The sequence below is a fragment of the Oncorhynchus tshawytscha genome, linkage group LG09 (assembly GCF_018296145.1).
Source record: "Oncorhynchus tshawytscha isolate Ot180627B linkage group LG09, Otsh_v2.0, whole genome shotgun sequence".
In the NCBI taxonomy this organism is placed as follows: Eukaryota; Metazoa; Chordata; class Actinopteri; order Salmoniformes; family Salmonidae; genus Oncorhynchus; species Oncorhynchus tshawytscha.
Genome location: NC_056437.1, coordinates 51,563,823 through 51,701,292, shown reverse-complemented (window position 1 = coordinate 51,701,292; position 137,470 = coordinate 51,563,823). Strand labels below are relative to the sequence as shown.

Here is a 137,470-nt window from a genome sequence, read left to right as displayed (position 1 = left end):
TGAAAGAATGCTAAAAATATATATATTGTGTGTGTTGTGTATAAAAAAGCCAGGTGAAGCTCTCTCTATCATCAATCTACCCACAGCCATGACGGTTGGTCATGGATCACATCAACAGCATCACCCTAGACACCCTGGACCCACTCCAATTCACATAACGACTTAACAGATCCACAGAGGATGCAATCAATATTGAGCTTCACACTTCCCTCTCCCACCTGGGCAAGTGGAACACCTATGTGAGGATGCTGTTCATTGACTACAGCTCAGCGTTTAACACTATAGTGCCCTCCAAGCTCATCACTAAGCTAATGAGCCTGGGACTGAACACCTCCCTCTGCAACTGGATCCTGGACTTCCTGACGGGCTGTCCCCAGGTGTTGAGGGTAGGCAACAACACATCCGCCACACTAGTCTTCAACACGGGGGCCCCTCAGGGGTGCATTCTTAGTCCCCTCCTGTACTCTCTACTCATCTGGCCACACACAACTCCAACACCATCATTAAGTTTGCTGTCGACACAATTGTGGTAGGCCTGATCACCGACGGCGATGAGACAGCCTATAGGAAGAAGGTCAGAGACGTGGCAGTGTGGTGCCAGGACAACAAATGCTCCATTAATGTCAGCAAGACAAAGGAGCTGATCGTGGATTACAGGAAATGGAGGGCCGTGCACGTCCCCATTCACATCGACTGGGCTGTATTGGAGCGGCTTGAGAGATTCAAGTTCCTCTGTTTCCACTTCACTAAGTATCTATCATGGTCCTCACACACCAACACAGTTGCGATGTGTGTGTGTGTGTTTGGTTTTACTATCCATGTTGAGACCAGAAGTCCTCACAAGGATAGTAAATTAAGGAAAATCTGGACAAGTGCGGACATTTCGCCTGTCCCCACAAGGAAAAAGGCTATTTTAGGCTTAGGGTTTAGGTTCTGGGTTAGAATTAGAATTAGGGGTTAGGTTTAGGGCTAGGATTAAGGTTTTGGGTTTAAGGTTAACGGTAGGGTAGGGTAGGGTTAGGGTTAAGGTTAGGGTTAGGGAAAATAGGATTTTGAATGGAAATTAATTGTTTGGTCCCAACAAGCATTGTAAAACAAGCGTGTGTGTTTGTGTGTGTGTGTGTAAACTGTTTCTTCGTGTTGCTTGTTAAACATGTGTGTATAACCAACATTCACACCCTATCTACTCCCCCTTCCATGCCCACTTCAACCAAAGTTGATTGAAGTTCCCTGATTCAAAATAACCATCTGTGGGCCAAAAAGGAATCCATCCATGTCTAATGCCTGACTTGTCCTTGGTCATCCCCCCAGATGTTTGAGTGTCCAGTTTTCCGTTTGTTACGGGAACATTCTATGTATGTTAGCAAAAACCTCCAGAGAACCTATTTAGCATGTTTGGTGTTAGAATCATGTTCTCAGAATATACAATATCAATGTTCCAGATACTTTTCAGGGAACGTTGCAAGAACATTTATTTGAACATTTAGTTTTCTGAGGGTTAGGAGAATATTCCATCAACGTTGCACCAAACATACAAAGTACATGATTGCCATGTTCTCAGAATATAAGATATTTTTGTTCTAGACATGTATCATGGGATGTGTCTAGTTTACTGAGGGTTAGGAGATTTGCCATGAACGTCACATCAAATATACACAGAACATGGTTGCCATGTTCTCGGAATATAAGACATTCATGTTCTACACACATGGGAATGTCGTAACGTCACACCAAATATATTTTAAAATAAAGGTGCAAGTTGGAACCACACAAGGTTCTCGATTGCAATGTCATAGGGCACGGGTGTCAAACTCATTCCATTGAGGGCTTAGCGTCTACAGGTTTTTGTTTTTTCCTTTCAATTAAGCCCTAGACAACCAGGTGTGGGGAGTTCCTACCTAATTAGTGACCTTAATTCATCAATCAAGTACAAGGGAGGAGCAAAAACCCGCAGACACTCAGCCCTCCCATGGAATGAGTTTGACACCAGTGTCATATGGGAACCATTTTAGTGCCTCTGAAAAACCCTAAATGTGATTGTTCTTTGAAGACTTGTGAAGAACAGGAAGGCCAGCACACTGTTTATGCTCCCAATTCACTGCTTTATTTGTCAAGTCAAGTTTTGGCGGATGCCAGGAGAACGCTGCTTGCCGAATGCATAGAGCAACTAAAATTTGGTGGAGGAGAAATAATGGTCTGGGCTGTTTTTCATGGTTCGGGCTAGGCCTCTTAGTTCCAGTGAATGGAAATCTTAACGCTACAGCATACAATGACATTCTAGACGATTCTGTGCTTCCAACTTTATGGCAACAGTTTGGGGAAGGCCCTTTCCTTTTTCAGCATGACAATACCCATTGTGCACAAAGCGAGGTCCATACAGAAAGGGTTTGTTGAGATGGATGTGGAATAACTTGATTGGCCTGCACAGAGACCTGACCTCAACCCCATCAAACACCTTTGGGATGAATTGTAACGACCATTTGAGCCAGGCCTAATCGTCCAACATCAGTGCCCGACCTCACTAATGCACTTGTGGCTGAATGGAAGCAAGTCCCCACAGCAATGCTCCAACATCTTGTGGAAAGCCTTCCCAGCAGCAAAGGGGAGCAAATCCATATTAATGCCCATGATTCTGGAATGAGATGTTCGACGAGCAGATGTCCACATACTTTTGGCCATGTAGTGTACATACAATTTGGTCCAAGTTAAGACCTAGGCAACAGTAAAAAAAATATAAAATGCTTTAGAAACTGCTGGAATACCGACGCATATAACCATTATGCGCAGAACACGTGGTGGCTGTAGATATAATTATAGTGACCTGTTTCAAAAACAACTAACACATGTAGTATTTACAGAAAGTCTAATATAGACATGTATACAAACTGACCCAGTGGATACTAGGATTGCAGAACAAATCTACATATTCATGTAACAAATGCTCTGATATTAAACCTTTGGTTTAGACCTTTATGAGACATAGCAGACAAACGGTGAATCCAATACAATTCTCGTCTCAGTATAGATTCTTTGAAGAACCATACAAAAATCCCAAACCAGAAACGTTTCCGCACTCCAGGAACTGAAATGAATAGCCCTGCTGTAAGGGTTTTAAGAAGGCCTCTGATAACTCAGTATATTGTCCATCCTGGTTCATTCTAAATGCTTAACTAGTACTTTCCCAGGAGGACGTTGTTGAGACATCGTGATGTGTTGATGAGGTAACATCGCTTCGTTTCACAGTAAGGGTGCAATGATATCTTTATTTGTAATTTGGCAAGTCATTCCAAATGTGATCTCAAAAGAAAAATAAACAGTTACCAGAGGATGACATAAGAAGTGTGCAGGCGTTGGATCTGATTTGATTCCATTCTTACATTACATTGTGATTGTCATCATTGCTCATTGTCTCATCATGCTCTTGGGCTATTGACTACTACTCCCCTCCCAACTCACTTCTGGATCACCATCGCCATCTAGTGGAGAGTGTGTGCTGTTACAAATGTCACCTGACTCACCAGCATCTCTAAGAAGCATCGTCTTGTTATCTATGGTTGTGGTTCAGCTGTAAAACATACCAACAAGGACATCATGTCACCATGCACTGATTTTCTCTCTAGAATCACTTGGCGATTAGAGACATTGTGGCGTTTTCGCTTGGCCATTAATTCACCCTGGGCACAGGTGTGTTGAACTGTTCCCTTTCACACATTCCAGATGAATAGTGCACGTGAATAACCATATGGAGATACTGTGTGCTTTGAAGTTGCGAGAAGAAGAAAAAATATGTACAGCATTTGCCAAGGCAGCAGCTACTCTTCCAGGGGTCCAAACACATTAAGGCACTTACATTACATATATAAAACACAAGACAAAACAGTACATCATATAAAATTATTACACCACTACATATCTACAATCGAAAATGTATAATACCACCATACAACAATATTAGAACGTATGAGTGTGGAGTTTTTGTGCTAGGGCTTGTGTGCGTATGCGTGTGTCTGTACCTTTGTGCGTATGCGTGTGTCTGTACCTTTGTGCGTATGCGTGTGACTGTACCTTTGTGCGTATGCGTGTGTCTGTACCTGTGTGCGTATGCGTGTGTCTGTACCTGTGTGCGTATGCGTGTGTCTGTACCTGTGTGCGTATGCGTGTGTCTGTACCTTTGTGCGTATGCGTGTGTCTGTACCTGTGTGCGTATGCGTGTGTCTGTACCTTTGTGCGTATGCGTGTGTCTGTACCTTGTGCGTATGCGTGTGTCTGTACCTTTGTGCGTATGCGTGTGTCTGTACCTTTGTGCATATGCGTGTGTCTGTACCTTTGTGCGTATGCGTGTGTCTGTACCTTTGTGCGTATGCGTGTGTCTGTACCTTTGTGCGTATGCGTGTGTCTGTACCTTGTGCGTATGCGTGTGTCTGTACCTTTGTGCGTATGCGTGTGTCTGTACCTTGTGCGTATGCGTGTGTCTGTACCTTTGTGCGTATGCGTGTGTCTGTACTTTGTGCGTATGTGTCTGTACCTGTGTGCGTATGCGTGTGTCTGTACCTTTGTGCGTATGCGTGTGTCTGTACCTTTGTGCGTATGCGTGTGTCTGTACCTTTGTGCGTATGCGTGTGTCTGTACCTTTGTGCGTATGCGTGTGTCTGTCCCTTTGTGCGTATGCATGTGTCTGTACCTTTGTGCGTGTCTCTTCACAGCCCCCGCTGTTCCATAAGGTATATCTTTATCTGCATTTTAAATCTGATTCTACTGCTTGTTATCAGTTACATGATGTGGAATAGAGGTCTGTGCAGTTACGGGGCGGCAGGTAGCCTAGTGGTTGGATCGTTTGACTAGAAACCGAAAGGTTGGAAGATTGAATCCCTGAGCTGACAAGGTAAAAATCTGTCATTTTGCCCCTGAACAAGGCAGTTAACCCACTGTTCCTAGGCTGTCATTGTGAATAAGATTTTTTCTTAACTGACTTTCCTAGCTAAGTAAAGGTAAAAAAAAAGGATCAATGTAGTACTGTACACCTCCCATAGTCTGTTCTGGACTTTGGGATAATTTTTTATTTGATTTATTTCACCTTTATTTAACCAGGTAGGCAAGTTGAGAACAAGTTCTCATTTACAATTGCGACCTGACCAAGATAAAGCAAAGCAGTTCAACACTTCCAACGACACAGAGTTACACATGGAGTAAAACAAACATACAGTCAATAATACAGTAGAAACAAGTCTACATACGATGTGAGCAAATGAGGTGAGATAAGGGAGGTAAAGCCCATGGTGGCAAAGTAAATACAATGTAGCAAGTAAAACACTGGAATTGCAGTGGAAGAATGTGCAAAGTAGAAATAAAAATAATGGGGTGCAAAGGAGCAAAATAAATAAATTAATTAAATTAAATAAATACCGTAGGGAAAGAGGAAGTTGTAGGTGGACTATGTACAGTTGCAGTAATCTGTGAGCTGCTCTGACAGCTGGTGCTTAAAGCTAGTGAGGGAGATAAGTGTTTCCAGTTTCAGAGATTTTTGTAGTTCATTCCAGTCATTGGCAGCAGGGAACTGGAAGGAGAGGCGGCCAAAGAAAGAATTGGTTTTGGGGGTGACCAGAGAGATATACCTGCTGGAGCGCGTGCTACAGGTGGGTGATGCTATGGTGACCAGCGAGCTGAGATAAGGGGTGACTTTACCTAGCAGGGTCTTGTAGATGACCTGGAGCCAGTAGGTTTGGCGACGAGTATGAAGCGAGGGCCAGCCAACGATAGCGTACAGGTCGCAATGGTGGGTAGTACAGTGGGGCAAAAAAGTATTTAGTCAGCCACCAATTGTGCAAGTTCTCCCACTTAAAAAGATGAGAGAGGCCTGTAATTTTCATCATAGGTACACTTCAACTATGACAGACAATATGAGAAAAAAAAAGGATTTTTAATGAATTTATTTGCAAATTATGGTGGAAAAAAGTATTTGATCAATAACAAAGTTTATCTCAATACTTTGTAATATACCCTTTGTTGGCAATGACAGAGGTCAAACATTTTCTGTAAGTCTTCACAAGGTTTTCACACACTGTTGCTGGTATTTTGGCCCATTCCTCCATGCAGATCTCCTCTAGAGCAGTGATGTTTTGGGGCTGTTGCTGGGCAACACGGACTTTCAATCTCCTCCAAAGATTTCCTATGGAGTTGAGATCTGGAGACTGGCTAGGCCACTCCAGGACCTTGAAATGCTTCTTACAAAGCCACTCCTTCATTGCCCGGGCGGTGTGTTTGGGATCATTGTCATGCTGAAAGACCCAGCCACGTTTCATCTTCAATGCCCTTGCTGATGGAAGGAGGTTTTCACTCAAAATCTACGATACATGGCCCCATTCATTCTTTCCTTTACACGGATCAGTCATCCTGGTCCCTTTGCAGAAAAACAGCCCCAAAGCATGATGTTTCCACCCCGATGCTTCACAGTAGGTATGGTGTTCTTTGGATGCAACTCAGCATTCTTTGTCCTCCAAACACGACGAGTTGAGTTTTTACCAAAAAGTTATATATAAAAAGTCCTACAATGTGATTTTCTGGATTATTTTACTCATTTTGTCTGTCATAGTTGAAGTGTACCTAGGATGAAAATTTCAGGCCTCTCTCATCTTTTTAAGTGGGAGAACTTGCACAATTGGTGGCTGACTAAATACTTTTTTGCCCCACTGTATATGGGGCTTTGGTGACAAAACGGATGGCACTGTGATAGACTGCATCCAATTTGTTGAGTAGGGTATTGGAGGCTATTTTGTGTATGACATCGCTGAAGTCGAGGATTGGTGGGATTGTCAGTTTTACAAGGGTATGTTTGGCAGCATGAGTGAAGGATGCTTTGTTGCAAAATAGGAAGCCAATTCTAAATTTAACTTTGGATTGGAGATGTTTGATGTGGGTCTGGAAGGAGAGTTTACAGTCTAACCAGACACCTAGGTATTTGTAGTTGTCCTTGATGATCTTTATGGCCTTTATGGCTGCGCCTTCTTCACAATGCTGTCTGTGTGGGTGGACCAATTCAGTTTGTCTGTGATGTGTACGCCAACTTAAAACTTACTACCCTCTCCACTACTGTTCCATCAATGTGGGTAGCGGGGTCGAGACCCAGGGTCTCGAGCTTGATGACGAGCTTGGAGGGCACTATGGTGTTAAATGCCGAGCTGTAGTCGATGAACAGCATTCTCACATAGGTATTCCTCTTGTCCAGATGGGTTAGGGCAGTGTGCAGTGTGGTTGAGATTGCATCGTCTGTGGACCTATTTGGGCGGTAAGCAAATTGGAGTGGGTCTAGGGTGTCAGGTAGGGTGGAGGTGATATGGTCCTTGACTAGTCTCTCAAAGCACTTCATGATGACGGAAGTGAGTGCTACGGGCGGTAGTCGTTTAGCTCAGTTACCTTAGCTTTCTTGGGAACAGGAACAATGGTGGCCCTCTTGAAGCATGTGGGAACAACAGACTGGGATAGGGATTGATTGAATATGTCCGTAAACACACCAGCCAGCTGGTCTGCGCATGCTCTGAGGGCGCGGCTGGGGATGCCGTCTGGGCCTGCAGCCTTGCGAGGGTTGACACGTTTAAATGTTTTCCTCACGTTGGCTGCAGTGAAGGAGAGTCCGCATGTTTTAGTTGCGGGCCGTGTCAGTGGCACTGTATTGTCCTCAAAGCGGGCAAAAAAGTTATTTAGTCTGCCTGGGAGCAAGACATCCTGGTCCGTGATGGGGCTGGTTTTATTTTTGTAATCCGTGATTGACTGTAGATGCTGCCACATACCTCTTGTGTCTGAGCCGTTGAATTGAGATTCTACTTTGTCTCTATACTGACGCTTAGCTTGTTTGATTGGATTCCAGTTTGCAAAGAGTCAAATGAAGTTCGTTCAGAGCCATCGATGTGTCTGCTTGGGGGGGAATATATACGGCTGTGATTATAATCGAAGAGAATTCCCTTGGTAGATAATGCGGTCGACATTTGATTGTGAGGAATTCTAAATCAGGTGAACAGAAGGACTTGAGTACCTGTATGTTGTTATGATCACACCACGTCACGTTAACCATGAAGCATACGCCCCCGCCCCTCTTCTTACCAGAAAGATGTGTGTTTCTGTCTGCGCGATGCGTGGAGAAACCAGTTGGCTGCACCGACTCCGATAGCGTCTCTCCAGTGAGCCATGTTTCCGTGAAGCAAAGGACGTTACAGTCTCTGATGTCCCTCTGGAATGCTACCCTTGCTCGGATTTCATAAACCTTGTTGTCAAAGGACTGGTCATTGGCGAGAAGAATGCTAGGGAGTGGTGCACGATGTGCACGCTTCTGGTTAGCTTCTATGGAGGATTACAGATTTGAGGTAAATAATACTCTCTTTTTTATAAATTGGTGAGGCGGGTTACAGGAGAGTGTTTTGAAGTTGAGTTTATGGAAAAGAAAAAATATATATGTATAAAAACGTATGCGAAGAAAGTTGTAAATACATATATATATATACGGGACACGACAAGACGAGGACAAAAGACGTCTGACTGCTATGCCATCTTGGTGACAAATAATGAAGAGATGTCTGGTGGCATGTCTTGAGGGGTATGCATGGGTGTCTAAGTAGTTTAAAGAGACAGCTTGGTGCATTCAGCTTGTCAACACTTCTTACAAAAACAGGTTGTGATGAAGACAATCCCTCCTCCACTTTGAGCCATGGGAGATTGGCATGCATATTATTAATGTTAGCTCCACATGTACTTTTAAGGGCCAGCCGTCCTGCCCTGTTCTGAGCCAATTGTAATTTTCCTTAGGCCCTCTTTGTGACCCCTGACCACACGACTGAACAGAAGTCCAGGTGCGACAAAACTAGGGCCTTGTTGGTAGTGTTGATAATTAAGAAGGCAGAGTAGCGCTTTACTATGGACAGACTTCTCCCAATGTTTGACCATGATAGTTTTACAATACAGGGTTACTCCAAGCAGTTTAGTCTCCTGAACTTGCTCAATATCCACATTATTCATTTCAAGATTTAGTTGAGGTTAAGGGTTAAGTGAATGATTTGTCCCAAATATTTGAAATATATTAAGTGTTAAGTGTTGCAGTCATTTCAGTCGCTGTAGTAGCTGACATGTATAGTGTTGAGTCATCCGCATACACACAGTTGAAGTCAGAGGTTTATATACACTTAGGTTGGAGTCATTAAACCTCGTTTTTCAACCACTCCATAAATGTCTTGTTCACAAACTATAGTCTTGGCAAGTCAGTTAGGACATCTACTTTGTGCATGACACATGTAATTCTTCCAACAATTGTTTACGGACAGAATATTTCACTTATAATTCACTGTATCACAATTCCAGTGGGTCAGAAGTGTACATACACTAAGTTGACTGTGCCTTTAAACAGCTTGGAAAATTCCAGAAAAGGATGTCATGGCTTTAGAAGCTTCTGATAGGCTAATTGACATAATTTGAGTCAATTGGAGGTGTACCTGTGGATGTGTTTCAAGGCCTACCTTCACACTCAGTGCCTCTTTGCTTGACATCATGGGAAAATCAAAAGAAATCAGCCAAGACCTCAGAAATAAAATTGTAGATCTCCACAAGTCTGGTTCATCCATGTGAGTAATTTCCAAATGCCTGAAGACACCATGTTCATCTGTACAAACAATAGTACGCAAATATAAACACTATGGGACCACGTACCCGTCATCCCACTCAGGAAGGAGACGTGTTCTGTCTCCTAGAGATGGACGTACTTTGGTGCAAAAAGTGCAAATCAATCCCAGAAGAACAGCAAAGGACCTTGTGAAGATGCTGGAGGAAACAGGTACAAAAGTATCTATATCCACAGTAAAATGAGTCCTATATCGACATAACCTGAAAGGCCGCTCATCAAGAAAGAAGCCACTGCTCCAAAACTGCCATAAAAAAAGCCAGACTATGGTTTGCAACTGCAGATGGGGACAAAGAGCGTACTTTTTGGAGAAATGTCCTCTGGTCTGATGAAACAAAAATAGAACTGTTTGGCCATAATGACCTTCGTTATGTTTTGGAGGATAAAGGGGGATGCTTGCAAGCCGAAGAACACCATCCCAACCGTGAAGCACGGGGGTGGCAGCATCATGTTGTGGGGGTGCTTCGCTGCAAGAGGGACTGGTGCACTTCACAAAACAGATGGCATCATGAGGCAAGACAATTATGTGGATATATTGAAGCAACATCTCAAGACATCAGTCAGGAAGTTAAAGCTTGGTCACAAATGGGTCTTCCAAATGGACAATGACCCCAAGAATACTTCCAAAGTTGTGGCAAAATGGCTTAAGGACAACAAAGTCAAGTTATTGGAGTGGCCATCACAAAGCCCTGACCTTAGTCCTGTAGAAAATGTGTGGGCAGAACTGAAAAAATGTGTGCGAGCAAGGCGGCCTACGAACCTGACTCAGTTACACCAGCTCTGTCAGGAGGAATGGGCCAAAATTCACCCAATTTATTGGGGGAAGATTGTGGAAGGCTACCTGAAACGTTTGACCCAAGTTAAACAATTTAAAGGCAATGCTACCAAATACTAATTGAGTGTATGTAAACTTCTGACCCACTGGGAATGTGATGAAAGAAATAAAAGCTGAAATAAATCACTCTCTCTACTATTATTCTGACATTTCACATTTCACACACAATAAAGTGGTGATCCTAACTGACCTAAGACAGGGAATGTCTACCAGGATTAATGTCAGGAATTGTGAAAAACTGAGTTTAAATGTATTTGGCTAAGATGTATTTGAACTTCCGACTTCAACTGTTTCTGATATTGGCAGAAAGCTTAAATTGTTGTTAATCTAACTGCACTGTCCAATTTTCAGTAGCTTTCACAGTGAAATAATACCATGCTATTGTTTGAGAGAGCACAATTTTGAACATGAAAAGTTATTAGTAAACAAATGAGGCACATTTGGGCAGTCTTGATAAACATTTTTTTACAGAAATGCTATGGTTCATTGGATCAGTCTAAAACATTTTACATACACTGTTGCCATCTATTGGCCAAAATCGAAATTGCACCAATGCAGGAATAATACATTATGACCTTTCTCATGCATTTCAAAGATGATGGTTCAAAAAAATCCAAAAGAACGGTTGGTTTTTTCTTTGTATTATCTTTTGACCAGATCTATTGTGCTATATTCTCCTACATTCCTTTCACAGTTCCACAAACTACGAAGTGTTTCCTTTCAAATGGTACCAATAATATGCATATCCTTGCTTCACAGCCTGAGCTACAGGCAGTTAGATTTGGGTATGTCATTTTAGGCAAAACATTTTTTTTAAAGAGGCTAAATTAACCAGCCGTTGATTCCCTACCACCTCCACTTGTGTGGTGGTGACCCCATCTCTTGCTGTTAGTTTGGCTCTACAGCGTTCTTCGCTGGTGATAGGCTTAAGGCCACAAAGGCACTCAGTGTTATCCCTGACAAATGGTTTGCTAGGGCAAAGGTAGTGGATGTCTTTGGTTGGAGTACACATTAATACCTCTTTGGGATAGGGGGCAGCATTTTCAGATTTGGATAAATAGCATGCCCAATTTCAACTTCCTGCTACTCATGCCAAGAATATAAGATATTATTAGTAGATTTGGATAGAAAACACTCTGAAGTTTCTAAAACTGTTTGAATCATGTCTGTGAGTATAACAGAACTTAAGTAGCAGGCAAAACCCCAAGGTCTAACCATTCAGAATAAAAAAATGTTTAGGTCTCTGTCTGTTCAGTGAATTCTCATTGGGAAACGATATTTCTTAGGCACTTGTTTGCAGTTCCTACCGCTTCCACTGGATGTCTCCAGTCTTTGGAATTTGGTTGAGGTTATTCCTTTGTGCAATGAAGAAGTACGGCCATCTTGGAATTGGGTAAATTTATGTGTACTGTTGAGAGTTGCGCCAGACTTGAAAAGTAGCGTTGGTTTGTGATACTCCTGTATTGAAAACAGATAGACCCGTCTTCAATTTGATCTATTATTAACGTTTAAAATACCTAAAGTTGTATTACAAAAGTAGTTTGAAATGTTTTGGCAAAGTTTACAGGTAACTTTTGAGATATTTTGTAGTGACGTTGCGCAAATTGGAAGCTGTTTTTTCTGGATCAAACGTGCCAAATAAATGGACATTTTGGATATATATCGACAGAATTAATCGAACAAAAGGACCATTTGTGATGTTTATGGGACATATTGGAGTGCCAACAAAAGAAGCTTGTCAAAGGTAAGGCATTATTTAAATTTTATTTCTACGTTTTGTGTGGTGCCTGCAGGGTTGAAATTTGCTATTGTCTCTTTGTTTACTGTTGTGCTATCTTCAGATAATAGCTTCTTATGCTTTCGCCGAAAATCCTTTTTGAAATCTGACATGTTGGCTGGATTCACAACGAGAGTAGCTTTAATTTGGTATTGTACATGTGGGGATTTAATGAAAGTTAGAATTTTATAGCATTTAAAAAAAATTGGTGCTCTGCATATTTCCTGGCAATTGACCAGGTGAGACATTTGGGTCCCGCCTAATGCCAGAGAGGTTTTAACAGGCTAGGGGTGAGATAGATATCTGGATTGTTTTCCTGATAAGCTATGACTGGTGGTGTGGGGATTTTCATGTGGGTGTTGTCGCGCCAAAATCCTACATTTAGAACCCGTTCAACCTATAGATGTTCTCTAACAATCGGCAGCATCAGTAAAAATCCCACTTCCTTACGATTAACATCAATGTGTATTGGAATTGCAGACCCCAGACTATAGACCAGGTGTGACTGTAATGGCTTTATTGTGGTTGTGGTAGCTGAGGTCAATGTATTGTGCACCATTGAAAGGGGCACTCGATATGAGGGGATTCTATTCATTGCCAGGTGATCCATAGAAGAGCTAACATCACAGAGAAAATCCTCCAACAACATGCGAACCAATTAGACATGGGCATAGTCATGGTTCATGACCTCTTCTAGCTTTCCTACCGACAGGAGGGTTTTGTTCATGAGAGTAACGTGCGTATTTACCACCAGAATAGTGTCCTGGAGAGACCTTCCCACATGCTTGAACACAATCTCATGTGGTCCAGTGGGGCAGGAACATTTTGACGATGCCCGCGATTTTAGTGTATATGTAGTACCAGACCTTATCCCGACCTCGAACTCCTGGTGTGAGGCCTTTTTGTCATAATGGGTCTTGTCACCTTTTGCACCTCTTTCCATCTTTCCTTGAGCAAACACGAAGGTAGTCTGGAGATGGGTTTGCAAGTCAGCCACGTATTGATGAGCCGTGTATGCGGTGGCTGCGGCAACATCTCCCGGTTGGTACAGGAGATGCAGTGGAAGCGTCTTCTCGAATGATGTTATTCCTGTAGACCTATTGTGTGTGGCTCTGATTGCCATCAATACCAGTGGGAGTTTGAGGTCCCAATCTTTGTTGTTGGCTGCCACATATTTCCTCAGGATTCTGACGATTGTCTGATTGCTCCTTTCTACTCTGCTGGAGCTCCTAGGGTGGTACGCGATGTGGAGTTTGGATGTGACTACCAGAAGCCTTCCATAGTTCAGTCATTGCAGCAGCCGAAAAAATGGCTTCCTCAGTCGCTGTCCACGGTTTCTCCTGGCAGGATGAAACGACTGAAAACGTGGTTCAGCAAGAGAATGGCCAGGGTTTACGCTGTGTCATTGGTTGCTGGCAGGGACTCCACCCACTTTGTGAATGCGCAAGTCACAGTGAAGAGATACTTGTTGCCTCCTGCCAACCTGGCAACTGGGCCGAACCAGTCGATCTGGATCAAGCTTCAAGGGTAAGACACACCCTTGCACTGCAAGGGTGCTCTGTGAAGTGGCTTGGAAGGTTGAAACTGTCAGCAAACTGGACACTCTCACACATTGTACCACGTTTTGCGCCATGTGAGGCCAGTGGGCCACCTTTCGCAATGCTTCGCAATTAGCCTTGACCTCCCTATGGCCTCTGTATGACTTGTCGTGGGCATGAGCTTTCATTATCCACCCTGTGTGTTTTGGGAACCTCCCACCTTTGTGTGGCATTGGTTTCTGAAACATATACCAGTAGGTAATCTACAAGTGTGAGGTGCTGTTAAGTGGTGTACAGCCAATGCAAGTTGTGTGAGCCTGCCAAAGCCAGCTCGGTCATTGGGTGATTGACAGGATCAGACAAGAAAGCCATCAAAGTGGCAAGGGTCTCATCTTGGGGTTGCACTGGGGAAGCAGGTCACCATTCTGGAATGAATGACTTAGCAACGCGTTATGTTTGTTTGAAGATGTTTCCCGCAGTGCTACAGTACATAGCTACGTGTGACACTATGGGGGCACCAGTGATCAATGTGTCCTGAGCATCAAACACCCAAGGAGTGCCGTGAATTGCACAAGATTTCGGTGTGGTCATTGCCAAGTTTGTCACAACCAGGTGATTTGGAGTGTCCCTTAACTTTCTTCTAATGCACCTGTAGGTCGTGTTTGGTTATTAGGTCGTCACAAGCTAGAATGAGCTCTATGTTCTTTACTCCTTTGCCACTTCAAGTAGTCATGTGCTTTTGTTTCCAAAACAGCAAGTGGCATAATAAGGCATAGTTTGAGTCAGTGCAGATTGCAAGTTCTGACAAGTCGTGTTCCACAGCAGTTTGCAGGGTGACAAGTACACCAGTAACTTCTGCATATTGGCTGGTCTTTTTGCCTAGCTGAAATTGAAATGGTTTGCATGGAGCAAGTCTCCCAAGCCAGTCTCTTCTTATTATTGGTGTCTTTCTTTAGAAGTGGTTTCTTTGCAGCAATTTAACCTTGAATGCCTGATTCACGCAGTCTCCTCTGAACAGGTGATGTTGAGATGTGACTGTAACTTGAACTGTGAGCCCACCCAATCTACCTACCTCATCTCCATATTGTTTTTATTTACTTTTCTGCTCTCCTGCACACCAGTATTTCTACTTGCACATCATCATCTGCTCATCTATCACTCCAGTGTTCATTTGCTAAACTGTAATTACTTCGCTACTATAGCCTATTTATTGCGTTACCTCCTCACGCCATTTGCACACACTGTATATAGACTTTCTTTTTTTCTATTGTGTTATTGACTGTACGCTTGTTTATTCCATGTGTAACTCTGTGTTGTTGTGTGTGTCGCACTGCTTTGCTTTATCTAGGCCAGGTCGCTGTTGTAAATGAGACCTTGTTCTCAACTAGCTTACCTGGTTAAATAAAGGTGAAATAAATCAATTCAATTAAAAGGTGCAATCTGAGGTGCAGTTAATTGCCGATTTTCGAAGCTGGTAACTCCAATGAACTGATCCTCTGCAGCAGAGGTAATTCTGGGTCTTCCTTTCCTGTGGCGGTCCTGATGAGAGCCAGTTTCATCATAGCGCTTGATGTTTTTTGCCACTGCCACTGCCACTCACCTTTGATGCCTCAAAAGCTGTGCTCCCTAGCTCTCTAAGTTCTGAGATTGGCAAATTGGAATACATGTTTTGCATGTGTTGCTGTTGTAGACGGATGAACCTTGTCACGTATCTATTTGGCGTTTGCTTCAACAGGTAAAGCCTGTCAGGATCAATAGCTTTTGGGTAGCCATCAAAGGCATCTTCTATATCTGCTAAGAACGTCTCAGTGTCATTTAGCTTCCCTGGAATGGGGCCAAAGGTGCGGAGGTTTTCGATGATTTTGTCAAGGCGTTCTGCACAAAGAGTGTGGAGAGGGTTGGTTTCATCCTATGGGGAATCTTGGGCCGAAAGGCCAAGGGGAGAAGCCAAGCTTAGGTTTTTTTGGTGAGGAGGCGTCATATTACTCTGTCGAATGCCCAAGAGGAAAATACTAAGGGACACCTGAGAGAGGTAAAGTCTGAAACATTCTGTTATCTTCACTCCTTTGTGTACCGAGCTCCGGTTGCTTGGTTGGGTAATCACGCTGTAGCGCGTGACTGTTCTGGAGTTCCTCGCACTTGCTCCGTTCGGCTTCATACTTATCTGTCATGGTTTGCATGGTAAGGTATTGAGTGCAGAGCGAGAGATTCAGTGATGAAATTTCCTCTGCTTGCTTAGAGATCATTTTTCCACCTTCCTCACCTGGGTTCTCTCATCATTCATTTGAACAGCGACTTCAATGAGTTCCTCTGTTTTGTCATCCAATTTGGTCATTATCTTCATTAACTGCTAATCTTTGGTCTTAACCTGCTCCACTACAGCCCCATCGATGAGAATGGGGGCTTGCTCGGTCCTCCTTTTCCCGTAGTCCACAATCATCTCCTTTGTCTTGACCATGTTGAGGGAGAGGTTGTTGTCCTGGCACCACATAGCCAGGTCTCTGACCTCCTCCCTATAGGCTGTCTCGTCGTTGTTGGTGATCAGGCCTAACGCTGTTGTGTCATTGGCAAACTTAATGATGGTGTTGAAGTGGTGCCTGGCCATGCAGTCATGCGTGAACAGGGAGTACAGGAGGGGACTGAGCATGCACCCCTGAGGGGGTCCAGTGTTGAGGATCAGCGTGGCAGATGTGGTGTTATCCACCCTTACCACCTTGGGGTGGCCCGTCAGGAAGTCCAGCATTCAGTTGGAGAGGGAAGTGTTTAGTCCCAGGGTTCTTAGCTTAGTGGTGAGCTTTGAGGGCACTATGATGTTGAACACTGAACTATAGTTAATGAATAGCATTCTCACAGGTGTTCATTTTGTCCAGGTGTGAAAGGGCAGTGTGAAGTGCAATGGAGATTTAAAAATCTGTGGATTTGTTGGGGCGGTATGCAAATTGGAGTGGGTCTATGGTTTCAGGGATAATGGTGTTGAAGTGAGCCATGACCAGCCCTTCATTGCTACAGATGTGAGGGGTATGGGTCGGTAGTCATTTAGACATGTTGGTATTACAGACTCAGAAAAGGAGAGGTTGAAAATGTCAGTTAAGACACTTGCCAGTTGGTCAGGGCATGCTCAGAGTACACGTCCTGGTAATCCGTCTGGCCCTGCAGCCTTGTGAATGTTGACCTGTTTAAAGGTCTTACTCATATAGGCTACGGAGAGCATGATCACACAGTCATCCAGAACAGCTGATGCTCTCATGCATGTTTCAGATTTACTTGCCTTGAAGCGAGCATAGAAGTAATTTAGCTTGTCTGGTAGGCTCGCATCACTGGGCAGCTCGTGGCTGTGCTTCTCTTTGTAGTCTGTAATAGTTTGCAAGCCCTGCCACATCCGACGAGCATCGGAGCCGGTGTAGTGCAATTTGATCTTAGTCCTGTATTAACGCTTTGCCTGTTTGATGGTTCGTCGCAGGGCATATCGGAATTTCTTATGAGCTTCCGGGTTAGAGTCCCACTCCTTGAAAGCAGCAGCTCTACCCTTTAGCTCAGGGAGGATGTTGCCTGTAATCCATGGCTTTTGGTTGGTGTGTGTACGTACAGTCACTGTGGGGACTTATTGAAGCCAGTGACTGATGTGGTGTACTCCTCAATGCCATTAGAAGAATCCCAGAACATATTCCAGTCTGTGCTAGCAAAACAGTCCTGTAGCTTAGCATGTGCTTCATCTGACCACTTTATTATTGACCGAGTCACTGGTGCTTCCTGCTTTAGTTTTTGCTTGTAAGCAGGAATTAGGAGGATAGAATTATGGTCAGATTTGCCAAAGGGAGGGCGAGTGAGAGCTTTGTATGCGTCTCTGTGTGTGTAGTAAAGGTGGTTTATAGTTTTTTTCACTCTAGTTGCACATTTAACATGCTGATAGAAATTTGGTAAGACCGATTTAAGTTTCCCTGCATTAAAGTCCCCGGCTTCTTAATGTTTTGTATACTCAGTGTCCTGTACTGTACTATACAGTACAGAATAGAGTGGAGTGGAGTAGAGTTCAGTACACAGTACGGCACACTATGCTTTACTGTACTGTACTAAACTCTACTGTACTGTCCTAAATTAAACTCCACTTGACTGTACTCTACTGTCCTGTACTCTTCTGTGGTGTATTGTACTGTACTCTCTGTACTGTACTTAAAATTAGATGTCTTTGAGTGGTTCAGATTTGATCCGGTCCAAAGGAGGATATTGCATATTTCTACCTTTGTGTACCTATTTAGGATACATCACCATGAAGGGAATGACATTCATATCCGTACTTATAGATTTCTGTGTAAAGCTTTCCGTTGCCGTGGATTTGCCCTTAGTAGACCTTCACATCATAGGAATTTCACCTCTCTGCTTTTAATGCCGTCCTTAATCTCCCAGGACTGTCATCGATAGGACCACTCCACCATTAGTTCTCCACTCTTGCAGTTACTAGAGACAGAGACACCATGGAACTGGACTGCCACTTGTCAGCCAAAATGCCATCTGGAAAGAGCTGGCCTACATTACCCTCATACATGTACGTACCCATGACGCTACCACCCATAGTGTAGCTCTGGGCTTCCCAAACTCCCAAACTTCCCAAAATAAAGGTTAAAAAAAAAAACTTGGTCCTGGGGCCACCCCTGGACCCTAGCACTACACAGCTGATTCAAATAATCAAAGCTTGATAATGAGATGGTTATTTGAATTATCTGTGTATTGCTAGGGTTAAGCCAAAACGTGAACCCAGGGTGGGCCCCAGGGCCAAGTTTTGGAAACCCCTGCTGTAGCTGTTGGAAACGGATCACCCCACGGCCCAAAAACCCAGTCAAACAGGAAGGATACTGATACTTTGCCCAGAATGACCAGTTACAGCCCCTTTGCTGCACTCTTCTGTAAAGGTTTTCGTCCAGAAAGACGTTTTATTTAACAAATCTATAAATGATAGGGGTCAAAATTATTGCCACCCTTTTTGTCAGGACTCCAGCACCCTCCCCTTGCGAGGATAACGACACTGAGCACAAAAATGTTTTATGAGATTGGAGAACACATTAGAAGGCATCTTAGACCATTCCTCCATGCAAGACTTTTTCAGTTATTAACCATTTCTTTGACGATTTTGATGTGTGCTTGGGGTTATTGCCTTGCTGGAAGAGCCACTTGCAGCCAAGTGTCAGCCTCCTAGCAGAGGCAACCAGGTTTGTGGCTAAAGTGTCCTAGTACTTGATAAAGTTCATGATGCCGTTGACCTTAACAAGGACCATTGGAATCAAAATAGCCAATGCACCCCCATCTTTTACCATAGGTACAGTATGAGGTACTTTTCTGCTTATGCTTCTGTTTTTCAATGCCAAATCGACCACTGGTGTGCGTGGCCAAGAGCTCTATTTTCATGTCATCTGACCATAGCACCACCTGGAGTTTGATAAATGGCATTAGCACTTGGATTGGAACTGAAAGCTATGGTCAGATGACATGAGAATAGAGCTCTTTGGCCACGCACACCACTGGTGGGTTTGGTGTTGAAAAACAGAAGCATATACATTCAGGCATTATTCTTCACTATTTTAAGTTGATGGGGTGTGTCACAATATCTATCAATTTAACCACTTTTCCCCAAAAATCTTTTTACACAACCATTAATTTAATAAATAGGAGTCATGATTGTGTTTTATGTTCTGACTCTGGTAGGGGTGTCAAAAAAATTGGGGGGCCTTACCACTAGCCTATTAGTAGGTATAATATGTCTTGGAGGTGCTCAGAAATACATACAGTAGGCTATGTTTTGTATGACTTTGAGCCAGGCTGACCGTTGCTATGGTGAACAATATGTCACATGATCATTCATCTTCTTGTTATAAATTGTAAAGGAGAGTTCAAGACACTTTTTTCATTAAAAAAACTAGCTAGCCTTATATAAAATTATGTGCACCCACCTTTATCTCCTCCTTCAGTAGTTTGACTACTCAATATGTCCCTAGTAATATCAAAACGCTGCAGGATTTGTGCTGGAATTGACTTGGTTGTGCAGCAATTGTCAGGTCCTGCAGGAATTGCCAAATCATGCAGGAAATATCAAAATCCTGCCGGTTTCGGTCCTGCATGATTCCAGCAGTGATTGTCATGGTTGTACAAGATTTTCAAAAATTCTGCAGGACAAGTCATACTAATGCAGGAGTCCTGCAGGAGCATCAGGGACTTTTCCTTCAGGATTTTGTCAATCCTGCAAGATTCCTGTGGGACTTTTTTGTACGGGTACGAACAGGAACATCGCTTCCCAGAATTCTCAACCTCTCATTAGAATGTCATCTCCCCTGTGATGCAAGTATCAGTAATTCTATATTCGTACATTCCCTTTGATGCTTGACAAGATTGAGGTGTGTATTTAAAGACCATGAAAGCAAAGTGTGCCAAATCGGTGACCGGGACAACTGGCAGCAGAGCTTGGAAAAAGGGGCAGTTTTGGCAGCACATACAACAGTCCACTGGCAAAACCCGGACTGGAACAGAGGGAAGTGAAACGCTGTTAATGCTATTGGACTGTGGAAGGTCCAATCTAGCATGGAATAACCTTCATTTCTCAGAACAAGAATAACCTGACGAGTTTCAGAAGAAAGATTTGTTTCTGGCCATTTTGAGCCTGTAATCGAACCCATAAATGCTGATGCTCCAGATACTCAACTAGTCTAAGAAAGGCCAGTTTTATTTCTTCTTTAATCAGTGTGACAGTTTTCAGCTGTGCTAACATAATTGCAAAAGGGTTTTCTAATGATCAATTAGCCTTTTGGACTTGAACTTGGATTAGCTAACACAACGTGCCATTGGAACACAGGAGTGATGGTTGTTGATAATTGACCTCTGTACGGCTATGTAGATAGTCCATTAAAAATCAGCCTTTTCCAGCTACAATAGTCATTTACAGCATGAGCAATGTCTACACTGTATTTCTGATCAATTTGATGCTCTTTTAACGGACAAAAAAATTGCTTTTCTTTCAAAAACAAGGACATTTTTAAGTGACCCCAAACCTTTGAAAGGTAGTGTGAATACAATTTTTTTTATATATCATATACATACTCGGAAACCATGATGGCATGTTATTAAAGATGATTACTTTAATTTATGACACAAAAATGCGCATAATTTCTAAAGCATTCTATGGGAATTTAGCCACCCTCTGAAGTCACGATAAAAACACTTCATCCAAGACAAATGTATTATGTATGGCCAAATATTTACATTTTTATATTGTGTGTCGATATAGGAAACAAACATTTGGATATGGTTTGGTCAATTTTCACAAAATATATCAGTCTTTTCTATCTCAGGTTTATATTTTATTGTGTGCATAGTAGTAATGCCACGACATTAAAAAAAGAACAATGAGTAAAGTATTAAGTTAGTAGCATTTCCGAGTACAAGTAGCTAGATTGATACCGTAACAAAGGAATATGTAGTCTGTACTGCTGCTCGCATACACTAAAAGCTTGATTGCATTCATTTCACAACGTAATTGCAATGGAATATATGTTCCATACCTTCCACATACCCACACAACCTCCAAACTGCTATTCAGATCTTAGCACAGGCATTTGATTTTGTAAGTACTACAATACTCCAGTTCTTTTAAATTGGTGGTATTTGTTGATAATCACAGATAAAATGTGTATCTCTGACTCACAGGTGAGATGAGGGAAGTGGGAAGGTAGGCCACTAAATGGTGCCTGAGGAAGACTCTAGTAGTACAGGGCATTCAGAAAGTATTCAGACCCCTTGACTTTTTCCACATTTTGTTGAGTTACAGCCTTATTCTGAAATTGATTTGTTTTTTCCCTCAAATCTACACACAATACCATATCATGACAATGCAAAAATGTAAGCAAATATATATATATATATATATATATATATATATATATATATATATATATATATATATATATATATTACATTTACATAAGTATTTAGACACTTTACTCAGTACATTCAGGTCTCTCCAGAGATGTTCGATCAGGTTCTGGGCTCTGGCTGGGCCACTCAAGGACATTCAGAGACTTGTCCCTAAGCCACTCCTGTGTTGTCTTGGCTATGTGCGTAGGGTTGTTGTCTTGTTGGAAAGTGAACCTTCGCCCTAGTCTGAGGTCCTGAGCGCTCTGGAGCAGGTTTTCGTCAAGGATCTCTCTGTACTTTGCTCCGTTCATCTTTCCTGCGATACTAACTTGTCTCCTAGTCCCTGCCACTGAAAAATATCCCCACAGCATGATGCTGCCACCACCATGCTTCACTGTAGGGATGGTGCCAAGTTTCCTCCAGACGTGACGTTTGGCATTCAGGCCGAAGAGTTCAATCTTGGTTTCATCAGACTAGAGAATCTTGTTTTCTCATGGTCTGTGAGTCCTTTAGGTGCCTTTTGGCAAGCTCCAAGCAGGCTGTCATGTGTCTTTTACTGAGGAGTAGCCACTCAACTATAAAGGCCTAATTGGTAGAGTGCTGCATAGATGGTTGTCCTTCTGGAAGGTTCTCCCATCTCCACAGAGGAACTATGGAGCTCTGTCAAAGTGACCTTCAAGTTCTTGGTCACCTCCCTGACCAAGGCCATTCTCTACCGATTGCTCAGTTTGGCCGGGCGGCCAGCTCTAGGAGGAATCTTGGTGGTTCCAAACTTCTTCCATTTAAGAATGATGGAGGCCACTGTGTTCTTGGGGGCCTTCAAGGCTGCTAAAATATTTTGGTACCCTTCCCCAGATCTGTGCCTTGTCACAATCCTGTCTCAGAGCTCTACGGACAATTCCTTCGACCTCAAGGCTTGGTTTTCGCTCTGACATGCACCTTCAAAAGTGGGACCTTATATAGACAGGTGTGCCTTTCCAAATCATGTCCAATCAATTGAATGTACCACATGTGGACTCCAATCAAGTTGTAGAAACATCTCAAGGATGATCATTGGAAACAGAATACACCTGACCTCAATTTTGAGTCTTATAGCGAAGGATCTGAATAAGGTATTTCTGTTTATTTTTTATATACATTTTCAAACATTTCTAAAAACCTGTTTTTGCTTTGTCATTGCAGGGTAGTGTGTGTAGATTGATGAGGAAGAAAACTAATTTAATACATTTTAGAATAAGGCTGTAACGTAACAAAATGTGGATAAAGTCAAGGGGCCTGAATACTTTCTAAATGCACTGTATTTATTATTTTGTACATATACTCTGTTAATAGTTCACTAAAGTGTATTGCAACGTACTTGTCGTCTACTGGTCTTCCTTCTAAAATCTCTGACTAAATTGTTAAAATGTCTGTCAAATTTGACTGTATCCATATAATGTATACCACATTGTCAGGAAGTAAATGTTCAATGTTCACAGTATTATGTTCAATAGAATCCTCTAGAATCTGAGGATCTAGCTTTTGTCATCCAGCTTTTGTCAGTAGGCCTATTTTGTCATTTTATGTACTCATTGAATATGACATCACAACACATGTTGTTTTATATGTTATGGGATAACAGATTAGTAAAATATTTATCTTGGATTAAGTGTTTTTATCCTGGCAAATTTAAAATGGAGAAATTATGTTACTAAACTCAACAAAAATAAAAAATCAATTATAGAAATTTCATCGAATCAGATGGAAATGATGTTACCAATTATTTGAATGATTACTTCATTGGCAAAGTGGGCAAACTTTATTATAATGAAAGAAAAGCATTGTAAGTTTGAATTTTTCAAAGTCAGTGTGGGAGAGATGGAAAAATGATTGGTATCGATCAAAAATGACAAACCTCCTGGCATTGACAACTTAGATGGAAAGCTACACAGAAAGGTACTGCTGTAGATAGCCACTCTTAAGCCACTCTTAACGGTCATATATTTAATCTGAGCCTTGAGGAAAATGCTTTCCTGGAGGGAAAGGAGGGAAGACAAAGTCATTCCGCTACCCAAGAATGGTAAAGCGGACTTTACAGATTCTAACAGCCAAACTATACGTTTGCTGAAAGGTCAGCTGTTGGAATAACACATATGGAATCATGTCGTAACCAGAAAAGTGTTATATTTTAGATTCTTCAAAGTAGCCACCCTTTGCCTTGATGACAGCTTTGCACACTCTTCACATTCTCTCAACCACCTTCATGAGGAATGCTTTTCAGAGTCTTGAAGGAGTTCCCACATATGCTGAGCACTTGTTGGCTGCTTTTCCTTCACTCTGCGGTCTATCTCATCCCAAACCATCTCATTTGGGTTGAGGTTAGGTGATTGTGGAAGCCAGGTCATCTGATGCAGCACTCCATCACTCTCCTTGGTCAAATAGGCCATACCCCGCGTAGAGGTGTGTTTTGAGTCATTGTCCTGTTGAAAAAAAAATGATAGTTCCACTAAGTGCAAACCAGATGGGATGGCGTATCGCTGCAGAATGCTGTGGAAGCCATGCTGGTTAAGTGTGCCTTGAATTCTAAATAAATCACAGACAGTGTTACCAGCAAAGCACCATCACACCTCCTCCTGCATGCTTCACGGTGGGAACCACACATGCTGAGATTATCCATTCACCTACTCTGCATCGTACAAAGACAAAACGGTTGGAACCAAAATATCTCACATTTGGACTCATCAGACCAAAGGACAGATTCCACCGGTCTAATGTCAATTGCTCGTCTTTCTTGGCCCAAACAAGTCTCTTATTATTATTGGTGTCTTTTAGTAGTGGTTTCTTTGCAGCAATCTGACCCCGAATGCCTGATTCACGCAGTCTCCTCTGAACAGTTGATGTTGAGATGTGTCTGTTACTTGCAATTATTTGGGCTGCAGTCTGAGGTGCAGTTAACTCTAATGAACGTATCCTCTGCAGCAGAGGTAACTCTGGGTCTTCCTTTCCTGTGGCAGTTTCATCATAGTGCTTGGTGGTTTTTGCGACTGCACTTGAAGAAACTTTCAAAGTTTGACTGACCTTCATATCTTAAAGCAATGATGGACTGTCATTTCTCTTTGCTTATTTGAGCTCTTGTTGTCATTATGGTGTTTTGGTGTTTTACCAAACAGGACTATCTTCTGTATACCACCCCTACCTTGTCACAACACAACTGATTGGCTCAAAAATGTACTTTTAACAAGGCACACCTGTTAATTGAAATGCATTCCAGGTGACTACCTCATGAAGCTGGTTGAGAGAATGCCAAGGGTGTGCAAAGCTGTCATCAAGGTAAAGGGTGGCTACTTTGAAGAATCTATAATATTAAATATATTTGGACTTTTTTGGTTACTACATGATTACATATGTGTTATTTAATTTTTTTGATGCATTCATTATTATTCTACAATGTAGAAAATAGTAAAACTAAAGAAAAATCCTTGAATGACTAGGTGTGTCAACTTTTGACTGGTACTGTACATTTTATATTTGGTTAATTTACACATCTGCATTTTCCTATTTTTTTTGTATATTTGCCTGTCTCTAAAGCATAATAACTGTATGTAAACTAACTATTAATGCATCCATTCCATAGTCTACGTGTTTATTTTTGATAATCCACTCCGTTTTTGTTTAGAATTTCAGGTTATTTAACCTAAATCTATTAGTATTTCCATTATGTCCATTTTCACCATATTTGACCTTTGACCCATTAAAAATGGCCTTAAAAATCAATGTTTCACGGGACATCAGGCCTAACTATGTGTACCACCCCATCATTGTTTAAGAAGCACATTTTTTTCAAGCACTTTTTCTCGGTTGACTGGTCACTATCAGGCCCACTCAGAGGAGTGGACAGTACCAGAGTAAAACATGGAGCGGAGCTGATGGGCAGGCTGCCTGAGATCCCCCATCCCCTAAAACAGGAGAAACACAATTTTTCCTTTTTGTGGAATTGATTTCCACCCTAAACCCTTTAGTGGATGACCTACATAATTTTGCTAAATTTCCAATATACCATAATTTTGATACATTTCCAAAATAAATTTGTTTTTCCTTTTTGTTGGAATCTTGCCACTCTGTGTTTTATGGTTACAGTGGTTCCTAACTGGTCACTGCTAAATGAACCAGAAGTTATTAAGAGTCAATGTGCTCTGACCCTCCACCAGGGGGTGTAGTCGGTACTTGAATGACATATGTTAGTCCTGCTGTTTTTCTTATTTTATAGGTTTAACCAATTTGAGCTCCAGCACATAGTTCATTTTTTTCCAGTCCGTACATTCTAATTGGTCATTTCAGTCCATTTCCGAGGGTGTAAAACAATTCTTCAAAGGCATAACCATACAGCCATCTAGTTACAGGTATTGTCCTCTGATTCACTGTTGGCCAGGATTCTGTGAACCACACTTGAACACAGTTCAGAGAGGAAATTGTAATGATTAACCTTCCCTTTTAATGGCCTTCCAATACATTAGCACCACGGAGTGGAGTAATTCAAGATGCGTTAATACTGTATGTTATCTTAATGCCTCCAAGTGAGGGGATGGCCCATAAAAGGAGAGAGCTCTGATGTTTGATGTCGATGTCAGATGGGGACAGATGCTATCCAACAACACTACAACAACCTCCGGAGCAGCTATATGGTTCAGGCAGTTTTCTTTAAGCAAAGAAGTTTCTTGACTATAAATAAAGGTTAACTGAACACAGCACCAATATGAGAGATTACGATGGAATCACAGCTTTCTTGGGAACATGGGGACCCTTTCAGCAGACAATCTTCTTGGCATTGGCCATCAGCATCCTGCCCAATGGATTTACTGGTATTTATATAGTGTTTGTAGGCGATACCCCGCCACATGAGTGCTTTATTCCTGAGGATTATAATGTCAGTGACATGTGGAGAAATGTGACCATCCCCATGGTGACAACGAATGGTGTGTCACAGCGTAGCTCGTGCTCGAGACTCAGACTGGAGACGGTTAAAAAATACTCTGGCCTGAATATAATTCCAAATGTGGATATCAACGTGAGTGAAATTGAGCTGGAGAGTTGCTTGGACGGTTGGAAATACAGCAAAGAGGTCTACCAGTCAACATTTGTCACGGAGGTGAGAAAAATGTATTGCAAATCACTGCAAACATGATTGACTATTACCAAGCACCTAAAAAATGGTGTGTATGATAATAAAAAGAGAATGAAAAGCAAATATGTGCAGGATAAACTTCCAATGCTTACATAAACAAATAATTGCAGTTATAGTCAGAAAGGTGCTATACATCAAAATGTGTCTTGATACAAATACAAGATACTCTAAATTCCATTTTTATTCAACCAAAGTACAATATATTTTTGCAAAGTATTGTATTTACATAAAATACAGGTATATTGAGGTATTTTGTCATTTCGAAAAACACAAAATACATTTGCAAGTGCCACGCATTCACTACAGCAACATTCTCAGTAACAGTAAAAAAAAAAAATATATATATATATATAACTTTTTATTTGCTATGACTGTGAAATGTGCTTGTATGACAACCTTAGTTGAATGCACTGACTGTTAGTCACACTGCATAAGACCCACTGGGCTAAAAACTGGTACACGTCATTTCAACAAATAAAATCAATGTGATGATGTTGTATCAATGTGGAAAACTGATTGGATTTGCAAAAATCATCAACATAAGGGAATTGTATTTTTTTCCATCCAACTCTTTAACCTAAAACCAATGACATGGTGACATTCTGCTGTGACCAAAATGTAAATGTAAAAATGTACAATTGCACGCTGGGTATTATTATTGACTCTTATCACATCCTAGTGCCATCAGACTTCTGATACCAATGCAGGGTGAAAAGGGGCCACAGAATTGTGAATCACAAAAACAATGGTATAGAAAATGATTATGTACTTTCAAAATACAAATTACAGGTCTTGAAAGTATCTTGTTTCAAAATACATTGGATTGTAGTTCAGGTCAGTGAAATACAATGACAAAATAATCAAGTGTAATTTTAAATATGTATTTCAAATACATATAACAGAAATATTGTTTTTATCGTCAACCGATTAATCGGAATGGCCGATTAATTAGGGCAGATTTCAGGTTTTCATAACAATCGGAAATGGGTATTTTTGGACACCGATTTGGCCGATTAAAAAAATAAATAATAATAATTGACACCTTTATTTAACTAGGCAAGTCAGTTAAGAACACATTCTTATTTTCAATGACAGTGGGTTAACTGCCTCGGTGGGTTAACTGCCTCTAGGTAGGTTAACTGCCTCGTTCAGGGGCAGAACGACAGATTTTTACCTTGTCAGCTCGGGGGATTCAATCTTGCAACCTTACAGTTAACTAGTCCAATGCTCCAACCACCTGCCTCACGAGGAGCCCACCTGTTACGTGAATGCAGTAAGAAGCCAAGGTAAGTTGCTAGCTAGCGTTAAACGTAATCAATCGTAATCACTAGTTATAACAACACATGGTTGATGATATTACTAGATTATCTAGCGTGTCCTGCGTTGCATATAATCGATGCAGTGCGCATTTGCGAAAAAGGTCTGTCATTGCTCCAACGTGTACCTAACCATAAACACCAATGCCTTTCTTAAAATCAATACACAGAAGTATATATTTTTAAACATGTATATTTAGCTAAAAGAAATCCAGGTTAGCAGGCAATATTAACCAGGTGAAATTGTGTCACTTCTCTTGCGTTCATTGCACGCAGAGTCAGTGTATATGCAACAGTTTGGGCCGGCCTAATTTGCCAGAATTTTACGTAATTATGACATAACATTGGAGGTTGTGCAATGTAACAGGAATATTTAGATTTATGGATGCCACCCGTTAGATAAAATATGGAACGGTTCTGTATTTCAATGAAAGAATAAACCTCTTGTTTTCGAGATGATAGTTTCCGGATTCGACCACATTAATGACCTAAGGCTCGTATTTCTGTGTGTTATTATTTTATAACTAAGTATATGATTTGATAGAGCAGTCTGACTGAGTGGTGGTAGGCAGCAGCAGGCTCGTAAGCATTCATTCAAACAGCACTTTCATGCGTTTTGCCAGCAGCTCTTCGTTGTGCTTCAAGCATTGCGCTGTTTATGACTTCAAGCCTATCAACTCCCGAGATTAGGCTGGTGTAACCGATGTGAAATGGCTGGCTAGTTAGCGGGGTGTGCGCTAATAGCGTTTCAAACATCACTCGCTCTGAGACTTGGAGTGGTTGTTCCCCTTGCTCTGCATGGGTAACGCTGCTTCGAGGGTGACTGTTGTCGATGTGTTCCTGGTTCGAGCCCAGGTAGGAGCGAGGAGAGGGATGGAAGCTATACTGTTACACTGGCAATACTAAAGTGCCTATAAGAACATCCAATAGTCAAAGGTTAATGAAATACAAATGATATAGAGAGAAATAGTCCTATAATTCCTATAATAACTACAACCTAAAACTTCTTACCTGGGAATATTGAAGACTCATGTTAAAAGGAACCACCAGCTTTCATATGTTCTCATGTTCGGAGCAAGGAACTGAAACGTTAGCTTTCTTACATGGCACATATTGCACTTTTACTTTCTTCTCCAACACTTTGTTTTTGCATTATTTAAACCAAATTGAACATGTTTCATTGTTTATTTGAGGCTAAATTGATTTTATTGATGTATTATGTTAAGTTAAAATAAGTGTTCATTCAGTATTGTTGTAATTGTCATTATTATAAATACATTTTAAAAAATCGGTATCAGCTTTTTTTTGGTCCTCCAATAATCGGTATCAATATCAGCGTTGAAAAATCATGATCATCCCTGAGGTTTTCCTGAACTTTCTAATACCTTTCTGATGCAAATCATACCAAAGCATACTTCCTTCAGGCTCACATTTGCCATTACCTGATTTGACATACAGTATATTGTGCTATAACTTTTATTGAGATAATAAGAGTGACTAATAAAGTCAGATTCTAAAGATTCGTCAAATTATTTGACACATTTGTTTCTGATACCCCCAAGTGTCCTAAAATAGAAAATCAGATAATCAAATAGCTTGATGGCCTATGTTAATAGTATCTTAAATATGAATCCATTTTATATCATGTATGAATCAATTTGACTTTGTGACTCCTCAACCCCCCTTCTCCGAAGGGTATAGCGGCTCACCCAGTGATATTGTTTTACAAAAGCGGCTCCCTCTGTAACGACTTCCGCCGAAGTCGGTCCCTCTCCTTGTTCGGGCAGCGTTCGGCGGTCGATGTCACCAGTCTTCTAGCCACCGCTGATCCACTTTTCATTTTACATTTGTTTTGTCTTAGTCTTACACACCTGGTTTCACTCACCAAATTACCTGTTTATTATTTAACCCTCTGATCCCCATGTTTGTTTGTGAGTGATTGTTTATTGTATTTCCGGTCCGTCATTTTGTGTGCTCGTGATGTTACTTTGTACATTTGTCATTTTGAGTAAAAGTACGTTGATTACTCATATTTGCTGTCCTGCGCCTGACTCTCTACACCAGCTACACACAGGACACTTACACCCTCAGAAATACTACAGACTACCACTGCCCTACAGGTACAAATCAAAGGATTCTACGTGGCACCTTAAACGGTTCGCCCAAAGGAACAAATGACAGAACTCTGTAACCGGATGGTTCTTCATGACCAACATCATATCGTAGGAAAACGTTATCCTGTCATGTTTTTTGCTAAATGTAAGGCATGACCCCGAGACTGCTTGCCGTTCTCAACATTTTGGACTCTGATCTGGATTACTGACCTCTGTCTGCTTTTGACCTGTCGTTTTGCCTGTCCCCTGTTCTACATGTGTTACTTTTACACTGTCTGCATCTGGGTCTTCCCTGAAACGTGATCGTACAAACTGGCCATGACTGACCCAGCAGACTCGGTCCAGCTCCGCAACGCCATCTCCTCCCAAGGAGCCACCATTGGAAGGCATGAGGAGTTTCTTCGTGGGTTCATGGAAGGGTTTCAGATTTTGGCCGAACCTCATTACAGAACGTTGAACACATTGCTGGAGCAATGCCGCGGGTTGTCTGTTAGGCAGCCTACCACGACGGTAACCTCCCAGCCCCTCAGTAACCAGGCTGGTAATAGGGCCACCTCCCCGGCCACCCCGGTTTCCCAGGTACCCCGCTTACCTCCCCCGGAACGCTTTGATGGAGAGTTTGGCACCTGTCGGGCATTCCTCGCTCAGTGTTCCCTCATTACCGAGCTGCAGTCCTCCTCCTTCCCCTCGGACCGCCCTAAGATAGCATACTTTATCACGCTGATGTGTGGGAGGGCTCTCGCCTGAGCAACAGCAGTATGGGAACAACAGTCGGCCGTATGCTTCAGTCTGGAGGAGCTTGTGGTGTAGGTAAAGAACATTTTCGATGCTCCATTGTCTGGGAGACAGGCTGCCCTTAAGTTGCTTCGGCAAGACTCCCGCAGTGTGGCAGACAATGCTGTGTATTTCAGCATGTTGGCAGCTGAGAGTGCCTGGAACCCGGAAGCTCTGTTCGACATGTTCCTGCACGGAGTATCGGAGGAAGTATAGGACGAGCTTGCAGCCAGGGATCTACCAATGGATCTCGACTTGCTCATCGCCTTGACCATTTGGCTCGATGGCCAACTAAGGGATTGAAGGAAGCAGAAGAGATTCAATTTCACTCGCCGCCCAAGGGGATACCACCTCGTCTCCGAGGCCTCCCGGAAGTCCCCAAAGGCTTCGTTGCCGAGAGAACCCGAGGCTACCCGAGTTCCCCCGAGAGTCTATGAAGTCTGCTGATTCATCTCTTCCCGAACCAATGCACCTAGGTAGAGCTAGGCTGTCTCCAGCCGAATGGCTGTACGGGCTTCACACTAAGAGTTGCCTGTATTGCGGGACTACTGGTAATTTTGTCTCCACCTGTCCACTAAAAGACCAGGCTCACCGGTAGGAGGGAATACTCTGGTGGGCCGTACAGAGAACTTTTCCTCTCCCTTACTCGCACCCCTTTTCATGCCATTTTGCTGTGGGTGAACGTTAAGACACTAACAGCTTACAGACGGTGGACAATTAAGGTCACAGTTATGAAAACTTAGGACACTAAAGAGGACACCTTTCTAGGACACCTTTCTACTGACTCTGAAAAACACCAAAAGAAAGATGCCTAGGGTCCCTGCTCATCTGCGTGAACGTACCTTAGGCATGCTGGAAGGAGGCATGAGGACTGCAAATGTGGCCAGGGCAATAAATTGCAATATCCGTACTGTGAGATGCCTAAGACAGAGCTACAGGGAGACAGGGCGGACAGATGATCGCCCTTGCAGTGGCAGACCACGTGTAACAACACCTGCACAGGATCCGTACATCCGAACATCACACCTGTGGGACAGGTACAGGATGGCAACAACAACTGCCCGAGTTACACCAGGAACACACAATCCCTCCATCAGTGCACAGACTGTCAGCAATAGGCTGAGAGAGGCTGGACTGAGGGCTTGTAGGCCTGTTGTAAGGCAGGTCCTCACCAGACATCACCGGCAACAATGTCGTCTATGGGCACAAACCCACCGTTGCTGGACCAGACAGGACTGGCAAAAAGTGCTTTTCACTGATGAGTCGCGGTTTTGTCTCACCAGGGATGATGGTCGGATTCACGTTTATCGTCGAAGGAATGAGCGTTACACCGAGGCCTGTACTCTGAAGTGGGATCTATTTGGAGGTGTAGGGTCCGTCATGGTCTGTGGCAGTGTGTCACAGCATCATCGCGACTGAGCTTGTTGTCATTGCAGGCAAACTCAATGCTGTGCGTTACATTGAAGACATCCTCCTCCCTCATGTGGTATACTTCCTGCAGGCTCATCCTGACATGACCCTCCAGCACGATAATGCCACCAGACATACTGCTCGTTCTTTGTGTGATTTCCTGCAAGACAGGAATGTCAGTGTTCTGCAATGGCCAGCGAAGAGCCCGGATCTCAATCCCATTGACCACGTCTGGGACCTGTTGGATCGGAGGGTGAGAGCTAAGGCCATTCCCCCCAGAAATGTCTGAGAACTTGCAGGTGCCTTGGTGGAAGAGTGGGGTAACATCTCACAGCAAGAACTGGCAAATCTGGTGTAGTCCATGAGGCGGAGATGCACTGCAGTACCTAATGCAGCTGGTGGCCACACCAGATACTGACTGTTACTTTTGATTTTGACCCCCCTCCCCCTTTGTTCAGGGACACATTATTCCATTTCTGTTAGTCACATGTCTGTGGAACTTGTTCAGTTTATGTCTCAGTTGTTGAATCTTGTTATGTTCATACAAATATTTACACATGTTAAGTTTGCTGAAAATAATTGCAGTTGACAATGAGGGAACGTTTCTTTTTTTGCTGAGTTCATATTCTCTCTAACCCCCCTCACCTGGTCTTCACCCTTTGACGAGTACGATCACATATTTGTGATCATTGTTGAGTGGTCCCTGCAGCGTACCATCACAAATATGTGATTGGAACAGTAGCAACAGAACATATGATGTAACAAACTCGTCTAGTCAGCATTGTTGTCTGAAAAGCATCTTAACAATGTTTCGTACTGATGGGAAATAAAGGTCTTCACAACTTTATTCGTAAATTTCAACTTTTATTGCAATTTGTTTTGGTAAACTTCGTCATCCAAGCATCACACAGAACACATCCACAGACAAACTCATTCAATGAACCAGTCGAAATAACAGGTTGCGCTGACAAAAAAACAAAACATAAGTTATCAACCTAACAGCTAGTCTTGTTTACAATGTACCACATCTCTGGTGAGCACAAGGGAGAAATGTAATGTTGTTTATTAAAGAGATGCTTGTCAGCTAAGCTAACAGCAGCTAAATTATTTAATATGGCAGCAGTAGCGGTCAGTGCCATTTCAGATGAGGGAGGACGATTTCTTTCCATGAGCATGGCCTTATTTTTATTACAGCATATTGGATGACTGTCATTCATATTCCATTCACCCAGTTTAATGTAACAGCGATAGGTTTAGGCTACTACATGATACTCAAATTTTCCCTATATCCATCATGAGGTTGCTATAACCTAGCCTATGAATGAAAGTTTGTATGTAGGTGCCCACAGGTCGAGAGACAAATTTGATGTGACAGACAGTAACATTCAATACCGCCTTGCATACTCTTGCCTGCATCTTGCCTGCATTAGTCCAACAGTTGCAAACAATAGTTTCTACTGGACAAATTCAGGTATGTTAATCCCCGTTTTGTTCCGTTTGCTTCTGTTTAAGAAACATTTTTCAACAGAATTGGCGGAATGAATACATGGGTCAATCGTGAACACAGTTCACAGTTTCATAGCAGCCACGTTGTATTCCTTCTCTCATCTATGTTATGCACTCTCGTCCTTTCACCTCTTCTCTTCACTTGTGGACTTCAGTGCACAACACATCAGCTGTATGTCACCAGGCGAAAAAAAACTTTCCAAGCCAAACCACTACACACAGTCTACATCATTGTCACCATATTAGCTAAAGTAATGTCATAGTCAGCATAGCTAATAGAACTAACACATTAGTAAACCCGCTAAAATGATGCAAGAATGTTGCAGTGTACAGTCAGTAAGCAGTTACACTGGCGGGCCCCGGTGGCAATAAATTAGTCAAACCAAAAGCTTAGCTTGACTAGGAAGAGTTCCAGTGTTGTGTTCGATAGTCATAGCCAGCTAGCTAACATAGCATCCCTCTGTTTGAGCAGGGTGTTTCAGTAGGCTAAACTCGGTGCATTTGCCTACTAAGTAAGTAAAACTGAAATTTAAAAAAAAATGACAATCTCTCTCTCTCTATTTCTCTTTGCTTCTACTTTAATTTAGGAAGAAATCAATTTTTTTTAAACTGTTCAACTATTTTCTTTCTCTTTGAGTCAACTACTCACCACATGTTATGCACTGCAGTGCTAGCTAGCTGTAGCTTATGTGTCACGTCCTGACCATAGAGAGCCTTTTTATTCTCTATTTTTGTTAGGTCGGGGTGTGACTAGGGTGGGTAATCTAGGTTGTTTTATTTCTATGTTGGCCTGGTATGGTTCCCAATCAGAGGCAGCTGTTTAGCGTTGTCTCTGATCGGGGATCATATTTAGGCAGCCATTTCCCCACTGTTTTTTTGTGGGATCTTGTTTATGTGTATTTGCCTGTGAGCACTACATAGCTTCACGTGTCGTTTGCCCTTTATTGTTTTTGTGCGTTTCACAAATAAAAAGATGTGGAACCTATATCATGCTGCGCCTTGTTCCGAATGTTATTAAGACGACCGTGACATTATGCTTTCAGTACTAGATTCATTCTCTGATCCTTTGATTGGGTGGACAACATGTCAGTTCATGTCGCAAAAGGGTTCTACCTGGAACCAACTGGGTACTCCTATGGGGACAGCCGAAGAACCCTTATGGAACCCTTTTTTCAAAGAGTGTATACAAATATGATTATTCATTGATACCTTTGAAACCAGGTCTAGTTGCGGCCACAACTGCAGCAACCCCCCCAAACGGTTTCTACAAAGCTGTAGCTTCTACAAAGCAACATTGATAACATTGAATCATGAATTAATTGCGTACATTCTTGTACCATATGATAAATTATCAGTTCTAAATGTATCTTTTTCTTCTCTATGTTAGCTGCAACATGCTGTACTTTCTGCACGCATGATAGACATTTGCTGGTTGGAGCACAACTCCAGAGCCGGTGACCATGAGGAGCATCTATAAATCCTGCTGCATAAATTCATTGCGGCCAGGTCAAAAGAACATCAAAAATAAACAAGTCACTCTGAAAAAAAAACGTATCACATCTCTCGAGTCAGTAAACAGAGTCGTTCAAAAAGAACAAATAGTTTGTGAACTGCACACCAAAACATGACGCTGGTTTTGCTTTAGCTTGTCCAAAACACAGTGAATGCTCGCCAGCAAAATCACAACAAAGTCTGGTCACCAGCCAAAACCAGCTAGACCATGCTGGTCAGAGAAGTTTGACCAGCTTGACCAGCATCTGACCAGCATAGACCAGCTTGAAATTTTCCTAGCACACAATGACAACATCCCGCTTATGACTCTACACACTTGTTGGAGGCATTTGCAGCTAGTTTTGGTTGTGTTTCAGAGTCACATTTATTGTAAATAAGAATATAATATGTTTCTGAACACTTCTACATTAATGTGGATGCTACCATGATTATGGATAATTATGAATAAATCGTGAATAATGATGAATGAGAAAGTTACAGAGGCACAAAGATCATACCCCCAAGACATGCTAACCTATTACCAGGGGAGGTTAGCATTTGGTGGGAGTGTATGATATTTATACTTCTGTAACTTTCGCACTTATTATTATTCACAATTAATTCATGATTATCCGTTGTTAGGTTCTGAACCAACAGAGTAAAAACTCAAACGGACGACTAGGAAAATCTCAAACCAACTTTATTCATCCACTGGGTCATACAGCTGCAAAGACAAAGACATGTTTACACAATTACATATATTTATACCCTCCTACTAGGCGGACTCAACTCCTTGCACATCTAGACAGCCAATACATCTCTGTTGCTAGTCAGGAACTTAATTGGTTCCTCTCACTGGTGTAGTCATGGCCCTGCCTGATTCTAGAACCTTCGTGGGCGTGGAGGTATACTGTATGTGTGTGAAATAGAACTGTTCCTTCTCACTTCATCTGACCTGACCTCGGGCCGAATTCCTCACCTCTCCCTAATCTACAAATGTCCTACCTTATCAGTGACTGAAACCAGACTGTTGCCCTTTGCCTCCCTCCTTATGAGCCATGAGATTTAACAATAACATGTTTTGACAGAAGTTAAAACGTTCTGCACTCCCCCTTGTCTCACTCAGTAAAAGTAATCAATGCATTCTAGTATGATAACAATAATTACTCAATTTCAAGCTAGAACCCAACAGTCCCTCCCTTTTTAATAGTAACTCCATACTGTTCAACTATATATAAACTTCAAAACTTTGAGAAAAAAACTGAAGTTTGATAACAGGACGATTCCCGCACTCCCTTAGCCTGACTCTATACCTTTGGGATACTGTTCCGCTGGGGTCCACAAAAATGAAGGCTCTATACACCCCACGATTGTATCATCCTAACTCAGCCCCCATCTCCTCCTTCTCCCTCCATGGCCACCCGATATACAGTACATGTGCGATGGCCTGAATCAACTGGACCTCATGTTGAGGTAAATCAGCACTGCATACACGTTTCAACATCAACGCCTTCAGAAGGTGATATCCCAGCAATGCTAACAAGGTAAACCCTGCTACCACTAACACTGCCCATGATGCATACTTTAAGATACCCTTCATTTGCGCCGTTGTCCAGTTCCATGTTGTTAATATAGCATCCTTCACCGCTCCCACCGCTCTCTCAAATATAGAGAGAATATAATGATATATAACAGTGAAGCTATCAGACAGTGTTATAGTGTAATAGTTCACAATCTATAGTATTAGCTCTATAACATGTCTACTATCTCACCCTTACGGAAACATTATGTTTCAGAGACAGGCCACCCTTGTTCCTGGCCTCTGGCCTTTTTTAAAAAATGTAACCTTTATTTAACTAGGCAAGTGAGTTAAGAACAAATTCTTACTTACAATGACGACCTACACCGGCCAAACCCGGATGGCGCTGGGCCAATTGTGCGCCGCCCTATGGGACTTCCAATAACGGCCGGATGTGATACAGCCTGGATTCAAACCATGGGGTCTGTTGTGATGCCTCGAGCACTGAGATGCACTGCCTTAGACCGCTGCTCCACTCGGGAGCAAAGATCATTCCATCTAACCCATAACACGTTAATGACAACTGCTAGGCCACTTATAAAGTTATAAATATACTAAAACGTTTTCAAGTCAATTAGTCTGCTGATTGACTTGGCAGCTGTAACTAGCACATCCGAAGCCGCCACAACTTCGGCAGCTGCAACTGGCCCATCCGACGCTGCTGCAACTGGCCCGTCCGACACTGCTGCAACTGGCCCATCCGACGCTGCTGCAACTGGCCCGTCCGACACTGCTGCAACTGGCCCGTCCGACACTGCTGCAATTTCGGCAGCTGCAACTGATCCGTCCGGTGGCGCCGCAACTTCAGTAGCTGCAACTGGCCCTGATCAATCCGCTACGCGTTACTGTGGTCGTCCTCGAGGCCGGTGTTGTCCCACTGCTGGTGCAGCGCGTCAGGGGAGGGGTATGGCCCAGAGAGTTGGGGCTGGGTTCCTGCAGTGGACATCCTGGACACTTCGCTGACCAGGGATTTTCACCATCAGCTCCCTGACCGACCCGCACCACGACCATGTGGTCATCCCCGAGGCCGGTGACGTAGACCTCCGGAACTAGTGCCGACGGCTGTCGTCCCCGATTCCGTTGACTTTCCGCTGCTCTGTCAGCGTGTCTGGGGGGGGTACTGTCACAAATTCCCCCGGTACTGCTGCTCATTTCAAGCACCAGTTCCGGAGGTCTACGTCACCAGCCTCTAGGCATCACTGAACTGTCTCATTACGCACACCTGATTCCAATTCCCCCTATTAGTAATTATATATCTGTGCCCTCTGTTCACCATTGTCTTGTCGGTTATTGTTCCCATGTCAGTTGGTCTGTGAGTACCTGTGCTTTGTTATTTCGGCTTTCGTGCTGCATGTATTGTGCACTTGTTATTACGGGTCTCGCCCTGTGTAGTGTATTGCGAGTCTCGTTCCGTGTATTTAGTAGAGTTTTTACCTCGCTCTTCTGTTTGGGTTACGTCGATGTGTTTTTGTATACGTGTTTGTTTTGGGCTTCGTCCCTTGCCTTTTCGTGGCATGTTGTATATTTTGGGTGGATTATTAAACCCCCCTATTACGAATTCCTGCGCCCGTCTCCCAATCATTTATACAACGTGACAGGCAGTGTATGTTGCAGTTGTACTGCAATTACTGCATCCAGAAACTAACTGATTTGTTACTATGTTGTCTTGTCATCATTTTGCAATTCTACTGTGATTATTTTTGCAGTTACAGCATTCAACAGTTACTGGAATTCAGAATAACAGTTACTGCACAGTAACTGCAGTTTCACTTTTTGTAAAGGGTAGAGAAAATACATTTGTGTAAATGAGGAAATATGTGTATTTTGCAGTGGGATGTGGTGTGTGATAACGCGTACAAAGTTCCTTTGACCACATCAATTCACTACTTTGGTGCGCTTGTGGGAACATTCATCTCTGGCCAGATGTCCGACAGGTCAGTACTGTATCCTGTCATACTGTATACTCTCATAATGTGACCCTCAGTGCTAATGGAGAATCATGTGAGACGTGACCTTGCATTCTTTTCCATCAATAGGTTTGGAAGAAAGCCAGCACTCTTCACTACTGTAATAATCCAGATTGTGGCCACATTCGCACAAATATTCTCCCCAAACTGGGAGTCATTCAGTATTATTTTCTTCTTTGTTGGTGCTGGATCAGTCTCCAACTATGTCATAGCGTATGTTCTTGGTAGGTTGAAAATAAGCATTCCTTGTAACTACAGTATCTCTTGTACATTTGGACAATTTACTGAACTTGCATATCTGGTCCTAGGGACAGAAATACTGAGCCCTGGAGTTCGAGTCGTATTCTCCTCTCTTGGAGTGTTCCTGAGCTCAGCGATTGGCTACATGTTAATGTCAGCTGTGGCATACTTCATCCGTGAGTGGAGGTGGTTGCTGGTGCCCATGGCAGGCTCTGGACTCATATACATGCCTCTATGGTGGTAAGCACAATTGATCCCCACAAAAATGTTTTTCCCGCAAAACCTTCTACTTAGTCAATGATCTGTGGCCTCTTCTTTCAGCAAGGTACATTACTTATTGCATACTTCATTAGCCTGACTGCACAAAGGGCTTCAGTTTAGTTTTTTTATGACTGTGTATGAATTGGTATAGGGTCATCCCAGAGTCTCCCAGATGGCTGCTCTCTCAGGGAAGAGTTGAGGAGGCTGAGGCCATACTGAGAGACGCTGCCAGGAGGAACAGAGTTGAAGCCCCAGAGGTCATCTTCACTCCCTCAGAGGTGAGCTAGCTTACTTAGCTACAGTTTAGCTTACATCATGTCATAAAATAAACTTCCTAAGGATATGGAGTAAAACAAAAAACATCCACAGAAGAATTACAAAAGTGTTTGTCTTTGAATCTGATAAATAAATACAGTGCCTTGCGAAAGTATTCGGCCCCCTTGAACTTTGCGACCTTTTGCCACATTTCAGGCTTCAAACATAAAGATATAAAACTGTATTTTTTTGTGAAGAATCAACAACAAGTGGGACACAATCATGAAGTGGAACGACATTTATTGGATATTTCAAACTTTTTTAACAAATCAAAAACTGAAAAATTGGGCGTGCAAAATTATTCAGCCCCCTTAAGTTAATACTTTGTAGCGTCACCTTTTGCTGCGATTAGAGCTGTAAGTCGCTTGGGGTATGTCTCTATCAGTTTTGCACATCGAGAGACTGAAATTTTTTCCCATTCCTCCTTGCAAAACAGCTCGAGCTCAGTGAGGTTGGATGGAGAGCATTTGTGAACAGCAGTTTTCAGTTCTTTCCACAGATTCTCGATTGGATTCAGGTCTGGACTTTGACTTGGCCATTCTAACACCTGGATATGTTTATTTTTGAACCATTCCATTGTAGATTTTGCTTTATGTTCTGGATCATTGTCTTGTTGGAAGACAAATCTCTGTCCCAGTCTCAGGTCTTTTGCAGACTCCATCAGGGTTTCTCCCAGAATGGTCCTGTATTTGGCTCCATCCATCTTCCCATCAATTTTAACCATCTTCCCTGTCCCTGCTGAAGAAAAGCAGGCCCAAACCATGATGCTGCCACCACCATGTTTGACAGTGGGGATGGTGTGTTCAGGGTGATGAGCTGTGTTGCTTTTACGCCAAACATAACGTTTTGCATTGTTGCCCAAAAGTTCAATTTTGGTTTCATCTGACCAGAGCACCTTCTTCCACATGTTTGGTGTGTCTCCCAGGTGGCTTGTGGCAAACTTTAAATGACACTTTTTATGGATATCTTTAAGAAATGGCTTTCTTCTTGCCACTCTTACATAAAGGCCAGATTTGTGCAATATACGACTGATTGTTGTCCTATGGACAGAGTCTCCCACCTCAGCTGTAGATCTCTGCAGTTCATCCAGAGTGATCATGGGCCTCTTGGCTGTATCTCTGATCAGTCTTCTCCTTGTATGAGCTGAAAGTTTAGAGGGACGGCCAGGTCTTGGTAGATTTGCAGTGGTCTGATACTCCTTCCATTTCAATATTATCGCTTGCACAGTGCTCCTTGGGATGTTTAAAGCTTGGGAAATCTTTTTGTATCCAAATCCGGCTTTAAACTTCTTCACAACAGTATCTCGGACCTGCCTGGTGTGTTCCTTGTTCTTCATGATGCTCTCTGCGCTTTTAACGGACCTCTGAGACTATCACAGTGCAGGTGCATTTATACGGACACTTGATTACACACAGGTGGATTGTATTTATCATCATTAGTCATTTAGGTCAACATTGGATCATTCAGAGATCCTCACTGAACTTCTGGAGAGAGTTTGCTGCACTGAAAGTAATGGGGCTGAATAATTTTGCACGCCCAATTTTTCAGTTTTTGATTTGTTAAAAAAGTTTGAAATATCCAATAAATGTCGTTCCACTTCATGATTGTGTCCCACTTGTTGTTGATTCTTCACAAAAAAATACAGTTTCATATCTTTATGTTTGAAGCCTGAAATGTGGCTAAAGTTCGCAAAGTTCAAGGGGGCCGAATACTTTCGCAAGGCACTGTATATATTTTAGGTACCAATCCAGTTGAAGTCAAAGTCCTTTTTGCTGCAGTACATAACCTGAATGAAGTAGATCAACCAATGGTAAATCACTTGAGAGGCTAATGCATTCCTTCCTGTTTTATGGCGTAATCCAGGTCATTCATCAGAATACTCTAGTTAAAGGTTCCTGATGTGTTTTAACCAATGCAGTGAATCACTGCAGAATAACAAACGTGAGATAGATGGTGGACTCTGTGCTAATGGAGATAAAGGATATGCAGGTAATAGAATGCAGGGGCAACCTTCCCATTCATCACCATCTCTAAGACATGTCTTGAGACGTATGAATGCAGCTGCCACTGTATTGAAGACATTGTACGCAGTGTATCTCAGTGCACTGCGCTTTATTACGAGCGATATGTTGGCTGGCCCTCTTTGAAGTCTCATAGACTGATGCATTAAACCTTTTGTTGATAAAGCCCTCCTGCATAAACTTCTGCCTTAACTTTCTTCATTGTTAACTTAAAGACGTTCTGTACAGGATGCCAGACCCGGTCTCAGGGATGACTAACTCTGGAGATCCCCCTTCGATTTCCAATGAGTTTGGTATATCTGGTCTTAGTAAAAAGAAATTGCATCATTGTCACGCCCTGACCTTAGATATCTCTGTTTTCTATATATTTTGGTTAGGTCAGGGTGTGACTAGGGTGGGTACTCTAGATTTTGTATGTCTATGTTGGCCTGATATGGTTTCCAATCAGAGACAGCTGTTTATCGTTGTCTCTGATTGGGGATCATATTTAGGTAGCCATTTTCCTCATTTGTGTTGTGTGACCTTGTCTATGCATAGTTGCCTGTCTGCACTATTTGTATAGCTTCATGTTTGGTTGGTTGTTTGTTGTTATGTTAGGTGAGTTTCAGTTTATAAAAATGATGTGGAACTCTACTCACGTTGCGCCTTGGTCTCATCATTATGACGAACGTGACAATCATGTGTGGAATGATCTCCAACGTTCGTAAACATTTTTGGAATTGGTGCCTCTAGGGTGTTTCAGAAAGCTGTTGGGGGACCTTTTATCTTGAAGAATGTGTTTTTTTATGATTGTGTTTTGCTTTTTGTGTATTGTGTGCAATTACGTGTATTGTGTGTATATGAATGTGTAGTTTAATGTGTACATTGTATTTTTATGTGTATTGCGGTGCTATACAGGGCTTATCTGGAATAGAGACCTTGGTCTCAGCATTGACTCCCTGTCAATGTAAAGGTTAGATAAATCAAAATGTAAAAAATGTCTTAAATATATAAGACATCTTAGAAATAAGACATTAAGACACTAACTCAGTTATATTTTTTATTTGGGGCTATGGCAGTCAATTGAAAAAACAGTATTTCTGTCTTCTCAACTCACTATCACATACTTTTAATGTGGGGCTAAGACAGTCAATTGCAAATTAGTCTGACATAATGTCTCATATCTCACCACTACTAATGAGATGGGTGCGTGTGATGCATGTCGGGTCGGAGCTTCTCAAAGTAAGGGGGCGTGGTCGACAGTACGCACCTCATCTCTGCAGTCACATTCAACCTGGATTGATATTTGGTTTTAATGCAGACGAGAGCACTGAATCCAGCTTCACACAGATACTGTATGAGCTGACGAAGGGTACCAGGACTTTTAATGCTCACAAGGAGACGGCAGGGTATTCCCTTTGAGTCAGGAACCAAAACTCCTCTGTCGTGACCCGTGAATGTGTCATAAAGTAACCGACACCGCCACCTGGTGGAAAGTTTGCGCACCAGGACTCAAGATTCATGTTCAATCAGAGTGGCCAGTTGGGAACCACATCAGTGACCAAAAACACAAGGAGGCAGAGCTTCAACAAACAGTATAGATTTTTGGGGGGAACAGAGGTAGGTACAAATTTAGGCCACACACTAATGGCCGAAAGTGAAATTTTATTCCACAAAAAGAAAAAGGTCTTTCTCCAGTTTAGAGGGTGGGGAAATCCATTCATGGTCTTCCTTCTGCTCTGTCGATTCCAGAAACACCCCCTGTGGGTTAGGCCTGTAGCACAAATAAATTATGTGCAGTACAATGCCACACATTTAACTTTGAATATATGGTTAGAATAAACCAGAGTCTACTCATTAAAATGAGAAATCAGTTCATTAAAATCCAGTCCAATGGAAAAGAGTTCAACTGTGAACGTCCCTGTTACTCCAGTCTGTGTTTTCCATCAATGATGTGGCCAGAGCTCCGCCCCTTTTCCAGTTTCTGAGATCCTCTCCCTTAAACCCATCTTCCTCTACTTTCTTCACTGCCTCAGCATATGACAACTTCTGCTCTACTCTAACCCTGGAAACCTCAACCTGCCTCTCTTGCACGAGACATTTCTGATCCCCAGCTCCATGGGCACCCCTACAATTAACACATTCCACTTCTTTCCCCAATACTACACATTCCTTTGTCTCATGCCCTTCTGCACATTTCTCACACCTTGGACCCTCCCTCCTACACACTGCTGCCACATGCCCATACGCTTGACACCTGTAACATCTTAATGTATTTGGCACATACTCTCGTATAGGATAACTTATATCCTAACTTCACCTTGTCAGGCAAAGAATCAACTTAAGAACAGACATTGACTCTTCTGTTTCCCCACTCTCGCCACCCTGTCTGTGTCACATCAAACGACGAGCATCACATACACAGGGAATCCTTGCCGTCAGCTGGTCAACGTTTATATCTACTGCTACCCAAGTTATCTTTCATTGGTTCCCTTTTCTTGCCCCCATTCGTTTGACTTCGAGCGCATTCTTCCTCTGCCCAACAGAAACACAAATCACACAAAATGCGCACACAAAAAAAAAAGAGTGAGAGCAAGCCATTTCCTGGTAGAATTCAAAACATTTTATTTAGTCATATCATGACTCTCCTCCACTTTTCGCCGCCTGTCCTCGGGTGCACTTTGCAACTACTTTAGGCCCATTTATTTTTCTCACTATTGGAGTTGGGAGGGGTGTCTTCCCATGTTCCTCCTTGGTGACCGTCTGGGGTATTGGACATCGGTCTGCCCCTGGTTCTCCACCGGGGTCTCTCGTCGGGGGCATGCTCTGGAGTACCTTCCTCTGTTCCATAGCATCAGCTATTGATAAGACATGGTTTGGATTTTTACCATATTTCACTTCAGAGCACACTGGCTTAGTCTTCCTCTGGGCATCCTTCCCCACTTTTCCACAGGCAGAGGTAGATTTCCACAGGCAGAGGTAGATTTTTCAGGGGGTAGAAGGGGGTAGACTCACCAGGTCCTCTATGGATTTATGAAAAGTTTTATTGCACACATGTACAGGTTAAGATGTTACACCCACCTCGACTGCCCTTTCCTTTTCTGTGTGCATCTTGGCCATTCCAACATGGCCATTTCTCCCATGGATTTGGCTGCATGCTGATGCTTTTCTGGGTCCAAAACCCGACGAGTGAGTACCCCATCTTTGAGCTCTAGACTAGCCCTCTCCAATAGGAGCACAGCTGCAGTCTCCCAGTTATTTTCTTCATCGGCAGGTCTTGCCCCTTGGGCAACATATGGGTGTCGACGTCTGAGGGTGGGATCTTGTTCTTGTAGCTCCTCCCAGTGCTCAGGGTCCTGGCTCATTTAGACAATGTTCACCATGGTTGGTTCTGTTTGACAAATGAGAGGTACCAGAGCATCCCAACATAATCCAATGACATTCCTTCCTAATATGGGTAGATTTCCAGGGTTATGAATTTCATTTCTTGAAATCACCATTTCTCTGTTCCTCAACACCAAGGTCCCCACCTTTACCTCTGCCAGCACATACCCTACATAGGGGATTTGCAAACCATTTTCTGCACTCAACGTCAGCTGACCAAGGTCCTCCTTGGGGCCAATCTCCTGTGAGGGTGTTAAAACAAGCTTCTGTCATCAGGGCAAGTTGAGATCAAGTAATGATTAAAAGGTTCACATTTCTTCCATTTGAATGAGTTCAACTTCAGGATATGTGCCTACCAAACTTGGCCTGTAGGTATAGTCTTGCTTGGGCCCTTCAAGCCTTCTCCTGTCATAGTTGCTGCTTCAGTTCACGTCAAAAAATTAACAATCATACTGTATATCCATTGTTTTTGTAAAAAATTGCTCAAGCACATTACATTTGGTTGGGAATCATTGATGGACAGCAATAATTCAACCTTGCCTCTGATTTTCAATTCTTGCCCTGACTTCTAATGAGGCCATATCACCCTAAATGCAGCATGGCCAATGCAGACGTCAGATTGACCATACATCCAGATGCACAATGCACTTCTCTCTCCAGAATGTGCGCTCTCCCGCCAATCTGTGCACGTTCATTGTTTCACTGCATTGTGTGAATTGTTTGCATTTGATTGTTAGTGTCTATCAATGCCCCATTACATATATCACCAGTAGTACATTCACAGTTAATTCATATAATTTCTAGTCTACAATGTTTGTTACTTTGGTTACGGTTACGGTTTAGTTTTAATGCGTTCAATATTATTATTCCAGTCTTCCTGTTCTCATTGTCGGAGTGGACACATTGTTTGCAGAGTGAACAAACTATGCTACACTTGTGAGAAAGTTTTGGGTTTATTTCATTCCATTTACGAGTTCTGTCAATTTAGTCATTGTCTTTGTTTGGAGCGTTCCTGTCAATGTTGAGAAACACAGACGCATAGAACCAGGCCTATAAGCTACAGTACCTGGCCGGTGGGCAAATTTAGGCTTATACATGTACCCATTTGGGGATCTGATAGTATTTCTGATTGGTTTAACGCACCACCTCTAATGACCTGTGGAGCTTCTCAAAGTAATGTTTTCTTCGCCTTAAACAGCAAGCAAACAAAGTGTGTTTTTACCAGGGGCGCAACTTTCACTGGGGGCAGGGGTGACATGTCCTCCCCACAATCTGAAATTGCATTTTTGTCCCCAACAGTTGTATCATTTGAATGTGATACAAAACGAGGCAACGCAGTGCTTTTGGACCATGCAGAGGCATCTGAGTGGTCAGGTAAAATTGTATGTCCCCCCACATCTAAAACCAATGTTGTGCCTCTGGTTTTTACATCACTTGAGATGTTTTTACATCCATTTTTACATCCATTGAGAATTACAATAATTCCTCAATGTATTAGAACAATCTTTCCAGCTCTCTCCCTTTTGATAGCCACTCAGCGTGAATGGGAAAAATGTCATGTTCTGATCCAGTGGAAACGTCATACAATAGGCTTCTCATCAGTGCTTAGTTGATTATTGGAATCAGCTGTGTAGTGCTGGGACAAACACAAAAAATAAAAATAAAAATATTTCACCTTTATTTAACCAGGTAGGCTAGTTGAGAACAAGTTCTCATTTGCAACTGCAACCTGGCCAAGATAAAGCATAGCAGTGTGAACAGACAACACAGAGTTACACATGGAGTAAACAATTAACAAGTCAATAACACAGTAGAAAAAAAAGAGAGTCTATATACATTGTGTGCAAAAGGCACGAGGAGGTAGGCGAATAATTACAATTTTGCAGATTAACACTGGAGTGATAAATGATCAGATGGTCATGTACAGGTAGAGATATTGGTGTGCAAAAGAGCAGAAAAGTAAATAAATATAAACAGTATGGGGATGAGGTAGGTAAAATTGGGTGGGCTATTTACCGATAGACTGTGTACAGCTGCAGCAATCGTTTAGCGATTGCTAAAGCGATTCAGCGATTTTTGCAATTCGTTCCAGTCACAGGCAGCAGAGAACTGGATCGAAAGGCGGCCAAATGAGGTGTTGGCTTTAGGGATGATCAGTGAGATACATCTGCTGAAGCGCGTGCTACGGGTGGGTGTTGCCATCGTGACCAGTGAACTGAGATAAGGCGGAGCTTTACCTAGCATGGACTTGTAGATGACCTGGAGCCAGTGGGTCTGGCGACGAATATGTAGCGAGGGCCAGCCGACTAGAGCATACAGGTCGCAGTGGTGGGTGGTATAAGGTGCTTTAGTAACAAAACGGATGGCACTGTGATAAACTGCATCCAGTTTGCTGAGTAGAGTATTGGAAGCTATTTTGTACATGACATCGCCAAAGTCGAGGATCGGTAGGATAGTCAGTTTTACTAGGGTAAGTTTGGCGGCGTGAGTGAAGGAGGCTTTGTTGCGGAATAGAAAGCCGACTCTAGATTTGAAAATGTACACCCCTTGGGGTCCCGAGGACTTAGTTTGGGAAACACTGCTCTATTGAATATCAATATACAAAATCTCAATCAGGGGTTTTTCATAACTTTATTTGTTTTAATAAAAATGTGTTATCTTGTTATTATCATTATAAAAATAGATACATACTGATTGTACAAAACATTAAGAACCGCTGCTCTTTCCATGACATAGACATACAAGGTGAATCCACGTGAAAGCTATGATCCCTTATTAAAGACTTGTTAAATCCACTTCATTCAGTGTAGATGAAGGGGAGGAGACGGGTTTATGAAGGATTTTTAAGCCTTGAGACAATTGAGACATGGATTGTGTATTTGTGCCATTCAGAAGGTGAATGGGCAACCCAAAATGACTGCCTCGCCTGGTTCACCAACTCTTTCTCAGAGAGAGTTCAGTGTGGCAAATTGGAGGGCCTGTTGTCCGGACCTCTGGCAGTCTCTATGGGGGTGCCACAGGGTTCAATTCTTGGACATACTCTTTTCTCTGTATATATCAATGATGTCGCTCTTGCTGTTGGTGATTCTCTGATTGACCTCTACGCAGACAACACCATTCTGTATACATCTTGCCCTTCCTTGGACACTGTGTTAACAAACCTTCAAACGAGCTTCAATGCCATACAACACTCCTTCCGTGGCCCCCAACTGCTCTTAAATGAAAGTAAAACTAAATGCATGCTCTTCAACCGATTGCTGCTCACACCTGCCCGCCCGCCTGCCTAGCATCACCACTCTGGACGGTTCTGACAATAACAAATACCTAGGTGTCTGGTTAGACTGTAAACTCTCCTTCCAGACTCATATTAAGCATCTCCAATCCAAAATTAAATCTAGAATCAGCTTCCTATTTTGCAACAAAGCCTCCTTCATTCATGCTGCCAAACACACCCTTGTAAAACTGACTATCCTACCAATCCTTGACTTCGGCGATGTCATTTACAAAATAGCCTCCAACACTCTACTCAGCAAATCCGTTTTGTCACCAAAGCCCCATATACTACCCACCACTGCGACCTGTATGCTCTCGTTGGTTGGCCCTTGCTACATATTCGTCACCAAAACCACTGGCTCCAGGTCATCTATAAGTCTTTGCTAGGTAAAGCCCCGCCTTATCTCAGCTCACTGGTCACCATAGCAACACCCACCTGTAGCACGCGCTCCAGCAGGTATATTACAATGGTCATCCCCAAAGCCAACACCTCCTTTGGCTGTCTTTCCTTCCAGTTCTCTGCTGCCAATGACTGGAACGAATTGAAAAATCACTGAAGCTGGAGACTTACATCTCCCTCACTAACTTTAAGCATCAGCTGTCATTGCTGCCTTCCGATCACTGTACCCGTACACAGCCCATCTGTAAATAGCACACCCAACTACCTCATCCCCATATTGTTTTTTTTGTTGCACCCCAGTATCTCTACTTGTACATCATCATCTGCACATCTATCACTCCAGTGTTAATGCTAAGTTGTAATTATTTCCCCACTATGGCCTATTTATTGCCTTACCTCCCTAACCTTACTACATTTGCACACACCGTACATAGATTTTGCTATTGTGTTTTTGACTCTACGTTTGTTTATCCCATGTGTAACTCTGTTGTTGTTTTTGTCACACTGCTTTGCTTTATCTTGGCCAGGTTGCAGTTGTAAATGAAAACTTGTTCTCAACTGTTCTAACTGGTTAAATAAAGGTGAAATAAAAAAATATATATAAAAAATTCTAAAGATTTAAGTGCCTTTGAACGGGGTAAGGTGGTAGGTGCCAGGGGTATCAGTTTGTTTCAAGAACTGCAATAATGGCCTCCCGGGTGGTGCAGTGGTTAAGGGCGCTGTACTGCAGCGCCAGCTGTGCCACCAGAGACTCTGGGTTCATACCCCGACGAATTGAGGCTATTCTGAGGGCAAAAGGGGGTGCAACTCAATATTAGGAAGAAGCATCTAATGTTTTGACACTCAGTGTATATATATATACCATTCCACACATTTCTTGTCAACAAACTATAGTTTTGGCAAGTCGGTTAAGACATCTACTTTGTGCATGACACAAGTATTTTTTCCAACAGTTGTTTACACACAGATTGTTTCTCTTATGATTCACTCTATCACAATTCCAGTGGGTCAGAAGTTTGCATACACTAAGTTGTCTGTGCCTTTAAACAGCTTGGAAAATTCCAGAAAATTATGCGATGGCTTTAGAAGCTTCTGATAGGCTAATTGACATAATTTGAGTCAATTGGAGGTGGACCTGTGGATGCATTTCAAGACCTACCTTCAAACTCAGTCCCTCTTTGCTTGACGTCATGGGAAAATCAAAAGAAATCAGCCAAGACCTCAGAAAAAGATTGTAGACCTGCACAAGTCTGGTTCATCCTTGGGAGCTTTTTAAATGCCTGAAGGTACCACATTCATCTGTACAAACAATAGTACGCAAGTATAAACACCATGGGATGCGTTCTGTCTCCTAGAGATGAACATACTTTGGTGCGAAAAGTGTAAATCAATCCCAGAACAACAGCAAAGGACCCTGTGAAGATGCTGGAGGAAACAGGTACAAAAGTATCTATATCCACAGTAAAACGAGTCCTATATCGACATTACCTGAAAGGCCGCACAGCAAAGAAGAAGCCACTGCTCCATAACCGCCATCAAAAAGCCAGACTATTGTTTGGCCATAATGACCATCGTTATGTTTGCAGGAAAAAGGGGAACGCTTGCAAGCCGAAGAACACCATCCCAACCGTGAAGCACAGGGGTAGCAGCACCATGTTGAGGGGTCCTATGCTGCAGGAGGGACTGGTGCACTTCACAAAATAGATGGCATCATGAGGAAAGAAAACAATGTGGATATATTGAAGCAACATCTCAAGACATCAGTCAGGAAGTTAAAGCTTGTTCGCAAATGGGTCTTCCAAATGGACAATGACCCCAAGCATGCTTCCAAAGTTGTGGCAAAATGGCTTAAGGACAACAAAGTCAAGGTATTGGAGTGGCCAACACAAAGCCCTGACCTCTATCCTATAGAACATTTTTGGGCAGAACTGAAAAAGCGTGTGCGAGCAAGGAGGCCTACAAACCTGACTCAGTGACACCAGCTCTGTCAGGAGGAATGGGCCAATATTGTGGGAAGCATGTGGAAGGCTACCCAAAATGTTTTACCCAAATTAAAACATTTAAAGGCAATGCTACCAAATACTAATTGAGTGTTTGTAAACTTCTGACCCACTGGGGATGTGATGAAATAAATAAAAGTAAAATAATAAATAAATCATTCTCTCTACTATTATTCTGACATTTCACATTCTTAAAATAATGTGGTGATCCTAACTGACCTAAAACAAATAATTTTTACTAGGATTAAATGTCAGAAATTGTGAAAAACTGAGTTTTAATGTATTTGGCTAAAGTGTATGTAAACTTCTGACTACAACTGTGTGTGTGTGTGTGTGTGTGTGTGTGTGTGTGTGTGTGTGTGTGTGTGTGTGTGTGTGTGTGTGTGTGTGTGTGTGTGTGTGTGTGTGTGTGTGTGTGTGTGTGTGTGTGTGTGTGTGTGTGTTAAAATGTTGTCAAGCGCTTTGCATTGCATGTCTTTGTGACGACATGGCACAAAATGTCATGGTGTGTAATGAGACACAGTCCATGTCTCAAGACAAGTCTTAGAAATGTGTTTTAAGATGACTCAAGACATCTTGAGACACAGGGGATGGCTGGGTATGAATTTACTCTCAACAAATGTCAACCATTATGCATTTTGCTTTTAAAAATGATGTATCCTGATGATGACTTACCCACATATTACCAGGTAGAAGATGCTCTGACCATGAAGGACATGAAACACAACATTCTGGATGTCATGAGGAGCAGCAACATGCTCTCAATCACAGTTATGTGTTCCCTTCTGTGGTAAGTCCAAGCAGCTGAAGTCCTAAACAATATCAATGGCCCTGAAAACGACTTTGTTTGTGCCTGTTCATCATGCTCAATAGGCTCTGTATCTTTGATTTCCCTTCTCTGCAGGATGATAATCTCCTGTGGTTACTTTGCCCTGATTTTGAACACAAACAACCTCAATGGAAATCCCTATATCAACTGCTTCCTGTCTGGAGTTGTAGAAGTGCCCGCCTATTTCATCGCCCTGGTGCTTCTCAAATACTGTTCCAGACACTTCTGCCAGTCCTCCACTCTCTTCCTAGGTGGCACTGTTATTCTCTTCATTAACATTGTCCCAACAGGTAAAATTAATTGACAGTCTCAGAGGGAGTGTCATTTACAGATATTTATCACCCAGTTTACACCTGGCTGTCTCTCTATGTTTCAGATCTCCCAGGAGTGGCAATCTTTCTGGAGATGGTGGGGAAGTTTGCCATCACCGCAGCATTCTGTGTGGTGTACGCCGTCACGTCGGAGCTCTTCCCCACCGTGGGTAGGAACATGGCTATGGGGACGTGCTCCATGGCAGCACGCATAGTCACCATCCTCTCCCCCTTCATCATCTACCTCGGTAAAACCTGACTCATGGTCCCTTTCTTTGATCAGTGGAGATGAACAAGATTGACAATGTCTCTCACTGTGAATTTGCTTTGCTGATATTCAGACCCCTCCCTTGGTACTGAAAACGTCTTGATTTTGTTATTTGCAGGAAATTACTACAAGTACCTCCCATACATAGTTATTGGTAGCCTGGCAATATGTGGCGGTCTGTGCTGCTTCATTTTACCTGAGACATACGGGAGGGTGTTGCCAGAAACCATCTCACAGATGCAACAAATCAAAGGGTGAGTTTGACTGTCCGTCCTTCTTTATGTCCATCCGTATAAAATATGAATGAAGAATTGTTTCAAATACGTGTTTTTGTCTGTTCTACAGGTGTCGATGCAACACAGACCAAGATACCAAAAACATTGATAGCTCGGTGTTTCGGGAAGGAGTCTAAATTGTGAATCTTGTTCTACAATACAATTGTTTTCTCTTGGATGTGCATTACAACTACAAAACAGTATTCTGGTTTGAAATTATTAGCTATCTTTTACTTTATGAAATTGTACAGTGTATTCGGAAAGTATTCAGACCCATTGACATTTCCATATTTTGCTACATTACAGCCTGATTCTAAAATTGATTAAATATTTTTTTTTCTCTCATCAATCTACACACAACAACCCATAATGACAAGGCAAAAAGTTGTTGTTTTTTGTTGAAAAAGATATCAACATATACTGATATGATATCTACATAAGTATTCAGAACCTTTACACAGTACTATGTTGAAGCACCTTTGGCAGCGATTACAGCCGTGAGTCTTCTTGGGTATGATACTACAATCTTGGCACACCTGTATTTGGGGAGTTTCTCCCATTCTTCTCTGCAGATCCTCTCAAGATCTGTCAGGTTGAGCGTCGCTGCACGGCTATTTTCAGGTCTCTCCAGAGATGTTCGATCAGGTTCAAATCCGAGCTCTGGTTGGGCCACTCAAGGTCATTCCGAGACTTGTCCAGAAGCCACTCCTGCGTTATCATGGCTGTGTGCTTAGGGTCATTGTCCTTTTGGAAGGTGAACCTTCGCCCCAGTCTGAGGTCCTGAGCGCTTTGGCAAAGGTTATCATCAAGAATCTGTCTGTAATTTACTCTGTTCATCTTTCCCTTTAATCCTGACTAGTCTTCCAGTCCCTGCCGCTGAAAAACATCCCCACAACATGATGGTGCCACCACTATGCTTCACCGTAGGAATGGTGCCAAGTATCCTCCAGACGTGACTTTTGGCATTCAGGCCAAAGAGCTCAATCTTGGTTTCATCAGACCAGAGAATCTTGTTTGGTCTGAGAGTTCTTTAGGTGCCTTTTGGCAAACTCCAAGTGGTCTGTCATGTGCCTTTTTCTGAGGAGTGGCTTACCTCTGGCCACTCTACCATTAAAGCCTGATTGGTGGAATGCTGTAGAGATGATTGTCCTTCTGGAAGTTTCTCCCATCTCCACAGAGGAACTGGAGCTCTGTCAGAGTGGCCATCAGTCTGGCTGTGTTATCCAGCCTACGTTGTTTCGTTCTACCAGAGAGTTTTGGAACGGTTCTCCCTGAGACAATACCACAGATGCAGAAGCTTAGAGGGTAATTCATGTATTTCATGGGTGTTATAATAGTTAATAGCATATGGTAACGTTTCATAGCTTGTTCTTATGATGGCATAATGATAATAGCAACAATAATGAAAACAACAATGTTTATTAGTATCATAATTACAGCAATTATCATGAGGAATAGCATTAGAATTTTAATAGCAGTAGTATGAGTAGTAGGTTGCAAGTATACAGTGGGGAGATGTGATTTTCTGGATTTTTGTTTTAGATTCCGTCTCTCACAGTTGAAGTGTACATGTGATAAAAATTAGAGACCTCTACATGCTTTGTAAGTGGGAAAACCTGCAAAATCGGCAGTGTATCAAATACTTGTTCTCCCCACTGTATGTTGTATAATGTGCTACACTTGTACGCCTCTCATTTTGCAATAGGTTCGGAAGTAAGAAGAAAACTGCAAATACAAGTAACAATCGCATTGTAGAAAAAGAACAAAGATTTTAACTGACACACGTTGTTACTTCCCACAAGACACTGTACTGTATATCTCATATGTCATTGTTCATATATACTGAGTGTACAAAACACTAGGAAAATCTTCCTACTATTGAGTTGCACCCCCTTTTGCCCTCAAAGCAGCCTCAGTTTGTTGGGGTATGGACTACAATGTGTCGAAAGCGTTCCACAGAGATGCTGGCCCATGTTGACTCCATTGCTTCTGACTGTTGTGGTTGACTGGATGTCCTTTGGGTAGTGGACCATTCTTGACACACACAGGCAACTGTTGAGCTTAAAAAACCCAGCAGTGTTGCAGTTCTTGACACACTCAAATTGGTGTGGCTGGCAACAACTACCAAACCCCACTCACCCTCTGAATGGGCACTGTAAAATGGCACCGGAGCAGAAGGCAGACATTTTACGCACCCCCCAACCGATTGTGTTTTTAAATTTTTCATATGCATTGTTTGTAACTTATTTCTTTACTATTTTTGTACATAATATTGCCGCTACCGCCTCTTATGACCTAAAAGAACTTCTAGAAATCAGGACTGTGATTACTCACCACGGACTTGTAGAATCCTTTTTCTTATTTCATGACTCCGACGAGCCCGAGGCGGAGGATATACGGCTCCCTCGGGAACAGGCCCCGACCCCAGTGATCTGTGTGAAGAGGAGGCGGAGAAAGAGAGGCCGGAGGGCAGTTGAATAAACCCCCACTCCCCTCAATTCTGCTAGCAAACATGCAATCTTTGGACAATATAATGGACAAATTATTGGGAAGATTAAACTACCAACAGGACATTAAAAACTGTAACATCTTACGATGTACCGGCAGGATAGAACAGCGGCGTCTGGTAAGACAAGGGGCTGCGGACTATGAAGTCTCAAGCTATTGCTCGTCTGAGGTAAAGTTCCTCATGATAAGCTACAGACCCCGTTACCTACCAAGAGAGTTTTCATCTATATTCTTTGTAGCTGTTTACATACCACCGCATTCAGAGGCTGGCACTAAGATAGCATTGAATGAGAAACTTAAATCAGCTTTGCCAAATTTCTATCAGCATGTTAAATGTGCAACCAGAGGGAAAATAACTCTGGACCACCTATACTCCACACACAGAGATGCATACAAAGCTCTGCCTTGCCCTCCATTTAGCAAATATGACCATAATTTAATCCTCCTGATTCCTGCTTACAAGCAAAAAATTAAAGCAGGAAGCACCAGTGACTGGATTAATAAAAAAGTGATCAGATACAGGACTGTTTTGCAAGCACAGACTGGAATATGTTCCAGGATTCCTCCAATGGCATTGAGGAGTACACCACATCTGTCATTGGCTTCGATGACGTCATCCCCACAGTGACCGTACGTACATACCCCAACCAGAAGCCATGGATTACAGGCAGCATCCGCACTGAGCTAAAGGCTAGGACTCTAACCCAGAAGCTTATAACAAATCCGGCTATGCCCTCCGATGAACCATCAAACAGGCAAAGCGTAAATACAGGACTAATATCGAATCGTACTACACTGGCTCTGACGCTCGTCGGATGTAGCAGGGCCTGCAAAACATTACAGACTACAAAGGGAAGAACAGCCGAGCGCTACCCAGTGACACGAGCCTACCGGACGAACTAAACTACTTCTATGCTCGCTTCGAGGCAAATAACACTGAAACAGGCATGAGAGCACCAGCTATACCGGAAGACTGTATGAACACGCTCTCCGCAGCCGATGTGAGTAAGATCTTTAGACAGGTCAACATTCACAAGGCCGCAGTGCCAGATGGATTACCCGTGTACTGAGAGCATGCGCTGACCAACTAGCAGCTGACATTTTCAACCTCTCCCTGTCCGAGTCTGTATTATCAACATGTTTTTAAGCAGACCATCATAGTGCCTGTGCCCAAGAACACTAAGGTAACCTGCCTAAATGACTACCGACCTGTAGCACTCACGTCTGTAGCCATGAAGTACTTTGAAAGGCTGGTCATGTCTCACATCTACACCATCATCCCAGAAGCCCTAGACCCACTCCAATTTGCATGTCGCCCCAACAGATCCACAGATGCACTCCACATTGCCCTTTCCCACCTGGACAAAAGGAACACCTATGTGAGAATGCTATTCATTGACTACAACTCAGCATTCAACACCATAGTGCCCTCAAAGCTCATCAATAAGCTAAGGACCCTGGGACTAAACACCTTCCTCTGCAACTGGATCCTGGACTTCCTGACTGGCCACCCCAGGTGGGAAGGGTAGGTAACAACACATCCGCCAAGCTGATCCTCAACACAGGGGCCACTCAGGGGTGCATGCTCAGCCCCCCCCCTGATCACCGACAACAATGAGACAGCCTATAGGGAGGAGGTCAGAGACCTGGCCATGTGGTGCCAGGACAACAACCTCTCCCTCAACGTGATCAAGACAAAGAAGATGATTGTGGACTACAGGAAAAAGAGGACCGATCATGCCCCCATTCTCATCGATGGGGCTGCAGTGGAGCAGGTTGAGAGCTTCAAGTTCCTTGGCATCCACATCACCAACAAACTAACACGGTCCAAGCGCACCATGACAGTCATGAAGCGGCACGACAAAACATATTGGCATGGGTACTCAGATCCTCAAAAGGTTCTACAGCTGCACCATCGAGAGCATCCTCACTGGTTGCATCACTGCCTGATATGGCAACTGCTCTGCCTCCGACCGCAAGGCACTACAGAGGCTAGTGCGAACAGCTCAGTACATCACTGGGGACAAGCTTCCTGCCATCCAGGACCTATATTCCAGGCGGTGTCAGAGGAAGGCCCTAAAAACGGTCATAGACTCCAGCCTCCCTAGTCATAGACTATACTCCCTGCTAACACATGGCAAACGGTACCGGAGCGCCAAGTCTAGGTCCAAGAGGCTTCTAAACAGCTTTTACCTCCAAGCCATAAGACTCCTGAACATCTAGTCAAATGGCTATCCAGATAATTCGCATTGCACCCCCCCTCCCCTCTCCACACCACTTCCACTCTCTGTTGTCATCTATGCATAGTCACTTTAATTAACTCTACCTACATGTACATACTACCTCAACTAACTGGGGCCCCAGCACATTGACTCTGTACCAGCACCGCCCTGTAAATACTGTTATTTTTTACTGCTGCTCTTTAATTACTTGTGACTTTTATCTCTTATTCTTTTCCATATTATTTGAAACTGCACTGTCAGTTTGGGGCTCATAAGTAAGCATTTCACTGTGGAATTTGGCGCATGTGACGAATAAAATTTTATTTGATTGTCACACATACACAATCCAAGTCTCAGTTGTCTCAAGGCTTAAAAATCATTCTTTAACCTGTCTTCTCCCCTTCAACTACACTGATTGAAGTGGATTTAACAGGTGACGTCAATAAGGGATTATAGCTTTCACCTGGATTCACCTGGTCAGTCTATGTCATGGAAAGAGCAGGTGTTCCTAATGTTTTGTACACTCAGTGCATATACAGTGCCTTTGGAAAGTATTCAGGCCCCTTGAGTTTTTCAACATTTCGTTACATTACAGCCTTATTCTAAAACGGATTAAATAAATACAACTCCTTAGCAATCCACACACAATACCCCATGGTGATAAAGTGAAAATAGGTTTTATAAACTTTTGCAAATGCATTAAAAATGAAAAACAGAAATACCTTATTTACATAAGTATTCAGACTCTTTGCTATGAGACTTCCATTGATCATTTATTTATTTGTATTTAACCTTTACTTAACTTGGCAAGTCAGTTAAGAACAAATTATGTATTTACGATGACGGCCTACCGGGGAACAGTGGATTAACTGCATTGTTCAGGGGCAGAACAACAGATTTTTACCTTTTCACCTTTCGGTTACTGGCCCAACGCTCTGACCACTAGGCTACCTGCGACCACTAGGCTACCTGCCGTCCCATCATCCTTGAGATGTTCCTACAACTTGATTGGAGTCCATCTGTGGCAAATTCAATTGATTGGACATGATTTGAAAAGTCAAACACCTGTCTATATTAAGTTCCCACAGTTGACGGTGAATGTCAGAGCGAAAACCAAGCCATGAGGTTGAAGGAATTGTCCAAGACGGGATTGTGGTTCGAGGCACAGATCTGCGGAAGGGTACCAAAAAATGTCTGAATCATTGAAGGTCCCCAAGATCACAGTGGCCTCTATCATTCTTAAATGGAGGAAGTTTGGAACGACCAAGACCCTTCCTAGAGCTGGCCGCCCGGCCAAACTGAGCAATCAGGGGAGAAGGCCTTGGTCAGGGAGGTAACCAAGAACCTGATGGTCACTCTGACAGAGCTTTAGAGTTCCTCTGTGGAGATGGGAGAACTTTCCAGAAGGACAACCATCTCTGCAGCACTCCACCAATCAGGCTTTTATGTTAGAGTGGCCAGACGAAATCCACTCATCAGTAAAAGACACATGACAGTCCACTTGGAGTTTGCTAAAAGGCACCTAAAGTCTCTCAGACCAATAGAAACAAGATTGTCTGGTCTGATTAAACCAAGATTGAACTCTTCGGCCTGAATGCCAAGTGTCACATCTGGAGGAAACCTGGCACCATACCTATGGTGAAGCATGGTGGTGGCAGCATCATGCTGTGGGGATGTTTTTCAGCAGCAGGGACTAGGAGACTAGTCAGGATCGAGGCAAAGATGAAAGGAGTACAGAGAGATCATTGATGAAAACCTGCTCCAGAGCTCTCAGGACCTCAGACTGGGGTGAAGGTTCACCTCCCAACACGAATACGACCCTAAGCACACAGCCAAGACAATACAGGAGTGTCTCCGGGACAAGTCTCTGCATGTCCTTGAGTGGCCCAGCCCGAGCCGGGACTTGAACCTGATCAAACATCTCAGGAGAGACCTGAAAACAGCTGTGCAGCGACATTCCTAATCTAACCTGACTGAACTTGAGAGGATCTGCAGAGAAGAATGTCAGAACCTCAACAAATATAGGTGTGCCAAGCATGTAGTGTCATACCCAAAAAGACTTGAGGCTGTAATCACTGCCAAATGTGCTTAAACAAAGTACAGAGTGTATGGTCTGAATACCTATGTAAATGTGATGTTTCAGTTTTTTATACATTTGCTTAAATTTCTAATAACCTGTTTTTGCTTTTTCATCATGTGATCCACATTTTGTAAGGTTACAGCCTTATTCTAAAATGGTATTGTGTGTAGATTGATGATGGAGGGCAAAAAAACAATTTAATCGATTTTAGAATAAGGCTGTAACCTTACAAAATGTGGAAAAGGTCAAGGAGTCTGACTACTTTCCGAAGGCACTGAATTTGCAATATCCTTACATCTACATTTCCTGTGCGGATCAAATATACAGCTGGTTTTATAGAAGCAAAGAGTTTCCATCCCAGGGCCCTCCCCCCAACGGATCACAACAAAAAGTGAAAGTAAAACTGACTGCCATGAAAACACAGCGCAAGCCTGCTATCCTTGGGTCCCTCAATCTTTATTTATGTTAAGGATGTTTTCTGTATATTTATGGATGTATTCATTGAAATGCGTTTTACTATGGAATATGATCTTCTCACTGCATTGAAGGTGAGTTTGCATGTAGATGTCCAAGGATATGATACAACTATTACTTAGGCCTTAGGGATTGCCAAAGCAATGTTTTCACACAAGATTGGTCAACACATAGTTGTGTATTTCTGTTGTTCATGTAAGAATGTAATACTAAATTCACTCAAATGTGTGTGTTGGTAATAAAGCATTTATTGACTTGCTCCATGGTTTCATATAATCTGTTACCCACAATGTTATGTGAGAAAGTGGAAGTGAGGGACTGAAAGGAAAAATTAAATGCCCTTGACTCGTAGGCTTCTATGCTCTTTTTGAAACTCGTCCACCCATACCTTGAATTGCTGTACCACGTAAGCAGCATAGATTCATTCCGGCTGTTTATAACTGATCAATTTTGATGGACCTCTGTTTTAGAATGTATAGATGTGTGTGTGTGGGGGGGTGTCTGTGCTTGCGTACGTGTGTCCGTGCCTCTGTGCCTGTGTGTGTACAATTTGCAGATAAATGCGAATATCTTTAAAGAACATTTGTATTTCTGTTCTTTAATGTCTCTTTGGTGTCAGAGTTTGTGTATATTGGAGCCCTAGGCAAATTGTCACAGGTAGGGTTTAAGTGAAATGTGTCGGGTGCCATTTTATACATTTCCAAAGAATGGATTACATCACTGCTTCTCTTTCTTTCCTTGTGACATGTGATTGATACCACAACACAAGCTTTATTGGCACAAAAAAAATGCATCACTTCACACTTCAAAAGTTTGATAAAAGACCACAAGATGTCGCCAAGAGTATACTGCAAAAACATTGATTGCCCTAAAACGGGTTCATGCAGGGACAAGGAAACTCTCGTTATTCTCACAGTTTGTAACAATAAAGGTAAAAACTCATCTTTTAACCAGGTGTCATATGGTTTTTACTATGACAGTACTGTCAATGTCAAACAATGTGTATTTGCATGAGAGCTTTGTCACTAAGCCTAAAGGTAGTTAGAAATGACACGCTTGTCTTCAATGCACTGGTAGGCCTTTGTGCATGAAGGTCATTCTCTAGTATTAAACATGCTGAATCCTAAATAAAGGCCTATTGAATGTATCAAAGTTAGGATGATGATCTCTCATGCTATTTTCATGACAGAGCCAGAACAGATGTGTTTTTTATAGTGTTTTGGATGTGGAATGCTGCCAAGCAAGATGTTTTCTCTCTCAATTGTATGACAGTGATAGTGATCAAGGAAATTGTGACCAACTTGGTCAGAAAACACAATGCACCCAGACTTGTGAGCAGTGATGGAAAAAGTATCAAATTGTCATACTTGAGTAAAAGTAAAGATACATTAATAGAAAATGACTCAAATAAAAGTGAAGTAAAAATTTAGTAAAAAAAACGACTTGAGTAAAAGTCTACAAGTATTGTGTTTTAAATATACTTAACAATCAAAAGTAAATGTAGTTGCTAAAATATACTTAACTATCAAAAGTAAAAGTACGAATGATTTAAAATTCCTTATATTAAGCAAACAAAATGGCACAATTTAATAGTTTTTTTTATTTGCAGATAGCCAGGGTCACACTCATCATTTACAAACAAAGCATTTGTGTTTAGTGAGTCCACCAGATCAGAGGCAGTAAGGATGACCAGGGATGTTCTCTTGATAAGTGTGTGAATTGGTCCATTTTCTGTCCTGCTAAGCATTCAAAATTTAACAAGAACTTTTGGGTGTCAGGGAAAATATGTTGACTAAAAAGTACATCATTTTCTTTATGAATTCTAGTGAAGTAAAAGTTGTCAAAAATCTCAATTGTAAAAAGTAAAGTACAAATACCCCCAAAAACTACTTATGTAGTACTTTAAAGTATTTTTACTTAACTACTTTACACCACTGCTTATGAGCCAGAATTCCAAATAATGTGATGCCTAGTACTGGTGTAATCCTGATGTCAACAAGTATTCACCTCAAACAATTAACCTACAGAAAACAAACTACAGTGCTTAAATGCCCATTAATATTCACATTAAGGATCAAATCTTTCAAAAAAATCAGTTTTAATGCTGCTGATGCAGAGATAAGGGCATTTCTCTGGTACGTGTGTCAAGTCAGCCACCGGTATGTAGCCTAGTTCTTATGTAACCTGGTATTTGTCAATGTTGTGTATAGTGTAAATCGCAGTCATTGCAGTAATTATCTGACTTTGGTTTATTATATCAATTGGTGTGGTTGGTTCTAACGATGAACTTAGCCTTAAGATGCTTTTGGCATCTTAATTTGTCCAGGCCCTGGACAATTTCAACATGTGTGCACAGGTAATGGATGTGAACCCATGACAGGGCCCATAGTTTCCTATAAATGCTTCTCTCTTCTTCTCAGTGGTGACACTCCTCTTCTCAGTCACGACACTCCCTGGCCAGAGGCCCACACTGCAGCCCTAGGAAAAGTCACGTGATTTACAAGAAATCGGACCTGCAGCTCAGAGCAGCAGTCACAGCCTGCTACAGACAACAACAACTTTAGATGTCTGAGCTTGTCCACTGAGATTGTTTTATAGCAGCATCCTGTATGACGATTGTATTTTATTACTCTCAGTTCAACCTTCGATTTATCAAGTCAGAGGGAGAGTGAAGAAAAGTTCAAGGTTGTAATTTGGATACCTTGTATGATATCTTGCTTATACAAAAATAGTTTATTTGTGGTTTTGTCTTTCACTGCTCCTACTGTAACTCTTCATTCTGGTTTCTGCACGTGATTCTGATGTTTCAAGACTTAAGCATGTTAGACCAAAGACTGTAGGTAATTGTAGGAATTTCTGGTTTGAAATTGCCCTCTGCAGAGCTAGAGTTCTTTTGGTTGTTGAGCAAAGTGTATATGCAACATTGGCTAAATTGCCACAAGGATGGGGGGAATTTCCCACTTTGGGCAGCAAAACAGTACAACTCCTCCTCTTTCTCAATTTTAAAACAGAATGGGGTGTGTCTTTGGTGGTTTATCAATGTGTCATTCCGGTCATTCATGCCATGACCAAGGAAGTCAGTTCGTTAACTAATGCCCCAATCACGTGCTAGTCGGAACTGGTTAACTCAAAGATGTCCGACATGCTAACTGGTTGTAGTTATGCATGTGCCGTTATGCATGTGCCGAGTTCCCTAGTTCCGACTAGCACATGAACACGGTTTAAGCTAGCCACTTGTAGCTAGCCTGTAACTCCTCCTGTATGTTTTGGGATTTGTTTTTGTAAAAAAGCTATAAAGATTGGTAAAAAAAAAAGTCACTTCTGTAGCCAATTATCTTATTCATCCATTTTTTTCATTCTTAAAAGTCTCTTGAAGCACATGTGCGTCAATCTAAGAAACATATATTTTTTAAAGATATTACGTTTATTGCATAGGCTGGGTCTCAATCCATCGCATCCGCCTATGTCGCCCTTCCGCCCCTGTGGTGGAAGATGATCGAGCGACAGAGGTGTGTGTCAGACCATGAGACATCCTAAAAATGGGTCTTCTCACGAAAACGTCTACAGCGTTCGAACAGCCTATAAACTATTATGACCACTCTATGGAAAGGGGAGACTCTCACGAACAAGGTTGTTTTTTTCCCCTCATCAATCTACACACAATACCCCATCATGACAAAGCAAAAACAGGTTTTTATACATTTTAGCAAATGTGTCAAATAAAAAACTGAAATATCACATTTACATAAGTATTCAGACCCTTTATCCAGTACTTTGTTTAAGCACCTTTGGCAACGATTACAGCCTTGAGTCTTCTCGGGTATGACACTACGAGCTTGGCACACCTGTATGTGGGGAGTTTCTGCCATTATTCTCTGCAGATCCTCTCAAGCTCTGTCAGGTTGGATGGAGAGCGTCGCTGCACAGCTATTTTCCTGGCAGGTTTTCATCAAGGATCTCTCTGTACTTTGCTCTGTTCGTTTTTTTAATGATCCTGACTAGTCTCCCAGTCCTTGCTGCAGAAAAACATCACCACAGCATGATGCTCCCACCATCATGCTTTACCAAAGGGATGGCACCAGGTTTCCTCCAGATATGACTCTTGGCATTCAGGCCAAAGAGTTCAATCTTGGTTTAATCAGACCAGAGAATCTCGTTTATCATAGTCTGAGAGTCCTTAAGGTGCCTTTGTCATCCTCCAAGTGGGCTGTCATGTGCCTTTTACTGAGGAGTGGCTTCCGTCTGGCCACTCTACCATAAAGGCCTGATTGGTGGAGTGCTGCAGAGATGGTTGTCCTTCTGGAAGGTTCGCCTATCTCCACATCTATGGAGCTCTGTCAGAGTGACCATCGGGTGCTTGGTCAACTGCCTGACCAAGGCCCTTCTCCCCCGATTGCTCAGTTTGGACAGGCGGCCAGCTCTAGGAAGAGGTGGTTCCAAACCTTTTTGGTGGTTCCAAACCTTTTCCATTTAAGAATGATGGAGGCCACTGTGTTCTTGGGGACCTTCAATGCTGCAGACATGTTTTGATACCCTTCCCCAGATTTGTGCCTCAACATAATCCTGTCTCGGAGATCTACAGACAATTCCTTCGACCTCATGGCTTTGTTTTTGCTCTGACATGCACTGTCAACTGTGGGACCTTATATAGACAGGTGTGTTCCTATCCAAATCATGTCCAATCAATTGAATTTACCTCAGTCCAAGTTGTAGAAACATCTCAAGGATTATCATTGGAAACAGGCTGCACCTGAGCTCAATTTTGAGTCGCATAGCAAAGCGTGTGAATACTTATGTAAATAAGGTATTTCTGTTTTTATGTCTAAAAAAACTGTTTTAGCTTTGTCATTATGGGGTACAGTGTGTAGACTGATGAGGAGATTTTTTTGTTGATCCATTGTAGAATAAGGCTGTAACGTAACAAAATTTGGAAAAAGTCAAGGGGTCTGAATACTTTCCGAATGTACTGTAGTTTTGTGCCAACAAAAATAACAGGTTAAATATGTGTCCAAAAAAAGACAAATGAGCTTTTGTTAACTCCAAGATACGGTATAGGACAGACACTTCAAAACCGTGTTCTCTATTTATTTATTTATTTATTTATTTTTGACTATCTTTTTTTCCGTTTTTCCTCTGGATGAGCATTTTCCTGTTGGCTTATGGCCCATGAACAAAAATATAAAAGCAACATGCAACAATTTCAAAGATTTTACTGAGTTACAGTTCATGAGGAAATTACTCAATTGAAAAAAATTTATTCAGCCCAAATCTATTGATTTCACATGACTGAACTGTTGGTCAGAGTCTGATACCTTTAAAAAAAAGGTAAGGACGTGGATCAGTATCTGGTGTGACCACCACTTCCTTCCCATAGAGTTGGTACGGCTGTTGATTGTGGCCTGTGGAATGTTGTCCCACTCCTCTTCTGTGAGAAGTGCCTGGATATTGGCAGGAACTGGATAACGCTGTCATACATGGCAATCCAGAGCCACACAAACATGCTCAATGGGTGACATGTCTGGTGAGTATGCAGGCCATGGAATAACTAGGATGTTTCTGCTTCCAGGAATTGTGTACAGATCCTTGCTACATGGGGCTTTGCATTATCATGCTGAAACATGAGGGATGGCGGCGGATGAATGGCACGACAATGGGCCTCATGATCTCGTCACCCTATCTCTTTGCATTCAAATTGCCATCGATAAAATACTATTGTGTTCGTTGTCCATAGCTTATGCCTGCCCATATACCATAACTCCACCGCCCCCATGGGGCACTCTGTTCACAACATTGACATCACCATACCGCTTGCCCACACAAATTCATACACGCTGTCTTCCATCTGCCCGGTACAGTTGAAACCGGAATGGCCTTTTATTGTCCCCGGCACAAGGTGCACCTGTGTGATTATGCTATTTAATCAACTTTTTGATATGCAACACCTGTTAGGTGGATGGATTATCTTGTCAAAGGAGAAATGCTCACGAACATGGATATAACCAAATTTGTGTAAAACATTTTCTGGGAAGGCGTTCCACTAGATGTTGGAACATTAGTGCGCAGACTTGTTTCAATTCAGCTGCAAGGACAGTAGTGAGGTCGGGCACTGGTGTTGGGCAATTAGGCCAGGCTCACAGTCGGCATTACAATTCATCCCAAATGTATTTGATGGGTTGAGGTCAGGGCTCTGTCCAGTCAAGTTCTTTCCCACCGATCTCGACAAACCATTTCTGTATGGACCTCGCTTTGTGCATGGGGGCATTGTCATGCTGAAACAGGAAAGGGCCTGTTGCCACAAAGTTGGAAGCACAGAATCAAACCCCTTCACTGGAAGAGAGGGAGGGAGAATTAAGGCGCCTAGCCCGAACCATGAAAAACAGCCCAGGCCATTATTCCTCCTCCACCAAACATTACAGTGGGCACTATGCATTCGGGCAGGTAGCGTTCTCCTGGCATCCACCAAAACCAGATTTGTCCATCGGACTGCCAAATGGTGAAGCGTGATTCATCACTCCAGAGAAAGTGTTTCCATTGCTCAGGAGTCCAATGGCGGCGAGCTTTACACCACACAAGCCGACACTTGGCATTGTGCATGGTGATCTTAGGCTTGTGTGCGGCTGCTCAGCCACAGAAACTAATTTCATTAAGCTCCTGACAAACAGTTCTTGTGTTGACGTTGCTTCCAGAGGCAGTTTGGAACTTGGTAGTGAGTGTTGCAACCGAGGACAGGCGCTTTAGCACTCTGCGGTCCCATTCTGTGAGCTTGTGTGGCCTACCATTTCGCGCCAGAGCCGTTGTTTCTCCTAGACGTTACCACATCACAATAACAGCACTTAAAGTTCACCGGGGCAGCTCTAGCAGGGCAGGAATTTGACGAACTGACTTCTTGGAAAGGTGGCATGTTGAATGTCACTGAGCTCTTCAGTACAGGCCATTCTACTGCCAATGTTTGTCTATGGAGATTGCATGACTATGTGCTCGATTTTATACACCTGTCAGCAACGGGTGTGGCTGAAATAGCCGAATCCACAAATTTGAAGGGGTGTCCCCTTTTGGTCATTTAGTGTAGTGTAGTATAGCTAACCATGAGCTATCTAGCTAAATAACAATATTCCAACAGATGCAATGTACCTTGATTTATCCGTTGTTGTTTTTTTTATCAACCCACACCGTTCCACTACATGGTAGATGTCATGCCAGGCATTCCTGGTCTCTGTGTGTTTCGGAGAAGCTCTGGTATTTCTAGTAAATCAGCAGACAGACATAGGGAGGCTTAGAGCCTGAGTCACTCAGGGATCTCTTCCTCCTCAGCCATAGGGCCCTGGTCAGAAGTAGTGCCCTAAATAGGGTGCCAGTTGGGACGCACATACAACCGTGCCACATCAGATCACGTCAGATCATTCTGTTAGTCAGTATTCATACTTGTGTGTCGTGGGTGCATTGTTGTGTTGTGTTGTAGTGCATTAGTACCCTGAGTCATCATTGGGAGGAGTAGCTGCCAGTAGGTAGGTGTGTGTGCCTGCCCGGAGAAGGGTTTCCAGAGAAGCCAAACAAAAGCATCAAAGTCAAGTCTAAAGACACAGTAAACACAGAAACTAAACCTGAAAATCAACCTACCCAAGCCGGCCTCTATTATGTTGTTTTGTTTGGCCCTTGTTGTGATTCCTTGCATTCGTTTCAATCATTTTGCCTTGACACATCACATGTTATTAGTTTGACTATTCGTTTGAGCAGGTGTGTTTGAGGAGGGATTTAGTGGTAAAGGAAGGGATTTAAAGAGAGGGGTTTAAAGTGGTGGTGATGGTGTTATGTTCAACAAGATCATGCAACATCTCATCGACAGTAATATCACCACCATGCCACAATGATTATGGCACTTCCGTTGCTACATGTCCATCCAATTTGATTATAGGCCATAGTGTAATAATTAATCTATAATAGCAGAGTTTGCATAGACAGAACTGAGTTTAATAGGAATACATTTACATGTGTTCAAAAGGCATGCATATCAGCTGAGACTTGACTGTGACTCATAAATGCATTCCCATTGCTGAGCATTGGTATTCAGAATCACTGCCCTAAATTCGTCCTAATGCTCTCTACTCTACTTTATCTCTACCTATTGACATCCTGTCATTCAGAAAAGCCTGTGGATATTATCAATCCTGTTGGCTTTTTCACACTATCTAGCGCAAAGACAGGTGATAAAGCCAATGTGTGTTTGTCGAGTCTGCCTTTCCAGTAAAATTGACTTAATTTAAATGAAAGGCATTGGACATTGCCATATCCCCCTTCCTCCTCTTCACTCTTTTCCCAGGTGAGCAGAAAAACGTACCATCTGGTTATCTCTGATCATCTCTGATTATCATCAAACATCTGGGTTGTTGTTTCCTTCGTAACCCTTGGCTTTGATTGAGCGAGAACAAATGATAATTCATCACCTTGAAATACAATTCAAAATCCCATTGTTGATATTGTTCAAATAACAACCTCACCCTCAGTTTTGTTCCCATTCTGAGATTAGATATTTGCTCATTCAATTCAGAACCTGCACATACACACGTACACACACACACACACACACACACACACGAACACACTTATCACCTTTACTGTCGCTCGCTATGTTTGTTTCACCTGTGTCATTGAGAGTCTTCACCCTGATATCCTTGCCCCCCCCACCAAATAAGGACTATATGTTTTGTTTGTTAATGAGTGGCATGGGTGGTTAATATTTCAGCTCTCACCCTTTCTGTCACATGCTTTGTGTGCTTGATATGTGACAGTAGGAGTCAATATTACAGTACTAGACCTACGAAAACATTTACGTCAACACATTATGCTCTTACAGTCATAGATCATTTATATTCTCTCTGGGTAATGTTTGCCCTGGGTGGAGTCAGTATGTACAGCCATGCTGGGTCATTAGGGCTGAAAGTTTTTGGAAATACCAAACAGACTTTTCTCTCCACGTGATAAGGGAAGTTACCCATGCTGCTTTGTTGTGGTGAAGTTGTGTTGCCCGTCTCATTTCACAACCGTCAAAACAACTCATGTTCAACTTCTGCTTGTTCAGAAGCAATAAATCACCACTTTAAAGTGGTAAAGTGTATGTCTTCAACAAAATATGAAGGTGTATACTTTTATTCCTGACAATACGTCTTCAGGTCGGGTACTGTAATTGTCAACTAAGATACTGTTTATCTGTACCTGATACTGCAAGTGAAACCTGCTACCCAGACTACCACTTTGCTGGATAGCATCTTAATGATAACAGTAAAATGATCTCATTATAGACATGACGAATAGCCCCTTTGGTCAATGAGAAATACAGTCACATAGGTTAGAGGGTTCTTTTTTTTGTCATGGAAATTCTGTTCTTATGGGACAGCCTGTGTATCAGTTGGACATTATATGTACACTACAGTGTGTGTGGATTGGAAAGCACCTCTGTTTTTCATCTGTCACATGGTTTTGGTACACTCCCTCCTTTCCTCCCTCCCTCTCTTTGTGTGTTTGTGGTTACATATGAGCTACTGTGACAGAGCTTACTAGTTCTTTGCATGGGCAGGATGGATCATGGATTAAGTCTATTGTAATACACATGCTTGAAATAAGAAATTAAGCCGTGTAAAGGTTATGTATACAGATGATAATTAAGTGATAATGCCACAGAAGCCGGTGTTTGGAGCATATCGCTCACGTTTTCATTTTCAGAGTACAAACTCAACGGACTCTATGAAAGCTTACGCCAAGTTTATTATTCCCAGAGGGCCTATACAGCTGCATCAGACAAAGTTTCACCTGTGGTAGTATACATACCCCACTTTGGATGGAGTCTCCTCCTTATCACTAAACATTGCATTTTAATTGCTAGGCAGGGGGCTGAGTGATACGGGACTTAAACGGTTCCTCCCCTTTTTCTTAATTTAACCTTTATTTAACGAGGCCAGTCAGTTAATAACAAATTCTTATTTACAATGGCAGCCAGGGAACAGTGGGTTAACTGCCTTGTTCAGGGGCAGAACGACAGATGTGTACCTTGTCAGCTAGGTGATTTGATCTACCTTTTGGTTACTGGCCCAATGCCCTAAACACGAGGCTACCTGCCGGCCCTTATCAGTACTGCCACACGTGACCGTTTTCCCTGCACTCAGCCCCTCCCCAGCTTCCTTATGGCACCCCTCATGTCTCTTTAAAAACAAATGATTCATAATAGTTCAAGCTCAGAAACCAAACATATCAATATACAACATTGGCACGGGTGTTGTTAAGCCCTAAATGAAGTTGAGGGCTGGCAAACCGTGCCAATATATCCTCCAAACATAGGCTCCGAGAGTCTGAGAGACAGACAACAAGGTTTATACAAATCTCTGCTGTTGGCAGCTAAATGTTAGTCTAAAAGAAATGTCAGATAATGTCTAGATGCTTTTTATAGTCGAGATCAAGTTTATAAATTGCTTGGCTGGGCTGATGAGACAGTGGATGGCGCAGTCAAATAGAACAGAGTAAATAGGCATTATAATGTCATAGATTTAGCCAGTGGCAACTTGTCGATTAGACACCAGCTGGAATGCGTTTTTAACCAATCAGCATTCAGGATTGGACCCAGCCGTTGTATAATGTCTAACAATCCAAAATGCAATGTTGTCTTGTAACATCAAAGGGATACATACTTCCTCCTTGCTTTGCCATGGGTATATTGGAGATGCCCATCCTAAACTGCATACACTGGTTTCCATACCAATTTACTAATGCTGAGGGGTTCCTTATTTTTATATCTTCCCATGCAGAATAAAGTCTACAAGCTGAAACAAAATGTGTGGGAGACTTGTCCTCAAGGGCAAACTGAACCATAGGAATGCAGCTCCCTCTCAAAGACAGTGGTGGAGTTGTGATTTTTTTTAACCTTTATTTAACTAGGCAAGTCAATTAAGAACACATTCTTATTTTCAATGACGGCCTAGGAACAGTGGATTAACTGCCTTATTCAGGGACAGAACCGATGTTTACCTTGTCAGCTCAGGGACTCGATCTTGCAACCTTTCAGTGACTAGTCCAATGCTTTAACCACTTGGCTACCTGCCGCCCCAGAGTACAGTACCCGAGAAAATGACAAGTTAGGGAGAATGTTTCCGACATGAATCAGCTAAGCCACATGAACATTTAGAAACTAAGACCCAACTTATTGAGAAGCAGCTGAACATGCATGGAGCTTGAAGCCATATAATAAACTCAAATGACCAGGAAAAACTCAGGGCCCCATTTATAAGTATAAGTCAGGTCAAATTATGACGTTATGAAGGGAAACCGTATGGACTGTGAAAAAAACTGTAAAAGTATAGTTTTGATACCTCTAACACCAACTCCACTGCATGTATGGACAGCCGTTTTAACAAAAATGCATAGAATTTGATATCAATATTTCCCATAGGATTCAATGGAGAAACCAATTTTTGAAATTGCTAATTTAATTATTGAAAACAATACTGTGATCCTGTCTATGTAAAGCTGCTTTAACATACAGTGCATTCAGAAAGTATTCAGATCCCTTGACCTTTTTCCACATTTTGTTATGTTGCAGCCTTATTCTATAATGGATTCAATTAAACATGTTCCTCATTATTGTACACACAATCCCCCACAATGACAAAGTGAAAACAGGTTTTTAGAAAAACCCTTTGCTATGAGACTCAAAATTGAGCTCAGCTGCATCCTGTTTCCATTGATCATCCATCCATTGATGTTTCTAGAACTTGATAGGACTCCACCTGTGATAAATTCAATTGGTTGGGTATTATTTGGAAAGGCACACACCTGTCTATATAAGGTCCCACAGTTGACAGTGCATGTCAGAGCAAAAACTAATCCATGAGGTCGAAGAATTTGTCCATAGAGCTCTGCGACAGGATGGCGTCAAGGCACAGATTTGGGGAAGGGTACCAAAACATTTCTGCAGCCTTGAAGGTCCCCAAGAACACAGTTGCCTTCATCATTCTTAAATGGAAGCAGTTTGGAACCACCAAGACTCTTCCTAGAGCTGGCCGCCCGGCCAAACTGAGCAATCGGGGGAGAAGGGCCTTGGTGAGGGATGTAACCAAGAACCCGATGGTCACTCTGACAGAGCTCCAGAGTTCCTCGGTGGAGATGGGAGAACCTTCCAGAATGACAACCATCTCTGCAGCACTCCACCAATCAGGCCTTTATGGTAGAGTGGCCAGGCTGAAGCCACTCCTCAGTAAAATACAGATGACAGCCCGTGAGAAAACCAGATTCTCTGGTCTAATGAAACCAAGATTGAACTCTTTGGCATGAATGCCAAGCATCATGTCTGGAGGAAACCTAGCACCATGCTTTTGGTATGTTTTTCAGCTGCAGGGACTGGGAGACTAGTCGGGATTGAGGCAAAGATGAATGGAGCAAAGTACAGAGATACCCTTAATGAAAACCTGCTCCAGAGCGCTCAGGACGCCAGACTGAGGTGAAGGTTCACCTTCCAACAGGACAATGACCCTAAGCACACAGCCAAGACAACGCAGGAGTGGCTTCGGGAAAAGTCTTTGAATATCCTTGTGGTCCAGCCAGACACCCAGAATTGAACCCAATCGAACATCTCTAGAGAGACATGAAGATAGATCTGCAGCAATGCTCCTAATCCAACCTGACAGAGCTTGAGAGGATTTGCAGAGAAGAATGGGAGAAACTCCCCAAATACAGGTGTGCCAAGCTTGTTGCCTCATACCCAAGAAGACTCGAGGCTGTAAATGCTGCCAAATGTGCTTCAACAAGTACTGAGTAAAGGGTCTGAATACTTATGTAAATGTAATATTTCAGTTTTTTAAATTATTTTTGTATATACATTAGCAAAGAATTCTAAAAAACATTTTTTTTCTTTTACATTATGGGGTATTGTGTGTAGATTGATGAGGGGAAAAAACTATTTAACATTTTAGAATAAGGCTATAACGTAACAAAATGTGGATTAAGTCAAGGGATCTGAATACTTTCCGAATGCACTGTATATAATTACTGTACTGGTACTCCCTGTATATAACCATGTTATTTTCTACTCCTTGTTTTATTCTTGTGTCACTATTTCATTTATTTAGATTTTTTGGGACCTTATCTTTAGCTCTACATTGTTGGAAAAGGACCGGTAAGTAAGCATTTCACTGTTAGTCTACACCTGTTGTCCAGGAAGCATGTGAACAGTTGATTTGATTTGATGTATGGATAAGGCTCCTGTTGCCGTGCTAACAGTTGCCTGGAGAAAGTGTGGTGATTTCTCTGTACCAATTCCATCCTTGTCAAGTATTCTGGACAGGTCACTACTTATGAGGAAAATATCTCAAACTCCATTAGCATTATTGCACAAGTATTTGAATAAAAAATGAAATGTTTAAACAACTATACTCTATATCTAAATATTATTATGATTCTGTATTTCTAGACTAGCTCAAATTCAGCACAGTTCTTTCAGCTCCAGTTTTAGAATGTAGAACAAGATGGTTCAATACAGTCGTGGCCAAAAGTTTTGAGAATGACACAAATATTAATTTTCACAAAGTCTGCTGTGTCAGTTTGTATGATGGCAATTTGCATATACTCCAGAATGTTATGAAGAGTGATCAGATGAATTGCAATGAATTGCAAAGTCCCTTTTTGCCATGCAAATTTAACTGAATCCCCCCAAAAACATTTCCACTGCATTTCAGCACTGCCACAAAAGTACCAGCTGATTCTCTCGTTAACACAGGTGTGAGTGTTGACGAGGACAAGGCTGGAGATCACTCTGTCATGCTGATTGAGTTCGAATAACAGACTGGAAGCTTCAAAAGGAGGATGGTGCTTGGAATCATTGTTCTTCCTCTGTCAACATGGTTACCTGTAAGGAAACACGTGCCGTCATCATTGCTTTGCACAAAAAGGGCTTCACAGGCAAGGATATTGCTGCCAGTAAGATTGCACCTAAATCAGCCATTTATCGGATCATCAAGAACTTCAAGGAGAGCGGTTCAATTGTTGTGAAGAAGGCTTCAGGGCGCCCAAGAAAGTCCAGCAACCGCCAGGACCGTCTCCTAAAGTTGATTCAGCTGTTGGATCGGGGCACCACCAGTACAGAGCTTGCTCAGGAATGGCAGCAGGCAGGTGTGAGTGCATTTGCACGCACAGTGAGGCGAAGACTTTTGCAGGATAGCCTGGTGTCAAGAAGGGCAGCAAAGAAGCCACTTCTCTCCAGGAAAAACATCAGGGACAGACTGATATTCTGCAAAAGGTACAGTGATTTGATTGCTGAGGACTGGGGTAAAGTCATGTTCTCTGATGAATCCCCTTTCCGATTGTTTGGGGCATCTGGAAAAAAGCTTGTCCGGAGAAGACAAGGGGAGGGCTACCATCAGTGCTGTGTCATACCAACAGTAAAGCATCCTGAGACCATTCATGTGTGGGGTTGCTTCTCAGCCAAGGGAGTGGGCTCACTCACAATTTTACTTAAGAACACAGCCATGAATAAAGAATGGTACCAACACATCCTCCGAAATAAATTTCTCCCAACCATCCAGGAACAGTTTGGTGATGAACAATGCCTTTTCCAGCATGATGGAGCACCTTGCCATAAGGCAAAAGTGATAACTAAGAGGCTCGGGGAAGAAAAAAACATTGATATTTTGGGTCCATGACCAGGAAACTCCCCAAACCTTAATCCCATTGAGAAATTGTGGTCAATCCTCAAGAGGCGGGTGGACAAACAAAAACCCACAAATTCTGACAAACTCCAAGCATTGATTATGCAAGAATGGCCAGCCATCAGTCAGGATGTGGCCCAGAAGTTCATTGACAGCATGCTAAGGCAGATTGCAACGGTCTTGAAAAAGAAGGGTCAACACTGCAAATATTGACTCCTTGCATCAACTTCATATAATTGTCAATAAACACTTATGAAATGCTTATAATTATACTTCAGTATTCCACAGTAACATCTGACAAAAATATCTAAAGACACTGAAGCAGCAAACTTTGTGGATATTAATATTTGTGTCATTCACAAAACTTTTGGCCACGACTGTATAATACAATGGACAATAAAATGTATACCTTGTATTAAGTACACTGCGATGATTTAACAATCTACCGAAATAGGAAATTAGAACAATTATAAAACATGGATTGTCTCCACCCACCTGTTTATCTGCTTGCCTGCCTTGACTCTGAACCCACCCGCCTGACATACTGCCTGCCCTGACCTTGAACCTGCCTGCCACTCTGTACCTCCTGGACTCTGACCTTGTTATGATCTTTTGCCTGTCCACGACCATTCTCTTGCCTGCCCCTTGGATTACAATAAATATCAGAGACTCTAACCATCTGCCTCCAGTGTCTGCATCTGGGTCTCGCCCTGTGCCCTTATAGCTTCTGTGCCCTTATAGCTTCTGTGCCCTTATAGCTTCTGTGGAAAGCAGTTGCAAAAGTAGTTTGACCCGTTTCCGAGAAACGTTTACAAACCTGACATATTCAACAGTGTTTTATATGCTTGAGTCTGAGAAAGTAATTCCTCTCTAATTTATATAGTAGTGTAGTTGAAAAACAGCTGGGAATAATCATGTGATTTACACACAATGCTGTGTTAAATCCCCTTCACCATTAAAAAAAAAACTTTTATGCTCTGTTAAAAGCCCTGCCACTTTGAAGAATGGCAATAAGACTCCCTTCAAAACCAATCTGTTTCCAATAAAGTGTTATTCTACAATTATTACATTGTAATTTACAATGTTACTATAGACTTGCATCAGGCTGTTGCCTGTTGCGCAGTGATGCATTGGACATTGTCAGCTCCCCATGTCTTAGATAGCTAACTCATCCGGTTATATAGGCTGTTCTCCCCTCATCAAAACCTCTCTAAAAGTATGTCATGTCAGATATAAATATTTTTAGATATTAAGTATAGGATACAATATATGAACTATACAGTATACACACAACTCACAATAGGTTGGCATTTAATTTAATTTGTACAAACAAAAAAAACAATGATATAAAATATATATACAAATATACACAAAATGACATCTTTAACACCTTTCACCAAATGAACAGACATTTTCTCAAAATAGTTTGTTATGAATGATTATCGTCCGGGAATATACTGCTGTATACCATATAGTGTGTAAATAACGGAACATTTTGTCACAGTGAAACAGAAAAACCTGATGTTGCTCATCCAAGCGGAGAGTTGATGTGATGTTTTGGCAACGGGCTAGGTGCCATCATATCAACTGTGGATCTTGTAAATGAGCTATTCATACTGAGTACAATACAGCTATAAGCACGATTTAACAAAGAGTGGAAACACAGTAGAGAGTACCAGACAAACTTCCTTTCAAAAATGCTACCAAAGGTTTTAGAGATCCTCCAACTGTCACAGAGCAGCATTCGTCAAATGCCAAAGATGGTGTAGCTTGAGGTCATGACTTCAAGAAAAAGTCAGGAATGAAGTCTTTTGCTTCTGTTCAGGGTCTGAGAGAGCGGGCCTCAGAGTGGGCATGTGATCTGTTGGGGATAACTGGATGTGTTGTTGTTCAGTGACCAGTAGTCGGTGTAAGGGTGGATGTCGTCAATGATCGGTAGTCCTGAGATGAGTTCTGTGTACAGCCGCAGCTCTATTTCCGCCCCTGTCAGACGAACAAAACAAAGGAGGTCAGTGATGCAAGAGAATCACAGCTGAAAGATGGTACAGACTTTGTCTTATGCAATATTGACAGCGGCCTTGTTAGATGATTTTTGATGCAATGGTAAAAACTGAAGCTTAGGCTCTGGTCAAATCATTCACTTCTATGTCTGCCATCTATTTACCATATATACATTATCATGTTTCACACCTTATGCACATGAGAAGGAAACATTATTGATTGAAGCACTGTCCTCAATCGTCTCAGTGTTTTACATGTGACAGATTTGTTTAACAAATATGTTTACAATGGCCTACAGAATCCAGAGTTTTCCTATTCATTTTCCTGTTTGTAGTCTTTCATTTTGACTAACAAATGTTTTACTAAGACAATGCATGGAGACAGGACGAAATCCTGCCGTTGAATACTACAGAATAATTAACAGCCTGATTCCATCTAGCATAATTTATTTACCTGAGTTATCACTCCATTGGCTCTCTGGACTGTGGTAAGACTCTGCAGTGTCGAAGGACTCTGAGGTGTCTACTTCATTGCTCAGGAACCCCTTGTCGTTTACACTGCCTTGCTCCCAATGCTGTGTTATCTAAATGAGCAGAACACAGGTGATGAGCCTGGTTGAATTTTTGTTAGGTTTAACTGTGTTAGAATTTCTAATATTCAATACAGAATATCTGGCAAACATGGATTATTCCTGATAATTAAAAAAGCACACTGAACTTGTAGTGGTAGAGACAAACTTACCTCCATAAGGGTTTCTTGGTGACTGTCTTCATAGTCTGTAAAGTTGAAGAAGGGCAATTGGCATGAGCATTGTGCAAACCTCAATTACATTCGCAGCCCACACAGCTCAAACTCAAACACAAAGAGTTTAGTCAAACCCAAGCATCTAGCAAGGTTAATCTTACCTGTGGGGTGGTCTGGTGACACTTGGAAAGATGTGTAGAAGTTGTTGGTGCTGTCTGGGCCTATTTCCACACTGGTGGAACACTCTGGAGCAAATGTGAAATCATCTAGGTTGTCTGTGCTGTCTACTATGCTTTCCTGTGTCATACTGTCCTCCTGCGGGTGTGTGTTGGTATTGAGGTCCTCTGGGCAAATGGTTTCGCTGTACGCCATTCCATCTGTCTTGATCTGTGACCCCTAGAAGAGACAATAGCAAAACATGAAGTAAGATTATAATGTTCATCTCTGTTGACACTGGCTTGGATACAGCCAGCCGAAATAGACATGCACAGGTCTTTAAAATAGCAGAGGGAATACATTACTACAATGATGATAGGGATTCTAAAGTGGGTTGAAGGGGTTCTAAAGTGGGTTGAAGGGATTCTAAAGTGGGTTGAAGGGATTCTAAAGTGGGTTGAAGGGATTCTAAAGTGGGTTGAAGGGATTCTAAAGCGGGTTGCAGTTAAAAAAAGGAATATAACCTTACCTTGTTATTTTTCTTTACAGTGTTTGCTTTTGACCTCTTGTTATTTGGCTTGGAGTGGACGTTCTTCATCTTGTAGACACGCACCGCTCCACTCCCTCTGTTGATGCTTTTGTCTTTCACTTCCTCTATGTCAGGAAGGGAGTTCATTGCACAGCGGAAATTAGCCTTCCATGTCTTAGGGTCCGGTGTAGTCTCGCCTTGTATGAATTTCCCTGCATCCACAGACAAGTGACATCATTGTTATTACGATGCAGTAAGTATATTGAAAAACCTTACGGTGCTGAAGTGCATATTGCGCAGAGCATATGGTGCATCTAGGTGAAATGACATTTTATTATGAGAGGGGCTATAGTAGGTAGTCTAGGTATGTGTTATTTGCTCACCTGTGTGCATGGCCCATTGCTTGAACAGACATGCGTCCTTGTTCAAGTCCCATCCATGACGTGCAGCATGCTTCCATGGGATGGAGAAAATCTTATTGTCCTGGACAAAAACCACAAAGCAATGGGTTTCAAATGAGCACCTCCTATCTGTCACCTCAGCTTCTCCTCTACATGCTTGGTTTTGAGTAGTCCTTCTCATGGGTAATAGTGCTTAATATGCTTGGAGCTGTCAATGTCTGGACTAAGTTCTCTTCTTACAATGAGTGTCCGCCACTGCAATGTTTCAGGGAGTATTTGTTTCCTTTGTACATAAAAATGCATTAGATGAGTCTGATGAGTCTTACCTTGTCCACCCACACCAATCCACTGATGGTGTTGGACTCAATCTTTTCCTCCAACCAAGGTCTCATTCTCATCCTAGACACAGGCATGGTTCCTGGGAGAGCAAGGAGAATAGATTAGCTGAGTTTTAGCCACATGGAATGTGAGGTAGATGTACAAGCATGTTACTCAGGCCCTCCCACTACCCTTCTCAGTTTAGTGCAGATGTTTAGTCCAGTGAAGCTCATGACCTAGCCTTGGCAGACTATAGTCTGAGATTAATGTGCATTCCCAGTAAACACTCCTATCCCCCTTGGACCAGCTCATACATAAAGCATCCTCCATTCAGGCTGCAAAGGCATCATTTCTTTCCGTAGCTATCATTAATGGCGAGCTGCCAGAAAATATGTGTACTGTCTTAAAACACAATTTTCCATTAACATTTCGTGCTTTCGAACAATTTAGGATGTTGAACAACGCGTTCAGCGAACGGTGTACAACATCCTAAATTGCCCGAAAATACGAAAATGGTGGTGGCAAATTGTGTTTTATGATTTTATTAAGACAGTACACATATTTTTCGGGAGTTCGCCATTAAAGATAGTTAAGGAGGGGAATTGTGCCTTTACAGTCTGAATGGAGGATGCTTTAAGTACGAGCCGGTCCAGGAGAAGCACGAGTGTAGTATCGGGAATGCACATCAATTCTAGACGATATGCAGCTCTAGCGCCCACTATCGGATGCCTAGTCTCGTCATGACCAGGAAGTGTTATGTAGCCATGACCATTGTCAACGACTGTCAAATTACTGGACTATCCAAATCAGTGAAAGAAAGCAGTACTAGTATTTCTGTCGTGTGCATTTAATAGGACTACATTGAACGTCTTTAAAAGTATTTTTCGTTGTCTTATTCAAGCAGATAAAGAGTTTGGTTATATCTAGTGCATCCCAGGTTAAATGGAGCAGGTTCTTTAGAAGTGCTTAAAAAGAACACGATGGACATATTCAACAAATAACATGTACACTCTGATCGTGCATTGAGCAAGCGAACGGATTTAAACCAATGCATTACAGTGCCTAGATACGTTACAAACAGTGTTACACCTAGACCTACTTAAAACGTGCAATTATTTATATTTTAACTAGAACTCTTGAAAAGTCATAATATACTACTGCAATGTTGTATTAGCTACTTGCATTACTTCGGCTAGGTTAATTCACCAACAGATTGACCGTACCGCCACAACCCTTTGCTTCAAGGCGCGTTCGTGTCAGTGTAATATTATCTGTCAAAATATGTGGACTATGCCCAATGACAAGATGCACGCTGCTGCACACACGTAAAAACAAATGCGAGTCCCTATTTTTTTTTTATGCCTACAGGCCTACTATAAATACAAACTATATTGTCTATAAATATGTACAAAGAGAGCTATGAACACAGTTTATATGTGGCCTAGTAGTGCATGCAAAAATAAAATAAAATCACTTACAGCTGCAATATGATGTCGCTTAATCAGATTGATTAGAAATGTAGCCTAAAAGCAGGTATTCTCTTTTGTAAAGATGGAGCGAGAAGTTGTTCCTCTGTTATTCCTTGTAATATCCACTCTGGTCTTCATTGACAGTGTGTACACTCTGCTGAAGGAACAATGGTTTTTATACAGAGATGCTGGGACTTCCCCACTTAGTAGCATGCATACGGTTTTGGCAGCAGTCCGCATCTGCGCCGAATGTCACAACAAGGACGGCGCGCTCAAACTACAGGCAACCTGATTTCCGAGAAATCATGCCGTTGTGAGCGAAGCTATGATAGTCATGATAAGGCGTGAACAGACCCAATAAAGTAGCTATGCATGTTGATCGTAGCAGTATAACGAAGTATAATTTACAATATCTAGGCTTTTTTATTTCTTATTGTTTTCAGTGAAAATGTTAAATTCTGCATGACTATTGATAGTTTATTAATTTAACTTGTGTTTATAGAATATATAGAGATGATGCATAGTAAACAGGCTATCTTATCAGTTAAGTAATCCTCCCACACATATTCCTATAAATTAATTTAATTATATTAGAGAAAACGATTCCATGATGTAATTGCATAACTATGCCAAATACAACCAGTGGGTTGTATTTCTATTCTATTATTGGTGCAATTATGTCCCGCCAAGCATCAAAAGCCCAGGCATAATCAAGCCCTTTTAAATAAATCGCAATCGAACTGAGAAGTCGCGCTTTTCCAGGAAATGGTGTAGGTATTAAAAGCACCGACAGGGGAAGTGTTGACTTGTTCAGTTGTTACAGGGTGCCACAGACTCTAGTCAGACTTCATGTAAATCACTGCTGACACGAGCTGCTTGTTTACAAAAGAAAGCACTTATACCAATTGCCAAATGCTACAAAGTTAAGCAATCATGTTATGTATTACTATTCAAGAATCGCCAAAGTTCGAATGTTAACAGCATGAAACTGCCATGCACTTTATTATAAGGAATTGGAGTGATCTGCTTTAATCTCAATGGTCTCATATTGCATAAATACAGAAACGCGTATTTAACAGTGTTCTGATTTACAGTGCAGAGGTTAATCCGCCAGGAAACCCTTCGTCAAGCTGGAAAACGTCCAAAAATCTGCCAGGAAAACGTCACCCATCTTTTTCCATAAAATGACTGTTGTGTTTGAGCTCGGAGCGCGCGGGGGAGTTGTGTAATACAGTGTGTGGGTGTGTCCCAGTCCAATGAGGAAAAGCAGGGTATTTTCCTGCTGCGGAGTTTTTGCTCCGTTCAAAAAGCCCAGGGTTTTCCCAATAGAAAAAAAGGATATCTCTCTTTTAATGGTGGTCAATATTATTTGCCCTTTACACAAATAATTTGGATTACCACCAACTCAATGTGTGTATAATTAACTATTTGGTATATCTTATCCAGGAGGCTTCTCACATGCAATGGGTAGCCTAGTACTTCAATATGTTTTACATGGTTGCTAAATCCCAACCTGGATGCTTTGTAAGGCATCCCTTGCATTTGTATAGTGCTTTCATTTCACTACTTCTCAAATTGCAACTCACCACAAATCTGTCTGAAGAGGAAATATAGACAGCAAACTTCTTCACGTCTTTAATTGCAACTCTTTTGAGGGCATGGGCATATAATGCATTAATACAATTTTTGGTTGATTCATTTAAAGGCCTTGCGAAGCGTCCAGTATGTCTATAGAGCTCGCCAGCTTGTAGTCCGAAAAACCGGAAATGAACACCTCTGGTTCCTTCAGCCATTCCAATGGGGGAAATTAATGGGGAAAGAGTAGAGGTTTGGTAATAAACACCGAATTTATGGTCTGAGGTCAACACAGGCTTATATTTTTTTGTTCTATGAAATAACATCAGTCAGTTAACATGACCTTTATGAATTATGAAGCTTTTTTGTTCTTTGTGTGCTTATTTTGATTACTTAAATGCTTCAAAAAATTTGTTTTTTTAAAGTGACTGACTTTTAAATCAGTCACAGAATATGTATCAGAAATCTACACTGACGCCCCTGGGTCTTTATAAACCAAAAACTCACATGACATGTCTGAACAGATCAGATGTATAATATAATACATGTCTGAATGTTAAACTGATGAGGAAAAAGTAGCCTCCATGCCATGCTTTGGAGATGAAGGAACTGAGAATAATGAATAGTCTGTTTGCAAGGAGAAATTCCCTCAAATGGGCATCTAAAGCTCTTCCTACAGAGGTCATACTACTAGAGTGAGTACATATACTGTATTGTCCCTGTCTGTCCTGCCTGTCTGGCTGTCTTCAGTGGAGGACAAAAAAAAGAAGTAATATCTACCCTGCTCCAGAGATGTCCACCCTGACACCATCCAGAGGGTCAATGCCAGCCTGTCTCAGACGGTGTGATATGCCCAAATCTACTCCTGGCCCACCATCCCATCTTCAGCCTGAACTGTCTTTAAAACAATGTATACCTGTGCAAAGAGGCAGTCCCCACCTTAAACGATGTTGCTGGTTAGTTTTGGTTAGCCTCCCTACTCCCATCACCAGGACAGGCCTGGGACACTCCTGCACACTATGGCAGACCCAACCATGCAACAAGAGCTACACCAAGGCCTCCTGGGCACACCCAGAATGAAGCATTGGCAGCCACTCTGATCCCCTGCAGCAGCTCCACTCATTTGGCAGGTGCTTCATCAGGGTGGACTGAAATCTGCCAACACTGCTCTCCCAGTTCCCGCTCTAGCCACTGCATCCAGCGACTTGAGGGAGGTCTGTAAAGTGTTCAGTCTGCTCTGCTCTCATGTGGTTGACCAGGGACCTTGGCAAAGTCCCAGTTCACTCAACAAATAGCTGCAGATAACCCTATGCCTGTTAGCTCTTATGGGACTGAGCTGGGGGCTTAGGCTAATGCACCTGCATGCGCAAACTATTGTTTCAAAATGGACACAATTGATGTTTGGATACAGGACTCGTGTCCTGACATTCTGGTTCTTTCAGAAACATGGTTAAAGGGTTATGTATCTGATAAAGACGTTGAAGTAAATTATTATAATGTATTTAGATGTGACAGATTACAGAAAGGGGGTGTAGTGGCCGTATGCAGTACCAGTCAAACGTTTTGACACACCTACTCATTCAAGGGTTTTCTTTATTTTTACTCTTTTCTACATTGTATAGTATTAGTGAAGACATGAAAACTATGAAATAACACAAAAGTGTTAAACAAATCAAAATATATTTTTTATTCTTCAAAGTAGCCACCTTTTGCCTTGATGACAGCTTTGCACACTCTTGGCATTCTCTCAACTAGCTTCATCTGGAATGCTTTCCCAGCAGTCTTGAAGGAGCTCCCACATATGCTGACCATTTGCTGGCTGCTTTTTCTTCACTCTGCAGTCATAGCATCCCAAACCAGCTCAATTGGGTTGAAGTGGGATGATTGTGGAGGCCAGGTCATCTGATGCAGCACTCCATCACGCTCCTTGGTCAAATAGCCCTTACACAGCCTGGAGGTGTGTTTTGGGTCATTGTCCTGTTGAAAAACAAATGATAGTCCCACTTAGCTCAAACCAGTTGGGATGGCTTATCACTGCAGAATGCTGTGGTAAATAGGGCTATTTTCTGTATACATTACAACCCCTACCTTGTTACAACACAACTGATTGGTTCAAACACATTTAAGAAGGAAAGACACTCCACAAAATAACTTTTAACAAGTCACAGCTGTTAATTGAAATGCATTCTAAAGTGACTACCTCATGAAGCTGGTTGAGAGAATGCCATGAGTGTGCAAATCTGTCATCAAGCCAAAGAGTGGCTACTTTGAAGAATCTCAAGTATATATCGGTTTGTTTAACACTTGTTTGGTTACTACATGATTCCTTATGTGTTATTTCATAGTTTTGATGTCTTCACTATTATTCTACAATGTAGAAAATATAAAAATTAAGAAAATCCCTTGAATGAGTGTAAGGGTTTTCCTGTGGTGAAGGAGAAGCGGACCAAAATGCAGCGTGGTGGTTATTCATGTTCTTTAATAAAGGAACTAGACATGAAATAACTAACAAAACAATAAATGTGCGAAAACCTAAACAGTCCTATCTGGTGCAAACACAGAGACAGGAACAATCACCCACAAACACACAGTGAAACCCAGGCTACCTAAGTATGATTCTCAATCAGAGACAACTAATGACACCTGCCTCTGATTGAGAACCATACTAGGCCGAAACATAGAAATACCCAAAACCTAGAAAAACAAACATAGACTGCCCACCCAACTCACGCCCTGACCATACTAAATAAATACAAAACAAAGGAAATAAAGGTCAGAACGTGACAATGAGTAGGTGTTTCCAAACTTTTGACGGCATCCAAATCTTTGCATTTTTGAGTACCCGATAAATGTTAGCTCTTGGTTGTAAATGTGTCCATAAACCAGAATACACATGTATTTATTGCTGGGATTTACCTACCCCCTGCTGCCATGATGGATGTTATTGGTGCTAATTCCAAGTGTTTAACACCTTTTCTGTCCTCGGAGTTGGTCATTTTAGGGGATTTGAATCTGGATTGGCTATCATTGGCCTCAAATCAATTTAAGAGTGTATGCATTGATTTTAAACTAACTCAACTGATCTCAAAACCCACATAGCTAAATATGAAAAACCCTGGTAACTCCTCATTCATTGATTTCATTATATCACAACTCAGGATATGAGCCAGATGCAGACACGGGAGGCAGATAGTACCATTCACAGATGATGTTTTTATAAACACAGGGCAGGAAAAGGGCAAGTCGAGGGCAGACAGAGGTTCATGATCGGGTCAGAATCAAGCAGGTACAGGACGGCAGGCAGGCTCGGGGTCAGGAAACAGGAGACAAAGGGCTGTGAGACACCAGTTTAATCTTAGACACGTGAAAAGTGGGATGTATGCAGAGGGTACGGGTCAACAGAAGATGAACCGAATAAGATCCTTAGCCCTAAGGATCTTTGAGATGGGAAAGGGACGATAAAACAGGGGGACAGTTTGCGGGACTCTACCCGGAGGGGCAGATGCCGAGTGGACAGGCGAGAACGGGGAGCCGGGGTCCGGTGGCGGTCCGCCTGTCGTCGATACCTGGAGGTGGTCTTGAGAAGAGCCAACCGGGCTCTCTTCCAGGTATGACGACAGCGGCGGACGAACATCTGGGCCGAGGGTTTGCTTACCTTAAAACTAACAGGTCTGTGAGAGCCGGAATTCTTACTGTTTGGTAGGTGATCAAATACTTATGTCATGCAATCAAATGCAAATTGATTACTTAAAAATCATACAATGTGATTTTCTGTATTTTTGCTTTAGATTCCGTCTCTCACCGTTGAAGTGTACCTATGATAACAATTAGAGACCTCTACATGCTCTGTAAGTAGGAAAACCTGCAAAATCAGCAGTGTATCAAATACTTGTTCTCCCCACTGTATATCTCTGACTCCCGGGAGGCTTTTTATTTGCGAGAAACTGTGGTTTAATTGACCCTGGTCAGTCAATCGACTGATATTTCCTCTGCCAGCCTCGAGCTGACTCAACGTCAACTTCTATTAACATTTAATTTCAATAATTGACGTCTGTGATGTGCAAGATGCCTTGCTTAAGATTGATGTAAAAAATAAATCCACTGGGACTGATATGCTTGATCCATTTTTGCTGCAGCTCTCTGCCCCCCTGATTGCTGAATCATTAACCCATATTTTAACCTGACGATTATATCTGGTACTATCCCTAAGGTTTGGAAATCTGCCCATGTACTCTCCCTTGACAAAGGTGGTGACTCTTCTGACCTAAATAATTATCATCCTATTTCTAAACTTTCTCGTCTGGCTAAAATATTACAATCCTTAATCAATTCTCAGCTAAGATCTTTCTTATCTTTGAAATGTATTCTAAATGTACATCAGTCAGATTTTAGACCAGGCACTATGTCTGCTGCATCCCTAGTTATAAATTATTTGATTAACTGTATAGTAAAAGGCATACCCTTTCATTATCCTGTCCTTGACATTCAATACTGTTGATCACGATTCAATACTGATTCAATACTGTTGATCTGACTGACCTCTAATTCAGAGGCTTTCCTCAATTGGCTTAGACCGGGCTGTAACTGATTTAAAAATTACTTGACAGATATAACTCGATGTGTATCTGCTGATGGTGTTAAATCAGGTTTCCTGGATATTATGAAAGGTGTCCCGCAGAGGTCGATTCTGGGTCCTGTGCTTTTTACATCAACAATATCGACTTGTCTGTAAAAAAAAAACTAACCTGCACTTGTATGCTGATGGTACTGTTGTGTATTCTATTACGGTAAGGACTGGCGCTGGAGACGAGAAGCAAGTACAGGGAGTGAACATTTAATGGAAAACAGACATCATACAAAACAAGAATAGCGTCTGGACGGGGGGAACGAAACGATATGATGGCAATAATGCTGACACGGGGAACCAACTCAGGAACAGACAGATTTAGAGGGGCAATCAGCAAAGTGAAGGAGTCCAGGTAAGTCCAATGAGCTCTGGTGCGTGTAAAGATGGTGACAGGTGTGCGTAATGATGGCCAGCCTGGCTCCCTTGAGTACCAGAGAGGGGAAGCGGGATCAGGCATGACAGTACCCCCCCCCCCCTCTAGGGGTGCCACCTGGCGTCCCAGCTGGGCGAGCCTGGCGGGCCGAGGCATGGCGCTGGACTAGCTAGCTGAGGCGTTGAAGCTCGACGAGCCGGCTGAGGAATGGGAGCCAACGAGCTGGCTGAGACGTGAGAGCCTGATGAGACGGCTGAAGCATGGGAGCCTGATGATCCGGCTAAGGCATGAAAGCCTAATGATCCCGTTGAGGCGTGGGAGCCTGACGAGCCGGCTGAAGCATGGGAGCCTGATGGGCCGGCTGAGGCATGACGTGGGATGGGAGCCTGATGAGCTGGCTGTGGCGTGGAAGCCCGATGAGCCAGCTGAGGCACAGCCGGTTCCATCCGCGGCAGCACCCGGACACAACGTCACCACCAAAAACAAAAAAACAAGAACTCACTGATGCTTCAAATAATGGTGTCAGCATTCTGTAAGGACCGACGCTGGAGACGAGATGCAAGTACATGGAGTGAACATTTAATGGAAAACGGCCATCACACAAAACAAGAACAGCATCTGGACGGGGGGAACAAAATGATATGATAACAATAATGCTGACACGGGGAACCACCTGAGGAACAGTCAGATATATAGGGGAAGGTCAAACAAAGTGAAGAAGTCCAGGTGAGTCCAATGAGTGCTTATGCGCGTAATGATGGTGACAGGTGTGTATAATGATGAGCAGCCTGGCGTCCTCAAGCACGAGAGAGGGGAAGCGGGAGCAAGCCTGACAATTATCCCGCTGGTTGACCAGGCTCTATCTGAACAGCAGTCTGCCTTCATAGCATAGCAGAAAAACTGTATTGGCCTGAAATTAGTATTGAATGCAGGTACAACTAAGTATATGCTGTTCACTAGAGTGCATAAAAATAACTCTGATGATTTAAACGTATGTACTTTGGCTGGTGTCCATATTGATCATGTCCCTGCTTACAAATATCTGGGTATCTAGATAGATGAAAAGCTGTATTTTAAAAAAGCATATTGATGAGTTCGTAAAGGTGAGAATAAAAATGTGCTTCTTCTATAGAAATAGGTCCTGCCTCTCGTTAAATAGTAGAAAGCAGATTTGGTATTTTATTAGGATCCCCAAGCAGCAGCTACTCTTCCTGGGGTCCACACAGAACATGGAACATGACATAAGACAGAACATTAATAGACAAGAACAGCTTAAGGACAGATTATTCAGTTGACATTCCTATTGGTCCTAGACTGTGGCGACATCATCGATATGAATGCAGCTGCCACTTCATTAAAGCCGTTAGATGTAGTTTATCACTGCGCACTGTGCTTTATTGCAGGAGACCATTCTTGTATCGTCACTGCATTCTCTGTCAGAAAGTGGGTTGTCCCTCTCTGATGTCACGTAGGTTGATACAGTGCTAATGTTTTCATTTATTAAGTCCTTTTACACAAAGTCCCACTGTACCTAACATCTTTACTAAACTTTAGACCACACCCGGTCTCAAGGATGGTTAACTCTGGAAATGTTTTTGGTCTCCACGAAGTAAGGTAAGTCTTGCATCTTATTTGTGGAACAACATTTGATATGTTGGTGCCTCTAGGGCAATTCAGAAGGCTGAACGAGGACCTTTTACTGATGAATGTGTTTGTTTTTTTATGACCGTGTTGTTCTTTCTACTTGCATTTTGTTTTTATATTTTGATGTGTGTATTTTCTGTCATTTCTGTCATTCAGGGCTCATATGTAAAAGAGACCTTGGTCTCAGTATGACTCCCTGATAAAATAAAGGTTAAATAAATACAAATCTGCTTTGACAGCTCTGTGACTTTGGATCAAATCAAAGCCACTGCTGATAATTCATGGTGGCGGCCCTGCCCCCCTTTAACAGCTGCTCTGCAACAGTTCTCCACTTCCTCCTTTTCCTCTCTCTCCCTCAACTCTCCACCATGGTCACATCACTCTCCATATACATGTTGAGCGGTGAGATAGGCAGGCCTGAAGATGCAATAGATAACCTGACATTCTTTATGGACATGGGGGATGGGGGAGAAGGAAGAGGAATAGTGTATGGGAAGATGTTTTATGGGTGGAGCTTTGAAATCACATGGACAGAACAAGCTTTGGGGGGAAAAAGGCATGCTGTCTTTGTAGTACAAGACACATGTCATCTTTTGAAGGAAATATCCCTTTCACTCTGTTATCACTTAATTCCATGTGTGTGTTGTGTACCCTAACATCTATGCAAGGGGCATTGCAATCATGCAATGAAATCCCTGTTGTCCATCAGTAGGTTTTTTTCTCTTGCAACTCTTGCATGACCTCCCTGAATTCTCTCCTCAGTCTGTGGGTGCATCCCAAATTCCCTATATAGTGCATTACTGTATACCAGCCATATGGAGAGTAGTGCACTATAAAGGGAATAGGGTGCCATTTGGGATGCAATCAGTATCCACCTGTGTGATCTGGGGTGTAATCATTAGCCAAACAGTTGCAAAACAAGAGTTTTTATTGGACAAATTCAGGTAGATCCCTCCCCGTTTAGTTACGTTTGCTTCACTTTAAGAAACATTTCGCAACAGAATCGACGTAATGAATACGCCCCTGACTGCCTGCCTCTGTTTAACATGTTTAATGTGGCCATGTTTGTCTTTTCTGCAGCAGGAGGAGGAAGATGTGACTGGTGGCAGGACAGGAAGTGACAGATGGGAGGTCCTGACAATGACCCACTTGATAAGGTCAGTCACGTGATGCAGGCACCACAATAACACAATTAGGCCTAATTTTTCATGCACTCCTCCCCTCCCTGGCTCCCTCAGGAGACTGCCTCCAGGAAGTGTTTTAGGCTGCTCAAAATGTTTCAGAAAAAAATACAAAGGGGACATATGTAGGCTAGGGCTAATCAAGATGTGTCCAGACTCCAGATTAACAGTTGCATAAAATATGCTACACTAGGCTTGACATTTAAGGTGCAATATGATATACTGTATGCATGACAAACCAGAAATATAAAATGATCTCTGTATATCCTTTTAAATTATCATGCAAATATTATGGTTGCAGCAGCAGGAATGCTTGCTTAGGAGGGAGCCATTTTCAAGGTGATGTGTCATGTCACGTGAGGAGTGTATCTCCAACCCATCTCCCTCTTGGGAAAATTTGAATCAGCAGGACACAAACATTCCCCATTGAGATCCACTGAAATGTACTAAACCCAACTCTAGAATCCACTGTATCGCATAGCCTATATACTGTAGGTTTACGATATACAGTTGAAGTTGGAAGTTTCCATACACTTAGGTTGGAGTCATTAAAACTCATTTTTCAACCACTCCACACATTTCTTGTTAACAAACTATAGTTTTGGCAAGTCGGTTAGGACATCTACTTTATGAATGACAAGTAATTTTTCCAACAGTTGTTTACAGACAGATTATTTCACTTATAATTCACTGTATCACAAGTCCAGTGGGTCAGAAGTTTACATTCAGTAAATTGACTGTGTGCCTTTAAACAGCTTGGAAAATTCCAGAAAGGCTTTAGAAGTTTCTGATAGGCTAATTGACAGTATTTGAGTCAATTGGAGGTGTACCTCTGGATGTATTTCAGTGCCTACCTTCAAACTCAGTGTCTCTTTGCTTGACATCATGGGAAAATCAAAAGAAATCAGCCAAAACCTCAGAAAAAATTGTAGACACAAGTCTGGTTCATCTTTGTGAGCAATTTCCAAACGCCTGAAGGTACCACATTCATCTGTACAAACAATAGTATGCAAGTATAAACACCATGGGACCATGCAGCCGTCATACTGCTCAGGAATGAGACGCATTCTGTCTCCTAGAGATTAACGTACTTTGGTGTGAAAGTGCAAATCAATCCCAGAACAACAGCAAAGGACCTTGTGAAGATGCTGGAGGAAACAGGTACAAAAGTATATATATCCACAGTAAAACGAGTCCTATATCGACATAACCTGAAAGGCCACTCAGCAAGGAAGAAGCCACTGCTCCGAAACCGTCGTAAAAAAGCCAGACTATGGTTTGCAACTCCACATGGGTACAAAGATTGTACTTTTTGGAGAAAGTTCTATTTTTGGTGAAACAAAAATAGAACTGTTTGGCCATAATGACCATCGTTATGTTTGGAGGAAAAAGGGGGATGCTTTCAAGCCAAAGAACACCATCCCAACCATGACGCATCGGGGTGGCAGCATCATGTTGTGGGAGTGCTTTGCTGCAGGAGGGACTGGTGCACTTCACAAAACAGATGGCATCATGAGGTAGGAAAATGATCTGGATATATTGAAGCAACATCTCAAGACATTAGTCAGGAAGTTAAAGCTTGGTTGCTAATGGGTCTTCCAAATGGACAATGACCACAAGCATACTTCCAAAGTTGTGGCAAAATGGCTTAAGGACAACAAAGTCAAGGTATTGGAGTGGCCATCACAAAGCCCTGACTTCAATTCCATAGAAAATTTGTGGACAGAACTGAAAAGGTGTGTGTGAGCAATGAGGCCAACAAACCTGACTCAGTTAAACCAGCTCTTTCAGGAGGATTGGGCCAAAATTCACCCAACTTATTGTGGGAAGCTTGTGGAAGGCTACCCAAAACTTTTGACCCAAGTTAGACAATTTAAAGGCAATGCTACCAAATACTAATTGAGTGTATGTAAACTTCTGGCCCACTGGCAATGTGATGAAAGAAATACAAGCTGAAATAAATAATTCTCTCTACTACTATTCTGACATTTCACATTCTTAAAATAAAGTGGTGATCCTAACTGATCTAAGAAAGGGAATTTTTACTTGGATGATTGAATGTCGGGAATTGTGGAAAAACTGAGTTTAAATGTATTTGGCTAAGGTGCATGTAAACTTCCGACTTCAACTGTGCATTCCCTGATAATAAAATGCCGGTATATAGAGCTATTATCTGACAGGACAGAGACTACATAGAACTATGATCGAACATCATGCATTATCAACGTTATTTAAATGCGTGTACGAATCCACAAATCTAACCTAATCCTGTACCATTATCCAACATACGTTTGATCTGTTAACTCATTTATACCCAGCATCTATGCATGTTGGTAATTGGAATGTATTTGTCTGTATAGAATCAAAAACAAAAGAAAAATACATCGAGACAGTATAATATCGCTGTATCCTAATAGTGCACGTCACCCAGTACAGTTATCTCTGCGTAACCTTGCTCTCCGCGCATCTCACTTGCGACGTCGGTGAAACGCTTTCATTTCAGTCGGTATGCCGCTGCGCAGGGAAGCGCAGGGAAGCCTATAGTCTACCTAGAGGTGAAATAAAATACATAGTCCAGGAGGGATGGTAGGCTATATTCGTTCATATTTGAGGATGCATTTATTTCTATCTCGTGCGCACCTATAGCTATGTATGTACTCCAATGCAAATAGGTATAGCCTAGATTGTAACCGGTTGGACGTTTCAATCTGAATTGACTGGCTAGCAGTAAATAGACTAGTAGGCTATTACTCCGTGATTGTTATAATCTCCCAGATTGTCGGCGAGTTACTGCAGTCGATGCTGCAGTTTTAGGCTCTTGCACCGGGCTGTGTGCTGCGACCGCAAACTCAATGAGAAAGACATGCTTTCCTTCGTTCTGGTCTCTGGGTCTGTCTGGATAATATTAGGTGAGTTTCATACCTTAGAATAGCAAGTGCCATGTATTGTATGGGCGCAGCCTCTCTGAAATTGTGAGACATGTTATTGATTTAGAATTCATATAGAATAGGATGCGTTTTTTTTTTTTTACAGGTGCCGCTTCCATATTTAGAATAGCCTATAGCGGCGGCCTGGATGATACATTTTCAGGATACATTTATTCGCGTCCGGCCTACACGGAATGAGCTGGGAAAGGTTATCTTTATGTGCGTATCTGACGGCCTGACAGTTAGTGCACAATTATAGCATAACCTATTTGATGTAACTTATAATAATAACCAGTTGTTGAGACATTTTCACGGAATAACGACTTTATTCTAAACGGGCCTTGTAATTACAGGCATATGGCATAGCTTCGGAAAGCGCATAGTGCAACATAATGCATTAACCAATGTGTATAGGACAACTGGGTCGATACAGTTTTTTTCTGAACATATATATGTTTTGTGTTTCAGCGAGTTATTTACATTTCCGGTATTTGTATGCTAAATTATTCCACATGACCGGCTTCAGTGTGAGAAATTCGTGTCTGCAGGTTATTAAGGTCGTGCAAGATACTGTTGGGTATATGCCTAAACCGGAAACACGTAAATGAAAAAGCTAATCTCTCAACCATTTAGCAACTGTATATCGCTTGCCAATGGCTCGGTGACAGCTGCTAACATATATCAGCGTAAATGTAGGCTATTCTCAGACAGCCGGATAACACGTAGCTAGCTAGATCAACAAAAATGTACATTTTGCTAAACAATTGCCTATATAGCAACGTGGCATAGTGGTTGCGGATGGATTGTCTTCAGAATCTACCCACGCCATAGTGGGTAGTGTGACGTGCGATTTCACGCGCTGAAGAGGGCATGTCTGATTGGTAGGAGCTGTCCAGGGGTGAGGGGTCCTGAATCACTGCAGCCAGCTCGAGCGTATTAGCAGTTTCTTGGGTAAGGCTCTGTAAAACACTATTTTATTCCGCCAGTCAGGGGTGTGGGGGAAAACGTGACAATTTAAAACACGTTTTATATTAATCAACATTAGGCACATATTCCACATATCAGCATGTTTGATCTATTGTAACCTCGACTGCAAAAGATACAGTAGCCTAGGGCCCATTAAACTGTTGTGTTGTCAACATTTGCTTTACAGCCATTGTGCGCTGTCAAAAGTCATCGTCATGCGTAATGCATTGTTTTAACATCTGAGGTAGGCTACTAAACATAGGCCATGAGCCAACCCCCCCGGATTTGGTCTATTGTGCTCACTTAGGGCGACGATGTCTTGTAGTAACTTTTTTGAAGGTCTATGTCCCTAGAGTTGGAAAATGTGCAATAGCAGCTTTCTCCGTGTTATCACTCTTTCTTTCATCCCTCCATCCTATTAATTTTCCCCATAGGGATTTTACCCTTTGACAAACAATGTCAATATACAACAAGTTATTGCTCAGTTATACCCTTTAATAAATATATCATCGGAAAGCTTAGATTCACAGCTATCCATCAGACACATTTTCGGGAATGTTCAGGTCAACAGAACTCTGACCTTTGACCTCTAGGGTACATATCAGAATGACCTGTACAAATTGCTTTACAAAGGAAACCCTGACACATTTGAAACTTTGTTTGGCAAGTGGTTCTGAAAGATCATGAAATTACCTTTCAAATGATAAAAAGCTCCAGATACAACTGTTGATTAAATAGCCCATATTGTGCCATTGAAATGAGAATGTTGGAAGCTTGGCCATAGAATTCCATGTAATTGGATGATAGAGGCACCAAATTGCACACACACACACACACACACACACACGCACTAACCCTACATAAACTTTTTTTCCAATATGGCCGCCAAACAACTCAATGGGATCTTATTGGACAATTTTGCATGACCATACCTGAATGAAATATAATTGTAGTATGCCCCAAAATATCTTTAAAATGTTCATAGTAATGTAAAATACACATCCAAATGAGCCAGGTGTGCCAGATATAATTGTGTTAACACAAGCTGTCCAAATTGCTGATTTTGGAAGATGTTATGATCAGTAATTGCAATATGTCACTTTCAAACATGTAAAATGGATATCTACATGTGAATAGTCATTGATGTGACTGATAAAAACGATATACAATGTTATCCTTGTAGCGGTTTTCATTATGAGGACTATAAACCTGCCCCTGACATTCCATTATATTGTCGTAAAATCACATTTTGGGCCTTTTCAGGCCAATTATATTACTTTTAGTATTCTAGTAACAGACCAATCTGCTATGGCTCTATAGTAAGAATACATCTTCATTTAGATGAACTCTGTGGAATGGTTTGCTGTTTTCATCGTCAAGCGAAAACTCATTGGCGTTCCTGTAGAATATTTCATTGTAATGTATGCGTCCTCAGTTTTAGGAAAACAGCTAATATGATAACATTTATATCATTTCAATCCGCTGACGTCCATGACTATTCACGTGTATATATCCATTTCATATGCTTGAAGATGAAATATTGCAATTCTTGATCATAACACCTTCAGAAATGAGCGAATGGGACAGCTTTTGGGCACATTCGTAACACAATTCTGTGAATAGTTTCACTTCTTTATAGATCTGACACACATGGCTCATTTGGGTGTGTATTCTACATCACTATGAACACTTTAAAGGTCAAATGTAGCCCATTTAATCACCATATCAAATCATTTCTTGGTGACATTTAAGTACCTTAATGTGATTGTTTTAATTAATACGGTCAAAAAGAAAACATTTAGCTTCTTAGCAAAGGGCAATTTCTCAAGCAGAAACTTTGCTATGTCTGTCTGGGAGTGGTCTGAGTGGAGAGGGGAAACTGAAAATGAGCTGTTATTGGCAGAGAGGTTTGGAACTCTCTTTCTTGTTGGTCTATTAACAAATTTATCGCAAGGTGATGTCACAATGGAAGGCCAAAACTCCATCCCAACAAAACAGGCTGAAATTTCAGGCGGTCTTTTCGAACAGCTCTTACAATAAAATAACATTTTCACAATATTATTCCAATCTCATAGTGTGGAAATATATATAAAACACAGGAAAATCTCATTTTGGACTGCACTGGGCCTTTAAGATATAATTGGGAATACTACAATTATATTTCATACAGACATGGCCATGCGAAATTGTCCAATAAGAGCCAATTGAGTTGTTTGGCAGCCATATTGGAAAAATGCTTCTGTGGGGTTGAATTCTGTGAGATTTTTAAAACCCTGTTCTAGCTGTGTGTGTGTGTGTGTGTGTGTGTGTGTGTCATTTCATGACCTTTCAGAACCACGTGTCAAACAAAGTTTCAAATATTTACAGGTTTCCTTTTTAAAGCAATTTATACAGGCCATTCTGATATGTGCCCTAGAGGCCGATGGTCAAAGTTCTGTTGACCTGAATATTAAGAAAAATGTGTCTGATGGATAGCTATCTTTCCAAATATATATGATTAAAGGGTATAAGTGAGCAAGAACCTGTTGTATACTGAAATGTTTCGTTATTGGGTAAAATTCCTATGGGAAAAATGAATGGGATGGAGGGATGAATGAGAGATGAGACATCGTCACCCCTAGTGAGACCGACCAACCCCCCCTGGCTCATGGACTAACAGGTAAACCTATTATTTTCCCCCTCTTAATAATTCAGAGGATGACCCACATGCTCCACCCATGACAGAGTTACAGACTGAGAAAGTATATATGAGTGCTTCTCAGTTGAAAAGTTTGGCCAAAAAATGCAGTATTTTTCTGACCATTGTAGACTACATTTGTAAATCAGCCTACAATTGAATGGCTTTTTAATGTCGTCATGGAACCTAGCTAGGCTATAGCCTATTTAGTGAAAGTTATACTATACCAGTGGTAGTTTAGTGTTGTCCCTGTCATGTAGAAACATTGCATGAGAAGAGTGGGGATAATATCAAGCATAAAACCTTTGGCCATTAACCTATCAGCTAGATTTTGGCCCCTGTACAGTAGGCTATGCTACTGTACATGTGTGAGGTCTTAATTTACAGGTTCATGTTTACAGTATGTAAGTGCATTCCAAGTTTAAAGAGAGGAAATTCTATGATGTTTACATGCTGGAATCTCATATGATCCATCACATTAATCATATTAATGGATGTTGCCTCACTTAGACAGTTGTGAGTGTTATGAAGAATAAGGGTGGATGGTGTGGATCTTCCAGCATCCCAAGCATTCCCATTGCTTTAATGTCGGTTATTGGACTGCATTGGCAAAATGGAAAGTGCTGAACAAGGGTTACGTCCTCTCCTGATGCACTGCATGCTTTACTAGGTATCTTTAGATCAGTCTTAAAGGCACTCAAAAAACGTGATTTTCTTGTGTATTATATATATTTCAACACTATGAGGTTGGAATAATACCATGAAATTGTGAAAATGGTGAAGAGCTGTTTTGAAAAGACGGCCTGAATTTTCAGCCTGTTTTGGTGGGATGGAGTTTTAGCCTGCCTGGGTGACATCACTAGGCGGTCAATTAGTTAATAGACCAATAAGAAAGAGAGTTCCAAACCTCTCTGCCAATAACAGCTAGTTTTCCCCGCTCCGACCACTCAAAGACAGTCATAGCTAAATTCTTGCTTGAGAAATTACTCTATTGTTGTTTCTTTTTGACCATTTTAATTGAAAAAGAAAATTAGAGTAAGGTACTTAATTGTTACCAAGAAACTATTTGATCTTTAGATAAAAACTGCTGCATTGGACCATTAACAAAAAAAAGCATTGCTTGACATCCCCCATCTCTTTTAAAACGACTCATTGATCTGCTCACTGTATGACTCAATCCTGTATGTTTGTATATTAATGTGTTTGATTGAGTCTGCACTGTACGTACGTGTCTGTTTTGGTATCCTGAGTGGTACAGCGGTCTAAGGCACTGCATCGCAGTGCTAGAGGCGTCACTACAGACCCGAGTTCGATCCTGGGCTGTATCACAACCGGCCATGAGTCCCATTGCGCGGCGCACAATTGGCCCAGTGTTCCCGGGTTAGTGGAGGGTTTAGCCGGGGTAGGCCGTCATTGTAAGTAAGAATTTGTTCTTAACTGACTGCCTAGTTAAATAAAAGTTCAATTGAAAAAAAAAAAGAAGTTAGCTTTTAAACTTGCATGTGTGTGGTTGTTTTTGTGCTGAGGTCTCCATGTGTGTGTGTATGGTACATACAATATTTATCATTTGCTGGCTTTAGGGAGGGCGGAGGAGAGAGAAAGGGAGGGGAGGGGGAGCGAGATAGAATAGCTGGAACGTCTGCTGAAGGTGGTGTGATACGGTGGCCAGCCAGGCACAAACTAGGCCAAATGCGCTTCTCCTTTTCCCCCCTCGCTTCCCTTGCTGAGCATAATCTCCCAGCGGTGGGAGGTAATCAAAGGTTTGCAGAGGGCAAAGTAAGATCTGCCCGGGTGTCCAGACAGACAGACACACACACAGACTGACAGGTTACTGCGCTGCCTTGCAAGTCTTCACTACCAGAGTCTAGTGTGCCTTGCTTCCTTATTAATGCAGCTGCTTTCCTGAGCATTGATGTTGAACCCTAACCCCTTTTAAAGCACCCTCCACACTTGCCTTTGTCTTAATCAACGAGATTATCCATGTGTCGTTAGCCTAGAACTCTGCCAGTGCACTCACACAGAGTGCGTGGATGTGCGCAGCACACATAGAACATGGGCTTAATGTGACTGTGGGTTTGCGGAGGTGACACGGTTGAGATAAAATGACTGGATGGTCGCACAGCTAGAGAGAGGGAGAGAGAGAGAGAGAGAGAGAAAGAGAGAGAGAGAGAGAGACCGACAGACAGACAGACAGACAGACAGACAGACAGACAGACAGACAGACAGACAGACAGACAGACAGACAGACAGACAGAGAGACAGACAGAAGAGAGAGTGAGGTGACTTTAAATAGAAAAGGCAGAGCCAGACAGACAGGGGACTGGGGGTAGAAAAGGCAGAGCCGGGGGGGGGTGGGGGTTACTTCTGTGCATCCGTCTCTGTACTAATAGGCCATAATCTCATGGCAGAATAGCCTAATTGCTGGTGACGCTCTGCAGATGGGGAGAGGGGGCGGGACTCAGGCCTCTGAGGTTAGTGTGGTCAGCCAATACCTTCCGTTCCCGACCCTTACGCTACCGGTAGGTTACATGTACAGTATCCAAGGATTCAGAACAGACACAGTAGGCCTACATATGGAATGAAACAGTACATCTAGGAAAATCAGCGGTGGAAAACGTTCCCAGTTGTCATACTTGAGTAAAAGTATACAGTATATACCTTAATAGAAAATGACTCAAGTAAAAGTGAGTCACCCAGTAAAATGCTACTTGAGTAAATGTCTGAAAGTATTTGGTTCTAAATATGCTTAAGAATTAAAAGTTCATGTAATTTCAAAAATATACTTCGGTATCAAAAGTAAAAGTATACATCATTTCAAATTCCTTGTTAGGCAAAGCAGATGGCACCATTTTCTTGTTTAGAAAATGTACGTATAGCCAGGGGCACACACTCAGACATCTTTTACAAATGATGCATTTGTGTTTAGTGAGTCTGCCAGATCAGAGGCAGTAGGGATGACCAGGTGTTCTCTTGATATGTGCATGAATTTGACCATGTTCCTGTCCTGCTAAGCATTCTAAATGTAACAAGTGCTTTTGGGTTTCAGGGAAAACGTATGGAGTAAAAAATACATTATTTTCTTTAGGAATGTTGTGGTAAAAGTAAATGTTGTCAAAAGTATAAATAATTAAGTAAAGTACATATACCCCCCAAAAAACTACTTAAGTAGTACTTTAAAGTATTTTGGCTTAAGTACTATACACTACTAGTGTTCCTAATGTTTGGTATACTCAGTGTATATCTTTCTGTCTGTGTACCCCTCCAACCAGACATATCATGAGCTCACCGTGTCCCTAATGACCCAAATTAGGCTGTGTTAGACGACTTATGTGATTGGTCCATCTGATCAAGGTAATTATTGTTAATGATGATGATGTGGTGGATTGGGAAGTGGTGGTTGCCTGAGCAGCTCTTCCACTGTCCTCTGCCCAGTAGTACTCTTCCCAGGCTAAAGATAGCTGGCTCTGAGCTGTGTGTGAGTGATCCTCTGCTAGCATAGCATAGGGACAGGTTACTATAGGACAAATAATGCAGAGAAGGGACACTCCCTCTTAGATGAGAGGATAGGCTAACCCTCTAACAATGAGACAGGTGCAATCTGGTGATGGGCTGCCATCAATAATGGAAGGGTCTACAACTGTTATCCCCCTGGTTTACAATCAAGCGTTCTTACTCTCCAACTGGGGTCATGACTTTCTCGAAGGTTGATTGGGTATTTGACTTCTGTATTCCACCTGGACAGCGTTTTTAGCCTTCCTCAGATAGCCTAGCCTCGTCTGGTCACCGTAGGACAGGTAGCCTAACATACAGCAGGTTACGTTCTGTTACCGCTTAGTGCTCATCAGGCCTCAACTCTGGTGCCAAACAGACTGGGACACATCACAACCATGCTACCTCAACATAGCCTACTATGTGTTTCATTGGGAAGGTTCAGATAAGGGTTAGATCAGAATGTTTCTCTCGTTACACTACTAGGCCTATAAAGTCTCTCTCAAGGTTTTGTAAACACTTTACATTGTAGGCAATCCATATCCTTGTGATTTATTCTGGCCTTTCCTGTTCGTCTGTGGTTTTTCATGCTTAGTATGTGTGTATAATGGCAGGTGTACCTCTGCTCTTAGATCTACCTGGCAGCAGTGGCATAGGGTTAAGTTGAAATATTTGAGTTTTAAGTTGAAATATTTGAAAGTACTGCTTAAATATTTTGGGGAGTATCTGTATTTTACTTGACTATTTATATTTTTGACAACTTTTACCTTTACTCCACTACATTCCTAAAGAAAATAAACAACTTTTGACTCCCTACATTTTCCTTGACACCCAAAAGTACTCGTTACATTTTGAATGCTTAGCAGGACTGGAACATGGTTCACTTGTCACGAGAACATGTGGTCATCCCTACTGCCTCTGATCTGACGGACTCACCTAACACAAATGCATCGTTTGTAAATTATGTCTGAGAGTTGGTGCGTGTTCCTGTCTAGCCGTAAATTTAAAAAAAAACAAGAAAATGGTGTCGTCTGCTTTGCTTACTATAAGGAATTTGAAACGATTTATACTTTTGATTCTTAAGTATATTTGAGCAATTACATTTACTTTTGATTATTCAGTACATTTAGAACCAACTACTTTTAGAATTTTACTCAAGTATGACAATTGGGTACTTTTTCCACAACTGCCTGGCAGTATAATTCACCCTCATCAAGGCTGAAACCCCCCCCACCAGAGATAGATATCGGACAGCGACAGAGTTCTAGCCTAATACTAACACAGCAACTGAAACAAGGAAGGTCAGGATGGTAATAGAATTGCAATGTCTGTCAAATAAATTGCCGTAAAAAGCACCATGTACCACATACCACTATGAGCAATAATAGTATTACCATAATGTTGCACATGACTCATTATTGTAACCTTGCTGTAGCCTTTCAATAGAGATGGTAGTGGAACACACTCACAGGATATATAGAGTCTATGTGTGTGAATGTGTCAGTTTTGTAGTGACAGAAGAGGAAGTGCGGCCTGTTCTGTTCTGGTAGATGGTTGATTCACAGGGTGGCTGCTGTAACCGTCATTTCTGATGTCTCTCTCTTTGCTGCATAGTGAACCAAGAACGAGGAGGAAGTGATAGTGATTGGCTGGGCTTGTGGTTCCGTGTGACTCATACCATTAGGGAAGAAACACAAATTCAGCATTTCCGTCTACAAACCAACCATACAGAATAATGTATATTATTCAGTGTTATTCAGTAATGTGTATCTTAAGATAGCTAGGTGGGACAAAAACATGCCTAAGTCATAGTAAGTACATTTTTCCTCAACAAGGTACCTTTCAGCAAAGTCAGCAAAAAGTCAACCATGCTTTAAGCATAGCCTGAAGTTAGGGAGGGGCAGTTCCTCTTGTTGCTCATCCAAGCTGGGCTGACTTCCAGGCTGATATACCTGCCTGGTATGCAGAGATGCGTGTCGCCACCTGGATGTCAGATGGGGGGAAGGAGAAAAGTAGTTGACTTCTAGTGCTGCACTATACGATAAATACTTTATATAAAGTGCCGTGAAAAAGTATTTGCCCCCGTTCTGATTTACTCTATTTTTGCATAGTTTTGATTCTGAATGTCATCAGAACTTCAACCAAAACCTAATATTAGATAAAGGGAATCTGAGTTTACAAATAACAAAAAAAGGTGTACTTATTTTATTAACTAATGACACCCAATTTCCCTGTGTGAAAAAGTAATTGCCTCCTTACTCTCAATGACCTTTAGCTGCAATGACGGCAACCAACTGTTTCCTGGAATTGTTGATCCGTCTCACATTACTGTGGAGGAATGTTGGCCCACTCTTGCATGCAGAACTGCATTAACTCAGCAACATTTGTGGGGTTTCAAGCATGAACTGCATATTTCAAGTCCTACCACAACATCTCAATTGGGATTAGGTCTAGATCTAATCCAAAACTTCATATGTGTTGCTTTTTAACCATTTTCATGTAGACTTGATTGTGTGTTTTGGGTCATTGTCTTGCTGCATGACCCAGCTACACTTCAGCTACAGCTCACAGACGGATGGCCTGACATTCTCCTGTAGCCTTTTCTGATACAGAGCAGAATTTATGGTTCCTTCTATTAAGGCAAGTCATCCAGGTCCTGAGGCAGCAAAGCATCCCCAAACCATCACACTACCACCACCATGCTTGACTGTTGGTATGAGGTTCTTACTGTGGAATACAGTGTTTTGTTTTCGCCACTCATAATGGGACCAATCTCGTCCAAAAAGTTCTCAAGTTTGCCAAAAAAAGCACCTGGAAGCACCTGAATGATCATCAAGACTCTTGGAAGAATGTTCTATGGACAGATGAGTCCCATAATGCCCGGCAAAAACCGAACACTGCATTCCACAGTAAGAACCTCATACCAACAGTCAAGCATGGTGGTGGTAGTGTGATGGTTTGGGGATGCTTTGCTGCCTCGGGACCTGGACGACTCTCTCTGCCTCTCCTTTTCACTTACTCTCCTCTCTACCCTTCTGTTCCCCCCTCCACCCTTCTCCTCTCCCACCCCAGAGCTGAGTTCCACCCTGATGGAGAGGATGCAGGCCCAGGAGCTAATGAGCAGTCTACGGCTGCCTGAGCTGGATGAGTTAACCCAGTTTTTCCGCTCCCTGCCCACCTCCACGCTGGTGGGAATCGGTGCTCTGACTGCTGTGCTGGCCTACTGGCTGGCCACACGGCCACGCGCCATCTCTCCTCCCTGCAACCTCCGGCACCAGTCTGAGGAAGTGCTGGTAAGCCAGAGATACGATGCGATCAGAGGAGGCTGGTGGGAGGGGCTATAGGATGACTGGCTCGGTGTAATGGCTGGAATGAAGTCAAACGTTCTTTCCAAGCGTTTGATGTGTTTCGTACCATTCCATGTATTCCATTACAGCCGTTACAATGAGCCGGTCCTCATATAGCTCCTCAAACCAGCCTCCTCTGGATGCGATACTCCAGCACGGCTCGTATTCACAAAGTGTCTCAGAGAAGGTGTGCTGATCTAGGATCAGTTTTGCCTTTTAGATCATAAGGAATAATACAGGATGTACCTGAACCTAGACCAGCACTCTGAGACAATTTGTGAATATACGATCTGGGCACCAGGACAGCACACAACAAAGGGGGCTGACTAAGACATAAAACCCCACAGAGGTTTACCTGAGGGTTAACACAATACCACTGTTACACCTACTCCATTTACCCTCATACACACATCATCACATCCTCACGTAAGTAAGAGAATAAAGGGTAACATGTTGGTTATGGAAGCTACTGTATATTTGGACCACATTCAGAAATAGTCATGTTTTTACTTTGGTGTGTGTCTGTGTGCGTGTGTGTGTTCCCTAGCCTCATTGTGTCTATCTACCCCTGTTGGTCTCTAGCATGAAGATGGGGTTCGCAGGTCCATGCTGGGGGACAGCCCCAATAAGCTGCTGACACACTACCATGAGGATGCCAAGACCATGTACGAGGTGTTCCAGAGAGGCCTCCACATAGCCGGTGTGTACACACATGCACACACACACACACGTGCACACACACACACACACACACACGCACACACACTTGCACACACACACGCGCGCGCACACATACTCTTACATGTGCAGACACAGTCGCAGACAGACAGACGCATGTGTGCACACATGCACACACACTTGCACTTACTCAGACCACAGTGTCTGCATGAAGTAGTAATAGACCCACACATAGACATTGTGGTCCAACAAAGTGATGGTGCCCTGCCTGTGTGGTCTGTCTGTGTGAGTGAAAAAGTGCCATCTAGGTTATCATGTCGACCGAGCGCTTGGGAATGAGTGTGTGAGGCCTAAAGTTTAACTGCAGACAGACTAGACCGTATATAAAGTAGATAGTATCTCTCTATACCTGGTTCTGAATGGGCTGAATGACTGACTGACTGAAAACCAATGCTGAGGACCAACTGTCATGTTATTGTTAGTACACAGTGAAGAGATTGCCGAAGAGAACAAAATAAAAGGATTAGATAGCGGAATCAAAATGTACTGTACATGCGTGGTCATAGGTGTCAGTCAAGAACTTCTGTGTTTTCATGTGATCGTTTGGTGGTTTCTGTGTTTTCGTTTTTTCCCTGACTCCTCCTGTTGTTGTATTGTTTCTAGGTGATGGACCTTGTTTAGGCTCCCGGCTACCCAACCAGCCTTACAAGTGGCTGTCCTATAAAGAGGTAAAGCACACAGTTGAACTACCTTTGGTACAGAACACTGAAGCACAAGAGCAGCTCTCTGCTTTGCATACAAGCTCTGTGTGGTCTATTCCTTCATAGGGCTAGTGTAACCTATAGCTCTGTGTGGTCTATTCCTTCATAGGGCTAGTGTAACCTATAGCTCTGTGTGGTCTATTCCTTCATAGGGCTAGTGTAACCTATAGCTCTGTGTGGTCTATTCCTTCATAGGGCTAGTGTAACCTATAGCTCTGTGTGGTCTATTCCTTCATAGGGCTAGTGTAACCTATAGCTCTGTGTGGTCTATTCCTTCATAGGGCTAGTGTAACCTATAGCTCTGTGTGGTCTATTCCTTCATAGGGCTAGTGTAACCTATAGCTCTGTGTGGTCTATTCCTTCATAGGGCTAGTGTAACCTATAGCTCTGTGTGGTCTATTCCTTCATAGGGCTAGTGTAACCTATAGCTCTGTGTGTAACTCGCTCCTTGTGGTTTGTATTGCATTTGGAGGTGTAGCACATGGCTTCTCGACAGATCCACAGGTTCAGTTTACAGTCTCCCCTACCTCAAGGACAGACGTCTGCTACTACTCAAACCTCTGTAGTAACACAGAGTTGAATTTGAAGTTGATTTACATTAAAGCTTTCTGCACAACTATTGAAATACTGGCCTTTCTTACGCACACATTTGAAGGGATTTTGGCTTCCAAACACAATCAAAAGTGAGGAATTCATTTTCAGCATTCTGTATATGGAATTCTTTAATAGTATTTTCTCCTCAATGTTACTGAAAGGGATTTATTTAGGAGGCTTATTGGAATACTGCAGCTGGAAGGATTCTGCTCCAAATTTGAATCTATGACATCATGAGAGTTGAGCAGAGGATAGTATGTTTCTCTTTTATACTGGCATATTTCTCGTTTCCCAATACGCTCAGCTGCTATTTATTTTTCACTTCCAGGTCACGACCCGGGCGGAGCACTTGGGGTCTGGGCTGCTGAGCCAGGGCTGCACGCCAAGCCCAGATCAGTTCATCGGAGTGTTTGCACAGAACAGGCCAGAGGTGAGGTCATCATCAATGCGAGACACTGCGTGTGCATCTCAAATGGCACCCTATTCTCCACATAATGCACTATATAGGGAATAGAGTGCCATTTGGGACGAAACTGATTCACAAATGTTTTGATGTGATGTACAGTCTAACAGCCCCGACTGCTCACGTAGAGGCTTTTTTATTCTCTTTATGGCGACACTGACCTCCTTTTGACCTGTCTGTCTGTACTTGCAGTGGATCATTTCGGAGCTGGCCTGCTACACCTACTCTATGGTGGTGGTGCCTCTGTATGACACACTAGGGCCTGATGCCATACGGTACATCATTAACACTGGTAAGTCTAGCAGCTTTCTGAGGTTTGTGTCCCAAGTGGCACCCTATTCCTTACACTGTTCACCTATGGGCCCTGGTCAAAAGTAGTGCACTACATAGGGAATAGGGAGCCATTTGGGACTGAAACTTACTGTAAGTGTACTGCTGTCTACTCTATTTGCCCAAAGAAATAGATCTTAGAATGTTCCTTTTGGTTTTATGGCCCAGTTCTTTTAATTATTTTCTTGATCAAGTTGCGTTGGCGATGTCATGAAACACATACTACCTATAGATGTGTCTGAAAAGATCAAAAACTGAGACACTCAGCCTTCCCTTCCTGAATAACAGTTTTACCTTGACCAGAGAATTGTGTTTTGTCGTGTTGAAGTTACACAATCCCTTTAACTCCGCATACTCACTCACAGGAATCAGGCAAGGGCTCACCTTCGCCTTATGCTGGAGGTAATGAGCTCAGCTCAGTGGGTTTGGGAGGGAGCAGGTCTTGAGATCTGTCGTTACACTCTCCTTCTTTCCCATGACCTCAGGGCTTTCCATCCTTTATTTTCACACTAATCAGACAGATAACATTAACTCACTTTCATCATGTTATTCATCATTTCCAATTGCCCCTCAGTGACATAGTGCGTTGGTTTTGGCCCAGTGCCCCAACAGGATTTGTCTCTGCTCCAAGGCCATGGAAGGGGAATCTGTTTGTAGAGCAGTAGTTAGTTAGCTGTGTGTTTACTAGCTGATTGGATCATGTATGTGTGTTCTAGTTCTTAAAAAAGGCGTGCGGATCTCGTGTGCTGTTTTTCAGCCGACATCATCACAGTGATCTGCGACAAGCCTGAGAAGGCCCAGGTGCTGCTGGGTAACGTGGAGAGGCAGGAAACCCCCGGGCTGAAGAGGATCATCCTCATGGACCCCTTTGACCCTGCATTGCTGGAGCAGGGGGAAGGCTGCGGGGTCATCGTCCAGTCCATGCAAGACGTTGAGGTACATAGGGAGAGTGTAAGGGGGCAGGGGGGGTGGGGGAGTAGTTTAAGAGGTTAGGGAGAGAGGAGGGAGGGAGTGGGGAGAGTAGGGGCAGATGGAGATGGGAGGAAGGGACCTCAGGTAGGGAGGGAGAGGGGACTCAGCCCAGGTAATATACTTTACGGAGTGGCTAAAGTTCTGGATTTTGTGGCTATTGATACAGATTTCTGCGCAGGTGCAGTATTTTTTTCTTTACCTAGCTGCTACCCACTCTGCTGCCTACTTGGCTTCTGCTCAGTGTTCCCACTACCCACTCTGCTGCCTACTTGGCTTCTGCTCAGTGTTCCCACTACCCACTCTGCTGCCTACTTGGCTTCTGCTCAGTGTTCCCACTACCCACTCTGCTGCCTACTTGGCTTCTGCTCAGTGTTCCCACTACCCACTCTGCTGCCTACTTGGCTTCTGCTCAGTGTTCCCACTACCCACTCTGCTGCCTACTTGGCTTCTGCTCAGTGTTCCCACTACCCACTCTGCTGCCTACTTGGCTTCTGCTCAGTGTTCCCACTACCCCGCTGCTGCTTCCGCCTCCTTGACATGAAGGGGGAAACTTTATCTTGTACACTAAAGCAACAACTCGCTACGATATGACAGCATAATTATGAAGATTATCCTTGCAAATAGTAGGCAGCCGAAAGTAGTAGTTGACAAACGATGTGAGGAATAATACCTCACCGGGTGCCAGGCGATGCAAAACAAGGTCGCCCATTATCAGACTCTGTTTCCCGGTCTGGATACACATGCTCGGGCTGCCTAGAACGTTCGGCTGCCCAGAGGTGGAACAGCTAGGTAGCCTACTCGTGCGGTACTTGCATGATCATTGAGAAGCAAAATAGCAATTAGTAGTGCCTATATGTGGTTAGAACACAGACTTTTTTTCCCCCCCAAAACTCAATTAGGGAGTTACATTAGTTTTTACAGGAACTGGCTAGTGGCTAAAATATGGCAGCAACTATAAAGATTAGCCTAAGAATATAAATATGATTCACCAAACTATATTTTGAAAGAGGGGGCAAAGTGCTTTAAGCATCTGTTTCCATTTCAGTCTTCTCCATCTCCACTAACTGAAGTTAATTGTAAGGATTTTTTTCCATTAATAGTGTAAAATGAACAGCTGTACAGAAAGAGTCAAGTGAAGGCCTAATTACAGACAAAGAACTTCTAGATGCAATTAAAGTCTTCAAGTCCGGGAAAACTCCAGGGCCGGATTACATACCAGTTGAGGTATAACAAATATTTTTCGATGTACTCAAAGGTCCGGAGTGTTTTAACCACTCCTACAAAAATTGTAGACTATCAGATACTCAGCAAGAAGATCTGATTTCACTATTACTGAAACAGGACCCAGGTGGTAAATATAAAGATCCAGTCCACCTGAAAAACTAGAGAGACCTTACACTTCAAAGCCTAGCAAAATGCATAACGTGTAGAATTACAAAGGTATTGCCAGATATTATTCATCCTATTCAGACAGGTTTTTTACATGGACATTAAATTGGAGATAATATAAGACAAGTACAGGAAACAAAGGAACACTATGAAAAATCTGGGAAACCAGGCCTGGTATTCATAGATGACTTTGAAAATCCCTTTGATAATGTACAATTGGAATTTAATTTCGTACAATGGGTTAAAGTTATGAGAAAGTACTTTCTCAGAAAGTTTTAAATTGTCAAGAGGAGTGAAACAAGGTTGTCCACTTTTGGCATATCTATTTATTATGGCCATCGAAATGTTAGCTATTAAAATCCAGCAATAATATCTAGGGGCTAGAAATCCAGGGATTAAAAACAAATGTGTCATTGTACGATGACGATTCATGTTTTCTTTTAAATCCACAATTTGGATCCCTGCACAGCCTCATAGAGGATCTAGATATTTTTTCTAATCTCTCTGGATTAAAACCAAATGATGATAAGTGCACAGTATATTACATATTGGATCTAAAAAACAACAACAACTTTTATATTACTGTGTACCAATAAAATGTTCCGACGGTGAAGTGGACATACTTGGATTTCATATCCCCAAATAAATAAATAATCTCACTGCAATACATTTTAAGAGAAAGTCTATTTGTGGAAAAATCACCCGGATTAACTATTTAGTCATAGACCAGTTTACTTATTTAATTATAACCCTGCCTACACCTAACAGTGAAGAGGCGACTCCGGGATTCTGGCCTTCTAGGCAGAGTTGCAAAGAAAAGCCATATCTCAGACTGGCCAATAAAAAGAACAGATTAAGATGGGTAAAAGAACACAGACACTGGACAGAGGAACTCCACCTTGAAGGCCAGCATCCCAGAGTCGCCTCTTCACTGTTGATGTTGAGACTGGTGTTTTGCAGGTACTATTTAATGAAGCTGCCAGTTGAGGATTTGTGAGGCGTCTGTTTCTCAAACTAGACACTAATGTACTTGTTCTCTTACTCAGTTGTGCACCGGGGCCTCCCACTCCTCTTTCTATTCTGGTTAGGGCCAGTTTGCGCTGTTCTGTGAAGGGAGTAGTACACAGCGTTGTACGAGATCTTCAGTTTCTTGGCAATTTCTCACATGGAATAGCCCTCATTTCTCAGAACAAGAATAGACTGATGAGTTTCATAAGAAAGTTCTTTGTTTCTGGCCATTTTGAGCCTGTAATCGAACCCACAAAGCTGATGCTCCAGATACTCAACTAGTCTCAAGAAGGCCAGTTTTATTGCTTATGTAATCAGGACAACAGTTTTCAAGCTGTGCTAACATAATTGCAAAAGTGTTTACTAATGATTAATTAGCCTTTTAAAGTGATGAACTTGGATTAGCTAACACAACGTGCCATTGGAACACAGGAGTGATGGCTGCTGATAATGACCCTCTGTACGCCTATGTAGATATTCCATCAAAAATCGTCCGTTTCCAGCTACAAAAGTCATTTACAAGATTAACAATGTCTACACTGTATTTCTGATCAATTTGATGTTATTTTAATGGACAAAAAAAATGATTTTCTTTTAAAAACAAGGACATTTCTTAGTGACCCCAAACTTTTGAACGGTAGTGTAACTCTGCAAATAGCACTGCTGGTTGATTTTAAAAGTCATAGTCAATCAATCAATAGTATAATAATACTCTTAGCAAATGTGTTTATCTTTATTTTACAATCTGTAGAAACGATGTATCATGACTCAGGATTTGACCCAGATGCAAACACAAACACGGGGCAGGCAAAGGGCAGGTAGAGGACAGCAGTGTTTCGTGATCAGGTCAGAGTCAGGCAGGTACAGGACGGCAGGCATGCTCGGGATCAGGGCAGGCAGAATAGTCAGAACCGTCAAAACTAGAAAGCAGAACTTTAGAAAAAGGAAGACGGGCAAGCACACTGGTAAGACCTGACAAGACAAGACGAACTGGCAACAGACAAACAGTGACAAACAGAGAACACAGGTATAAATACACAGGGGATAATTTTGAAGATGGGCGACACCTGGAGGGGGGTGGAGACAAGCACAAAGACAGGTGAAACAGATCAGGGTGTGACACTATGAGAATAGAAAGGTTCAGAACTTTTCTGAAAAATCACAGCACAGTGGAAAAATATATGTGGCATCTAGAAATCAAAACAAGATGGTCTTCAGAGATAGATGGGATGGGTTGAGGGTAGCTGAAGGCTGGGACTAAAAACAAACAAAAGATAAAATATACTGTTCATGAAATGTATGTGGTATGTACAAGCTGGAAGTGGAATCCTAATTATTGTTGTCCATTAGTTTACTCCAATTAGGGGAGGGGTGGAAGGGTTAGGGGGAAATAATAAAGAACAGAACTATATATATATATATAAATGAATATAAATATTGACAAAAAAAATATATGGGGGATTGGAAATTATGCAGACAATTACATTTATAGAAGCCACAATCTGTCTGCAAAATGAAAGCTGATTGACCCCCTACATTTATTTACATTTTTTTATAGATTAGGCTACATCATCACACAAAAAGCTGATTGTTTTTGCTCCAAAGCAATGTGTTGGGAATTCCTCATGCTTGTGCGACTGGAACATCCGTTACAAAAGAGAAGGTTGTGTAGCCTTCAATAAATATTTTTGGGAATATTAGTTGAAATCACCACAGGGTTTTTTTTATTTCAGCTGTTCAGAAATATGAGGCAAAGATAGGTTACATCATCACGGTTCAGAACAGGTAAAGATAGAAACGTAAACACCCCTGACATTTAGTTTGCTTGCAAAGAAAAAGACATATCTCAGACTGGCCAATAAAAAGAAAAGATTAAGATGGGCAAAAGAACACAGACACTGGACAGAGGAACTCTGCCTAGGAGGACAGCATCCTGGGAGTTGCCTCTTTACCATTGACGTTGAGACTGGTGTTTTTGCGGGTGCCATTTTTACAACTAAATTACTCTTGTGTAAAACTATTGCAAGCCTCTCTTTTGTTGGGACATTACAGTTGTTCAGATATCCATCCCCCTCTACTTCATCATGGCTGTAAATTGTATTTTAAGATTCTTCCAGTGATTATCTAACACAAAATGATGTGTTTCTTTTCATCTAGGCACTGGGCAGAGAGAAGCATAGAAATCCCATGGTAAGTGCAGTCTGTCTGTCTGGTTTGATTGTTTGACTGAGTAAGCATCTCTGTATCATTAGCTGCGTTACATCCACACTGTCATAAACTGCCCAGCTAGGGAAATAATGAATTAGTTGAGAAAAGTTCACATCGAGGTCTTCTCTGTAATCTTGTCTCTCAGTAATTATTCTCTAATCTCACACATTGGAGAACAGTGCACGATGCAGCGTTGTGTTTAGGCAGCACAGAACACAAATTAGCATCTTCGAATAGCCTTGAGATGGATATTTTCTGTCCCTGTCGCGCTCTGCACAGGCAGAATGCAGGAAGACCTCAGTGTCGTGTTGACTATGGTTTTGTTTTGGATATATTGCAGACTCCATATCTCTGGCCTGGTGACAGTTCTTCCGCCTTGACCTATTTGTGTTTGGAGAGAGAGTATTTGAATATGTTTACTCTTCTCCATCGAACATTTGTTAAGTTGAGTACAAACCAATTGGTTTCCTTTGATTGCCATAGAGAGCACTGAGCTATGTGTGCTATCATGTACGAATTGAGATCACACAGCAGACGTAAGGTCTTGCAAACATTCTTTGGTTGTCTTTTCCCGTAGTAACCGCAGCTTGAAATACGTACTTTTGATCTCAAAGAGCACTTTGAGGCCCGGGAGTGCTTGTGTTCTTCAATGGTGGAAATAGTACCCAATTGTCAGTCCTACTTGACTCGAGTAAAAGTAAAGACACCTTAACAGAAAATGACTCAAGTAAAGTAGAAAGTCACCCTGAAAATACTACTCGAGTCTATTACTTTATCTCTCTCTGCTGTGCGTGCGTCTTCTCTACAGTCACACGTTGCTTAAAATGCCAGAGATGGGCTATTGTGATGGTGATTATTGTCTAAGGGGCATGTCAACAAGTTAAAGATCTCCTTCAGACTATATCCTGACTGAACGTTTGTTCCCCCACAGCCACCTACACCAGAAGACCTGTCCATTGTGTGCTTCACCAGTGGTACCACAGGTATGGTCATCTAGCCACCAGACAAACTAACACTCCAAAAGTGTCTTATTCTTTCCAGCTAAAAACAGTGTTCATGTGTATTATTATCACAGTGGTGTACTATCTTAAGAGTTTAGCCCACTTCATCCACAATCCCTGATTGAAGTCCAACCCTTGACGTGTGTCTATTGCTTCTCTCATTGTGCGTGACGTATTATTAACAGGAAGAGATCACCCCCCCGATAGGCTTCCGAGGGAAAGACATTTAAACATCAAAGAGGAGTTGTCTGAAATCTTAACCTGTTATTACAGTCTGGCCACAAACACAGTCAAAGAAAATAAGGAGTAAGATTAGGAGAATCCTGGTATTTCCAGACGAGGGTGGTAACCACAGCTTTAGTCACAGGCAGCGAAGCGGCCCACTGCAGTAGTGGAAATAGTGCCACCTGTTGGTCTTTCAGTGTAACTTCCATTAGCCTGAAGCCTGTTTTCACCTGGTGGATGTCTCTGCTGGTGCAGTCTTATCTGTCTGTCTCTGAGTGTGTGTTCCAAAAGTTGTTACAGGGTGGTATAACTCAGGCATTTTCCACTATGGCAAATACATTATTATTTTTTTTAAGTGAATGTGTAATTTGAAAAAACAGGTGTCACAATATTATTGTCCTGTTAGTCCCTAGGCTGCTAATAGCTAACTGTTTGTTTTTCCCATATACACTGAACAAAAATCTAAACGCAATATGTAAATTGCTGGTCCCATGGTTCATGAGCTGAAATAAATTATCCCAGAAATGTTCCATAAGCACAAATCTTATTTCTCTCAAATTTTGTGCACACATTTGTTTACATCCCTGTTATTGTGCGTTGGTCTTTTGCTAAGATAATCCATCCATGTAATTGGCATGCTGACTTCAGAAATGTCCACCAGAGCGTTTGCCAGAGAATTTAAAGTTAATTTCTTTACCATAAGCTGCCTCAAGTCGTTTTAGAGAATTTGGCAGTACATCCAACCGGCCTGAAAACCGCAGACCGTGTGTGACCACACCAGCCCAGAACATTCACGTCCGTCTTCTTTACCTGCGGGGTCGTCTGAGACCAACCACCCGGACAGCTGATGAAACTGTGGGTTTGCACAACTGAAGGATTTCCGCACAAACTGTGGGCAAATGCTCACCTTCAATGGCCACTGGCACGATGGAGAAGTGTCCTCTTCACGGATGAATCCCGGTTTCAACTGTACCGGGGAGATGGCAGACAGTGAGTGGTTTGCTGATGTCACCGTTGTGAACAGAGTGCCCCATGGGGGCAGTAGGTTATGGTATGGACAGGCATAAGCTACAGACAACAATTGCATTTTTACAATGGCAATTTGAATGCACAGAGATACCGTGATGAGATCCTGAGGCCCATTGTCGTGGCATTCATCCGCCGCCATCATTTCATGTTTCAGCATGATAATGCACAGCCCCATGTCGCAAGTATCTGTACACAATTCCTGGAAGCTTAAAATGTCCCAGTTTTTCCATGGCTTGCATACTCACCAGACATGTCACCCATTGAGCGGCAGGGTAGCCTAGTGGTTAGAGTGTTGAACTAGTAACCGGAAGGTTGCAAGTTCAAACCCCCAAGCTAACAAGGAACAAATCTGTCGTTCTGCCCCTGAACAGGCAGTTAACCCACCGTTCCTAGGCCGTCATTGAAAATAAGAATTTGTTCTTAACTGACTTGCCTAGTTAAATAAAGGTAAAAAAATAAATGTTTGGGATGCTCTGGATTGAAGCGTACAACAGATTATTCCAGTTCCTGCCAATATCCAGCAACTTTGCACAGCCATTGAAGAGGAGTGGGACAACATTCCACAATCAACAGCTTGATCTATGTGAAGGAGATGTGTTGTGCTAAATGAGGCAAATAGTGACTGGTTTTCTGATCCACATCCCTACCTTTTTTTAAGGTATCTTTGACCAACAGATGCATATCTGTATTCCCAGTCATGTGAAGTCCATAGATTCGGGTCTAATGCATTTATTTAAATTGACTGATTTTCTTATATGAACTGTAACTCAGTAAAATCTCAGAAATTGTTGCATTTTGCGTTGATATCTTTGTTCAGTGTATATCTACCTTGGTTGTTTTCCATGGATTGATACTGTATGCGGCACCCTTTTCTCTATATAGTGCACTACTTTTGACCAGTAGTGTACTATAAAGGGAATAGTGTACCATTTGGGACAGAGCTAATGCTATCCATTGTTGAGAAAAGGTATAAGGGGAGAAGTCCATTGAGTTTTTTTCTGAATCCCTCCTCCGTAGGAAACCCAAAGGGAGTCATGCTGACACACGGGAATGTAGTGGCTGATTTCTCAGGCTTCCTCAAAGTCACAGATGTGAGTTCAAACAGACTATGGTGTCACAGACCCTTTCTTTGGGGAAATCTGCCTTGCATTTATCTTTAGTAGGTACTTTTCTCTCATTTCTGTAACTCTGTTAGAGGCATGGCTCACTAAATTGCTTCAAGTCCCATATCTTACATGGGACAATAAGACACAGATGTATTTATTTTTTTGTGCATCATTTATGTTTCTCATTCGTATCATATTTGACAGTTTAGTGGTGGGAAACAAGTGGTTCTGAACCTGTCTAACTACCGCTTCTCTCCCCCATGCTTGTCTGGTGTGCCACAGAAAGTCATATCCCCAAACCAAGACGATGTTCTCATCTCCTTCCTGCCTTTGGCTCACATGTTTGAGAGACTCATCGAGGTAATGTCCCAAACAAAGTCCATACGAGGCTTTGAGTTGTATTATTATAGTTGGTGTGTGTGCGTGCGTGCGTTTCCAGACCTGAAGGATCTTGGCAATTGCCCTGGTCCTCGGCCGCAATTGACCTTGCTATCTGGGATGTTAACTTTGCCAGAACCAGTCAGCTCTTTACTGATACCCTATCTGCTGCCTCTGTAAAAGCTGGCTCATACGGTTAAGGGTGTGTGCTTTATTTCATCCGTTTCTCACAGCTACAGGAAACTCGAGTCCCAATTGGCACCCTATGTTATATATTGCACTACAAAGGGAATAGGGAGCAATTTGGACCACAAGCTTGGTCTGTTGTCTCCTGTAGCTAGGGTTTCAAAGTGTTTCCTGTCCCTAACTACTCATTTAGGATCAGTCAGGAACGACCCCATTCTTTTGATTGACTACAATGAGAAAAACAACAGAGCTGGCACTGGACCAGCTGCAGTACTGAGGGGATAAAGCAACCACACGCGTTCAACCAGCGTGCCTGTTTTGTCCCACTGCAGTACGTGTTCTTCTACTGTCAGCGTGTGAGAGGCGGACACAGACACAGGAAACCACCTCTCAGACATGTGCTTCACGTTCACGAGAATACACACATCCAGACACTGTTAATGCGTGGGACTTCTATGCAGCAACGCAGATACCCACAAGTTAATCCTCAGAAGGAACACCTCATGTTCTGTGTAGAACTCCGTGAGTAGGCTGTGCCTATGCTGTGATATTCCTAGGGCAGCAGGTGGCCAGGCACTTAGAGCGTTGGGCAAGTAACCAAAAGGTCGCTGGATTAAATACCAGAGCTGACAAGGTGAAAAATCTGTCAATGTACACTTGAGCTAGGCACTTAACCATAATTGCTCCAGGGATGAAGTACTACTATGGTTGATCCTATAAAACAACACATTTCACTGCAGCTATCTGGTATACAGTGGGGCAAAAAAGTATTTAGTCAGCCACCAATTGTGCAAGTTCTCCCACTTAAAAAGATGAGAGAGGCCTGTAATTTTCATCATAGGTACACTTCAACTATGACAGACAAAATTAGGGGAAAAATTCCAGAAAATCACATTGTAGGATTTTTATGAATTTATTTGCAAATTATGGTGGAAAATAAGTATTTGGTCACCTACAAACAAGCAAGATTTCTGGCTCTCACAGACCTGTAACTTCTTCTTTAAGAGGCTCCTCTGTCCTCCACTCGTTATCTTTATTAATGGCACCTGTTTGAACTTGTTATCAATATAAAATACACCTGTCCACAACCTCAAACAGCCACACTCCAAACTCCACTATGGCCAAGACCAAAGAGCTGTCAAAGGACACCAGAAACAAAATTGTAGACCTGCACCAGGCTGGGAAGACTGAATCAGCAATAGGAAAGCAGCTTGGTTTGAAGAAATCAACTGTGGGAGCAATTATTAGGAAATGGAAGACATACAAGACCACTGATAATCTCCCTCGATCTGGGGCTCCATGCAAGATCTCACCTCGTGGGGTCAAAATGATCACAAGAACGGTGAGCAAAAATCCCAGAACCACACGGGGGGACCTAGTGAATGACCTGCAGAGAGCTGGGACCAAAGTAACAAAGCCTACCATCAGTAACACACTACGCCGCCAGGGACTCAAATCCTGCAGTGCCAGACGTGTCCCCCTGCTTAAGCCAGTACATGTCCAGGCCCGTCTGAAGTTTGCTAGAGAGCATTTGGATGATCCAGAAGAAGATTGGGAGAATGTCAAATGGTCAGAGGAAACCAAAATATAACTTTTTGGTAAAAACTCAACTCGTCGTGTTTGGAGGACAAAGAATGCTGAGTTGCATCCAAAGAACACCATACCTACTGTGAAGCATGGGGGTGGAAACATCATGCTTTGGGGCTGTTTTTCTGCAAAGGGACCAGGACGACTGATCCGTGTAAAGGAAAGAATGAATGGGGTCATGTATCGTGAGATTTTGAGTGAAAACCTCCTTCCATCAGCAAGGGCATTGAAGATGAAACGTGGCTGGGTCTTTCAGCATGACAAGGATTCCAAACACACCGCCCGGGCAACGAAGGAGTGGCTTCGTAAGAAGCATTTCAAGGCCCTGGAGTGGCCTAGCCAGTCTCCAGATCTCAACCCCATAGAAAATCTTTGGAGGGAGTTGAAAGTCCGTGTTGCCCAGCAACAGCCCCAAAACATCACTGCTTTAGAGGAGATCTGCATGGAGGAATGGGCAAAAATACCAGCAACAGTGCGTGAAAACCTTGTGACGACTTACAGAAAATGTTTGACCTATGTTATTGCCAACAAAGGGTATATAACAAAGTATTGAGATAAACTGTTTTTATTGACCAAATACTTATTTTCCACCATAATTTGCAAATAAATTCATAAAAAATGCTACAATGTGATTTTCTGGATTTTTTTTTCTCATTTTGTCTGTCATAGTTGAAGTGTACCTTTGATGAAAATTACAGGCCTCTCTCATCTTTTTAAGTTGGAGAACTTGCACAATTGGTGGCTGACTAAATACTTTTTTGCCCCACTGTATGTGACAATAAAACATTTAAACATGTATGCCACATGCAGTATTATGATACCTGCCAGGGTGCTGCAGTCCTATTATGCAAATCATGTCTGTCAACACGGAGAAGAAGAGAAAAGGCGGTCCCTGCAGAGCCTTTCCTCCAAAGTAGGAAATGCTCCAAAGATGGGATTGAATTAGGGTCATGGCTAGAAGGGAGTAGCAGGTTAGGAGAATTAACATAGCAGGTTAGGATAATTAGCTTAAGGTTAGAAAAGGGGTTAGGGTTAGCTAAAATGCTAAACATTTCCACTTTTGACGTATATTTGACAAAAGCTGGATCCCTTCTAACCATGACCATGTATTAGGTCAGATCCACTTTTAACCAAATGTCTAATTGTTAAGAAACAGAGAAGAGTGAGGAGGTTATAAATGACTATCAGCCATTTGGTTTTTAGGAAGGATAAAAAGGTACTTCTAAAGTATATAAACAAATCTGAAACAACTTGGACAAAAAAGTACACAATGCTCACACTATTCATTGGGCTATTCAATTGCTCTATTTAATTGCTCTGTAACCAAGTATCATGTTATAAAAAGAAATACATTCAGCATCACCCTGTCAAGGGAAATATACTGTACACGGAACAAAAATATAAACATGTAACATATAAACAAGTGTTTCATGTTTCATGAGCTGAAATAAAGGATCCCAGAAATGTTTCTTGCGCACAAGCTTATTTCTCTCAAATGTTGTGCACAAATTTGTTTACATCCCTGTTAGTGAGCATTTTTCCTTTGCCAAAAATAATCCATCCACCTGACAGGTGTGGCATATCAATAATCTGATTAAACAGCATGGTCATTACACAGGTGCAACTTGTGCTGGGGACAATAAAAGGCCACTCTAAAATGTGCAGTTTTGTCACACAACACAATGCCACAGATGTATTAGGTTTTGAGGGAGCGTGCAATTGGCATGTTGATTGCAGGAATGTCCACCAGAGCTGTTGCCACCAAATGTAATGTTAATTTCTCTACCATAAGCCACCCCCCAACGTCGTTTCAGAGAATTTAGCAGTACGTCCAACCGGCCTCACAACTGCAAACCCTGTCTATGGCGTCGTGTGGACGAGCAGAGTGCCCCATGGTGGCCGTGGGGTTATGGTATGGGCAGGCATAAGCTACGGACAACGAACACAATTGCATTTTATTGATGGCAATTTGAATGCACAGAAATACCGTAACGAGATCCTGAGGCTCATTGTGAGGCCCATTTTTTTAAAGGTATCTGTGACCAACAGATGCATATCTGTATTCCCAATCATGTGAAATCCATAGATTAGGGGCTAATGAATTTATTTAAATTGACTGATTTCCTCATATGAACTAACTCAGTTAGGATGAGTTAGGATGTTGCGCATTCCTGGAAATCATCAGAATTCATGTAAACATTACAGTTTTGAAAACATAGCTTATATGGTGTAAATTGAGCCTCAGGATTGGGTAAATTAAGCCACCTACACATTTCCGTACTGAATGAAATATTACCACTTCCTTTTTAAAACTATGTCTATCTTTATTTTCCAAACACAATTCAACACAATCACAATCACTTTTTTTAGTCTTTTAATAATTCTTATAATCTTTTAACACAGGTTTAACAAACACTTTGTACTTTTTCGAATCACTTTTAGCATAGGCCAGGCCCTGTTGTTATCTCATATCCCAGCGATAATACCTTGCATTACACGTGGGGAAAAAACACTTCAGTTTTCTTAACTTGCCAACTTGCTTAACCATTGGCACAACTTACCCTAAGACAAACATTTTGACTATATTATCCCACACAGCTGCAAGGATGGACTTTCATGCTAGATTTAGGAGCTCATTATTGAAGCTTATAGAGACCCCAACTGATGTATAGAACAATCTTAAAATGATCTACTTTGGTTTAGATACAAGCATCATGAAACCTCTAACACAATAAATTAATTTGACTTGATGAAAATCATTTTTTTGGACCTAACTTGCTTACTACTTTTTCTATGTGGTTTCTTCCTCCACGGACTCAAATGATTAATTTTGCGTATGGTTTCCTCGAAAATAAGGTGGCTCTACTTATCCCTTTGGCTCAACTTACCCCACTCTCCCCAACTCTATGCAATAAGTGCTTTTTGAATCAACGGTCACTGTTTTGTCTTCTTTCTCTCTAATTCCCCAGTCTGTGGTGTATTGTCATGGTGGCCGGATCGGCTTTTTCCAAGGTGACATCCGCCTGCTGTCTGATGACATGAAGGCCTTACGGCCCACCATCTTCCCTGTGGTGCCTCGATTGCTCAACCGCATGTACGACAAGGTGAGAGAACCACCTACCCACACATGCACACGCATAGACTCACACACCTCCCCTCATTCTCCATATCTTATATCAACTCACCCTCTCTCTTGTGTGTGTGTGTGTGTTCCACAGATCTTCAGCCAGGCCAACACCCCATTGAAGCGCTGGCTGCTGAACTTTGCAGCCAAGAGAAAAGGGGCAGAGGTCAGCAGTGGGATCATCCGCATGGACAGCCTGTGGGATAAGATATTCTTCAGTAAGATACAGGTATCCACCTCACCTCCTCCTCTTGTCCTCTCCTTCCTATGAGTGGCCTGACACGGTTGATGTATGAATGGATGGACGGATGGACGGACGGATGTGAAGATTGATACATAGATGTGTGCTGTGTGTGTGTTCAGACAATAAAGGGGGAATATGCCCTGTGTATGTCCCCAGTGTGACCCTTTGGCAGGCAGAATCCACTGTTGTTGGAGTTTGGGTTGTGATAATATTGTGTTCTGTTGTCAGGCCAGCCTGGGTGGGAGGTTACGTATGATTGTAACTGGAGCTGCTCCGGCCTCCCCCACCGTACTGGGATTTCTCAGGGCAGCACTGGGTTGTCAGGTGAGTGACACACACACACACACATACACACACACAAACATTTATGAGTGCTTAAACCCACACAGACACACACAAGAAGGCACACATACACAAACACATGAGCATGTGTGCACACAGACAAACCACGCAAATCACACCCTCCTAACATGCTGTCTATCCTTGCTGGCTGTAGGTGTATGAGGCATATGGTCAGACGGAGTGTACTGCTGGTTGTACTTTCACCACTCCTGGAGACTGGACCTCAGGTTAGTTTATATTCCCTCTCCTCTTTTTCTCCTGGTATTCTTGCTCACTGGCCTACAGTAGGTGTGTGTCCCAAACGGCTCCCTTCATATGCACTACGTTTGTCCAGGGCCCGATTCCCTAAATAGTGCACTTCTATAGGGAATAAGGTGCCATTTGGGATGCATCCCATATTATAAGGTTTGTTGGGTGCCTTGTAATATGGGATGCATCCCAAATGGCACCTTATTCCCTATATAGTGCATTACTTTTGACCAGAGCCCTATGGGCCCTGGTCAAAAGAAGTGCACTATTTAGGGAGTCGGGCCCTGGACAAACGTAGTTTTGGAAACAAAATTACACAGAGATACATGCTGCGTGTCGGGAACACATTATCGTATCGCCCGCCAGGAAATAGTGTTATTAGTCAGAGTGACATGCTTTCAGCCTCACACAACCGTTGAGGTTTTATGTTTTCAGCTCTGTGGCTATGGGATGCAGGGGCCACCTTTCTGCAGCGTGCTGCTCAGACGCCCAAATAGGACCACAACCATTTCCCCTCTGTAACGTGTGAGAACAGGGGTGACGGGTCGGTAGACCTGACCAGATTTGGGTCAAAGGCCTGTGGATCACGTCCAGTATTTACCCACGCACCCTGTTGTTGTTCTGTGTTTCACAACAGGTTCACAGTTGCAGTATGATAACGTATACACTTTATTATCTCGGTGAAACAGCCACGGCCAAAGGTCACACTGGGAAAGTAATGAGCTGCATTACCTGTGGTTTAATGGTTGTTAAAGGAACGGAAACACCGAACCCTGATATCCACCCATTAAATTCTCTGTGCGTCCCAAACAGCACCCTATTCCCTATATAGTGCACTACTTTAAACCATGCACTATATAGGGAACAGGGAGCCATTTCCGAACGCAGACGTCAATCCTCTCCTGTCTGCCTCGTATTATTTCACGAGGCAGAACTTGCTGTTGCGGTTACCAGCAGATAGGTCCTTTCTTCACAGGGCAGGAGTGGATCATGTTATTCACAAAGCGAATCAGTTCGCGCTCATAATAAGGCCCTGTGCTCTTACAGTACCTCATCAGTGGGCTAGCTCAGTGTTAGTTTGGATCAGACAACTGAATGTGTGAAACGACATCAGACAAAACGGAATCAGGGGTGTCAGGGGGAATGACAAGTCAAGATCATCAAATGCCCTAGAATTGGTCTTTGGTTTTGTGCCATGCATTTTTTAAATGTTTAGCAAGTGTGGATAGACGTATGACTTCAACTGTTGTGCAGGCCTGATTGTCAAAAGACACAAAGTATTGCCTATTTACACAAAATATTGTTGTGGCTCATATTGTAAGTTGTAAAAGTAATATAGCTCGTGACCCATCCATAACATCAACATATGAAAGTGGTACGTTTCTATATTTTGTAGTAAAAAAAGAGATCAAGATAAGTATTTCCAATGACATCAACCAATCAGTAGGCAATGCCTACTAAAATCACTACGCTCACCAATGATGTCATTGGGAAATGGTGTCTCTTTTTTACTACAAAACCTAGAAATGTGCAATTTTCACATATGTTGATGTTGGGGGTGGTGCTGAAGCAAGTTAACCCACTGCTCCCCGGGCGCCGAAGACGTGGATGTCGATTAAGGCAACCACTTTACCTCTCTGATTCAGAGGGGTTGGGTTAAATGCAGAAGACACATTTCAGTTGAATGCATTCAGTTGTACAACTGACTAGTTATCTCTTTCCCAATTAGGGAGAAAACTCTTCAACTGGTGATGCTAACGAAAGGGCAGACTATACAGGGTGAGGGGTACTGTGGTCAATGTCTCCACCTAGTGGTAAAATACGGAAAAGCAAACAGTAAAACAATTGGAAGGGGAGCATGTTTCAACTGCAGTAAATATAATTGATGTAAAACCACTACTATAGAAAATGTTAGGTTTTGAGGGGGGAACAATTACAGTTAAATAAAACTAGGGAGAACATCAAAAGCAAAAAGGACTAACTGGTTCTAACAATAATGCACGAGTGAGCTTTTCTCGTGAATGTATATGAAGTACAAATGGCTCCAATAGCCAAAGTATCACTTTGTTTAAGGGGGGGGGGGGGCATTCACAAAAACACACTATAGTCCTTCTCTGGGTTAAGACCTCTGGGGACTAAAGTATCTAAGGGATTGATCCAGAACATCTCTCTGGGCTGTCGATGTTTGTCAACGTCGCAACAGCGTTTGTTTTTGCTAACTCATTCAATTCCAAAATAACTCACAAGCTGAGTGTCCTCTCTTTTTTAAACAGAGGGACACTGGGCTGTTGAGGTCATCACTTCGAATGGCACTTCGGCGCTCACACATTCTAGTGCGTAACTTCCTTGAGGTCTCGCCTACGTTAAATAAGTTGCACAGGCAGCAAATCACATAGATCACACAGCGAGAATTGCAGTTGATGGTACCTTTGAATTTGGGGTCATGATCCGATCTTGGGTGCAGGAAACATCGTACATTTGGTGTTACTGGGTACAATTGCCACAAGTGTAGTTGCTGGGAGGAATATGCAGGATGTTGGTCTTGTTTGTGCTTTGGCTGACATCAGATCGGACAACATTGTCTTAAATGTTTTTAGCGCTATGTCAAGCAGCGTGGGAGGCTGCTGAAATGTATGGCCTAGAGCTGGGTCTAAGCAGAGAATATGCCAAGTTTTTTTGATGATGCCTAGGAGTTCTGGACTTTGCTCAGTGTAGGTAGTGACCATTTGGATGGAGGATCTAGCTCTTGGGCTTGCTCAGTAGCTGTGCTATAGGAATTTCCACGAGTTTACTTGGTTTAACCATGTGTGATTGTAGCCCTTTGCTCTAAATCTGTAATCTTCTGTCGAATGCACTTTGACTGAAGCAGAAACTCTGACCCTATGTTGTTAACTTTGAGCATGGAGGACGTTGTTTGTCGGTGCTCGTTCTGAATAGATCAGGGAGGTACCTGTTTTGGTGACGCCTACATCCAGGAAGTCCAGACCTCCCTCGCAGGTGTCCTGTAATGAAATTCAGAAATTGGTGAAAGGACACCAGGAAGTTTAGGTTACCCTTGTAGACAACAAACATGTAATCAATGTAGCATTTCCAAACAACCAGGCTCTCAAAAACAGGGTTAATTCTAAACGTCTCGTTTAGAATGAACTTTTTTCCACTTATCCGAGGTGCAGTTTAGTGAAGTTGGTTGCCATCCTTGTGCCCATGGCAATCCTGCTAGACTGCAGGAAGTAGGCATCGTCAAACTTAAAGTAGTATATGGTGACCATCAACCTCATGGGTTCAGCTAGGAAAGAAGAGGGTGGCTTGGGTTCTCATGTCAAGGAAATGGACAGCGTTCAATTCCTAGTTCATAAGGAATGACGGTGTACAGGGACTGAATGTCAAAAGACACTAAGAAACACTGTTCTGTTATCCAAATCAGTCAGTCAATAGTTTTAGAAAGTTACCGGTGTCTTTGAGATAAGATGGCAGATTTGAGACAATGGGTTTCAGGCGGTTGACAGAGTGAGCTATTCTAAATTAGGCTCCCAATCCCTGACATGATGGGTCTGCCCAGAGGGTTATCCGTGTTCTTGTGTAGCTTAGGCACCATGTAAACTCAGCAAAAAAAGAAACATTGTTTTTTCAGGACCCTGTCTTTCAAAGATAATTTGTAAAAATTCAAATAACTTCACAGATCTTCATTGTAAAGGGTTTAAATGCTGTTCAATGAACCAAAAACAACTAATGAACATGCACCTGTGGAACGGTTGTTAAGACACTAACAGCTTACAGACGGTCGGCAATTAAGGTCACTGTTATGAAAACTTAGGACACTAAAAGAGGCCTTTCTACTGACTCTGAAAAACACCAAAAGAAAGATGCCCAGGGTCCCTACTCATCTGTGTGAACGTGCCTTAGGCATGCTGCAAGGAGGCATAAGGACTGCAGATGTGGCCAGAGCAATAAATTGCAATGTCCGTACTGTGAGATGCCTAAGACAGAGCACAGGGAGACAGGACGGACAGCTGATCATCCTCGCAGTGGCAGACCATGTGTAACAACACCTGTACAGGATTGGTACATACGAACATCACACCTGTGGGGCAGGTAGAGGAAGGCAACAACTGCCCGAGTTACACCAGGAACGCACAATCCCTCCATCAGTGGTCAGACTGTCCGCAATAGGCTGAGAGAGGCTGGACTGAGGGCTTGTAGACTTGTTGTAAGGCAGGTCCTCACCAGACATCACTGGCAACAACGTCGCCTATGGGCACAAACCCACCGTCGCTGGACCAGACAGGACTGGCAAAAAGTGCTCTTCACTGAAAAGTCGCAGTTTTGTCTCATCAGGGGTGATGGTCGGATTCACGTTTATCGTCGAAGGAATGAGCGTTACACCGAGGCCTGTACTCTGGAGCGGCACCGATTTGGAGGTGGAGGGTCCGTCATGGTCTGGGACGGACTGAGCTTGTTGTCATTGCAGGCAATCTCAATGCTGTGCGTTACAGGGAAGACATCCTCCTCCCTCATGTGGTACCCTTCCTGCGGCTCATCCTGACATGACCCTCCAGCATGACAATGCCACCAGCCATACTGCTTGTTCTGTACGTGATTTCCTGCAAGACAGGAATGTCAGTGTTCTGCCATGGCCAGCGAAAAGCTTGGATCTCAATCCCATTGAGCACGTCTGGGACCTGTTGGATCGGAGGGTGAGGGCTAGGGCCATTCCCCCCAGAAATGTCCGGGAAATTGCAGGTGCCTTGGTGGAAGAGTGGGGTAACATCTCACAGCAAGAACTGGCAAACCTGGTGCAGTCCATGAGGAGGAGATGCACTGCTGTATTTAATGCAGCTGGTGGTGACACCAGATACTGACTGTTACTTTTGATTTTGACCCCCCTTTGTTCAGGGACACATTATTCCATTTCTGTTAGACAGATGTCTGTGGAACTTGTTCAGTTTATGTCTCAGTTGTTGATTCTTGTTATGTTCATACAAATATTTACACATGTAATGTTTGCTGAAAATTAACACAGTTGACAGTGTGAGGACGTTTCTTTTTTTTGCTAAGTTTCAAATCAAATCAAATCAAATAAATTTTTATTTGTCACATACACATGGTTAGCAGATGTTAATGCGAGTGTAGCGAAATGCTTGTGCTTCTAGTTCCGACAATGCAGTAATAACGAACAAGTAATCAAACTAACAATTCCAAAAAACTACTGTCTTATACACAGTGTAAGGGGATAAAGAATATGTACATAAGGATATATGAATGAGTGATGGTACAGAGCAGCATAGGCAAGATACAGTAGATGATATCGAGTACAGTATATACATATGAGATGAGTATGTAAACCAAGTGGCATAGTTAAAGTGGCTAGTGATACATGTATTACATAAGGATGCAGTCGATGATATAGAGTACAGTATATACGTATGCATATGAGATGAATAATGTAGGGTAAGTAACATTATATAAGGTAGCATTGTTTAAAGTGGCTAGTGATATATTTACATCATTTCCCATCAATTCCCATTATTAAAGTGGCTAGAGTTGAGTCAGTGTCATTGACAGTGTGTTGGCAGCAGCCACTCAATGTTAGTGGTGGCTGTTTAACAGTCTGATGGCCTTGAGATAGAAGCTGTTTTTCAGTCTCTCGGTCCCAGCTTTGATGCACCTGTACTGACCTCGCCTTCTGGATGACAGCGGGGTGAACAGGCAGTGGCTCGGGTGGTTGATGTCCTTGATGATCTTTATGGCCTTCCTGTAGCATCAGGTGGTGTAGGTGTCCTGGAGGGCAGGTAGTTTGCCCCCGGTGATGCGTTGTGCAGACCTCACTACCCTCTGGAGAGCCTTACGGTTGAGGGCGGTGCAGTTGCCATACCAGGCGGTGATACAGCCCGCCAGGATGCTCTCGATTGTGCATCTGTAGAAGTTTGTGAGTGCTTTTGGTGACAAGCCGAATTTCTTCAGCCTCCTGAGGTTGAAGAGGCGCTGCTGCACCTTCTTCACGATGCTGTCTGTGTGAGTGGACCAATTCAGTTTGTCTGTGATGTGTATGCCGAGGAACTTAAAACTTGCTACGCTCTCCACTACTGTTCCATCGATGTGGATGGGGGTGTTCCCTCTGCTGTTTCCTGAAGTCCACAATCATCTCCTTAGTTTTGTTGACGTTGAGTGTGAGGTTATTTTCCTGACACCACACTCCGAGGGCCCTCACCTCCTCCCTGTAGGCCGTCTCGTCGTTGTTGGTAGTCAAGCCTACCACTGTTGTGTCGTCCGCAAACTTGATGATTGAGTTGGAGGCGTGCGTGGCCACGCAGTCGTGGGTGAACAGGGAGTACAGGAGAGGGCTCAGAACGCACCCTTGTGGGGCCCCAGTGTTGAGGATCAGCGGGGAGGAGATGTTGTTGCCTACCCTCACCACCTGGGGGCGGCCCGTCAGGAAGTCCAGTACCCAGTTGCACAGGGAGGGCGAGACCCAGGGTCTCGAGCTTGATGACGAGCTTGGAGGGTACTATGGTGTTGAATGCCGAGCTGTAGTCGATGAACAGCATTCTCACATAGGTATTCCTCTTGTCCAGATGGGTTAGGGCAGTGTGCAGTGTGGTTGAGATTGTATCGTCTGTGGACCTATTTGGGCGGTAAGCAAATTGGAGTAGGTCTAGGGTGTCAGGTAGGGTGGAGGTGATATGGTCCTTGACTAGTCTCTCAAAGCACTTCATGATGACGGAAGTGAGTGCTACGGGGCGGTAGTCGTTTAGCTCAGTTACCTTAGCTTTCTTGGGAACAGGAACAATGGTGGCCCTCTTGAAGCATGTGGGAACAGCAGACTGGTATAGGGATTGATTGAATATGTCCGTAAACACACCGGCCAACTGGTCTGCGCATGCTCTGAGGGCGCGGCTGGGGATGCCGTCTGGGCCTGCAGCCTTGCGAGGGTTAACACGTTTAAATGTCTTACTCACCTCGGCTGCAGTGAAGGAGAGACCACATGTTTTCGTTGCAGGCCGTGTCAGTGGCACTGTATTGTCCTCAAAGCGGGCAAAAAAGTTATTTAGTCTGCCTGGGAGCAAGACATCCTGGTCCGTGACTGGGCTGGATTTCTTCTTGTAGTCCGTGATTGACTGTAGACCCTGCCACATGCCTCTTGTGTCTGAGCCGTTGAATTGAGATTCTACTTTGTCTCTGTACTGGCGCTTAGCTTGTTTGATAGCCTTGCGGAGGGAATAGCTGCACTGTTTGTATTCAGTCATGTTACCAGACACCTTTCCCTGATTAAAAGCAGTGGTTCGCGCTTTCAGTTTCACACGAATGCTGCCATCAACCCACGGTTTCTGGTTAGGGAATGTTTTAATCGTTGCTATGGGAACAACATCTTCAACGCACGTTCTAATGAACTCGCACACCGAATCAGCGTATTTGTCAATGTTGTTGTCTGACGCAATACGAAACATCTCCCAGTCCACGTGATGGAAGCAGAACAGGGCGTGTGTAGTTGTGTTGGAAATACCTTAACACTCGTACTTTTTCATTTTTTTAAATCTACGATTTTGTGATTGAATGCTTCCTCCAATGTCTCTGATCTGTTCATTGTAGGTGGAGTCAGAGGGAAGTGGCATGTAGAAGTTTCAGTCTGATTGAGCCTCACTTCTCAACAACAAAAAACTCCTGTAATCTGATTGTTCTGAAAAATGTCTGAAGGTCTACAGAGATGAAGTCATTAATGGGAACAAAAGACGAACCTCGATTCAGGAGGGATACTTCCGATGTTTCAAGATGCTTTAGGGAAAGGTTGACTATTTGGCTTTTTGTTTGTGTAGTGTTGTGTAATTTCGTTTCCTCCTTGTTTTTCTGGTCTCATCTCATCCGCCTGTCCATTGGTTCACTGTGAATTGTGCTGTTCACCCGATTTGTTGTTCCATTGGCATCTGTAGTTCAGTGTCTGTTGTACTAGAGGTGGTTACTAGAGTTTGCGGGGTGCATGGAATTGTCACGTACATCTAGTCTCCCCTAGCTGGGTTGACGGTGGCCTCTTTTATGACTTCTGTATTGTGCTCTAGGGGCTGACTTGGATAGCCAAGAGTACAGACAAACCTCAGAGTAATCTCGTTGTCCCGGTGGAACTTCTCCTTTTTGCACTCTCTCAGCTCATTTTAGGTTTGCTGGTTAGTTGCCCATCTTTCAAACACTCTTCTAATTGTGTCTCTATTAGGGTTTGTTCTCCTTCTTTTGTAGGTAAGAGATTGTGGCTGCCTTCAACACGAAAGAGCATCTCTTCAAGGTGTCAGTCCAGGTGTTGGTTAGTCAGATAATGTCACCCCAGGTAGATGGGTTTTGTCCAGTCCTAGTTGGATGTCTTTCCATTCAGAATGGAATACATTACTTGTCCGTCCTCAGTGACTCCAGCATAATAGCATTTTCAAAGGAGTTATCGCTTAAAAAGGTGTCCAAAAATTAATTGGAATGATTGATACCCTTATTTACTCCTTGGGCCATGGTTGGGAGCAAGCCGTCAAATCTTATATGTTAAGAAATGAAGTGTGATCTATAAATGTGAATTGAGGTGCAACCAAAATGTTTCATCACAAGGCTCACTCATCATTTAAAAAAAAAAAAAAAAGAAGGATCTTTTAGCAAGGTTCAAATAGTAACATTTCAGCCTTCATCAGAATAATTACGCAAATGGAATGGACAAGTTATTATTATAGGGCATTATAGTGTCAAACTGTATGCTGGTTTTCATTATTTCCTTTCAATTTGTGTCCAATTAAAACCTAGACACCCAGGTGAGGGGAGTTCCTAATTAATCAGTGACCTTATTGATCAATCAAGTACAAAGCAGGAGCGAAAACCCACAGAAACTCGGCCCTCCAAGGAATGAGTTTGTCAGGCGATATAGGGCACGGGGAAGACAATTAGGGAGAACTCTTCAGCTGGTGGTGCTAATGAGAGAGGGTGTGGTAGGCTATACAGGTTGGTCCTCAGTGTGAGGGGTGTGGTCAATGTATCCACCTAGTGGTAAAATACCAGAAAAGGAAACAGTTAAACAATTGGAAAGATAAGGTGAGCATATTTCAACTGCAGTTGATATAATAGATGTAAAACCATTACTATAGAATACATGTTGAATATGTTATATGTCAGGGGTATCAAACACATTCCATGGAGTGCCTTGTGTCTGCAGGTTTTTCCTTTCAATTAAGCCCTAGACAACCAGGTGTGGGGAGTTCCTTACTAATTAGTGACCTTAATTCATCAATCAGGTACAAGGGAGGATCGAAATCCTGCAGACACTATTTTATATTTTTTTTATTTCACCTTTATTTAACCAGGTAAGCTTATTGAGAACAAGTTCTCATTTACAACTGCGACCTGGCCTAGATAAAGCAAAGCTTTGTGTGGCACACACAACAACACAGAGTTACACATGGTATAAAAAAGCGTACAGTCAATAACACAATAGAAAAAAAGAAGGGTTATATACAGTGTGTGCAATTGGCGCTAGGCCCTCCTGTGGAATGAGTTTGACACCTGTGTGTTAGGTTTTGGAAAATAAACAAGAGGGCTAAGTTTTTGTATTTTCAGCTTAATATATGCGTTTTTGGGGCATTATACTGTAATGCATAATTTTTGGTGGCAGCTAGTTTACTGTGTAATGACTTGAATCAAACAAATGAAGACATCAATTAGTACTGTCTGTAAACTCAAATTTTTTTTTGCTCATATTTGTCCTTGTTTTGATGACTAACTCTAGGTCATGTGGGGGCACCACTGCCATGTAACCTCATCAAGCTGGTGGATGTGGCTGAAAAGAACTACTTTGCTGCCAAAGGAGAAGGAGAGGTGAGTTGAATGAAACGTCAAGGATTTTTTTGTTTGTTGATCATCTGTACTTGAACACGGTCACAGACAGTTGGTCATTCAGGCTATAGTGGGTATCATAATTATTCACCCCACCATGGATTTGTTCACATTTTGTTCCGTGACAGTAGGATTCAAATGGATTTGGTTGTGATTTTTTGTTGTTGATGTTGTAATAAACCTACACAAAGTACTCAATGTCAAAGTGAAAAGAAAATTCTACAAATGTTAACAAACTAAGACAAATGTAATAACTAAAATACAGTTGCAAAAGTGTTCACCCCTTTTTGTTTGGGTAAGACTTTTAATATTTCAGGAGTAGAATTTGGCTTAACAAATCACAAAATAAGACTCCCTCTGTGTGAAATAACAGGGGTTGACATGATTTTTTATTTTATCCCTTCCCCTGTCCTCCATGTGTACATACAATGTACTGTAAGGTCCCTCAGTGAAGTATTGAATTTCAACTACAAAGACCAGGGAGCTTTTCAAAAGCCTCATAAAGAAGGGCAGTGATGGGTGCCCATAACATATCAGACATTGAATACCTCTTTTTAAGAATGGTCAAGGTAATAATTATGCCGTGGATGGTGTATTAAACCACCCAGACACAACACATATACAATCATCCTCCTGATCTGCTGCAGGAAAGAAGGATGTCAGGGATGTCACCTTGAGGCCAATTGGTGAATTTAAAATAAATAAAATAAATATTTTTATTTTTAACTGCTACAGAGTTCAATGGCTGTGAAGGAAGAACTGAGGGTGGATTAACAACATTGTAGTCCACAATAATTGCCTAAATGACAGAGTGAAAAGAATGAAAATGTACAGAGTAACAAATATTCCAAAACATGCATCCTGTATGACAGAAGGCACTAAAGTAATACTGAAGAAGGGAGAGAAAAGGAATACACTTTTTGGCCTTAATGCAAAGCCTTAGGTGTGGGGCAAATCCAACACAACCCATCAATGAGTAACTCCCTCCTTATTGTCAAGCATAGTGGGGGCTGAATTCATTTCAATCCTGCTTTGAAACGCAACAAAATGTGAAACAATGCAATGGGGGGTGAATACTTCTGATAGCCACTGTATGTACAATATGTTAGCATTAGTCAAAATGATAGTTGGGTGCTGAACATATTCTCCTTAATTATCACTTTGTTTTTCTCTCTCTCTCTCTCTCTCTCCCTCCCTCCCTCCCTCCCTCCCTCCCTCCCTCCCTCCCTCCCTCCCTCCCTCCCTCCCTCCCTCCCTCCCTCCCTCCCTCCCTCCCTCCCTCCCTCCCTCCCTCCCTCCCTCCCTCCCTCCCTCCCTCCCTCCCTCCAATCATCCATTAGGTGTGTGTGAAAGGGCCCAATGTTTTTAAGGGCTACCTTAAAGACCCAGGGAGGACAGCTGAAACGCTAGACACAGACGGTTGGCTCCACACCGGAGACATAGGGAAATGGTTACCTGTACGTACACCCGCTTGTCTATGACCCTTCACTTGCAAAGACAATTCCTCAAACATCTCTTTGCCATCCTTGTACAATATTCTATTTTATGGTTGAATCCGATCCACAAAAATCTCTGTTAAAATGTAAGGTATGAGCGTTATTCAAGACAGGATTCAGACCTGTTTCCCACTATCTCCTTATGACGTCTGCCCCCTTCTCTCCTGTCCCCTACACTCCTCAGAACGGTACACTAAAGATCATTGACCGGAAGAAGCACATCTTTAAGCTGGCCCAGGGAGAGTACATCTCCCCTGAGAAGATAGAGAACATTTACATCCGCTGTGAGCCTGTGACCCAGCTCTACGTCCATGGTGACAGTCTACAGGTGAACTAACCTACCTCCCTAACCACCTCTCTTCCTTATCACATCACAGCACGTGGTTTCGTTGCTTGAGCATTATGAGAGATGGACATTTCTAAGTGACCCCAAACTTTTGAACGGTAGTGAATGTTTGGACACACCTACTCATTCAAGGGTTTTTCTTTATTTTTACTATTTTCTACATTGCAGAATAATAGTGAAGACATAGAATAATGTAGTAACCAAAAAAGTTTAAAAAATAAAAATAGATTTTATAGTTGAGATTCTTCGAAGTAGCCACCCTTTGCCTTGATGACAGCATTGCACACTCTTGGCATTCTCTCAACCAGCTTAATGAGGTGGTCACCTGGAAGGCATTTCAATTAACAGATGTGCCTTGTTAAAAGTTAATTTGTGGAATTTATTTCCTTAATGAGCTTGAGATAATCAGTTGTGTTGTGACAAGGTAGGGGTGGCATGCAGAAGATACCCCTATTTGGTAAAAGACCAATTCCATACTATGGCAAGAACAGCTCAAATAAGCAAACAAAAACAACAGTCCATCATTACTTTAAGACATGAAGGTCAGTCAATCCAGAAAATGTCAAGAACTTTGAAAGTTTCTTCATGTGCAGTCGCAAAAACCATCAAGCGCTATGATGAAATTGGGTCTCATGAGGACCGCCACAGGAAAGGAAGACCCAGAGTTACCTCCGCTGCAGAGGATATGTTCATTAGAGTTAACTGCACCTCAGATTGCAGCCCAAATAAATGCTTCACAGAGTTCAAGTAACAGACACATCTCAACAACTGTTCAGAGGAGACTGCGTGAGTCAGGCCTTCATGGTCGAATTACTGCAAAGAAACCACTACTAAAGGACACCATTAAGAAGAGACTTGCTCGGCGCAAGAAACACGAGCAATGGACCTTAGACCGGTGGAAATCTGTCGTTTGGTCTGATGAGTCCAAATTTTTGGTTGCAACCGCCGTGTCTTTGTGAGACGCAGAGTAGGTGAACGGATGGTCTCTGCATGTGTGGTTCCCACCGTGAAGCATGGAGGAGGAGGTGTGATGGTGTGGGGGTGCTCAGCATATGTGGGAACTCTTTCAAGACTGTTGGAAAAGCATTCTAGGTGAAGCTGGTTGAGAGAATGCCAAGAGTGTGCAACGCTGTCATCAAGGCAAAGGGTGGCTACTTTGAAGAATCTAAAATATATTTGAACTTTTCTCTCAACCACCACTAAAATTATAATTGCTAGCCTTTCCTTTGTGTTTGAGTCAAAACCTTTTTGGTTACTGCTAACTTTTTTGGTTACTACATGATCCTATATGTGTTATTTCATTGTGTTGATGTCTTCTCTATTATCCTACAATGTAGAAATAGTTAAAAAAATAAGAAAAACCCTTGAATGAGTAAATTAAAAAGGGCTTCATAAAAACATTTGATTGATAGGTGTGTCCACACTTTTGACTGGTTCTGTATATATTTATTTTCTCCCCTTTCTAACTTCTAATGTTCATATACTATATGGTCTGTTACTCTTCCAGTCCTGTCTGGTTGCCATAGTTGTTCCTGACCCAGAGACAATGCCTGCTTGGGCCCTGAAGAAAGGCATGGAGGGGAGCTATCGGGACCTCTGTAAAAATACTGTATGTGATTTTAAATTAGTCTACGTTCAATGGTGTGTTTGTTCCATTTGTTGCCATGATGAAAGGTGTCAACTATGTGTTATGTGAATAGAGAAATAGCCCTAGATTCTCAGTAAACTGATTAAACAAAATGAAAGGGTGCCCTGTTGAACACCTTTTTGTTAAGAGTTGGGCCCTTTGTTGAATAGGTTGGCACAACACACGGTATCATCTTCGAGAGTCATAGTGTGGTGGTGGTGTGTCTCTGTTTGTGTAAAGGTCCTGAAGAAAGCCATCATGGAAGACTTGCAGCGACTGGGCAAGGCGAGCGGCCTCCACTCGTTTGAGCAGGTGGGTGTGTCAATTGTGAGGTGTTCATTGGTGGGGGCAACTGACACTCCGTTTTAACAAATGACAAGTATCTGAAAGAGAACTTGATGATGACACAGGATCCTGTCTACATTTTATAATGTCTTCATTCTCTCCTAAGGTGAAAAACATCTACGTCCATAATGAGCTATTCTCGATACAGAATGGCCTGTTGACTCCGACACTAAAAGCAAAGAGGCCTGAGCTGAGGGAGTTTTTCAAGGAGAAGATTGAAGACCTGTACGAAAACATCTCCATGTGAAACACGACCACAAACTAAAAGCCTGGTTCTCAGCAACATCACTCCTCATTCACATTTACCCTTCACTTCACCCCTATGAAACCACAAAAACAGACTCAAATCAGCCAAACAAGTTACTGACTGTGGTTCAGGAAGGAATAATCGATTTCTCTTTTGACGCCCGCTGACCGAGTGTTGCCCGCTGCCCCACGGCAGCCAATGTAGATCTTCAACCAAATCAGCCTCCTCTCCATCTTGAAACGGCAGCAACAGACAGTCAACATAGCCTGCACGTTCCTCTTTCCTTTGTAGGCCTGTCAAAACATAACTTAAAGATTGCATCCGTTTTTTTTTCCTGACATGATGTGCTCAGAGTTTGCCTGGTAAGAACATACATACATGGGCTAAGGGCAGTGCATGCAGTGTGCTCTGCATTGTTGGGACTGTAAAGGCTTTCTCATGTAGTCGATAACGACAAGCTCCACCCATTTGACGGAGGTTAGAACAAAATGGACAGTGACATTTTGAGTTTACATAGTACAAATGTATAGGCTTTGGAGTTCATTTTGGTCGCAAAGTATCACTATGTAGATGTAGATGTAAGCATATGGATGGATTATTTTTTTTTTTTTGCGTGTAGTGAGATGAATTGTAACTTTTATTGAATTTTCTGTCATATGGAATCATCACCATATCCTTGTATTGAATGTGTGCATCAATAGGGATTACGGGCGGGGATGGGGTAGAGAAAAATCAAATAGATTCTGGAATTATTTATTTATTTATTTATTTTCCCATGTCAAGCGATGCTCGATCAAACTAAAACAGGATTACCTGCATTGCAACACTGACTCATTTGGCTGGGCGATATAGACAAAGTGTTAACTATGATCACGATAGTGATAAAGGGTAATATGAGCATGCCCATGGTTGGACAGGTGACACAGTCTCCATAGAAGTGTTCATCCTGTGCTTTTGGAGTCTATTGAGCTTTACACATTTAGTGTGGCTGTGTGGTTGAAGTTTACTATGGCACAACAGAAGTCTACGTCGAGCTAGCAGATGCTAGTGCCTGCTTCTTCTCAGCAGCCAACAACCACAATGTTGAGCGCTGAAGGTCTATAGGGTATATTTTCTTCAAGTACCTCAGATGATGTTTCATCATCATATTTGATGTCTGATTTTAGTGGGGGAAAGGCTGCACTTACAGAGCCTCTGAAATATGTTTGTGGGCAGTAGAACCTCACATTGTCTGTTACAGCTAACCAATTAACCTCCATATCAAAGTTACATGGGGGTAAGGGTTTCGACTCAAGCTCAAAGGAAAGGCTAGCAATTGTAATTTTACTGGGTTTTGAGTGAACTGAGGCCTGAAGACTAGCCCACAAAGTACATGCCTACATGATTTAGCTCTGCAGGCTAACACAGTGTTGTGACACAGTCAGCCAGGGCTCAAATCATAGCGTCCATCACACAGATTAATATAATGCATTTGCAACATCCAGCTCATTTTATTTGGTAAAACACTATTTAAATATTTTACACCGTGTCAAAAAAAATTACTTGATTTAAGCCCTTGGCTCCTATAAGGACCATAGGCCGTTGATGGTAGTCCTCCTCCATCTCACTTATTTTGGGGCAAGTTTTTCAAGTTTGCACCAGTTGAGGCCGCTCTCAGTCATTTCTGCCTGGACAAATACACCTGTCACATAAATATCTAACCAGAATTTATTTTTATTTTTAATCCTGAGTCACAATCACAAGTCTCTGCTTACCAACAAGCTGTTCAGAGGATAACATGAATCCACTTCACAGATAAGATGTGATTGACATATGTAGGGGAGAGTATGAGGATTGTGTACATTGCATCTGGCAGAACAAGCATGCTTGTACAGCACTTTTGTAAATTAATGTAAAGCATAAAAGATAAACAATTTTTCTTTGCATGTGAAACCATGGGACTGGTGAGGAATCAATAGAAAATGTATAGTCAAATTCCATCTGATGAATGTAAACAGGGCAGAATATAAATAATCATGTAGTATGTTTAAAAATATATAAATAATAGTATGTTTTATAGTAAATCTAAATGATGGGCAGGAGAGGAATAAAGCTGTACATGTTGGATATTTGAATACTGTTTTTCCTTCTTTGACTAATGACATGACTCCAGGTGAGGTCATGTTTCAAACCTGGTACAGCGTTAGGACAGATAGAACAATGAGTTAGTTATAAAATGGGGTGATTATAAAAAAAATGATTTGGCGCAAGTTCACTCTATTTTTGCATCTCACTTTTATGACCAGCAGGGGTCGCAGAAATACATTTTAGGGGGAGAACACCACCATTCAAAACCATTTCTGAATAGCTCGAGAGGCTCAAGCTCATTCAAGTTGCTGAAGATCCAGAATTGAAATACTCGCTATGGCAAAGTACAATATTTTAATAATTTAATTAATAATATTTTGTTCAAACTATCTTTCTGATTTGCTGGCTTTCTAATTTGATATAACAAGTGAAACACCTGGGCAAAAAAAGTATGTTGCCTAGCTAGCAGTAGCTAGTTTAGCAGGGGTCATTCCCTGGTCACTCAAACACGTTTGCTAGCTCGTATTCGTATTTTTGTTTGAACAATTACAGTATGAGCTACTATGATTATACCTGAAGGCCATATCTCCCCAGACTTATTTTAATGTATTCCTACACAGATAAGATATACAGTAGCCATCTATAA

At 42.4% G+C, this 137,470-nt stretch overlaps 3 protein-coding genes across 6 annotated transcripts; 2 read left to right on the top strand and 1 right to left on the bottom strand.

The window, feature by feature from the left end:
• Nucleotides 1–26,249: 26,249 nt before the first annotated feature.
• Nucleotides 26,250–52,908, top strand: LOC112259374 (solute carrier family 22 member 4-like). The gene is made up of 10 exons (XM_024434082.2): nt 26,250–26,829; nt 38,886–38,989; nt 39,092–39,246; nt 39,331–39,502; nt 39,675–39,801; nt 51,585–51,685; nt 51,800–52,014; nt 52,101–52,283; nt 52,422–52,557; nt 52,649–52,908. The coding sequence occupies exons 1-10, from the start codon at nt 26,437–26,439 to the stop codon at nt 52,713–52,715; spliced, it is 1,653 nt and encodes a 550-aa protein (XP_024289850.1). The 5' UTR covers nt 26,250–26,436; the 3' UTR covers nt 52,716–52,908.
• A 6,733-nt stretch (nt 52,909–59,641) lies between these two features.
• Nucleotides 59,642–136,863, top strand: LOC112258101 (long-chain-fatty-acid--CoA ligase 6-like). Of its 4 annotated transcripts, XM_042327039.1 has the most exons (22): nt 59,642–59,936; nt 89,464–89,540; nt 102,696–102,916; nt 103,553–103,670; nt 104,312–104,376; nt 105,332–105,433; nt 105,659–105,758; nt 106,554–106,732; nt 111,323–111,355; nt 112,305–112,356; nt 114,646–114,719; nt 115,017–115,094; nt 119,855–119,989; nt 120,104–120,238; nt 120,482–120,577; nt 120,750–120,822; nt 130,590–130,678; nt 132,037–132,153; nt 132,377–132,520; nt 134,046–134,147; nt 134,406–134,477; nt 134,617–136,863. In XM_042327039.1, the coding sequence occupies exons 3-22, from the start codon at nt 102,713–102,715 to the stop codon at nt 134,755–134,757; spliced, it is 2,109 nt and encodes a 702-aa protein (XP_042182973.1). In that variant the 5' UTR covers nt 59,642–59,936; nt 89,464–89,540; nt 102,696–102,712; the 3' UTR covers nt 134,758–136,863. The 4 variants fall into 4 exon arrangements, with proteins under 4 accessions (XP_042182973.1, XP_024287987.2, XP_042182974.1 ...); XM_024432219.2 differs by lacking the exons at nt 59,642–59,936; nt 89,464–89,540 and adding an exon at nt 92,052–92,473; XM_042327040.1 differs by lacking the exons at nt 59,642–59,936; nt 89,464–89,540 and adding an exon at nt 92,059–92,150.
• On the bottom strand, nt 75,847–80,331 carry LOC112258102 (interferon regulatory factor 1-like). The gene is made up of 8 exons (XM_024432221.2): nt 80,174–80,331; nt 78,704–78,795; nt 78,360–78,459; nt 77,977–78,188; nt 77,453–77,687; nt 77,289–77,323; nt 77,001–77,130; nt 75,847–76,529 (listed from the first exon to the last, which is right to left on the bottom strand). The coding sequence occupies exons 2-8, from the start codon at nt 78,788–78,790 to the stop codon at nt 76,390–76,392; spliced, it is 939 nt and encodes a 312-aa protein (XP_024287989.1). The 5' UTR covers nt 78,791–78,795; nt 80,174–80,331; the 3' UTR covers nt 75,847–76,389.
• Nucleotides 136,864–137,470: the final 607 nt, after the last annotated feature.

Excerpts from the sequence above, each read along its gene's own strand:
- LOC112259374 (XM_024434082.2), top strand. The coding sequence starts at position 26,437 with ATGAGAGATTACGATGGAATCACAGCTTTCTTGGGAACATGGGGACCC. Across the intron at positions 39,247-39,330 it reads TGTCATAGCGTATGTTCTTG|GGACAGAAATACTGAGCCCT; the intron begins GTAGGTTGAAAA and ends ATCTGGTCCTAG. Across the intron at positions 51,686-51,799 it reads GTTATGTGTTCCCTTCTGTG|GATGATAATCTCCTGTGGTT; the intron begins GTAAGTCCAAGC and ends CCTTCTCTGCAG.
- LOC112258102 (XM_024432221.2), bottom strand. The coding sequence starts at position 78,790 with ATGCCTGTGTCTAGGATGAGAATGAGACCTTGGTTGGAGGAAAAGATT. Across the intron at positions 77,324-77,452 it reads GTCACCAGACCACCCCACAG|ACTATGAAGACAGTCACCAA; the intron begins GTAAGATTAACC and ends TCAACTTTACAG. Across the intron at positions 77,131-77,288 it reads ACCAAGAAACCCTTATGGAG|ATAACACAGCATTGGGAGCA; the intron begins GTAAGTTTGTCT and ends CTGCTCATTTAG.
- LOC112258101 (XM_024432219.2), top strand. The coding sequence starts at position 92,428 with ATGCTTTCCTTCGTTCTGGTCTCTGGGTCTGTCTGGATAATATTAG. Across the intron at positions 106,733-111,322 it reads AGTCCATGCAAGACGTTGAG|GCACTGGGCAGAGAGAAGCA; the intron begins GTACATAGGGAG and ends CTTTTCATCTAG. Across the intron at positions 130,679-132,036 it reads CTGCCAAAGGAGAAGGAGAG|GTGTGTGTGAAAGGGCCCAA; the intron begins GTGAGTTGAATG and ends ATCATCCATTAG.